This window comes from Neofelis nebulosa, chromosome 13 (assembly GCF_028018385.1).
Source record: "Neofelis nebulosa isolate mNeoNeb1 chromosome 13, mNeoNeb1.pri, whole genome shotgun sequence".
NCBI classification, from domain to species: Eukaryota; Metazoa; Chordata; class Mammalia; order Carnivora; family Felidae; genus Neofelis; species Neofelis nebulosa.
The window spans coordinates 23144100-23259186 of record NC_080794.1 but is presented as its reverse complement, the minus strand read 5'-3'; the positions used below and the strand labels follow the sequence as shown (position 1 = coordinate 23259186).

General features: G+C 51.4%; 2 protein-coding genes across 2 annotated transcripts; both read right to left on the bottom strand.

Moving 5' to 3' along the window:
* Positions 1-19467: 19467 nt before the first annotated feature.
* LOC131492402 (liprin-alpha-1-like) lies at positions 19468-61729 on the bottom strand. Its single transcript, XM_058696030.1, is given in 15 exon segments — positions 19468-19636; positions 20302-20453; positions 25069-25288; positions 27067-27146; positions 28376-28438; positions 29730-29861; positions 31832-31915; positions 33473-33600; positions 35202-35355; positions 36876-37211; positions 37597-37761; positions 38033-38134; positions 48127-48219; positions 49561-49629; positions 61622-61729. Coding segments are annotated over 15 exon segments (2055 nt in total).
* Positions 61730-98941: 37212 nt separating this feature from the next.
* LOC131492645 (liprin-alpha-1-like) lies at positions 98942-107221 on the bottom strand. The gene is made up of 5 exons (XM_058696355.1): positions 106415-107221; positions 104741-104887; positions 103026-103160; positions 101386-101469; positions 98942-99166 (listed from the first exon to the last, which is right to left on the bottom strand). Exons 1-5 carry the CDS (start codon positions 106538-106540, stop codon positions 98972-98974), a joined length of 687 nt encoding a protein of 228 aa, XP_058552338.1. The 5' UTR covers positions 106541-107221; the 3' UTR covers positions 98942-98971.
* Between the last annotated feature and the right edge of the window lie 7866 nt (positions 107222-115087).

The following is a 115087-nucleotide window of genomic DNA, read 5'->3' as shown; positions in this document are numbered from 1 at the left end:
TTCAAGGTTGGGATAATGTTAGGCTTAGGTTGTGTTTTGCCCCTAGCAAAGGTCATCACCATCACTGAGCAGCTAAGCTCCTAGAGGGATGTCACTCTATCCGTTTCAGGGATTGTCAGTGGGCTATAATCAGTAAGGGAATTTAATTTTCATTTGCCGTAGCATCACACATTACCATGACAAGCGCTTAAGGCCCTTCTCTCTGTACTCAGGTGGTCAAGACTGTCCAAGGTATAACAATCATATCCCACCCAGGGTGGGAGGAGGGGCTAGCTTGTGCTTTACCCCTCAGCCTGCCTTATGCTCCCTCATCATATCCTCCCTGAAAAATGTCAAATTTGAAACCTTGAAGATGGATGAAGGTGGAAGGTCTCAACTTCTGTAGCTTCTTTGTGCTGAGTAGGGACATAGAGTCATCCCTACCTATATGGATCCTTATTGGTCTCGTGGGCAACGTACAGAGGAGTTACAAAAGGCAGTGGCGGCTGGATCCAAGGTGGGCCTTCTTGAGTAGAAAGGCTCATCATTTGGCTTCAATCAAGTGTAGTGATGGAGTCGGCAACAGGCAGGGAGCGTGGGACATCAGGCCGGTGGAGCCTTCCGGGCCCTCCCAGCCGGGTTCTATGGGACTCCTCGGCAGCCTTAGGGCGAGCGAATCCAGCCACCCGGCCCTTCCATCCCGACCGCCCCACCTGGTGCAATCCCGCAGCGGAGAGCCCAGCGCCCGTGGGGAACATCTCCAGCCCGAGCCCGCTGCCCTAGCTGGGCGTCGGGAAATGCCAGGGGCCCTGGGGATGAGGGCTCCTGGGAGGGAAGAGGTGCAGGACCCAGGGAGCCCAGACCTATGGCGGAGTCGGAGTCTGGGGTCTCGCTGCCCCGGCCGCCTGCCCACACTCTCCTGGGTTCTCTTATCCACCCACCCAGCCCCCTCCCTCCAGCCCTCAGGTGCCAGCACCCCGTCCCGCCCTCACCGTTGCCCCCCTCCGTGCGGGTGCGGGTGTCGGTGGTGTGTCAGGAAAGTTGCAAAGCTGTGGGTGGGTTCCAGCCGATGCAGTGGGATTTGGCCGGGTGCGAGGAGCAGGGAGCGTGCCCCTTGTGAAGTGGCCTAGGGTGTGTGGGCCCGGGATCCAGGTGGGGCAGGGAGGGGCCGAACCGGGCCTGTTGGCTTTCTTGGCTCTGGAGGGGCCTAAGGAGCAGTGCCTGGGGTGTGTTTGGCCCCAGGCGCCGCCCTCCCTGGGGAGAGAGGGACACAGGCAGGGAGGGGGGAGATGCGGCAGGAGCCAAAGGAGAGGTGAAGGAAGCCAAAGGCAAAAGCCAATGGCACATGGTAATCCCAGGCGCTCTCCCATCCAAGTTCTAACCAGGCCGACACCGCTCAGCTTCTGAGAGAAGACTGGGGTCGGTCACATTCATGCTGGTGTGGCCATAGACGCCAGCGGCTGGTGCTGGGTGCCTCAAGAGCCTGCTCCATGCCACACAAGCCCAGCGGTTGCCGCGCTTCCCCATGCACCTGGCATCCTGCCTGCCAGCCTGCCTGCCTGCCTGCCTGCCTGCCTCCGCCCTCCGCCGCGGGTCCCGGGAGGGAGGCGGAGGGGGCGCAAAAGGACCCTGGCAAGGCGCTGTGGCCCAAGCCCCGTCGTTCTCCACTGCCGGGACTCTTGCAGGATGCTGCCTGCTTGGCCCCACACCCGCCACCTCTTCCATCCCACACCCCACCGCACCGCCCCTCGCAGCCCCACACCACACCGCACCGCACCACACCACGATGGGCTGCTCAGTGGGAAGAGGGTGGAAACGAGCGTGGGGCATCGGGCCGGTCACCACACCACGATGGGCTGCTCAGTGGGAAGAGGGTGGAAACGAGCGTGGGGCATCAGGCCGGTCGAGCCTTCCGGGCCCACCCAGCCGGGGTCTAAGGGCCTCCTCCGCAGCCTTAGGGCCAGCGCATCCAGCCACCCGGCCTTTCCCTCCCGACTGCTCCACCTGGTGCAATCCCACAGCGGAGTGCCCAGCGCCCCCGGGGAACATCACCAGCCAGAGCCCGCTGCCCTAGCTGGGCGTCTGGAAATGACAGGGGCCTGGGGATGAGGGCTCCCTGGAGGGAAGAGGTCCAGGACCCAGGGAGCCCAGGCCTGTGGCGGAGTCGGTGTCTGGGGTGTCGTTGCCCCGGCCGCCGGCCACCTGCCCGCGGTCTCCTGGGTTCTCGCATCCACCCACCCAGCCCCCACCCTCCAGCCCTCAGGTGCCAGCCCCGGTCCCTCAGTCGGGCTGCTCACTGGTAAGAGGGTGGAAGCGAGCGTGGGGCATCCGGCCGGCCGTGCCTTCCCGGCCAGCCCTGCTGGGTTCTCATCGCCTCCTCCTTAGCCCTTGGGCGAGCGAAGCCAGCCACCAGGCCTTTCCCTCCTGTCTGCCCCACCTGTTGCAAACCCACCCCGCAGCCCCCAGCGCCCCCAGAGGACATCACCAGCCCCAGTCCGCTGCCCTATCTGGGCCTCGTGAAATGCCAGGGGCCCTGGGGTTGAGGGCTCGAGGAGGGAAGAGGCCTATTTCCCAGGCAGCCCAGGCCTGTGGCACAGTCGGAGTGTGGTATCTCTGTGTCCCTCCCGCCCCTTTTTTGTCCCCACATCCATGCACCCCAGCTCCAAGCCTCCATCATGGCCCACCCCCCACCCTCCAGCTCCTAACTCCAGGACCCCGGACTCCGGATCCCGGACTCCGGACCCCGGACTCCGGAACCCGGCTCTGCCTGCAGTCTGTGCTGGTGTATGTAGTATTTCAGGGAATGTACAAAGCTGGGGTGTGGCTTCAAACCCATGCAGTGGGATTGGGCCTGGTGTGGGGCGTCGTGAATGGGGAGCGGCCCCTTGTGACATGCAGTGGGGTGTGCAAGGCAGGCCAGGCCATTGGGCTGAACTGGGAAGTGCTGAGGGAGCACTGGCTGGCTTGAGTTTGGCCCCAGGAGCGCCTCTCCTGGTCAGGGAGGGAGGGGGGTGGGCTGGCACCATAGAAGAGGTCAAGTAGGTCAAAGGCAAAAGGGAAAATCCTACAGCACCCGGTGTTCCCAGACGGTCTCCCATCCAAGTACTAACGAGGCCCGACCCTACATAGCTTCCAACACAAGAGGAGATCCGGCGTGTTCTGGTTAGTTTGTCCCCAAATGCTACCTGCTGCAGTTGGGCTCCAAAAGATCCCTGTCCTCGCCTCCCAAGCCCCGGGCATATCCCATTCACCCGTGAACCTGCCTGCCACCTTGCCTGCCTTCTTGACTGGCTGCCTCCCGCTGCCGACCTCCGAGGGCCCCGGGTCGGTGGCGAGGGCCACGCAACAGGCCCCGGGCACCCCGGAGTGGCGCAAGCCCTGGTGTTCTCTGATCCCGGTACTCTTGCAGGCTGCTCCGGCTTGCTCCCACGCCAACCTCCCCCTCCATCCCACAGGTCACGGCACCGCATGGCACCGCACATCGCAGCATCTCTGCACACCACACCACACCACCACTTACCACACCACACCACACCACACCAAACCACACCACAGCACAGCACACCATTCCAGGTCCCGCTGCTCACTGCGAAATGGGTGGGAGCGAACAGCAGCATCCGACAGGCCAGGCCTTAGGGGCCCCCTGGATTCTTAGCGCCTCCTCCCCACCCTCGGGCAGCCCCCACCTGGCCATTCCCTCCCATCTGCGCCAACTGGCTCAAACGCAAACCGGAGCCCCCAGCGTCCCCAGAGAACATCACCAACCAAAGCCCGCTGCCCTAGCTGGGCCTTGTGAATTGCCAGGGGCTCTGGGGATGAGGGCTCCGAGGGAGGGAAGAGGTCCAGACCCAGGCAGCCCTGGCCTGTGGCATAGTTGTAGTGTGGGGTCTCTCTGTCCCTACCGCCCCTCCTTTGTCCTTGTATCCAGGCACTCCAGCCCACACTCTCCACCGCAGCCCCTAGCTACCACTCTCCAGCCCCACGCTCCCATCCCCCAGCCTCCAGCCCTAGTCCCCAGCCACTGGTCCCGGCCGCACTTTCCCTCTGTGCAGGTGTGGGTGGCGTGTTTCTGTGACTGACTGATTTCTCTCAGCTTACCACCTTCCTGTTCCATCCACATTGCTGCCAATGACACGATTGCGTTCTTTCTCATTGCACATAGGGCCCATTAACTCCCAGTGAGCATACGTGAAGGTTGTTTTCAACCCCCACCGACAACTAATTTCTTGATGTCAACGAAAACGTGTTGTGCTCCTCAAAACCTGGGGCATTGAAGTCTCTTGTTTGTGCAGTGACTATTACTGTGCTCTTTGCCCCCGCCACAGACTGCCTCAGCATCCTGCTTTCGGAGACTCTCAGGGATATTGCATGCCCAGTCGTTTCGCCAGCAGGTGAAGCCAAAGAAACGACTCAAAAAAAACTACACAGAATCAGAACCCAGTCCTACACACTTGGGCATCAGCTCGTATGGGGACTCTGCCCTCCAGATCAACAATGTTTTACCTACGGACAGGAAAAGCTGCAAAGATGGCAAGTGCTCCCACCCCCCTACAGTGTGTGATGACAGATGTAGGGTTTCTTTTGGTACATTCAGGCTCCTAGGTGTAGCTAAAATATGTTCCATTTCTCTATAACCCACAGATTTTCCATAGTCATAGGACACCAAGCTTCCCTGGGGAATCGTGCTCCCACTCTCCTCCCATGCTACCTGAAAGCAATCATTGGCTGATTTACCAAAGGATCCATTGACCTCCTGTCACTTATCACTCGGGGCTCAAAAGGCTGCAGTTGGCATGGTAAGAGTCATGACGAGGGAGCATGAGCCAGGCTGAGGCTAAAGCGCAAGTTAGAACCCCCCTTGCCACCCCACGGTGGGTCTGAGGGATATCCCCTGGGCACCACTGCTACTCAAGAACAAAGGAAAGGGGCTTAAGCCCTTGCCGTGCTAATGTGGGAAACTCAGGCACAGGAAAAATTAAATTCCCTTAATGCCTATAGGCCATCGACAACTCCTTGAAACCAGCACAATGACCTCCCTCTAAGAGCTCAGCTGCCTAGATGATGGCTCTTTGCTGGGGGCAAAAGAGAACTGTAGCTTAACATTACCCCAACCTCCAGGACCCTGTAAGTCCACTTCCTTTGTCTCAGTTTCGCCGAGATATATGCGGGCAATCATCCTCCAAGCTTATGGCCCCTGATCTACATTTAAAGGATCTCATGACTCGTGTTTTATTAAGGGGTCATAAATAGTGTTTCCCTAGTGACAGTTAGCCCCTGAAGGTGCTGGAAACCTTGCTTCCACAATTCCTTAGAGACTTATTCCATCCCTGACCTCCTGCCAACCTGAGGGAATATAACGATGAGTTAGTTGTAGGACCCCAGCACAGCTCCTCCAGGCATCAAGAAAACCACCTTTTTGCACCAAAGACGTCTTCCAGAATTCTGTGTTGGTCATCAGCTGTGGACCAGTCCACCATCATTCCCAAACATCATCATTTTGGCATCCCAATGTGGGGCTTCGAATCTTCTCACCTTGACTCTGTGCTTCAGTGTCAATTTGGTGAGTATGTTTTCTCTTTCCTCATTTACTCTCATTTCAGGGGATTTTTGAGAAGTAGGGTCTTATGGGAACACTTTTGTGGGGATTGCTCTGGCTGCAATCCTCTAGGCTGTGGCGACTCTACGGGGAGGAGAAAGCCTGCCTTTTGGTTGGAAGTTAGGACCTTGGGCAGAATGGCAGTGAGATGCAGAAACTTGACGCCCTCTCTTTATTCCTTTCCGTGTCTACAGTTGTCTGTCTTGGGCAGTGGACAGCCACCTAAGTGACTACCATGTCTGCCAATCTTAAGACTCCCGTGTGTGAGGATTCCTCCTCATTGGTCGAATGTGACCCCCTCCATATCTCTGGGCTAGCCTCTTCTGCATGCCAGATCTCCACTGAGAGCTGACCGAAACCAGTACCTGACTGAATTAAAACCCAACAGGGCGCCATTTCCTAGGGAGGTTCGCTGTGAAGACTACGCGGGTCGAAATGCCACTTATATCATGATGGATTTCTCTTCTGTTTTCCCTCAATGTCCTCTACTAACTACTACTTAAAATTGGGTCATTTCCCCTTGTCAAACTCTTCTAGTATTTTCCATGGGTTGAAAATGGCAGTTCCTTCTCTGCCTTCTCAGCAAGGGAGACGCAGGTCTGTAAGTCAGGCACCCATCTGTTGTCTAGAATGCAATGGGGAAGCCGGTAGGGGTGGGCAGGCTAGCATCCCTCCTTCAGGAGCCCTTCCCCACCTGGTTGGCAGTCATAGTGATTTCGTTCAAGGGATACCTCGGGTCGCTTTGACATCTCGGGAACCCCTGACATATCCTGTGTGGGGGATGCTACTGGGGAGTCGGGATGGATTCTAGGGGTAATGGACCTTCTCTCTCTCTCTCTCCTTTTCTCTCTAGGTGGAACGTGGGAGTTCCTCTTTGGTCCGCAAGGATTCTCCCTTAGGATGCCTTTTGAACCCACTGGAAACAATTGGGTTTGAAAAATGTGGAAAGGACTGATCCTGTAACACTGCATGGCCTTACTAAACAGGGCAAATGGACGGCTGTTAGCCTAGGTTCAGCCCGTCAGGGCTAACCAGGCCCAGGGGCCTCTTGCAGGATGTGTTTGGTCAGTAACCAGGCCGGTGAGCTCCCCGTGGATATGTTGATGACAAATGTCTAAACAGGCCTCCTCCTGAGAAAACTCAGTCACTGAAGGAAACACAGGCCATCCCTGAAAAGGGAACGCTGACTCTTCCTCTCTGTTCCTCTGCCTGATAGATGTGAGAGCCTCTCCCTCATTCTTTTCGTGGGTTAAGGGCTACAACTGGAGGCAACTGTGCTCAGGCTACCTCAGGATGGAGACTTTAAGGAAAATTCCCAAGCAGCTGCCGAGCAGGGACTGGGGCGGGGGGCTTCTGGAAGCTCTGCACCTGGACGGCCACCCCTCAGGCCTGAGTCAAGGTGCTATCTCGAGAGGCCCAGTGCATACCCTGCTCTAGAGGGAGGGGCTCCATCACCTGCACTCTGGTTCCCATGACGCCTCACTCACCTGGTCAACTCTGCCCACCTGGACACCAAACTTGCCTCCAATGCCCCTGATGGACTGGACCTGGGACGAGTGCTTGGAGAGCTTCGACTGATACTCGTGGCCGACAGCTGATTGAAACAGGTCACAGAGCAAAGGTGTCAGCTGCCGGGCATAGCAGCTGTATCAGACACCCCCGGGCATGGTCCTCGGGGAACAGGCCCCACCTTTGTCCACACCAGGGCTCCTCCTGGGAACAGGCTCTGTGTGCAAGCTGGTGGAGGAGGGATCCCCGAAGCCACCCAAGACCCTACCAGGTGGGGCTTGTGATCTGAGGGGCATGGGGAAAGGGCCACGAGGCCGGGACCATCCACAGCCGAGTCTGACACCTGGCACCCACAGATGGCGATACAATCACTAGCCTGTAAAGCGAGGCACTTGCCTACCGTGTGGCGTAGGAATGAGGACCAGAGATTTGCGGCGAGAGGCGGAGACAGACTCACGCTCTTGGTGACACCATGTACTCCACCACACTACCCAGAAACTGCAATTGCAACGCCTGCTCTATCCACATACATGGTCTGCCACGCAGGAAAGTCTAGGCTTCCCGCCACTCTGGCCTCAGCAGGGTCGGCCACCCATAGCCTCCATGCCACACCGGGCACCACAGCACTTTGTAAACAAAGCTTCTGGAATGCAGCCCCCACCAAGCATTTATATATAAGCCCGTTTCTGCGATCTGCCCACCAAATTCAGTAAATGCCAGATGTCCCACATCCTCCAAAGCTGAAAATATGGACTACCTAGCTCCCCGGCAGCCCCCGGCCCTGCCTGGCCTCCCAGCACCAGGCTCTGTCCCCAGTGTGGACGGCCCAGACGTGTGACCCAGTGCAGGCATCTGAACCTTCCCTCTTACTGCCTGGGACACGGCACATACACACCCCTCCACCTGGTCTCTCCAGGGCCGTACAAGATATCTGGGTCAGGAGAGGCCGGGGTGAAGAGGAAATCAGGAGGCCCTTCTCAGCACAGTTGAAGGGAGAGAGCGGCGAGGTTTATTCCAAACTTCGGAGCCATGCCACTCTATCCCCTCCACGGCTCTGCTCTGATGTCCATCCTGCCTGGAGACCTGAGGCACCCTGGACTCCCACAGCCTCCAGGCTTCTACTCAAAAGTGCTGACAAAGCTCCCCTGGAGGACAGCCTGCGGAAGGGACTCCCCAGCACAAAACTTAGCAGAAAGAAGTTGTAAGAGAGCTTTTCTAAGAGTACTGCCAGAGATGCAGAGTGGCAATTTTTCCAAGTTTTTTCTTTAATCAAAACAGGTTGATCCAACTGAGAAAATCATGCCTATAACTAGGCATCAGCACCAGGGAGGGCGTGGTCTGGAAGCCTAGTTTCATGGTCCAGGCAGGGGGTTGGCCCAAGGCCAGGAAGGAGCCCAGGAGCGAGAGCAGGAATGAGGTCCGCCTCACTGGCTCACCGGCAGACAAGGGCAGGATACCAGACAGCAGTGCACACTGGGGACTGACGGCTGCCACACCTACCCAGGCCACACTCATGCAAACACGTGCCTGCCTGAGCAGAGTTTTCCTCTCCAAGACTCCATCACATTCTCCTCAAATCTTAACACAGGGATCTCAGGACTCTTTCCAACTCAGAGAGGACAGGTTACAAAGAACTTCAGAGGTACGTATTTTTGAGTCTCATTTTTTCATCTTTATTTTTTTGTGTGTGTGAGACAAAGACAGAGCATTTCAGGGAGGGCAGAGATATTGAGAGAGAGAGAATCCCTAGGAGGCTCTGCACTGACAGGAGACAGCCCGATGCAGTGCTCAAACCCAGGAACCGTGAGATCATGACCTGAGCCGAAACCGGGAGTCAGACACATAATAGACTGAGCCACCTAGATTTCTGACAAGTTGGTCCAATCTGGAAGAGCTGGAAGCCAAGCTTGCCTACAGGTGCAGGGAGGCACGGAGAGAGGGGCTGTGAGCCCATGGCAGCACCCCACCAAATTCATCTGTAAGGGCAGTCTCCCCACTATACCAGGTGTAGACACCTGGGCATTTCCGTCAGCTGTCTGGGTACCATCCCGAAGCGGCTGGTAACTCATGAGATATCGCTGAGCGCCTGCACGGTGCCAGGCCAGGCCCGAGGTAAGGAGGACAGGCCCCAGCCGCAGAGAGCCTCCACGGAAATACAGTAATGTCCAGGGTGAGTGAAGGACCACAGGCAGAAGACACGGGGGAAAGGCAGCAGCAGACAGGCTGGCGGGAAGGAGGGCTCCTCAGGGAAGCTTCGGGGCCTAGTAAGGCCAGAGCTCAAGGTGTTGAGAGGACAACAGAAGCAGAGAAGCCAGCAGTGACAGCTTTGTTGTTACTGCCATCAAGCTTCTCCTTGATAGATTCATTGTTTGCCCCAATGTGTCATTTTGCCAACCCAAAGCTAGAGACCCAGACAGAGCATGAATTTCTCTCCATTTCAAATCCCTACAACCCCATGGGCACAGGCTTTGTTTCAGGAAGGAAAGGCCTCTACCTGTTTCTCTCACTGTCCCAAGCACGCGGGGGTGACGGGTTGTCTGTACTACAAAAGGCAACCAGGCAACTTTGTAGAATCCAAAGATGATTCCACTCCCCACTCTGCATGTCTAGATATCTCCGGGAATGATAGTCACACCAGGAAACGTCCCTGCCTGTTTCCTGTAGCTCACTCTTTGTCCAACCCCAGCGTAGGCAAATTCCAGACCTGGTGTGCGGTGCCCCTAGGACGCCCCAAATATCTGCTCTGTGTGAACACAGTTCAGCGTGGCTCACTGTGACCCAGTGGTGCAGTTCTGCACTTGGCTCAACACTGAGTCCGATCTGAGCAGCATCTGGAATTACAAGGGACAGGTTAGAATTATAGACCAGAAATTCCATATCAGCTGATGGCTTCCCTTCTATGCACAACAGAGGCAGACATCTCTTGGGTCCGAATAAGAGACACTGCTCAAACTGGGAAATTCACATCTACAGGGAGGTCTGCAGAATGTATACAGGTACCTCACTGGAGAAACATGTAACACCACCCCGCTACACCTGAGTCTCTTGCAAGGGGCGTGGAATAGAGCAGAAGAGCTCCGGGTGTCTCAGGACAGAGGATGCAAAGTGCCACCAAAGGCTGATGTGTGCAGTCAACCATGCTGAGCTGGATGGCAGAGGAGGCTCGCCCACTGTCCTCAGTGAGTGCTCTCTCCCGGACTCACAGGAAGTGACTACACAGAGGGCCAGGTCGTCAATGCCTGAAGGACAGCAAAGCACCTGCTGGCTGAAGCCTCGCCCGCACACTGAAGGACAGCCTCAGGTCTGGTTCTGGCACCAGCTGGCTGAAGTCTCGCCTACGCCGTGAAGGAGAGTCTCTGATCTGGTTCTGGTCTACACACTGGCCCATATTAGGCTCGTGGTGAACTGGGGGCAGCAGTGACACCAACACCCACACTCAAGATGCTTCTGGGCTTCCGTCCTCCACCCAGAGCCCCCCCCCCACCCCCCAGTAAGGCCTTCTGCCACATTGCCCACACCCCGGCACACATGAGAATCCTAAAAGAGCTTCTAAAACGCAGGAACACCTCATGAGAAAGGTCAGTCAACAGAGGAGGATCTCACCTTCAGCGCATGGACTCAAAGCTCTTCTGCAAGAAGTCTGAGCCCCTACTTCGCCAACTCTGTGCCCGAAGTGAAACGGCACATGCTGCCAACACTGACCTTGTCCATCCAGTCCTGCCACGTGCCGAACTTCCTGCCATAACCATGAGAGGCTTTTGTTCCTCTTTCAAGCTCTTTTCCTTGAGGGTCTGGTGTTCTTAAACCTCATTCTCTCTCAACTTGTGTATGCTTGAAGGGAAGAAGGGGAAGGGAAGGGAAGGGAAGGGAAAGAACTGGGAATTGTGGGAGGGCGTCGGTGCCTTGTAAGGTGACACGTGAGGTCACCTGGTGGGATCTCTACACCACTAGGCCCCATTCCTCCACACCCCCAGTCCCTGCCTTTGCCAGTCTCCCCTTAGTCTGCCAGGCGCATCTTGTCAGTAGGGCTCAGAGTCAAGTTTACAGGGAAAACAGAAACTAATGTGCTCCGGGCCAGTGAGTCATCCCAAATCCAACAGTAGGTGTACGAAATTTGGAATTTTCTATATTCATATGGTGAAAAGGTTCTCTTTCATCAGGTAGCGGGATTAGGAGAAGCACTTTGCAAGCCTCAGCTCATAGCAGAGGGGGAAAGCAAGTCAACAATCCCACATCCCAGAGACTCTGAGGACGCTAGTCAAAGACAGTGAGGCAAAATGTTTAGACAGCATCTCTTTACTTGAAGTACTACTGGGTTTACATATTCTTACATACTCGAAGGTGACCTAAGAGACTATCAGAATTTATCATCTAAAGCCCCTTTCTACATTTAACACCGGGAATAGTGAAGCAGATCCCAAGCTGTGGTCAAAATATGGCAAGTCAAGAAGCCTTTAGAGCTGTCACAATCAGGGGACCACAAAATGGTACAAAGGCCACTCCACAGGGCTGTCCAGGGGTCACCACGTCCACACATCTGGATGACAATCCCAGAGTATACAGAAAAAGCAAACCGGCCCTGGCCACTGCCCAGTGTCCTTGGGATTTGCGATGGGGGTAGAACCGGCTCCAACACCTGGAACGGCCACAGGGTGCCCACGACTGTCCCAGGGGTTCTCCCAACATCCAGCATGTTTCAAAGCCACGGGAACAGAAACGACGATGAGAGCAATGGTGACTCCACCGGCTCGGGAGTCGGCTCCCAGGGCCTCGACATCCTCACGTGGCTTCTGTGGAAGGTGTGGGCTCAGCAAGTCAGGGAGGAACCTACACTTGTGTCTAAAATACCCACACGACAGACTTCACCCTCTTTTGGGAATGATTTCCTGGCTCTGCCTCAGCCAAGAACAGCTTCATTTTCCTGAAAGATATTGGGGCCAAGGAAGTCGAGCACCGCAGGTGACCAAACAGATCAGAGGGATGGTCCCTCACAGTAGGGACGGGAAGGTCCAATCGGAAGCCGGTGAAGCCTAAAGAAAACTCTGAGCACAGTTTCAAGGTTCCTTTTACCTACACTTCCTGACTAGGAAACACCACCGGGAGAAGTGGCAGTGTAAGGCCATGCCGAGTCAGGTGCAGGGCCCGCTCTCCCACGGGACAATCCCTCGGCTCTCCTATTTGGGGCCTCTCATGAAAATATGGGACTTAGAAAACAGCTCCCCAGTATATCCCACGCGCAGTGACAGAGCAGGAAAAGTAGAGTCGTGGAGGGGAGTTTAAGGTCAAAAGTATTCCAAGACATGGTGTGTGGCAGGAACGCCCACTAGCAGAGAGCATAGGTGACCAAGTCCCCTGATGAAATCTCTGCTCTTGAAGACAAGATGCTAGAATCATCAATACAGGAACTGTTTGTGATGGGAGATTCTAAGCCACCACGTACCTACGCGAACACATGTATAGAAGCACAGGGTCACGTGTTGTGGGAACATCAGCTCCCAAGACAGACCAAATCGTGCCAGTGTGGGTTCACAGGAAAGCTGTGTCCCCCTGGTCTGTGTCTCTGCCTTTCAAAAGACCAATTTCACACTAGCATTAAGATAGTCTCTTCCTTGGTGTGCTCATGGTGCCCAGAAACTTTCACGGTCTTGGCCCCCATCTCTGCTCCTTTCCACTTATATCATTCAGAAAGGTGTGGTCAATGAGGAGTGAAGCCCACACAGGGGATTGTAAGAAACACAGACAACCCAAATGAAAACAAGAGGAAAATCACCTTTGGGGAAAAGGGAGACAGAAGGACACTGGTGACTCATAGCACAAAATAGGGTCAGTTTCCCATGGATCTCATCAGCACCCCCTCTTCCTTGGGAATGGGCATGGTGTGGCCTTCCTAAGATTCCACATCTGAAAGAGCAGGGCCCCGGGTTGGGGATGCCTGGGAGAACGGCTCTCAGAGGCCACCAACAAGCTCTCTGGCCACAGTGTGACAGCTCTAAGCTTGAGGGGCTGGGCAGCTGGGCCACCAAGTGCACACCCACAGCCCCGTGGGTTTAAAAATTAACATGAATAAAAAAGAAAATAAGATGTTGGAGACCAAGACAACCTTAGCCCTCTATTTTTGCAATGTGACGATGCCTTACTCACTGCTTTAATTACAAGTGAAATTTTTTTTTGTTTTTGTTAACTTTATTTTGAGACAGAGCACATGCATGAGTGGGGGAGGGAAGAGAGAGAATCCCAAGCAGGGTCTGTGCTGTCAGCCCAGGGCTCGATGCGGGCCTCAAACCCACAAACCATGAGATCGTGACCTGAGCCGAGGACAAGAGTCAGACGCTCAACCAACTGAGCCACCCAGGCTACCTTAATTAAACAATTTTCAATTAATGGACATTATTTTATTCTCCTGAAAATGTTTACAAATAGCTTTTACTTAATATTCCGAGAGCATCCTGGCCTGAAAACCAGAGCCATGGCCCTGAAGCACGGAGGCCAGGCTGTGGGCCTCCCCTCAGCACCAGTGGAGAAAGGTTCTGTTCGCCTCCTCTTAGGATGGCTGGCCGGATGCACTGAAAACAATCCAAGCAAGCGGGACGGCAGCCACCGGTTGCGCAGGAGAGGCTGACCTACTCTCTAACTGCTGGATGTGCTCTGGTGTGTGTGCCCCGAAACCCTGTAGGCAGCCACCATGCCCATGGCTCACAGCGGACGGAGGCCTTGGAGGCGGCACAGTGGGACACAGGCCTCCCTGCACCTGGCCCTCACCACAGCCCAGGCTGGCTGACATCCTGGCGTCCAGGCCTGATGCTGCTTCCTCTCACGTGTGGGCAGGATGGTTTCCTCTTGCATCACTGTCTCCCACGCACGTCCTAGTGCCTTTCCAGAGTGGTTCCTGTCTCACGGGTCCCTGAAAGTGCCTTCTACCAAAGCAGAGAACACACACCCCCACCAGGCCCACGCACGCTCGTGGCTAGGAGAGGTCCAGCACACTCGAGTGAGAAGATCAACCGGCAGTAATCCTGATGCACACCAGAGGTCCTCTTGACCATTTTCCATCTTCTGCTTTCTGCCTGGACAGTCTAGGGCCTGTCGTGTGACCCGAGAGTCCTCTTCCCCGTGGGAGGGTTGGGCCCGTCCTCCCCACCCTGATGCCTCCGCGGTAGGACTAGGCAGAGCAGGCCTTCTCCAGAAACAGGTGGACTGGGGAGGTGGTCCCATCTATGTCCAAATCTCTGGAACCTGTGCATGTGACTTTATTTGGAAAAGCAGGCTTTGTAAGTGCAGCTACGTGGAGGACCTGGAGACCACCCTGGACTCCCTGGGGAGGGGGCTGGGGAGTACACGGAGGAATGTTCTTAAAACAGGAGTCAGGTAAGACCACCGAGAAGGGACAGAGCATGGGGCCCAGCAAGCACCGAAGCCGGGCAGGATGGAGCCTCCCTGCTCCCGCTGAAATCTGCCCATGCACCCGGTGGTGTGGACACAGCGCTGGCCTCAAGTCAGGACGGGGAAAGGTGCCGCAGGAAGACAAGGAGGAGAATCAGAAGAATCCACGCCACTTCTTCCCACCGAGGACTCAAGCGACAGGGGGGTAAGAGAAAGCAGAACGTCAGAGATGTTGAGAAACACCATCAAGTGAAGCCACATCATCAGGAAGGAGGCAACAACCCCTCTTGGGCATGCGCCTGCTGCCCCTCTGCAGAGGCCATGGGGACAGACCCCTCCCGGTACCACGGAGCACCCACCTGGGAGGTGGCAGGACTCGACCAGCAAAAGGCGAGGAGGAAAGTGTGAAGTCACAACTGCATTCAGAACACTCGACGTGACCCACAAGAAAGGACCTTAGGGGCAGCAGTGATGAGTGTACAGTGGCCTCAAGGAGGAGTGTGTAGCGGGAGGAGAGTCAAGGGTATTCGGTGGGACCTGGCGGGTCTGTGGAAAGGCCTGCAAGCCCCGGAACATTCAGTATGGGGGAACACAGCCAAGGATGGCTAACGCGTGTTCTCAGAGAGGCCACACCCCTCGGACATCTGCTTGGTGCTTGGTCTGTTTCTCAACTGACATTTCTTTTTTAAGCATCATTGGATTCACCAAATCAAGTTTTAATAAACCGTGTGCAAACGAATATACCTATGGGGAATTGGTCTCTTTGCAGAAACTCTCAGATGCCTAACACTTACCCAGCTTTGGTGGGGAAAAAAACAATCTTAGATGTAAAACGCAGGGAAGCACTTTGTTGTTCCAAACCTCACACTTAACACTAAGGACTAGGAAGTGCAGAAACTAACGATCAGCCAGCAAAGGTTCTCAACAGGAAGACACAGAATGACCTAAATATGCCCTGACAGAAAGGAGAAGGGAAGTCTTACTCCACAGAAAGAAACTATGTGTCCTTCACAGTTAGTAAACGATCAGCCCTGGCGGCAGAGACAGTACAGGAAGAGGAAATCCCAGCGATTGTCAGCTGTGCGCTCCACACAAGGCCCACGGGTCAGGGCGACCATCCCTTGACCCAATGGCCATAAGCTCTCTGTGGCGTGGAGGGAAGGAACCATCCCAGAGTCGCCTGAGCTATGAGGGATCTTGTGCCACAGCCTCCCGAGGTGGCCTCATGAGGGCTGCTTCGGAATCTGTGTCTTCTCCTGTCTCTGCCCCTCCCATGCTCATGCTCTGTCTCTCTGTCTCTCAATAATAAATAAACATAAAAAACGTAAGGAAAATCTACAAATGGGGAATGAGGTCCACTCTTTAAGCTTGTTCACAAACAAATGTAAAAAGTTGATTTCCGTAAGAACAGTAAGACCTTTATTAGAGTTGCACTACATTATTTCCAGGGTCTCGCGTCTTCCTCCTGGGTGCACACCCAGCACTCTGCCCCGCGGTGGGAGCCCAGTGCTTCCTGATTGGTCTTCTGAGAGTTGTGGTGCCAGGGAGCTCAGGGTGGGCGTGGGGCAGGGGTGGGGGGAGGACTGGCCCAGGTCCCCCCCCCGCCCAGGCTTGCCGCGGCCTCAGCTCCCAGGTTCTGCGGGTCACTCCAGGCAAGCTGCCCAGGCCCCCAGGACTAGGCTCTGATAGAGCCAATGCACTGAGGACACCCACGATGCCTAGCTGTAGTAGGTGGAAGAGCACACTAATATTCAAGCAGATAAGCAGAAGTTAGGAGTCATCATAGATCATTGAAGTCTGAGCGCGCCACAGCCTTGTTACATACGAAGTCGGCCATTCTCCACCATTGTTCACATTCCAGTCAAAGAGCCTCCCGTGGCGCCGTCGCCGAGGGGCTGGGGCAGGTCAGCATGTCACGGACCGACGACCAGCTGCATCTTCTTTGGCTGCATAGAGGACAGAGAGGAAGTGGCCCAGAAGTCTGCAGGGAGAATCTCTGCTGACCCAGCAGCTAAGTCACAAATGTCCTTGGGTCTACACTGTTTTCTCCAAGAAGGTGCCTTCCTAAAGTTTTGTCATCCTCCAGAAATCAAGACTGATTGGAAATTAAAAAACAAAAGTGTATACTAAAGTTACCAGCCCTTTAAAATGACCTCGCTCTGCAATTTTGTTTACAGGTATTTACCCACATTCCTGACAGCCATCGGGCCCCCTGCGCAGAAGGCAGTCCCAGGGGGTAAAGGGAGACAGGGCCACCACACTTGTGCCAGGACCCTGACCGGGCACAAGTCAACAGAGTCCTGGGCTGCCTGGGCCTGCTCCACTGTCTATGTGAAATCACTTCCTGCCATAGAAGAGACTACCTTTTCGCTTTCCAAATAGTCTTTAAGCTGCAGACTGTGCCACACGCTGGGACAGTCCCACAGCACCCTTTCCCTTGCCCTGTTCTCCTCACAAGCATGTGTTCATTCTTATGGCAATCACGACAGTCTTAAGTAGTGGTGTGGGAGTAAATCAGTCCTGGTTTTGTAGAAGGAGAATGCAACGTTTTGTGTCTTTTCAAATAAATAACTGAAACATTCCTCCAGAGCACAGGGCCCTGGATTGCAGTGAGATATCCGGCTACCCCCAAAACACAACTTACAGGCTCTATTCCCAGGCTGCAGCCAACGTGTTATGTCAAAAACATTTCTGAAGACTATCCGTGTCAAATAGCAAAAATGAAAGAAACCAAACTCCTTATCTCTGTGAAACTATTGGTGTCTCAATAGCTAATTGGTTTATTTATTTTCTTATAGTTTTCTTTTTTCATTTTTGAAAGAGACAGAAACAGCAAGAGTGGAGCAGGGGCAGAGAGAGAGGGGGAGAGAGAATCCTAAGCAAACTCCCCACTGTCAGCACTGCGTCCAATGCGAGGCTCAAATTCACCAAGTGTGAGAACATGACCTGTGCCAAAACCAAGACTCAGATGCTTCACTGACTGAGCCACCCAGTTGCCCCTGTTTTACAGTTTGAGAGACAGAGAGAGAGAACGAGTGTGTATGAGGAGAAAGGGGCAGAGAGAAAGGAGGAAGACGACCCAAAGCAGGCTCCACGCAGAAAGCAGCCAACCCACACTTTTTGTTACCTCTGAACTTACAAAAATACACATTTCGGGGAGCACTGGGGTGGGAGAACCAGAAGGCACTACCACAAATATTAGTGTTTTCATTACAGAAAATATAAGGATGTGAAAGAAAACACATCAGCAACATCTAAGGGACAGAATTTTCCCAGCATGGTTCCAGGAGCAAAAGGTCTACTTTCAGTATCAAATTGCATACAGCCAGGTGGCAACTATCCAAGTTAGTGTAAAACACTTTTATACACTTCAAACATAGGGACATTCAAATCAGACCACTGTTAAACAGTTTCTACAAATTTCCATTCCCAGGGAACCAAAAGCCTGAGGGTTCCTACGGAATTGTGAGCAATAACAGAAATAACGGCAATTCACCTGAACTACAACTGACAGCGTGCCGGTCATGATCCTTATTATGAGTTCTGAGAAGGAGACTACATTGAGGCAGACGGAAAGAAACCAACGGACATGTCCGGGGGCTGAAGCGGAAACGGCCTCTACAGGGAGGGGCTCTGTGGGCCCAGTGTGGACTTGAGGCACCCCACTCCAGACCTCGCAGGCTCTCAGGGCATTGAAGAGTGGCCACACGCCTTGCCTAATGTCCGGTGTATCACAGAGCCCACTGACTTCAGCCCTGGCTCAAGGCCCCATCCCGTCGTCCCACCATCCCCAATGTCCCCCCTTGGCCCACCTCCTGCTCCACCCCGCTAGCCTGCAAACCACCTCTTCTGTTGAAAAGAGCTCACTTTTATTTATCAGTTGTCAGATCACTGGGATATGGTTTCAACCTGCCTCCTTCACCCACTTAACTCAGCTCTGGGACACGGTCAACCCACGTGTGACATGATCTGCAGTGGAAAGTCCCAGAGAGATATGCCCGCACCACTCCTCTGGGCCCCCATCCCGGGCATCACAGCGCCTCAGCTGCTTGGTAGCAAATGAAACCCACTGCTGTTACTCGTTGTCAGAATCGAGACCAGTTGAAAATAAGATGTACTGATTAGACTGCAAAGGTCAGAGTCTATTTAAGAGAAACTCAAACACTACAGGGGAAGGAAACACAGGGGCAGCCTAGTGAGTGCGCCAGAGAGGTCACCAGCATGAAGGACAGGTTCTGAATGCTGGTGACCAGGTCCTCACAGGGGCTGCAGTTACACATAATGTGATGCAGCTTCTGTGTTGCAAGTATCTCGTGGATATTTAGATGCAGACACTCCTGAAAGCCATGTGACGGAAGTGCTCCCACTGTTCCGAGTTACAGGTGAGAAAACGGAAGCACAGGAATGCTAATCTGGACTTTCCCCAGAGCCCCAAACCCAACTGTGCAGGAGCCAGGCTCAGACTCAAGTGCTCTGGGGCCACACCCTCACGTGAGCCACAACATATCCTCCCTGCACAACTTCTCAAGGTACACTGGGAATCCATGTGAGACCCTTCAAGATTTCATACGTGCTCTACGTCCTCCAGGACCCACAGTTTCAGAGGAGCCTCAGGTTCAGCGTGGAGGACATAATACTGCTTGGCAGCTATAGACTATATTGAGCAAACAAACAGCTACTGCTTTCAAAACAGGTACAGCTGAAAAGTGTTCAGCAAGGTGACAAGAAACACAATGCTTATTTTTTAAAGTTTTTGGTGTTTTTCAGCTTGTCTGCCCAATTGTCTGAGTCCCAGGGCACCTTGGGAGGGTTTTCAATTCAGTGGCTCCAATTCAGTGGCTGTGGGGAAGCAGAGTGATGAAATGGGAGGTGGGGGGTGTCAACGGCCACGGGAGGTCTCCCGACACGGGGAGGGGTCTGCAGGCAGAGACACCACGGATCTAGAGGAATGAGGCCAGTAAGACCACCCACACGCTGCAAACACGCAGGGGACACCAACCTGGTCATGCAGGCTCGTCGCTGGCGTGGCTGGGGTGGACCTTTTCTTTTCTGGCGAGCAACCAGCGGGTGGATTTTGTGATGCCCTTCTTCTTGGGGGCATTGTTCAGTGAGTCCTCGTTATTGCTAGTGTTGCTGAGGTTGCTCAAGGGGCCATCCTGAGAGGCTGTGGATCTGGGGGACGCACAGGAGAGCATCTTCCACGCGTGCTCGTCGCACGACACACCGCCCCACGTGATTAGAAGCACAATCCCTCAGCTTCTAGGGAGGGCTGCGCCCTGGGAGCTGACACTGTCTCCCTCCCAAGTATATCTGGAGTCCAAGCACCTTGGGTGGAGAACGCTCAGCACCCCTCCCTGGCCGTGACCCGGGAGCACGGAGGACATGCACACCTGAGCCACCCCAGGACGTGGTGCGAGTAACAGAGAGGCTGCTGAAGCTGCCTGGTGGGGGTGGGGGGAAGAGAGCATGGCTCCTGACAACCCCACAGGGCACAGTGCAGCCCAGGAGAGGAGCCCTAGGGAGCATGTCACCCAGGATCCACCGGGAGGAAAAGGCAGGTCTCAGGACTGCTGGTGTGTAGGATCTGAGCAAACGAGGTTGCCCTACAGCCACCAGCATCACAAGACTCTGGTCTTTCCCACCTGCCTTTTGCCCTGCTGGCCACACCCAGGGCACCCAGGCAGGTATCCCAAGAACACCGTGCACGTAAACTCAGTTCATTGGCCTTTCTTTGGAATCGCTGTTCCGACCCTTTCTCCCCCATGGAGAGATCAAAGGGTTCTCAGAGCTGAAAACCAGCCCACAGGCATATCTCCTACGATGCCTGTGCCCCTTACTTTGTGGCGTCCCTGATGTCCTCGTGGCTGGCCTTGGGCAGTGCCCCTTGCTGCAGCCTGTCCAAGCTCAGGGACCTCTGGGAAGAAGGAGCTGATGGTTCCCATCGTGTCCTTGCCACACTATCTTGTGACTCTTCCTCCAAAGGCAGCAACTGTGGGGTGGAGAGGAGAGTGACATCAGTTCACCGTGCACCCAGACAGAGGAGCACACAACCCTGAAATGACAGCCAGCAACTCATTTGAAAAGCTATGAGCTGTGCTTTGTGCAGCGTCCAAAACGACTTCCTAGGATCGGCCTAACGCCAGGGAAAGGGTGGTTTCGCGTCCGGGCAGTGGGCCCACTGAGACCCCCAGCCCATCTGCACCGAGGGGTGTACCCTCCCCAGGACCTCGCACCACCAGGAGCCCGGCCACAGAAGGTAGAGGCGGAGACCCAGACCATGTCACCATACACCACGGCCAGCTGAGAAGGAAGGTGCTTGTTTCCTGACGCCATTCAGGGCAAACCCTGGTGAGCACGGAGCCCTCCCATGCACGATTGTGCAAAGCTCTTTGTTTGGGGGAAATGGAGCGAGCTTGTGGCCTAATCCACTGTCACTTCTGGTAGCGATGCAAGGCTGGAATCTACAGGGACGTGTGTAAAATGACAAGGCACCCAACCCCCTGACCCCACACTCGGGTCTGACTTCTGCTTCTCGGGGACATTTCGGTTGAGGTTACAAACTGACGGACTCATCGGCAGCTTACAGACAGTCTGCTCGACACGGTGGAGACACAGTGTCCCTTGGCTGCCGTCACGACAAATGAACCCCTTCTGACTCCATTTTTCCTTCTGTCACAGGTTGTGGGTCTGTGGCTATGTGGCTGTGGGCCCTGGAAAGGACCGTGGGGCCACGGACCCGCCAGCGTTATGACCCTTGGCAGGTCCTGGTGGTGAGGCAGGGCCGGATCTCATGAGACACACGTGTAGGACTGGCGAGACAGGCACAGCCAACTGGGTTTGTACCAGGACCTCCGAAGCTGCATGGGGCTCGGGACACCCATGGCGGTCAGCACCAAGTGGAGCTGAGCTCAGGGAAGACACAAGCATAACCAACAATTACAGACACCTGCCTCCTCTCCTGATTTCCATGACAATCATCAGACAACAAAAGGCTACCTTAACAGGCTACAAATTATCCACAGAAAACCAAACAGGGTTAGACTTGCTTCACGCAAGTAGATTTCATACCCAGGTGGAAGCAAGGATATGGAGAAAACAAACACCGAAAGGGAACAAGACAGGGAGCCACACTAGCGACCAGGCTATGAGGTGAGCAGAGACGGAGGGTTCCGGGAGCACACCCTCCCCTGTGTCGCAGCGCAGTCCACACACAGGCCCCCGCCCAGCACTGGGTCCTGCCAGACTTGTGCCTATGGGCCATTTCAGTCTCAACCAGAACGGGAGACTCCCGCAAGGCTGGGAAGTGCAATGCCCGTGCTGGCCCTGTCCGCATGGACCTGACTCCCACTGCACATACACCTAGACTTCATCCCCCAAAACCTCCAAAGAGCCCTCCAAGTAGCCATCAGTGAGCTGGGGGAGCAGGCCGTCCTGCCTGGGTGTTCATCACACGACCCTCTGTTCCTTGAGAAAGGCTTGCCACAGAGGAAAAGGCAGCACGAGCCAGCAGAATGCAGGGCGTGCCCTGTGCCCCGTCGCCGATGTGAGCTCCTGATCTCTGAGGACCGTGCACCGATGGGCAGTGTGTGGGCACCCCAAGGGCCATGATTTTTTCGCTGTCCTCACTTACCAGGAGGGCAAGGCAGGAGAAAAAGACGGTGATTAATACACCCCGGTCACAAAACAACCAGTGACCGAACTGGCACTTGAACGCGAGAATTCAACTGAACGGACACACCATCTCTGCAGTGGAGGGGCTCCCCCAGCTGCCGCCCAGCTCTGTATCAGAGGCACGGCCCTGTCAGCACATGGCTGGGAAGGTCTGGGATGGGGGTACGATCCAGGAAGCAAGGCATCCCAGTTATGAGGCGGACTCTCTGGTCGAGGGTTCCGACCCAAGGCACGGCGCTTCCCCTGAGAATGGGCACACCCACATCATTGTCCCCTGGACACAGGAGGTGTCCTGTCCCAGTGAGGGGCACTGTAAATGGGAGAAGGGCGCCCGAGCAAAGGTGGGGTATGTGGCAGAGTGGTTTCTTGGCCAGTGTTTGCCCTGCAAAGTGTCCTCATGCACAGGACCCCGGCTCTCGGGCTCTGGTTGCACATCTGGAAATGGGCTAACCACACAAGCTGTGGCTCGCGGGGATGTCTGTGAGGGCCAGGTAACAGGATCCTAAACCACTGCACACACCAGGTGGCGAACCCGAAGAGCTCATTGAATGCTACTGGCTACGGCTGTCAAAAGCGGTTATCCCGAAATCGAAAGTCTATGGCTCTGCTTCAGTAATTTCTCTTCCTAGAAACTTCTATGTCTCATGGAACTAAGTACGCAGCGCAGCGAGCAAGACACAAACGAGAGACAACGGCGAGCTCTGGTGGCCGTCGCAGGTACCGTGGAAACCGGCCGCCACGCTCGAGTCCCCAGTGGCTCCTGTACTTCCCCGCACACGCCAGCCGCTCGTCCTTACCCAGCTGTGGTGCTCACTGTGAAGAGACGGGCACTCTCCCCCACACCACAGACAAACACGGCTAGGTTGCACTACGAAACCCTTTCGCTTCCTCCGATGCTTCCTTACATCACTAGGCTGACAGAGGCATGCAAAGAAAGGAAGAGAAATCAGATTTACTGCACACTAGGAAGTTAAAATTTCCAAGACAAAACGAGCAAACATATTTTAAAGAGAACAACAGGATGGATATAATTGAGAGAAGATTTAGAAACAACCACGACTGGAAGCAGAACTTTGTGCCACCACACATGTAAACGTGTGTTTACCAGAGACGCTACCAATTATCACTCAGGGACGTAAAACTCCATTACAACATACACAACTCATTAAAACATGGCATCCTGCCGAACAAAGACATCTAACAGGTGCCTATTCTAAACTTTCCTGTAACTGTTCTCCTTGTTGAAAACCAAGTTACACCTTTACAGTATCACCCTAGGGGATGCCGAAGTTCCCGCAACACCTTGTATAACTCCAAACAAACCCACTCTGTTAATGCCCTGCTGGACGTGAATGTGAAATCCTGACCTAGAATTTGAGTGACAACCTCTCACAAATCACTGTGCTGGTTACAGGAGGGTGCCCTGGGCAGGTACGTGATAAAAACGGGCTTAGGGGCAGGTGACAGCTTCACTTGTAGGAGTCCTGAGTTTCAGTGTAGAAGGCAGTACTTGTGCTCAGTAAGCCCATGAGATTTGGAGTCCTGAACACGAGCGTCGGCTCCGCAAAGCGTGCTGTCTGTATCGAGCTTCCGTTCAGCTATGCTCAGTGCCTTATGTCTTTTGAAGAAACACTTCGTTTACAGATTATTACCTAGATCAAACCCGTATCCACCTGTACTATACAGTGATACGCTAACGACAATTTATCACTATTGGGGCAAAACCCCACTATCTACTGACAAATGAAGATGCAGGAGAAACAACACGAGCCAGCCACGACTGACCACAGACGCTCCAGGGCAAAACAGCAAACTGACAAAACACAAACCACAGAACTTTTACCCTGTGTCTCCTTCCAGCTAGCACTGCGTCTCTGCTCCCAACCAGAGTTCAAGTCCTCCAGAAAGCTGCCCCTACTGTGTCTACACAGACTCTGGAACTCTGGCGAGTGGGCTTTAGCGCAAGGGCTCCTGGACCAGACCACCGTGCTCCTCGGCCTCCACCTTGCCTGGCCCCACCCAGCACGACCAGGCCACCGCTCTCCCTTTCCCTGAGCACCTGGCTCACTGAGCTCCTTCCACCTTGTCGTGACCGCTTGGTCTCTGCCAGTTCTGTGTCTCTCTCTCCACTGCCACACTGGGCAGTGCCCAGAGACCCACCCTTGGACTCTGGGGCTATCCACAGGTGCCCACCTAGGGACTTGTCAATCATCTGTCAAACAGAAATAGATTACTAACACACATATCGCCTTACTTCCCTTTCGCTGCTGGTCTCTTCTCACTACACTGTGCACACATAGGGGTGCAGGCCTATCCTCTGACTTTTTATCTATTTATTGCTTTCTTTGTTTTATTTCAAGTGGGGGACGAGCAGAGAGAGGGAGAGAGAGAGAATCCCAAGCAGGCTCTAGGCGCGGTCAGCACAGAGCCCCATGCGGGGCTGCGGGGCTCCGGGGCTCGATCGCACAAACCCAGAGATCGTGACATGAGCAGAAATCAGCAGTCGGACGCTTGACCGACTGAGCCACCCGGCGCCCCTCATCTGGGTTTTTCAGTCATGCTGCACCCTAGCTCTGGGACGATGTCTGCACCAAACTTGTTCCATGACTACAGGTGCTCAAAACTTACACAAATATATAAAAATATACGCAGCCGAAGAGACAAAGGACAAAAGTACTTAGACTCCAAAGGTGAATTCTTTGTTGTTTAAGGATGAATACACGTGTTCATTTAACCTTCATTAGCGTTTCAAACCCTTACTAATTTGCATTGTGCTGTACTTAACACTAGGTCCTATCTTAATCCACATTGCTACTTGATACAAAGAAAGAACAAAAGCTCTCAAAAGTAAATTCTAAGGCAGCAAAAGAAGAATGGGGGAAGCAGCAAGGAGAAAGCAGCCTATCAGTCCTTTAGTTCCAGAAGAGCCTCACAGACAGGAAAAGGCAGGTGACATTGGAGCTGGCAGGTCGGTCCCACGAGAGCCCCCAGAGGATGGAGATCCTTGCCTTGGAAGGCTCATGTCGCAGACGGGCCACACGGCCTTTCCGGCGGCGCTGCAACACCGTGCTGCTGCTGCTGCTGCTGCTGGCATCCGTGGGGCTGTCCGCCAGACGGAACCTGGAAGCTGGGATGCTGCCGACATGCGTCCACCTGAAATACGGAGGGAAACAATCAACAAACACGCACACACACACCGAGGTTGTTATCTAAAGAAAAGGGGACTTTGTCAGCCAGGCCAAAACCCGTCAATTAGGAAAATGAGGTCACAGAAAAAGGTCTCCAATGAAGGCATCCTTGCCCCTGGCTCCAGTGCAAGCCCGCTAGCCGGGTCCTGTGGAGACAGGGTCTCCCGGGCCCAGCAGGTGCAACGCATCCCCGCGGCCCAGACTTCCCCGAGGTGGAGCAGCGCCTGCCCCCAGTCAAGCTGTCATCCAGCGTGTCTGCACCACCTCCTGCCCAACTGACCGGGAAGCACTCCTATACGTCCCTCTGGCCTTCACCTGCCATCGGCCCACGTGTGCCAAGGCCCTCGCTGTGATGCCAGGTGACCCCAGGTTTTCCTCCACCAGCCACTATCGGCCCCAGGGGCATCCGCGGCAGGATCATTGGGAACCACAGCTCGCAGCTCCCGTACACAGGAGGCAAAAGCGTCTCTGGCCTCTGTGCAGTTAGACTAACAGACAAATGTCCCCCTTGGCCACAGAAGTCTCCAGAAAAGTTCCATGGAGCCCCCAGCCCCTAGGGTGGAGTCACTTAATTGGGCTGTCAGCTGCTCCCCTCAGCAAAGGCTCTGGGCACGAAGCGGTCAGCAGCTGTGAAGGAGCACCCGCCAGCCCACGTGCCCGGCCTCAGCCACGGGTTCACCCTCCACACTTGAACCCTGCACGGGAGTCCAGTGGCTCCTTGATCTCTGGAAAAGAAGAGAAGCTGACTTCCGTTTCACAAATCCCAGTGCGGCCTGAGTGGGCCTGCCTTTGGAGCAGGAGCCTGCACCTAAGGGGGCCCAGTCAGCTACTCGAGGCACTGTCACACCAGAATGACTCTCACCTGGTACCTATTTCCTACAAAGAAGCAAGCAAACCTTTTAATACCTTGCTGACAATTACTGTCTGCAGGAAGCAGCTCACAAGCCGGCTGACCCGCTCCCTCACAGGCGACTCACCAATGTCCCAACAGACTTAAAGCGATTACATGTCATTCTCCAGTCTTTTCAAAAAGCTAAGAAACTGGGAGCACTGCGCTAACCCCACCAATGTGAAGGTGACCTTCACAACCATGGCCACGTGTCCACTCCCATGGTGACCCCACTGGTGTTACCGAAGGGACCACAGCTTCCGGGGACGCTGGGTCCGAACCTGGCACGCTGGACCCCTCCTAGCCCCACACCATCACTGCCACACTCGGTGGAGGGAGGCCGCAAATAAACCCACCCAAACACGAACAGAACTTTCCCTAACTTCCACGCCTCCTCCCATGGCTGTGAGCTCTGTCATGCCTCCCGGTCTCCTGAGATTCCAAACCTAACCTCTGCAATGAGGTTTCACTTCTCCCTCTTGCCAACTACGAAGCTACCGGCTCCCTGAGCTACATCCAGTCACTCTGCCCATTCGGCCAAAGGATTCCTCTGGAAGATACACAGCAGGTGCTAACATATGTGTTTGTGAGGTGGTTCATGTTAGGCACGGTGAAGGGCAGTGTCCCCCCCAGCCCCGCCCCATCATCAGTTAGGTGGTACCTGGAAAATGGATCGCATCAGACTACAACACGCTCAGGGTTATTGTGTGTAACTCTGATCCGGTTCGGGTCATAACATAGCACACCCACGGTTCTACATTGGAACCATGAGCTGGTTCAGGTCATACTGGTGACAGAGGGAAGCCGCCCCCAGCCGCATCTCAAACACATCTGTGAACCAGGAAATGTCATACCCGTGGTGAAGCGAAGAGCCTCTCAGTCTTGCCCGCTTTAATTCAGCCCTCAGTGCTTCCATGCTCTGTAGAAGCCGATCCTGCAAAGCAGCAAATGACAACGACACTCACTGCAAGCAAGGTTAACGATTCTTTGCCTCAAGAGTCCGTTCAACACGGAGCACAAACTGGTAGTGGCCAGAGGAGAGGAGAGTAGGGGCGGTGGGCAAAAGAGGTGATGCTGATTAGGAGGCATAAGCATCCAGATATCAAATAAGGCCATCTCGGGGATGAAAAGCACCGTACAGGGAATACGGTCCGTGATACCCTAAGGACTCTGTATGGTGACACACGGTGACCACAGTGATGGTGGTGAGCACAGAGTTACGCGTGCAATTGGTGAAACGGTATGCTGTCTACTTGAAACTGATACAACACTGTAGGTTCATTACACGATGGGGAAATTTAGCAGTTACAAACCCCAAGACCATTGTCTCTAAGAGTCCTCCAGTAAACACCCGGATCACCAAGTGAACGTCCTAAACCCTACTGAACAGTTAGGTCTCAGGCCTAGCAAGGTTACAGAGGAGAAACACCGAGCCACTAACACTTCTTCCTAATTATGTAGAGAGGAGCAGGACTTTCTGGGCGGTGGGGGAATAGCCCTTCTGTGCAATAGGCACGTGCTCCTTCGTGGACCCTCCGCAGCCCAGCCTCACGTCTGCACACGCAGCACCAGGGAGCAAAACCGAAGAGGACCTTCGGTCACACAACAACGCCCTAGGCAGTGCCGTCCCAGGCAGCAGACACCGCCGCACGTGGCTAACTGAGTGCCCAAAGTGGGGCTGGTCCCGACCACAGGGGATGGAACTGTGAGACGGCCCGTGGGTTGCAAGGACTGAATGTGGAAAAACATTGTAGAGTAGCTCCTTCATGTCTATACTATTTACATGATACAGTAACACGTTGCCTGCATCGGGCTACATGAAAACTAACATCACCCGTCTGTTTGACCATTTCGAATGCAGCCGCGAGAATCCTTGGGATGACACCCGTGTCACCTGTTACCTTCCTGCTGGGCAACGCTGCACTCAACGAAAGGTTTGCGTGAACATTTTAGCTTTCGAGCGGACCCCCGAAGGGACTCAGAAATCTGAACCCCATAGGCTGCACAGCTCCAACTCCGCCACATGCGTGCCATTCAGACTTGCCAGCGTGGGGCCCCTCGAAAGCACAGTGGTGGCTCGCCTTGGAGGAAGTGTCAGCCCCAGAGGTCACCTGCTCCTTTCCAGTCTCAAGGGATCACTGAATGATTGAGAGATGGAAATACCTTCTCACGTTGCGTTTCTTGTAACTGTTTTTTCAGATTGCCCACTTCTCCTAACGGAGACTTCTGAGAAAGGTACAGTCCTTTAGTGTTGATTCTTTCAAACGTTCCACATGCTAGAGCACGCCTACGTTTCTCTTTACAATAACGCAGCACCACAGAAAAGTCATGGAGTGGATGGCCATACCAACGAACAGGGTCACATGACCACAGAGTGAAATGCTGTCTGTGAAACTGCAGTAACAGCCTTTCCTCATGCTTTGTCCATGTACAATTTCTTCACGGATCAATGTCTGACTGTAAGTATGACAAGTTCCTAAGTTTACTTGCAGCAGGTACACTGGTTCGTACTAGCTTTTAGGGTCTGTGATGCCTCAGTCACTTGGGAAACCTGACCTAAGTTTCGTACATAGAATTCCAATCTCACATACAACTATTCTACCTAAAGGCTGGCCCCAGTGATCAAGGTAGAACCTCACGTGGGGTATAATAACGCACCTCATAATGGGTTTTACCCAAAACAAGTGTGTCGTGTAATTAGCATTGCTCACTGGTGTCTCCAAGTGCCCATCTTAGGGAAGATTCTGGGCTCATCTACAGGGACACAGGTGTCACCAGAACCGGTAGTATCAGGTCCGCACCCAACTGTCACCACCAGAGCTTCTCTCACAGAGATCCTATGATACTGCTTCCCTCCCGTTACACCTCAAGTGTATCCGTTATGATGGTGTAAGAGTCCAGGCTTAGACTCTTTCCAACCCAGATGAAAAGAGGGAAGGCAGGAGATGGAACAGGAGAAACTCTGTTTTCAGCTGCTTAAATGCTTGACAGAACTGCGCACTCCTACCGGTCCGTCTGGACAAAAGAGGTACAAATTAGCTCCCCAGACAAGAACCAGGCTGAAGGTTCCAGCACAGGGGTGGCCAACGAGGGCCTGCTGACCACATCCAGCCACTGCCGGGTCCTATCAACAAAGGGTTATCGACACACGGCCCCTCCCCTTAGTTATATACTGCCTATGGCTGTTTCTGGGCCCATCTTTGATTAGCATGAAGCTAGCTTACTCCTTACCTCTCAGTTAGTAAAAGCCTAACATACTCTCGGGCCCTCCCCAGACCATACTCCTCTTCTAGACAGTAAGACTCACCTTCCCGCACACATACGTCGGGCAGGGACAGGACACTGGGAACTTAACGCAGACAGTGGGTAACAGCCTGCAGTTTTCCGCGTGAAAGAATCATTTCTACTTTCTACAGTGGCTGTTAGCCTCTCTTCCACGCTGCTCCTCAGGATCACAACGTGAGCGTCTCCTCTGTGAGGACGGGGAGGCACTCAGCCGCTGTCTCTCATGTCCTACCTTATCTTCCACAGCAGCCATTCTCTCCTTAAGATGACGCTGAAGACGCTCATCAGATTCGGAAAGGAGCTGGTCAATAGTGCCCGACAGACATTTATTAGTCTCTTCATTCACTTTTTCTCTCTGCCTTACCTGAAAGAGAAGACGCAGGCTTGAAGCAAAAGTGCGAACATTGGCTCAGACGTGCGAATGACCAGCGGTGCGACCCACACGCACGCCATCCTCGGCTGCCCCTTCCCACGGCACTCTTGGGCGTGCTTGTGCCTCACTGCCAGCACCGACCTCCCGGGACACAGAAACGCAGGAACCTGCTTCCTGGGGTCATCACTTAGCAGGTGCCTTTGTTTCTGGGAAACAAAACACGCATGGGCCTTCACGAATGTCCTCATTATTAGCTCTCAGATGGGCTCAGGAGGCAGATGTACATGCAGGAAAGAGCATATTCTTAAGGGGATCAGCTTATCTACACACGGGAGGAGGAATATTCCGGGGCGGAAACAGAAGCTCGGATCTGGCCTCAGGGAGAAAGAAATGAATCAATTGACAAAACCGAAAGATAAAACAAAATCCACTTTGGGAAAGATTCAGTGGTGAGAAAGACTTTCACCTGTTTTTCGTGAAGTTCCCACATCTCCTGAACGTTTTGTAATGGAACTTGTATTAGAAATTCATAACAAATTACCTCAAGTAATTTCCGAACGTAACCGCAAAGTTCACGGGTCTGTGTTATATACAACTCTCATCAATCGTCTGGTTTAAAAACTTGTTTCTGCCGCATCTCCTGAATTAACCCAAAACAGAAGCGCCGAGGACAGGCCGGCAGGATTCAGGGGCTCCTGCCGGGCGGAGGGCCGTGGGGTACGGACTACACATGTGCCCTGCAGTCGGGGGGCCCAGGGAGGAGGAAGAGCCCACAGGACACACCCGCAGGCTAGGCAATGGACAGTCCCTCCATGCTCGGGCTTCCTCATCTCTAAGCCACACCTGCTGGCACCTCTTTCCTTGGGAGCAGGCAACAGAAAGCACGACCACCACACCTAACACGCAGCAACGGCCATCACTTGGCCACCCCACAAGAAGGGATCAGCACCCAAGTATTTTTCAAGCAAAATAGCTTAAAAATTTCCTTGGAATTGTCTCAGTTATACTAGATTCCTTATCTCAACACCTGTCCTTCCAAACTACCATACAGTGCTAAAGGCAATGAAGTGCTTCTCTAAGTAGGTGAGGTCGAATTCTTGGCCCAAGAGGCTAGTGTCTGGTTGTGCTCGCTTGTGTGTATGTGTCATGGCAGGCTGGGGTCGGCCAACACGAGCCGTCACGCTGGCATCAGAAGCTTCACTCCGCGAGAACTCATGTTTTATTCTCTGACCCTGAGGGCCAAGCACACGAGTTTCTGGTGTAAGTTAAGGGTGAGTGTTTCGAGTTTTCTGGTGAAAACAAAACCTGATGGCCTTGGATGGACGTCCCAAGATGGGGAGGCCGCTGCCTGCTCTGTCTCCTGGGTGTTTCACGTTGACGTCCGACCAGCTACCCAAGGAAAAGTCTCAGGGGATTCAAGGGACAGGGGCCTCCCTTTCGTCAAGTCACGATTATGCTATTCCTCTTCTTAGGAACATCTACCCTGACCTGTGCCTTTACATCTCAACTAGAAATTCAGGATGTGGGGACCAAGGTCAGGCCCATGACCTGATTTCAGGACCTCAGTGTCATGTCCTAAGGAAGGAGGCCCCTCCTCTAGGCTGCCCTACCCCAGGCCAGTACCTCCGCTTTGGCCAAGGGACACCCACGAGGTCCCGCGTCAACCGTGAGTAGCTGCTAATGAGCTGCTGGGCACAGTAGGCTGTGTGGGTGCCTCCACCCCTAAGCGGCACTGCCTCCGGGGCCCCAGCGTCCAGAGAACATTGTCCACATGCTAGGAGTGTTAACTAGCATCCAACTCGCACAAGAGTCCACTGTACCCCTGATGGGATCGAGAAGGGGCCTGGCGTCCACAAGGGGAAAAGTAGGAAACAAGGGACCACTCCATACCCCCACACCCCAAGCCTGTGCCTCATCCTCAACCACTGCCAGGTGCGCGGCTGCTCCGCTCGGACACGTACCCGCTGCAGTTCTTGTTTCTTTTCCTCCAGCTGGGCCTCCATCTGGCGCAGCCTTTCCTCGATGTTGCCACGCCTCTGCTCGGCCTGTGGGCGACAGCGGGGTCAGAAGAGCTGGCGGCCCCACACCACACGCTGTGCCTACGCACGACATGCTGTGAGCGGCCTTCCGCCTGCTCACAGTCCCTACCGGCCTCATGCGTGCCAGTTGGAAGCAGTGGGCTTCCATGCTGGTGACCGGGGGTAGGCAACGGTCTCGTCCCCACCCCGGTTCCCGGATCCTTGGACGGTGCCTCGTCCCCCGGGAGACACCCCTGGCCACTCAGCACGGACAGGAAGAAGCAGCAAGTGGAAAGAGCAAACAGGCGTGCTGCCTTCCTAAGCTGGGAAGTCACTTCCAACAATTTAGCTTCCTCAGCAGCAGAGTGTCCAAAGACAAACGGTCGGGCTACACGGCTGACCAGGGACAGGAGAGAGGACAGGCGAGAAAACAAACGGAGACTTGACATGCAGATCACAAAGGAGGAGAGACTCTGTTGGAGCCTGGGCCTGTGGGTGCCCAATACCGCCTGCCTGAATTGATGGCAGCCTTGAGGGTCAGCATCCCGTGACGACCCCACCCCCTTCCCACTGGGACCCTCACTGCACTGGAACCGGTGACACAGAAGCACCGACAGGCTCCCTGCTACAGGTTCCCTCAGCCCAGGTTCCGGAAGGACGGACTGGCTGCCCAGTCATGTGCTCCCTCGTCCTGTGCGCATCACTCGATCCCAGCACCGACCACATCATGTTTGGAAACTACCTCTTCAACTCTTCAACTGCTGCCTTCCTCCGTGGGTGGTGAAGACTGTGAGAGCTGGGAGGGCAGGGACTGTGTCTGGCACGTTCCTCGACTCTATTTGTTGAACCTCCGAGTGAATTCCTTAAAGATTTATTTCCTACAGGGGTGTCTGGGTGGCTCAGTCAGTCGGGTTCTGACTCTTGGCTTCAGTTCAGGTCATGAAGTCAAGGTTTGGGAGTTCGAGCCCTGTGTCAGGCTCTGTGCTGATAGCATGGAGCCTACTTGGCATTCTATCTCCTTCTTTCTGCCCCTCCCCTGCTCATGTATGCGCCCAAGCTCGCTCTCTCTTTCTCAAAATAAATGAACATTTAAGGATTTTTTAAATAAAAAACAATTGTGTTTAAAAGAGGATAGGATTCTCTCATTTCTCGGAAAAATTCTATTATTTTATTTTATTTTTTTTTGGTAAGTTCTACACCCAACAGGGAGCTCAAATTCATAACCCTGAGATCAAGAGTCCCAAGCTCCACTGACTCAGCCAGTCAGGTGCCCTTGTCCTTCTCTTATCCAAGGCTACTATCTTGAGCTTTGAGTCTCTGACTTAACTCTGAAAAGCAGTGAGTCTTAGATGCAGCCGCCGGCAAACAGCACACATCGGACAAAACCGGAGGGACCAAAACTGGAAATGATGACTGCCGTTTGAAAAGCATTCCAATCTCAGACATAGTAACACTGAAAACAGATCTCAGCTGGTTCGCGGAATTTGGCACGCCGACGTTACCGGTGAGAAATGAGATACAAGAACGGACCGCCATGAAAATGACATTCCCACCATGGGACCCAGAAGGAAAGGCGGGCCCCACCTTGCAGAGGGTGGCCACCCTCTGGGCCGGCTCGGCTTCCTCCTCGGGCAGCATCTTGGCCTTCCTCGGGGTCTGCTGCAGCTTCCGCTCCGCCACGTCCAGGCGCTCTTGCAACTGGCGGTTTTGATCTCCAATCTAGGAAATGAAGGCAAAGCATCAAAGTGTAGCAAGTCTTCTCTCCGTTTCCATTTTTAATAAAGTGAAACAAAAGCTAAATGCAGAGATCTACTGTTCGTTCTGACTGAAGCCAACAGTTTGGGAGGTGCTTCAGAGTAAACCTTTCCTTTCTGCAAGGAGTCACCCACTGCCTTGGTCCTCGTTTCACTACGCAAAACATGTCTTTCCAAACTCTTTGCTCTTCTTCAGTATCTTCAAAGAAGTCTTTCAAAAGACAAAGTTCCCACACATTAAAGAAAACCCATCTTCTGGAGGAGCTTGCTCGTTCTTCCTGACAAGTTAAGGAGAGAAGGATTCGGTCCTAAGCCTTCGTGAACATATTTATACTGTGGTCTGAGGGCTCGCTCCATAGGGCATTCAGAGGTGGGCACATCAGCCAGCACAGAGCTTCTGAGAGCATGCCTGATGCCAGTTGAGTTCTTTTTGGAAGTGTACCATTATTCAACAAAAGCACTCTCCCTCTTGACCAAAAACGTGGAAAACTTCAACGTGGAAAACTTAGACACGAGAGTTTTTGTTAAAGGACTTTTAGGGAAGCCGAGGTGGCTCAGTCGGTTAAGCGGCCAGTTCGGCTCAGGTCATGATCTCATAGCTCATGGGGTCAACCCCGCCTCGTGCTCTGTGCTGACAGCTCAGAGCCTGGAGCCTGCTTGGGATTCTGTGTCTCCCTCTCTCCCTCTCTGGCCCTCCACTGCTCATCCTCTTTCTGTCTCTCTCTCTCTCTCTCTCTCTCTCTCTCTCTCACTCTGGCTCCCTCTCTCAAAAATAAATAAGCATTAAAAATATATAAAGTCATTTTAAAAATCATGTATAAGGTGAGGTTTTTGCCAGGTTAACATTTGTTCCCACAGACTCCTTCCATCTTCTGTGTGCATATAGCTTTCTGTGTATATACAGACTGTGTATCATGCTTTAAAACCCTCAAAAATAAATCACATGCTGTACACATAGTATTTCGAGATCTGCCTTTTACACTCATGATTTGGAACATCTTACGTGCTCTCAAACAGCATTCCTCAATGTCATTTTCATGGCTTCCTAGTCTTTCACTTTGATTATCATTTTGGGTCGACTGACACATTTGACAAACACACCAGGCAAACTCACTCTGTTTCCAAGAAGCTGGATGCGGTGTTCCTGTTCAATGCCGGATGACCTGAGACAACCAAGGAAGAGCCGTGCGGCTTCCCAAAACACAGGGTCTCACATCCTCACTCCAGACTGTGCTTCTGCACCTGCCATTCCACCCCACCCCCCGATCTCAGGTACTAACCAAAATGGCCAGCTGCCTACACATTCCCAGCCACTCCCTGTTCCTTTGGAAACAGTGCTAACAGGCAACAGAGTAATGTGCATGTAAGACAAGACAAAGAAGGAATCAAGGAGGGTAGCCCCATAACATGCTTCCATAAAATTCGAAAGAATTAAACCCTGGACGTTGAAGTAACCCCACTGGTCAACACAAGATTCTAAGATCCTAAAACCCTGACATTGACAGTTGGTCCTTAACCTGACTTGTAATTAATAAAAGTGGAACGTAGTACAACGAAACCAACGACCTGTCGATGCAGAGAGTCCTTCTTTGTGATCTCGTTTTCAAGTTTATCTTTGAGGTCGGGCAGAGAGGTGGCTTCCTGCTGTGCCCTGAGGCAACGCTTCTCAAGGGTAGTGATCCTCTCTTGCATGTCTTCCTTCTGGGCCATGGTCTACAGCAGGTATTTCAGAGGGAAAACAGGGAAGGAATTAGCTTACGACACATTAACACACTCCAGACACAAAAACCGGGCGAAATCCTCATTTCCCAAACAAACAGAAAAGTAGCATCCTGGGGGCACCTGGGTGGCTCAGCCGGTGACGCTTTGTGAGTTGGCTCCCCGCGTCAGGCTCTGTGCCGACAGTGCGGAGGCTGCTCGGGATTCTGGCCAGGTACCCAGGCTTATTCTTTCCCATGTGTTCAAAGACAAACGGATAATAAAATCTCCCGGAAGTCACAACCTCGGTTGCCTCCGGACACCGTTGAGCTTTCCACAGAACAGCGACTTGCCTCTGGAGGCACACACCATGAGACACCATCCTTTCTCCGGGGAAAAGGTGGGGGAAATCTCATCCAATTCCCACAAAGATGGAGCAGCAGTGTTAACAAAAGGAAGCCAAACTCCACCGTGCATATAACTAGAAGTCATCTTCTATAGCCTAACCCTGTAACAACATTGTATCCCATGGTATCTGACACTGCAAATGGAACCAGACCGTCCTGCCCTGCCTTTCTTGTCCACCACCCGAGAGATTCCTCTTCCAGCCCTCTGTGTTTACTAAGCAATTTATGTCAGCAGTCTCAAGACTGAAAGTGATGAGTCCTAAGAAATGATTTTCTAAACTCTCTGCATATTGAACTCTGCTGCGGGGTCTCCCCCCACCTTTGCCAAACAACAACTTCACTGAACGGGTTATATAATTTCTGCAAATACTTTTGTTTTAAATTCTTACATGACCTCACCCACGCTAAGGTACTAAACAGACTGCTCGTGTACGTACACACTCGAGGGTCTGACAGGGTCTTCCCAAGGTGGCATTGCTGGGCTGGGATTGGGGTGTGTGGGGACTGTCCGCAAAGGGCAGCTCACAGTGACAGGAGGAGGCACAGAGAAACCATCCTAATCTTACTGGTTTCTGTGACAAGTATCAGATTCCCATCGATGACCACACGTGCAGAAGCGTCCCCACTCCTCCATGACCTTACACCGGGACCAGCGGGCTGCCCCTCGCTCACTCTGACCGCCACGACCAGGAGCACGGAACCCCTGGCAGGAGGGCAGGGCGGCAGAGGCGGCCGTGACGGCCCCTCGGTAGAGCCGCCCTCGCATGGTCGTGCCCTCGGCAGCGACCTGGCAGCAGCACGCTGGTTCCCACGTGCCGAGTGTGTTCCCAAAACAGACCGAGAGCATGGCATGGGCCAAGCTCAGGTGGCCCACACTCCACACCCGAGGGCACTCCGCCACCTGCCCGCCAGGCCTCGGCAGGGGAGAACCCAGGGAGGACAGATTCCACCGCGCAGACGGGGAGGCAGCCCGCCCAGGCCCCGGAGACACATCCCGTTCTGCTGCTACTTCTACCAAAATCCAAACGTTCAAAACCCGTGGGAGATGAAGGACACACTGGGCAATGACCGAACCAAACACCCCACGTTTGGCTAGACGACTGTGTGGCCATTTCATCCGACACTCACTTCATGGACATCTCTTTGTAATATGGTGTTCATTGCTTGAGAAAGGATGAGGTCTTTCCTTGAGATGTCTAGCTCCTCTTCCAGCTTGGCCACGAGAGTGCACAGGGTAGCCAGGAGCTCTTTCATCTGGCTCTGCACCTTTGAAAGCCAGAAAGGGAAGCAACATGTGAGGGCCCCCACTGCTAGTCTTCATATGTTGTTTTTAAAACAATGGATAAAAAGGAAACCCCCTCCAATCAAATCCTGTCATGAGGTCTGCAGCTGAACTCTGCGTGTGGCCTCTAATTCTTCTACGAAACTACACCTCTCCAGTGCCACACGTAACTGCTCTCTCACCTGGAAACAAAGGGATTGAGCTTGTACACAGAGGTGTTTTCACTAGGCCTTACTGTACAGTTACCCTAAGATCCCCTTTGCCTCAAATAACATGACAGAATGCTGGTAAGTTTTTTCACGGATGCTCCTGTTCACAAACTTGCTTGTTAACAGCTTTCAATTTAACATTGGAGACAAATCTTCCCTGAAATAAATTACATTATGTAATTTGTACTAGCCAATCGATACACACATTTCCACCAACTACTGCTTTTTAACCATACAGACCTGTCTTCTTACAAGAATTCAAGAAGATGAAAAGGAAACTCAAGTCACACAAACACACAAAGTGTGCCTATAACACACAGCATGTGCACAAATTGAGAACCGCCATGGCAAGGCACACCATTTCATCCTCCGTTTTGTCGTTGTCCAATATGGAGTTCAGGACCTTGAGCACCTCCACCTCACTGGACACGCCGGCCTGAGTCTTCGCCTGTCGCCTCACCAATGTTCTCCTGAGAGATCTCTCGTGTCTGCAGATTAGGAACTCCAAGTGTTCCAGGAGCACCTAGTGGGAGAGGCAAAAGGAAAAGCGTGTTTCAAGAACAACTTCAATTCCGGGCCTCAAGTTCACCAAATGCAAAACCAAGTCTGAATCCCTTCAATTCAGTGCCCAGGTAGGGAGCCATCCCCTCGAATGTGTTAAAATAGCCTCACTCCTCCTCACGGATCAAACAAGGTTTGAGAACAATAGGTCCCAGCCAAATCCATGGGGACATGTAGACAAGGGGAGTGAATGGTGTCCTGTGTTGAAAGACCCTGGCAGTGCACCTACTGACCCTGGTGTTGTTTCTCTCCGCCTTCAGGTTGGCGATCTCCTCCTCTCTCTGCACGAGCTGCTCCCTGCAGGTGTGGAGCTCTGCAGCGAGAGCTGCACACTCCTGGGGTCGGAGAGGGGACAAAAGTGGAGAGACACAGGGGGTCTTTACCAGAGCACACCAGGCCTCCGTGGCCCTCCAGAGTCCCAGCACCCACCACCCTCAAGTAGCATCACACACACCAGTCCCCTCCTCACCACCCACAGGAGTCCCGGGGATTTTCGGAGGGACAGACACTCAAGGGGACAGACGTTTTCAGGTGCCTGGCAGGTCTAGGACTCAGGAGCTCTGCTGACTCGGGAGCAACAGGCCAAGAAGCCTGCTGCCCATCCCCAGCCTCTGGCCTCGTCTGGCAAGCAGGCTTGTGGAGCGGCAGCGGGGAAAGGCTGACGGTACTCAAAAGCTGCTGTCTTAGCCTGGACCCCTGTCTCAGTCAAGTCAACCATACCAAATGGGCTTTTCAAAAATGATGGTAGGACTCTTGTCGATAGGGAGAATTTAAGACTTATTTCTTTAGTCAAGCAGGAAATATTATGGATGAAGGGTCTCTGAGGAGAGTGATGCCAGGGCCCACCACCCCACATGGGGTTTCTCTCCCGCCAATACCGAGCGCCCGCCCAGGACATGGCGTACAGATGGGCTCCAAGGAGGTGGACGCACACTCTCCAGTCAGTCGAGCGCAGAGCCTGGTGCAAGGCTCAATCCGTGAACCAGGACATCATGACCTGAGCTAAACCAAGAGTCAGACGTTTAACGCCCGGAGACACCCAGGCGCCCCAGAGCTTTTGTCTCTGTAGGACAAATGAGGGCATAAAGGTTCGCTTAAAAACTGACATTCCAAATAAAGAGAGTGGTTGATTTCAGCCATTCTAGAAAATCCAAGGACAAACTGGTGACATACTTCAAGTTCCTTCGTAAATTAACCCTTTCCAAATCAACGGGAATGTTACCACAGAACTGAACACGTTCCTTGCAATCTGATTTGACAAGGTGAACCCACAGACGCCTATCTGATCCTTGATGTAGGACTGTGCAGGCCCATTTTTATGTGGCGATTTTTGTTCCAATAAATACATTGGAAACTTTTCTGGAGATGTGTGACATTTGGAAAGACTGGCAGATGAGCTGAGCAGCTACGAAATATCAAAGATAGTAAGTAAAAGGGAGGCCACGGGTGCATGAAATAAACACAGATACTAGGCTATTATAGCATTTCCTATCCGAAAACATACACAAACCTACTCTAACAAGATAAAACGTATCATTTTGCACACAGAAACTGACCGTACCTACCTGGTGCCATCTGCAGTCAAGAGAAAGGCAAACAAATGTGGAGACGCAGGATTAAGTCCTAACCGCATAACACGAGCTGTAGCAGACGCTGTCCTCTGGGGGAAGTGTGCACCACTTCCTGTTGCTATTGAGGTCACCTCAAGTGTTGCACGAATCTGCTTTCAGCTCTTGGTAAGCACTTCCTTTCTCCAGTAAATCAAGCACCAGAAGAAAAGTGATTTCTCAGGGTTCCTGCGTCATTTTCACCCTGTTAAGGGCAATGCCACGAACCTTATTTACACCTTGGGACCCGTTTGAAGTGTCCCCAGGGATGCTGGACGTGCTCCCGCGATGTAGAGAAGACTCATGGTATGACAAGAAAAGGCTGAATGGCCTGACATGTACTGAGGTCCACAGCTGCAGCTGCCAGCCGGCCTGCGTGAGGACCATGGAGGCACAAGGAAAGGGAAATTCTCGAAGCTCTCACTGCGGCTACCCCAGCACATGCAAAAACCTGGTGCTATGTGTGAGACATCTTTGTGTCTCGTGTGGAAGATGTGGCATGTCTGTGGATGTAGGACTGCTGTGAGATGGGCACACCTGCAGACTCAACTCAAACTGCAAGACAAGTGAAGACCTGATTATCACGACGTAAGGCAGAAGGAAGGGAAGGATCGAAAACTGGCACATTTCAATGCAGGCACAGGATATCTTGGTGAATTTAGAAAGGGGTTTGGCTTTTCAAATGGTCATGATGATAGGAGAAGCAGCTTCTACCACGAAGAGGAAGCACACGGTTTCCCAGACGCCCCAGAGAAGATTGCAGAGAAGCAGGAACCACCATCCACCGCATGTCAACCACTCCAAGACAAAAAGGGAAAACCCAAGAAAATCAGTTGAGGAGACCATGGCTGCTTGCACAGGTTTTTCACGCAGAAGGAGATGCCCTGTCGGGGGGAAAATGCCACAAACGACATTTATTCACGAGAAAGACAAGTGAGCACCAAGATGTTGGGTAGGAAGGGGTGAAGCAGCTACCGTCTGAGCGGACACAGGCGGGGGTGTGATCAGGGCGGCTGGCCCTGTGTAGGAAGCTCACCCCAGGGTCCTGAAGGCAACAAGTGCCAGTGGCCAGTGGTCTGGCTGCACAACCAGAGCCCTTGCCCTGGACCAGTTCCATCCCGGCTCTGTCCCTCAACTCAGGAAGTACGCTGAAAGCAAGGGACTGTCCTCTAAAGTTCTTTGGCATTGGACAATGTCCTGGCCACCCAGAACCCCACGGGTCACCACCAAACGTGTCTTGGCGGCTCACTCGCTCCGGAGCGCAGCGGGTCTAAGTCAGCCTGCAGACCAGGGGCCACGAGGACCTGTGAGGCTCATGACACAGGCACTTGACAAGAAGGACAGTCAATGCTACCAAAGAGAACCGCCACAGAGGGAACGTTATGAAAGTCTGGAAGATGCCAAGGGACGTTACAAAAAACTCTGGGAAAACCATCAAGCCCTGCCATAGCCAGCCCGTCACCACAAAGCCTGCCCTGGGCAGGCACCTGACAGGGGAGGAGGGCGGCCATGGCGGTGGGGATAGGGAGCTGGGAGGCTGACACCATCACCACTCCATGGACGCTGGCTGAGCGTGCGCAAACTGGATGGTCATTTTAGATGAATGACGGGTACTAGGCAAGGACTACTGGGTTTTGTTTTCTCTTGTAACAAATGCTGATGACCAAAATGTTTACTATGACTTCTCAGTCTTCCCTGGCTTGCTCTTATACATGTGAGTAGCCTGCTAATCAACACATCATGAACTAGGAAAAATGAATTCAATTTGAAGCATGTTTGAAGGCATCAAGGAGACCCTGAGGCAGTCACAACTGGAAGGACTGAGACCCCAACAAAAGGGAAGCCCGCTGAGCCAACTCTAATGTTCAGAGTCCTCTCTCTCCCTCAAGACATGTGAGGATTCTGAATTTCCTCAGGGATTGCAGGCAATATACCAACGAGCTGCAAAGGAAACCTAACAGAAAGGCAAGCAGAAAGTCGCAGCGAACCGAGCTCTGGACAGCACAGGGAGGCACAGAAAATGAGCCCGGCACTCGGCAAGCACTGCCTGAGAAGCTGACCCTTCCATCATCTCATTGTGCTGTGGAGGAAATAACTGGGCTTTGGGACCTAGCATCAAGGACGGGTCCTCGGAAATACTCCAGGCCTCCAAATGGAGACCCTGGAGGTCTACACGGGGGTGGGGGACAGCGTGAGACCAGCTCACACTGCACCTTACAAAGACTGAGCCCCAGTCTCAACTCACTCACGCCTGAGTGGGACCAATAACCGCCACACTCGGGGTGTGTGGGATGAAATGCTGAAGGAATAAAAGCACATGAAGAGCCTCTATGCTTCTCCATACAGTCCAGCACAAAAATAAAAACAAAGAAGAAATGAAAAGACAAGATAAGGCAAGACCAAAAAATACAGAAAAGAACAGAAAAGAAAAAAAAAGAAAAAAGAAAAGAAAAAGGAAGAAAAGAAAAGAAAGGAAAAGAAAAGAAAAAAGAAGAAAAGAAAAGAAAAGAAAAGAAAAGAAAAGAAAAAAATGGAAAGGAAAGGAAAGGCAAGGAAATGAAAGGAAAGGAAAGGAAAGGAGAGGATAGGAAAGGCAAGGCAAGGCAAGACAAGGCAAGGCAAGGCAAGGCAAGGCAAGGCAAGGCAAGGCAAGGAAAGGCAAGGAAAGGCAAGGAAAGGAAGGGAAAGGCAAGGCAAAGCAAGGCAAAGCAAGGCAAGGAAATGAAAGGAATGCCTGGGTGGCTCAGTCGGGGAAGCATCCCACTTTGGTTCATGTCATGATCTGACGCTTTATGGTTTGAGTCCCGCGTCAGGCTCTGTGGTGATAGTCAAGAGCCTGGACCATGCTTTGGATTCCGTGTCTCCCACTTTGTCTCCCCCTCCCCTGCTCAAGTTTTGTTTCTACCTCTCTCTCCCTCTCAAAAGTAAATTATATTAACAAAAAAAATTCTTTTAATAAGAAAAGGAAAGAAACAAACAAGCAAACAAAAAAAGAGACACACCTGGATAGCTCAGTCTACTCGTTTAAGTGACCAACACTTGGTTTCGGCTCACGTTTGTGAGTTTGAGCCCTGGGTTGGGTTCTCTACTGACAGAAAAGAGCGTCTGCTCAACAGTGTCTCTCTCTCCCCCATCCTCTACCCCCACCCCTGCTCTCACTTTCTTTCTCCCTCAAAATAAATAGATAAACATTAAAAAAAAAAAGGTTTTACATCATATCGACCCAAAGAAGAAAGAAGAGAAACAGACCAAGAGGAGACACATAGACTGGAGTGATTGGATGCAAAAGTCAACTGTCCAAAAACCATTCTTGACAAATGGGAACTTTTCAGAGACTCAAAACAGATTCTCAAACTGCAAATTATCGGAGCTAAAATTACGATCTCCAGGTGCCTGAGTGGCTTAGTTGGTTAAGCATCTGACTTTAGCTCAGGTCATGATCTCATGATTCGGGAGTTTGAGCCCCGCGTTGGGCTCTGTGCTGACAGTGCAGAGCCTAGAGCCTGCTTCGGCATCTATGTCTCCCTCTCTCTCTGTTCTTCCCTTGCTCCCACTCTATCTAGCTCTCCAACATAATTAAAAGACTAAAAAATCTTGTTAATGGCATTAAGAACTCAGTCCGTGGGCTTCACATCAGACTAGACAAAGGTGAATAGCCTCAGTGAACTGAAAGATAGGTAGGTAAAAATATATCTAGACCATACACAGAGAAAACGTCAAGAAAATACACAAGCCCAAAAGACACAGAAGATATGGTACAAAGGTCCAATAGGAGCCCACAAAGTAGAGGAAACACAGAATGGGTAGTACCATTTCACTAAAAAGATAAGAATCAAAACTGATAAAAGAACCAAGAGAGTGACTCCACAAGGAACACCTCAGGCAAAAAGATGTTAACAGTCTTGAGAGGACAAAGAGACCGCCTTCCATGGGACAACAACAACACTACCAGCTGACTCTTCAAGAAAAGCAAATGAAGCCAGATGATGGATTGGCATGTATGAAAGGTGAACTAAAATAGCCACCAACCTGGAAGTCTTTACCTAACAGAAACATTCTTCACAGTGAAGGCAAAGTAAAGATGTTTTTCAGGCAAAACAGAAGCAAAAACAAAAATAAAAACTGAACAACAAACAAAAACAACACACACACACATACACACACACACACGCACACACAAAAACGATGACTACACATCAACTACAGACACAAACTAAAATCAATATTAAAGCAGCTTGTTGCAGAAAAGAAATGTAGTCTCTGAAAGAAATATGAAAAAACAAGGCTTGCAGAACAACATCACAACAGAAAGGGTAACTATGAGAACAAAACTTAACAAGCATTAAGTGCACGAAACAATGACAACAATGCCAAATCCATCTAAAACGTAAAAATATCACCCAACAAAAGGTGAAGAGGAGTTCAGTCTGGTTCAAGTGTCAAAGAAAAGAGCAGGGGCGCCTGGGTAGCTCAGTCAGTTGAGTGTCCGACTTTGGCTCAGGTCAAGATCTCACGGTGTGTGAGTTGGAGACCCGTGTCAGACTCTGTGCTGATGACTCAGAGCCTGGAACCCGCTTCACATTCTGTGTCTTCCTTTCTGCTCTGCCCCTCACCCGATTGTATTATGTCTCTCTCAAAAAACAAATAAATCTTAAAAAAAAAGAAAAGATAAAAGGAGAGAGCAGTGTCAGGGAAGCAGTACAAGTCCTGAATCAGGCAGGGGTCAGTTTAAAATGCACCTGAAATAGATATACATTCCAGAAATAGAAATAGATACATTCTATTTCTGAAATAGATAGAAATAGATACACTCCAATTAACCTAACAGATCAATGTACAATTAAAAACTCCTTCCTGCTTCTAAACGAAGGCTAGAGACCAAAGGAAGACAGAACAGCTGGGACAAAGAAGAAACTAATAATACGGTACGTGTAAACTAACATATCAGTCATTACGTGTGCACAAATACTGCAAGCAAAAGGTTGACTCTCAAATGCGTTAGAAGGAAACTTACCATACCCTGGTCACAAAGGTATACCTTAAAACGTAAGATCACAGACAGGTGGAAGTAAAAGATCCCCAGACAAACTCTACCGAACAGAAAACTGATGTGGCCACCAGGACCCTCCAATAAAGTAACCTCTACAGCAAAAAGCTCTACTAGAGACAAAGAGGAACATTTCGCGATGGAAGTTCCATCTACCAAGAGAACAAAACTTCTAAACTTGCATAGACCTAATAACGCCATCTCAAAATACAGAAAAATTGACAAACATAGAAAAGGAAAAAGAGCCACATCCATAAGCACGATGGGAGACTTGACGATACATCTCTCAGTATCTGACAGAACTGACGACAACAGAAAACTCAAGGCAGTGTGACGGGGCTGTCCAATATGGGGTCACGTGCTTTATTGCAAGTACTTGAACCGCGGCTCCTCAAAGTGCGACGTGTGCAAAGTATAAAATGCACACCACATTTTAAAGACAACGTGAAAAAAGAGAATTCAAAATCATATATAATTTTTTCTCACCCCGGCTATACACTGAAATGATATTTTGGATATACCTGTTAGTTATATTATTAAACTCATTCTCGCCTATTCCTTACTTGGTTTCAAGTGGTTACTAAAATCTGAATTCTGTCATTAACAAACTTCATCTAACCTATAAATAGAGACTACTGCATTCCCCCAATACACATTATTTTCACATGCCCAAGGAACAGTTCATGAAAACGAATATATGCCAGGCCATTAGGAAAGTCAGCTCATCACAAAGGACTGAAATACTGCAGGGCATATTGACGGATACCATTAGATTCACAGTTCATTTCCCGCAACAATTCATCACGCCCAAAGTGATGGGAGAAAGACAGGGAGACTTCCGGTGATGACCAGTCATGGGCGGCTGAGAGAGCACCGTCACCCCTGCCACCACAGGAGGACAGGGAGAAGCAGGCTGTCGATGAACCAGGAAGCTGACTCTCCCCTGACTCGGAATCTGCAGATGCCTTGATCTTGAGAACTTCCCAGTCTCCTCAACTGTAGGAAAGAAGTTTCTGTTTCTTATTAGGCAGCCAGTCTATGGTATTTTGTTACAACCACCCCAAAACACTGAGACAGATACCTTCATGGAATTAAGCTAGAAATCCGCACAAAGAGAACGAGAAAATCCCCCGAAACATCAAGATGTGTTATGCTCCTAAACATTGTGATGAATTAAGAAAAAGATGCCACAATGAAAGTTAGGAAATAGTTTCACATAAAAGATAATAAACATTTGGCTTATCAAAACTTGTGAGATCAGGAAAGGTGTGCTTAAAGGGAGACTCATAGGGGCGCCTGGGTGGCGCAGTCGGTTAAGCGTCCGACTTCAGCCAGGTCACGATCTCGCGGTCCGTGAGTTCGAGCCCCGCGTCGGGCTCTGGGCTGATGGCTCGGAGCCTGGAGCCTGTTTCCGATTCTGTGTCTCCCTCTCTCTCTGCCCCTCCCCCGTTCATGCTCTGTCTCTCTCTGTCCCAAAAATAAATAAAAAAAAAACGTTGAAAAAAAAGAAAAAAAAAAAAAAAATTATAAAGGGAGACTCATAGCTTTAGAATACATATATCATAGGATAGCTCAGTTGCTTGGTGACCAACTCTTGATTTTGGCTCAGGGTATGATCCCACGGCCACAAGATCGATCCCCAGCCTGGCTCCACACGGAGTGAGGAGCCTGCTCGAGACTCTTTCTCTTTCTCTGTCTCTCTCTCTCTCTCCCTCTGACCCTCTGCCCTGCTCATGCTCTCCTTCTGAAATGAATCAACACACTAATAAGCAAGTAAATACAATACACATACTGGAAAGGAACAAAGGCTAAAAATCAAATGAAGGATTTAGTTCAAGAACTACCAGATGGGACAGCAAACAATCACCAAGTAGATGGAAAACAAAAGGGCAGAAATCAGTGCTGCAGGAAACAAATAGTAAATCACAGAAATCAAAAAAGCCCAAGTTGGTTCTATGAAAAAGAAACAAAGCACAAAGTACCAATATCAAGAAGTTCTAAAGCAAATATCACACCAGATGCTGCAGATAGGGGGGTTTTAGAAACCAGTTGAAACTTATTCCTTGGAAAGTCTGGGAGGTCTGAGCAAACTCCTAGAAAACAAAATGCCTTATCTAAATAGACACAAGAAGATATGGGAAATCAGAAAATTCCTATTTCCACTTAAGAAAGGAATCTGCAATGAAAACCCTTCTCACAAGGAAAACCCTACACCAGCTGTTGGCCTAGCACTTCTTCCCAAAAGAAAAGAACACATACAAAAACTCTTCTGGGAAAGCACAAGGAGTGCTTCTTCCTACGTTGTTTTAGGAGGCCAGCACGACCTTAAACCCAAACCCCAGCAAGGACGGCACAAGAGGGTGCAAGGGAACACCCACCTCTCTCTTGAATACACATGCAAGAATCTAAAGCACACTTTTTACAAATGGAATCCAGTGCAAAGAGAATGCATAGACATCGGGTTTGGATTAATCTAGAAGGGCAAAAGTTGTTTTCAGTTAAACCACAACATTACACAAATCACTTGTCCCCAAAGATGCACAAAACACATTTCAGAAAATTTAGTATTATTATTTCTTTGATGATTGTTAAAAAATCAGAGCAAACTAAAAACAGAGGAGAATTTTCATGTTTTGATACAACTATCTACCAGTAATGCCACGGTAAGTGTCACATGTAGTGGTAAAATACTGAACTCTTTGGGACACCTGGGTGGCTTCTAGTCGGTGAAGCGTCTGACTCTTGATTTCAGCTCAGGCCATGATCTCACGGTTCATGAGTTCAAACCTGGCATCAGACTCTGCTGACAGTGCGGAGTCTGCTTGGGATCCACTCGCTTTCCCCCCTCCAACTCCCCTTCCCATGCATGCTCTCTAAATCAATAAAGAAAGAAAGAAACTTTAAAAAATATTAAGTATACAAAAAATTATGAAACCCTTCTCTCTCGTATCTGGGAGGAGACAAGGACACCTACTCTCACCACTTCCCTTCAACACAGTACTGGAGGCCCTAGCCAATCCAAGGCAAGAAACATACAAATGGTTATACTATTGGATAGAAACCAAAGAAACTTACCACAAGGCAACACAGAGAACGTAAGGCAGACGTACACAAGAATGTGAAAAGCTGTGCCATTCACAGATGTATTTCACACACATAGAAAGAACTCATTCTAATCAACAAAAACCAAAACACACAACCTAATCACAAAGTGGCTTCCAAAAGGCAATTATTTCTCAAAAGAAACATGTAAGTGGCCAAGACACACACAGGGGCGGGTCCCACGAACACACCATACCTCCCAGCACCTGAGCCCCAGCAACCAGCTAACACACGAGAAGAGGCAATACCAGGCATCGGCCAGCCCTGAGCTCCCGCACGCTGTTGCTCGTGGGGAACAGACACGTGCCACCACTCACGCCCTGCTCCTCCAAGGCAACCCAATACGATGCATGTGGATCTGCAGGCAGCCTCTGCACAAACCGGAGCAGCCACAGCAGAAACAATAAACCGTGCTGTGCTCACACACTGGGCCTTCGACAGCAGGGGAGGACCAGCACAGCCACACAAGGAAAGCAGGTGCATTGCGCACACACAGCGCTCAAGGGTTGGCTCAACATGAAGCGAAGAACAGGCCAAGGCAATCGCTGGTGAAAGTCAAGACCGTGGTTACCTTTGGGGGACGTTCGGTGGGAGTCAGTAGGAGGTAGGAAGCACGGTAAGGTTCCATTTCTTCATCCAGGTGGTGGTTCCAAGAATGTGTTCGCTGAGTGAAAAATATGGAAGATCAGCTGAAAGTAGTGGCCTAGGATGTTCCAAACGTCCACCGCGTGCCACACAACTAGGCCGCTCTGTGCGGGCAGCTAACCCCCAAGAGAAGCAAGGAAGCCCCACCCATCTGAGTGCAGAGTCAGGAAAGGGCATCCAGAAGCCAGAGGAGCTACTGCCACACCCTAGTCGCCTCCAGCTGTTCATCTGGGGGAGTCCACATCGCCTTCTTAAACATCATTGGCCACAAGACACTGAATGCAGAAGCAGCTGGAACAATAAAGATCTTGCACTAAGCAAATGCCACGCTTCTACACAGTGTTGTCCTGAAAATGTACGTATGTTTTGCACGAAAGGTATGAGTACGTTAATCTGTCCTAATTTATTGTCTTTAAGTGAGTTCATCACATCTGAGATGCTCGGATTTGGTTTGGTTTCCTTAATGTTTGTTTTTGAGAGAGAGAGACGCAGGGCACGTGAAGGGGAGGGGCAGAGGGAGAGGGACACAGAGAATCTGAGACAAGTCCAGGCTGGCAGCTGGCAGCACAGAGCCCCACATGGGGCTCTAAACCATCAACTGTGAGATCACCACCTGAGCCAGAGTCGGACCCTTAACACAGAGAGCCACCCAGGTGCCCGCTTCAATTCTCGGTTTAATCTCACCACAGTAGAGATCCAGAGACACAACCCCCACACTCGAAGGCTCTCTGGGGCCCTCAATAATCCCCTGATGTCCAAGTGTCCCGACACCACCGAGTCTGAGAAACACTGACCAGGGAACAAAGGACACTGTCCCCTTCTTCTCGTCAACTTCCCAATTTCTATAGGGTTTCCCCAGCTCACCAGACTCTCTAGGGCCTGGCCCACAGGACGCAAGGGCCTAAGGCGGCCTCTGTTCGTGGCAGCCGCCTCGGGGGACAGAACGTGTGCAGCCTGTGTGGGGTCAGGGGACGGACAAGGCGGGAAGGTCTCCGACAGCTTCTGCGAGGGCGGGCGGCACACTCCTTACAGGACAGCCGCGGCTGAGGCGGGCACCCGGAGAACCTCCCAGAAGCCACTACCTGCAGTGAGAAGGGCCCTTACTGCCTGCCGAGCGGTTAAGCCAGCACTGCCACGGGAGGCACCCCCCCACACCATCCCGCCGCCACAGAGCGGCCACCACGACTGACTCACGGGAGCCTGCGGGCGTCCACACGGACAGGCCGGCCTTCCTCCCGAGGGTGGCCAAATGCTGTCCCACAAGTGAGCAGAACCAGGGCGCCTCGAGCCACCCGGCCTCTCACGGCTGGCACTGTGGCCTCTGCGGAGTCCGAGCGGCACTGGGTCCACCAGAACTCACCTGCCTCGATCGGGACGGTCTTCGGAGTAACAGGGGCCCCAGGGCGACATCTTCGTAGGTGGAAGACTTCTAGCAAGGGAGAACCCGGATGCTCAGAAGGGCACCTCCCTCGCCCTCCACAGCGCATGCGGGCTCCTATCGCCCTCAAGAGCCCGCCGGCCTCCCGCCCACCTCTCCGCCTGGCAAATGCGCTGTGGCGCCAGCACCAACGGAAACTACTGCGTCAGGGAGGAAACACTACCCGGTGGGACGCTGCACCGGCAGAGACTCCTCATCACGCACCCGCCGGAACGCACTCGGGTACAACGTCAGAGGCGAACCCGATCTCAGCTGCGGACCTTGGGCGAGGGACACACATCAGCACAGGTTTGGGGCTGTGACAAAGGCATCGCCCTGGCGGGGGTTGCGGATACCTGCTCAGGGGAGAGGCTGTGCCTCAGTAAGAGCAGGAATGTGTGTGAAATCTCTGGAGGATCCTCTCACGTTTGCGAAAACTGCTCTAGAAAACTAGCCAAGAAGCCAAAACCACCCCCAAAAATATGCATGGGCGGGTCTCCGTGCAATCATAACCCAAGTCTGTGCTCTTTCCAAGCCCCTCCCCCACCCCGCTCCTCAGCCACCGACAGGGGCTCGGGAGCCTGTAAGAGCCCCGATGCCGCTGATGGGCCACGTTTGGGCCAGCTTCGGGACACCCTGGGCTACATTGGAGCCTCGCTGCTCCTGATTGTCCATGTTTCCCAAAGCGCGAGACCCCCCACCCCTTGTCGCTTTTGGAGGACACACTGTGTCCCAGCAAAGCAGCAGTGCTGACTGCCCACCCACAGGCACACTCTGATCCGTGTCAGGTGGCATCTCAGTGTGGTTTTGATTTGTAGTCCCCTGATGAGGAGTGACTTTGAGCATCTTTTCTTTTTTCTTGTATTCAATATAATTTATTGTCAAATTGGTTTCCATTCAACACCCAGTGCTCATCCCCACAGGTGCCCTCCTCGATGGCCATCACCCACTTTCCCCTCTCCCCCACCTCCCATCAACCCTCAGTTTGTTCTCAGTATTTCAGAGCCCCTTAGGGTATGCCTCCTTCCCTCTCTGCAACTTGTTTCCCCCTTTCCCCTCCCCTCTGTGAAGTTTCTCAGGATCCACATATGAATGAAAACATATGGTATCTGTCTTTCTCTGCCTGACTTATTTCACTTGGCAGAACACCCTGCAGTTCCTTCCACGTTGCTACAAATGGCCAGATTTCATCTTTTCTCATTGCAAGTAGTATTCCATTGTATATAGAAACCTCATCTTCTTGATCCATTTGTCCATTGACGGGCATTTAGGCTCTTTCCATCATGTGGCTATTGTTGCAAATGCTGCTATAAACACTGGGGTACGAGTCCCCTGTGCATCAGCACTCCTGAATCCCCTGAATTCTAGCAGTGCTATTGCTGCGTCATAGGGTGGATCTTTTTTTAATGTGGTGAGGAACCTCCACACTGTTTCCAGAGTGGCTGCACCAGTTTTTCTTCCCACCAACAATGCCAGAGGGTTCCTGTTTCTCCCCATCCACTTCAGCATCTATAGTGTCCTGATTTGTTCATTTCTGCCACTCTGACCACCGTGTGGTTTTGATTTGTATTTCTCTGATCATGAGTGATGTTGAGTATCTTGTCATGTCTCTTGGCCATCTGGATGTCTTCTTCAGAAAAGTACCTATTCATGTCTTGTGCCCATTTCATCACCCGATTATTTGTTTTCAGGTGTGGAGTTTGGTGAGTTCTTTATAGGTGTTTGGATACTAGCCCTGTGTCTGATACGTCATTTGCAAATATCTTTTCCCATTTCATCTGTTGTCTTTTTGTTTTGTTGCTTGTTTCCTTTGCAGTGCAGAAGGTTTTTATCTTGATGAGGTCCCTACAGCTCATTTTTGCTTTTAATTCCCTTGCCGTTGGAGACGTGTCATGTAAGAAATTGCCACAGCTGAGGTCGGAGAGGTTTTCTCCTGCTTTCTCTTCTCAGCTTTTGATGGTTTCCTGTCTCACATTCAGGTCCTTTATCCATTTTGAGTTTACTTTTGTGTACACTGTAAGAAAGTGGTCTAGTTTCATTCTTCTGCATGTTGCTGTCCAGTTCTCCCAGCACCAGTGGTTAAAGAGTCTGTGTTTTTTTTCCATTGGATACTCTTTCGTGCTTTGTGGAGGATTAGTGGGTCTGAATCTGGGTTCTCTATTCTGTTCCATTGGCCTATGTGTCTGTTTGTGTGCCCATACCATACTGTCTTGATGATTACAGGTTTGTAGCAGAGGCTAAAATCTGGGACTCTGATGCCTCCTGCTTTCGTTTCCTTCTTCAATATTACTTTGAATATTTGGGGTCTTTTGTGGTTCCATACACGTTAGCATTATTTGTTCTAGCTTTGGAAAGAATGGTGGCACGATTTTGATGGGGATTGCATTGAATGTGTAGATTGCTTTGGATGGTATTGACATTTTTACAATATTCATTCTTCGAATCCAGGAACATGGAATGTTTTCCCATTTCTTTGTGTCTTCTTCAATTTCCTTCATAACCCTTGTATCGTTTTCAGCACACAGAACTTTTATATCTTTGGATTGGTTCATTAGTATGTTGAGGTTATTGATAGGTATTTTATGGTCCTGGTGCAACTGTGAACATGATCAGTTTCTTTAGTTCTCTTTCTGTTTTGTTTTATTGGTATATTAAAATGCGATGGGTTTCTGTACATTGATATTGTGTTCTGTGACTTTGCTGAATTGATGTATCAGTTCGAGAAGACTTTTTGTGGATTCTGTCAGGTTTTCCAGGTAGAGTATCATGTGGTCTGTGCCGAGTGAACGTTTGACTTCATCTTTGCCATTTTGATGACATGTATTTCATTTTGTTGTCTGATTGCTGCTTCTAGGAATTGCAAAGCTATGTTCAACAACAGTGGTGAGAATGGACATCCCTGTCATGTTCCTGATCACAGGGGGAAAGTTTTCAGTTTATCCCCAGGAGAATTATATTAGCTGCGGACTTGTATCATACATCGCTTCTATGATGTTTACATATGTTCCTTCTATTCTGACTTTCTTGAGGGTTTTTATTAAGAAAGGATGCTGTGTTTTGTCAAATGCTTTTTCTGCCGGTATTGACAGGATCATGTGGTTCTTACCTGTGATTTTCTTAATGTGATGTATCGTATTGATTGATTTCCAAATATTGAACCAGCCCTATAGCCCAGATAGGAATCCTACTTGATCATGGTGCAAAATTCTTTTAATATGCTGTGCGTTTGTTTTGCCAGTATCTTGTTGAAAATTTTTGTAGTCTTATTCATTAGGCATATTATCCTATAGTCGTTTTGTTTTTGTTTTGTTTTTTTTTTTTTGCTGGGTCTCTGTCTGGTTTGGCAATCAAAGTAAAGCTGGCTTTGTAGAATGTGTCTGGAAGTTTTCCTTCCATTTCTATTCTGTGGAACAGCCTGAGATGGATAGATATTAACTGCTTTAGATGTCTGATGGAATTCCCCAAGGAAGCATGTGGTCCAGAAAATGAGATAAATCTTAGGATGCAATGACTAGGACAACTCCCAGACAAGCTGATGGTCTCAGGAATAAGATATGGATAGATATGAAACACATATGGGTACGGCAAAGGGAAGCCTCCGTCAGCTACCGTGGGAACCCAAAGGCAAGATGCCTGTGTTATTACCTTAGAAATGAGGGAAAGCTTCTGGAGTTCACTGTTTTCCCTTGCCATCCTATCAGTGGATAGTGAAGACAGTCATTCCAAGGTAACAGGCTTGTGCTGTAAGCTAAGCTCAGATGTTTGGAACAGGGCTTGGATGCAGTAGTTCATGAATGGTCTCTTTCTGTGCTAAGCAGGTCCTCGACAATATTGCCCATGGTGAACCAACTGTTCTTCAGAGTGAAAGCATCTTTAATGGCCAGGGAGGGAAACAAGTTGGCTAGCCATCATTTCTTCTACCAGCCACCCAAACACCAAGTACTCTCAGGAAGGCAATCCTTCCTTTGGGATCCAGAAACTGATTGCTCTTGGTTAGCACAGACCAGATTCAGAGTTAGGAGAGGCTGGCCCTCACTATGCAGGGGACAGACTCAGTGCATTACATGAGACTCACGACATGGTTATTGGGTCACGGCCTGGGAGGGGTGCTGAGCGTTCTCGACCCAGGGCGCTTGGACTCCAGATATACTTGGGAGAGAGAGAGTGTCAGCTCCCAGGGCTCAGCCCTCCCTAGAAGCTGGGGGATTGTGCTTCTCCCTCACGTGGGGCGGTGTGTCGTGTAACGAGCATGCCTGGAAGATGCTCTCCTGTGGGTCACCCAGATCGACAGGCTCTCAGGATGGCCCCTTGAGCAACCTCAGCAGCATTAGCAGTAGCCAGGACTCGCTGCACAATGCCCCCCAAAAGAAGGTCATCAGTCTTCAGTGTGCTGCTTGCTAGGCAAGAAACAAAAGGTCCACCCCGGCCACGCTAGTGACAAGACCGCCTGAACAGGTTGGTGTCCCTTGCGTGGCTCTCGCATGCGGGAGGTCTTACTGGCATCGTTCCTCTAGATCCGCAGTCACTCGACCTGCAGACCCCTCCCCCTTTCGGGAGACCTCACGTGGCTGTTGACACCCCCCGCCTCCCATTTCATCACTCTGCTTCCCCACAGCCGCTGAATTGGAGGTTGAAAACCCTCCCAGGGTGCTCTGGGACTCAGCAAATTGGGCGGACAAGCTGATAACCACAATAAACTTTAAAAAATAAGCATTGTGTTATTTGTCATGTGGCTGAGCAGTTCTCAGCGTACCTGGTTTTGAAGCAGTGGTTGTTTGTTCAATGTTCTATATAGCTGCAAATAGGTTATATCTCCTCCACAGTGAACCTGAGGCCCGTATTCAACTATGGTCCCTAGAGGACGTAGAGCATGTATGAAATCTGGAAAGGACCCCCGAGGATTCCCAGTCCACCTTGAGAAGTTGTGCAGGGAGGGCGTGACCCCAGAGCACTTGACTCTGAGCCTGGCTCCTGCACAGATGAGTTTGGGGCTCTGGGGAAGCTACGTAGTAGCATTCCTGTGCTTCTTTTTAATCACTTGTAAATGGGAACAGTGGGAGCACTGCAGTCTCATGGCTTTTAAGAGTGTCTGCATCTAAATATCCACGAGATACTATGATCACAGAAGCTCCATCTCATTATGTGTAACTGCAGCCCCTGTGAGGACATGGTCAGCAGCATTCAGAAACTGTCATTCATCTGGTGGTCTCTCTGGAGTACTCACTAGGTTGCCCTCCTTTTTCCTTCCCCTGTAGTTTTTGAGTTTCTCTTAAATAAATAGACTCTGACCTTTGCCATCTATTCAGTACCTCTTATTTTTAACTGGTCTTGATTCTGAGAACGAGTAACAGCAGTGGGTTTTGTTTCTTACCAAGCAGCTGAGGCGCTGTGATGCCCGGGATGGGATCCAGAGGAGTGGTGCGGGCATATCTCTCTGGGACTTTCCACTGCAGAGCAGGTCGCATGTGGGTTGAGCGTGTCTCAGAGCTGAGTTAAATGGATGAAGGAGGCAGGCTGAGACCACATCCCAGTGATCCGACAACTGAAAAATAAAAGTGAGCCCTCTTCAACAGAAGAGGTGGTTTGCAGTTTAGCGGGGTGAAGCAGGAGGCGGGCCAAGGGGTGACATTGGAGATGGGACAACGGGATGGGGCCTTGAGCCAGGGAAGAACTCAGTGGGCTCTGTGATACTGGACAGCAGGCAACGCATGTGGCCACTCTTCAGTGCCCTGAGTGCCTGCGAGGTCTGGAGTGGGGTGCCTCACGTCCACACTGGGCCCACAGGGCCACTTACCGCTAGAGGCCGTTTCCCCTTCAGCCCCCGGACTTGTCCGTTAGTTTCTTTCTGTCTGCCTCAATGTAGTCTCCTTCTCAGAACTCATAATAAGGATCATGACCGGCACGCTGTCAGTTGTAGTTCAGGTGAAATGCCGTTATTTCTGTTACTGCTCACAATTCCGTAGGAACCCTCAGGCTTTTGGTTCCCTGGGAATGGAAATTTGTAGAAACTGTTTAACAGTGGTCTGATTTGAATGTCCCTATGTTTGAAGTGTATAAAAGTGTTTTACACTAACTTGGATAGTTGCCACCTGACTGTATGCAATTTGATACTGAAAGTAGACCTTTTGCTCCTGGAATCATGCTGGGAAAATTCTGTCCCTTAGATGTTGCTGATGTGTTTTCCGTTCACATCCTTATACTTTCTGTAATGAAAACACTAAGATTCGTGGTAGTGCCTTCTGGTTCTCCCACCCCACCGCTCCCCGAAATGTGTATTTTTGTAAGTTCAGAGGTAACAAAAAGTGTGGGTTGGCTGCTTTCTGCGTGGAGCCTGCTTTGCGTCGTCTTCCTCCTTTCTCTCTGCCCCTTTCTCCTCATACACACTTGTTCTCTCTCTCTGTCTCTCAAACTCTAAAAACAGGGGCGACTGGGTGGCTCAGTCAGTGAAGCATCTGAGTCTTGGTTTCGGCATAGGTCGTGTTCTCACACTTGGTGAATTTGAGCTTCACATTGGACACAGTGCTGACAGTGGGGAGTTTGCTTAGGATTCTTTCTCCTCCTACCTCTCTGACCCTGTTCTACTCTTGCTGTTTCTGTCTCTTTCAAAAATGAAAAAAAAAAAACTATAAAAAATAAATAAACAAACCAATTAGCTATTGAGAAACCAATAGTTTCACAGAGATGAGGAGTTTGGTTTCTTTCATTTTTGGTGTTTGACACGGATAGTCTTCAGAAATATTTTTGACATCATAACACGTGGACTGCAGCCTGGGAATAGAGCCTGTAAGTTGTATTTTTGGGGTAGCCTGATATCTCACTGCAATCCAGGGCCTTGTGCTCTGGAGGAATGTTTCAGTTATTTATTTGAAAAGACACAAAACGTTGTATTCTCCTTCTACAAAACCAGGACTGATTTACTCCCACACCACTACTTAAGACTGTCGTGGTTGCCATAAGAATGAACACATGCTTGTGAGGAGAACAGGGCAAGGGAAAGGGTGCTGTGGGACTGTCCCAGCGTGTGGCACAGTCTGCAGCTTAAAGACTATTTGGAAAGTGAAAAGGTAGTCTCTTCTATGGCAGGAAGGTGATTTCACATAGACAGTGGAGCAGGCCCAGGCAGCCCAGGACTCTGCTGACTTGTGCCCGGTCAGGGTCCTGGCACAAGTGTGGCCCTGTCTCCCTTTAGCCCCTGGGACTGCCTTCTGTGCAGGGGGCCCTGCCTGATGGCTGTCAGGAATGTGGGTAAATACCTGTAAACAAAATTGCAGAGCGAGGTCATTTTAAAGGGCTGGTAACTTTAGTATACACTTTTGTTTTTTTAATTTCCAATCAGTCTTGATTTCTGGAGGATGACAAAACTTTAGGAAGGCACCTTCTTGGAGAAAACAGTGTAGACCCAAGGACATTTGTGACTTAGCTGCTGGGTCACAGAGACTCTCCCTGCAGACTTCTGGGCCACTTCCTCTCTGTCCTCTATGCAGCCAAAGAAGATGCAGCTGGTCGTCGGTCCGTGACATGCTGACCTGCCCCAGCCCCTCGGCGACGGCGCCACGGGAGGCTCTTTGACTGGAATGTGAACAATGGTGGAGAATGGCCGACTTCGTATGTAACAAGGCTGTGGCGCGCTCAGACTTCAATGATCTATGATGACTCCTAACTTCTGCTTATCTGCTTGAATATTAGTGTGCTCTTCCACCTACTACAGCTAGGCATCGTGGGTGTCCTCAGTGCGTTGGCTCTATCAGAGCCTAGTCCTGGGGGCCTGGGCAGCTTGCCTGGAGTGACCCGCAGAACCTGGGAGCTGAGGCCGTGGCAAGCCTGGGCGGGGGGGGACCTGGGCCAGTCCTCCCCCCACCCCTGCCCCACGCCCACCCTGGGCTCCCTGGCACCACAAATCTCAGACGAGCAATCAGGAAGCACTGGGCTCCCACCGCGCGGCAGGGTGCTGGGTGTGCACCCAGGAAGAAGGCGCGAGACCCTGGAAATAATGTAGTGCAACTCTAATAAAGGTCTTAGTGTTCTTATGGATATCAACTTTTTACATTTGTTTGTGAACAAGTTTAAAGAGTGGACCTCATTCTCCATTTGTAGATTTTCCTTACGTTTTTTATGTTTGTTTATTATTGAGAGACAGAGAGAGAGAGCATGAGCATGGGAGGGGCAGAGACAGGAGAAGACACAGATTCCGAAGCAGCCCTCATGAGGCCACCTCAGGAGACTCTGGCACAAGATCCCTCATAGCTCAGGCGACTCTGGGATGGTTCCTTCCCTCCCCGCCACAGAGAGCTTATGGCCACTGGGTCAAGGGATGGACGCCCTGACCCATGGCCTTGTGTGGAGGGCACAGTTGACAATCGCTGGGATTTCCTCTTCCGGTACTGTCTCTCCCGCCAGGGCCGATGGTTTACTAACTGTGAAGGATACATAGTTACTTTCTGTGGAGTAACACTTCCCTTCTCCTTTCTGTCAGGGCATAGTTAGGTCATTCTGTGTCTTCCTGTTGAGAACCTTTGCTGGCTGATCTTTAGTTTCTGCACTTCCTGGTCCTTAGTGTTAAGTGTGAGGTTTGAAACAACAAAGTGCTTCCCTGCGTTTTACATCTAAGATTCTGTTTTTTTCCCCACCAAAGCTGGGCAAGCCTTCGGCATCTGAGAGTTTCTGGAAACAGACCAATTCCCCACAGGTACAATAGGTTACACATGGTTTATTAAAACTTGATTTGGTGAATCCAATGATGCTGAAAAAAGAAATGTCAGATGAGAAACAGACCAAGCACCGAGCAGATGTCCGAGGGATGTGGCCTCTCTGAGAACACGCATTAGCCATCCTTGGCTGTGCTCCCCCATACTGAATGTTCCGGGGCTTGCAGGCCTTTCCACAGACCCGCCAGGTCCCACCAAATACCCTTGACTCTCCTACCGCTACACAGTCCTCCTTGAGGCCACTGTACCCTCATCACTGCTGACCTTAAGGTCCTTTCTTGTGTGTCACGTCGAGTGTTCTGAATGTAATTGTGACTTCACACTGTCCTCCTCGCCTTTTGCTGGCCGAGTCCTGCCACCTCCCAGGTGGGTGCTCCGCGGTACCGGGAGGGGTCTGTCCCCATGGCCTCTGCAGAGGGGCAGCAGGCACATGCCCAAGAGGGATTGTTGCCTCCTTCCTGATGATGTGGCTTCACTTGATGGTGTTTCTCAACATCTCTGACGTTCTGCTTTCTCTTACCCCCCTGTCGCTTGAGTCCTCGGTGGGAAGAAGTGGCATGGATTCTGCTGATTCTCCTCCTTGTCTTCCTGCGGCACCTTTCGCCGTCCTGACTTGAGGCCGGCGCTGTGTCCACACCAACCGGTGCGTGGGCAGATTTCAGCGGGAGCAGGGAGGCTCCATCCTGCCCTGCTTCGGTGCTTGCTGGCCCTCGTGCCCTGTCCCTTCTCGGTGGATCTTACCTGACTCCTCTTTTAAGAACATTCATCCGTGTACTCCCCAGCCCCCTCCCTAGGGAGTCCAGGGTGGTCTCCAGGTCCTCCACGTAGCTGCACTTACAAAGCCTGCTTTTCCAAATAAAGTCACGTGCACAGGTTCCAGAGATTTGGACATAGATGGGACCACCTCCCCAGTCCACCCATTTCTGGAGAAGGCCTGCTCTGCCTAGTCCTACCCCGGAGGCATCAGGGTGGGGAGAACGGGCCCAACCCTCCCACGGGGAAGAGGACTCTCGGGTCACACGACAGGCCCTAGACTGTCCAGGCAGAAAGCAGAAGATGGAAATGGTCAAGAGGACCTCCGGTGTGCATCAGGATTACTGCCGGTTGATCTTTTCACTCCAGTGTGCTGGGCCTCTCCTAGCCACGAGCGTGCGTGTGCCTGGTGGGGGTGAGTGTTCTCTGCTTTGGTAGAAGGCACTTTCAGGGACCCGTGAGACAGGAACCACTCTGGAAAGGCACTAGGACGTGCGTGGGAGACAGTGATGCAAGAGGAAACCATCCTGCCCACACGTGAGAGGAAGCAGCATCAGGCCTGGACGCCAGGATGCCAGCCAGGCTGGGCTGTGGTGAGGGCCAGGTGCAGGGAGGCCTGTGTCCCACTGTGCTGCCTCCAAGGCCCCCGTCTGCTGAGCCATGGGCATGGTGGCCGCCCACAGGGTTTCAGGGCACACACACCAGAGCACATCCAGCAGTTAGAGGGTAGGTCAGCCTCTCCTGTGCAACCGGTGGCTGCTGTCCCGCTTGCTTGGATTGTTTTCAGTGCGTCCGGCCAGCCATCCTTAGAGGAGGCGAACAGAACCTTTCTCCACTGGTGCTGAGGGGAGGCCCACAGCCTAGTCTCTGTGTTTCAGGGCCATGGCTCTGGTTTTCAGGCCAGGATGCTCTCGGAAGCTTAAGTTAAAGCTATTTGTAAACATTTTCAGGAGAATAAAATAATGTCCATTAATTTAAAATTTTTTAATTAGGGTATCCTGGGTGGCTCAGTTGGTTGAGCGTCTGACTCTTGTCCTCGGCTCAGGTCACGATCTCATGGTTTGTGGGTTTGAGGCCCGCATCGAGCCCTGGGCTGACAGCACAGACCCTGCTTGGGATTCTCTCTCTCCATTCCCCCACTCACGCATGTGCTCTATCTCAAAATAAAGTTAACAAAAATAAAAAAATTTTTTCACTTGTAATTAAAGCAGTGAGTGAGGCATTGTCACATTGCAAAAATAGAGGGCTAACGTTGTCTTAGTCTCCAACATCTTATTTTCTTTTTTATTCATGTTAATTTTTAAACCCACGGGGCTGTGGGTGTGCATTTGGTGGCCCAGCTGCCCAGCCCCCAAGCTTAGAGCTGTCACACTGTGGCCAGAGAACTTTTTGGGTAGCCTCTGAGACCGTTCTTCCAAGCGTCTGTGACCCCGGGCCCGCTCTTTCATGTGGAATCTTAGGAAGGCCACACCATGTCCATTCCCCAGGAAGAGGGGTGTTGATGAGATCCACGGGAGACTGACCCTATTTTGTGCTATGAGTCACCAGTGTCCTTCTGTCTCCCTTTTCCCAAAGGTGATTTTCCTCTTGTTTCATTTGAATTGTCTGTGTTTCTTACAATCCCCTGTGTGGGCTTCTCTCCTCATTGACTACACTTTTCAGAATGATGTAAGTGGAAAAGAGCAGAGATGGGGGCCAAGACCGTGAAAGTTTCTGGGCACCATGAGCACACCAAGGAATAGACTATCTTAATGCTGGTGTGAAATTGGTCTTTTGAAAGGCAGAGACACAGATCAGTGGGACACAGCTTTCCTGTGAACCCACACTGGCACGACTTGGTCTGTCTTGGGAGCTTATGTTCCCACAACACGTGACCCTGTGCTTTTATACATGTGTTCGCGTAGGTACGTGGTGGCTTAGAATCTCCCATCACAAACAGTTCCTGTATTGATGCTTCTAGCATGGTGTCTTCAAGAGCAGAGATTTCATCAGGGGACTTGGTCACCTACACTCTCTGCACGTGGGCGTTCCTGCCACACACCATGTCTTTGAATACGTTCGACCTTAAACTCCCCTCCACGACGCTAATTTTCCTGCTTTGTCACTGTGCGTGGGGTATACTGGAGAGCTGCTTTCTAAGTCCCATGTTCTCATGAAAAGCCCCAAATAGGAGAGCCGAGGGATTGTCCCGTGGGAGAGCGGGCCCTGCACCTGACTCGGCATGGCCTTACGCTGCCACCTCTCCCGGTGGTGTTTCCTAGTCAGGAAGTGTAGGTAAAAGGAACCTTGAAACTGTGCTCAGACTTTTCTTTAGGATGCACCGGCTTCCGATTGGATCTTCCCATCCCTACTGTGAGGGACCATCCCTCTGATCTGTTTGGGTCACCTGCGGTGCTTGACTTCCTTGGCCCCAATATCTTTCAGGAAAATGAACCTATTCTTGGCTGAGGCAGAGCCAGGAAATCATTCCCAAAAGAGGGTGAAGTCTGTCGTGTGGGTATTTTAGACACAAGTGTAGGTTCCTCCCTGACTTGCTGAGCCCACACCTTCCACAGAAGCCCCTTGAGGATGTCGAGGCCCTGGGAGCCGACTCCTGAGCCGGTGAAGTCACCATTGCTCTCATCGTCGTTTCTGTTCCCGTGGCTTTGAAACATGCTGGATGTTGGGAGAACCCCTGGGACAGTTGTGGGCACCCTGTGGCCATTCCAGTTGTTGGAGCCAGTTCCACCCCCATCACCATTCCCAAGGACACTGGGCAGTGGCCAGGGCTCGTTTGCTTTTTCGCTATACTCTGGGATTGCCATCCAGATGTGTGGACGTGGTGACCCCTGGACAGCCCTGTGGGGTGGCCTTTGTGCCATTTTGTGGTCCCTTGATTGTGACAGCTCTAAAGGCTTCTTGACCTGCCATATTTTGACCACAGCTTGGGATCTGCTTCACTATTCCCAGTGTTAAATGTAGAAAGGGGCTTTAGATGATAAATTCTGATAGTCTCTTAGGTCACCTTCGAATATGTCAGAATATGTAAACCCAGTAGTACTTCAAGTAAAGAGATGTTGTCTAAACATTTTGCCTCACTGTCTTTGACTAGCGTCCTCAGAGTCTCTGGGATGTGGGATTGTTGACTTGCTTTCCACCTCTGCTATGAGCTGAGGCTTGCAAAGTGCTTCTCCTAATCCCGCTACCTGATGAAAGAGAACCTTTTCTCCATATGAATATAGAAAATTCCAAGTTTCGTACACCTACTGTTGGATTTGGGATGACTCACTGGCCCGGAGCACATTAGTTTCTGTTTTCCCTGTAAACTTGACTCTGAGCCCTACTGAGAAGATAGGCCTGGCAGACTAAGGGGAGACTGGCAAAGGCAGGGACTGGGGGTGTGGAGGAATGGGGCCTAGTGGTGTAGAGATCACACCACGTGACCTCACGTGTCATCTTAGAAGGCACCGACGCCCTCCCACAATTCCCAGTTCTTTCTCTTCCCTTCCCTTCCCTTCCCTTCCCCTCCTTCCCTTCAAGCATACAGAAGTTGAGAGAGAATGAGTTTTAAGAACACCAGACCCTCAAGGAAAAGAGCTTGAAAGAGGAACAAAAGCCTCTCATGGTTATGGCAGGAAGTTCTGCATGTGGCAGGACTGGATGGACAAGGTCGGTGTTGGCAGCATGTGCCGTTTCACTTCGGGCACAGAGTTGGCGAAGTAGGGGCTCAGACTTCTTGCAGAAGAGCTTTGAGTCCATGCGCTGAAGGTGAGATCCTCCTCTGTTGACTGACCTTTCTCATGAGGTGTTCCTGCGTTTTAGAAGCTCTTTTAGGATTCTCATGTGTGCCGGGGCGTGGGCAATGTGGCAGAAGGCCTTACTGGGGGGCGGTGGGGGGGCTCTGGGGGACAGAAGCCCAGAAGCATCTTGAGTGTGGGTGTTGGTGTCACTGCTGCCCCCGGTTCACCACGAGCCTAATCTGTGCCAGTCTGTAGACCAGAACCAGATCAGAGACTCTGCTTCTCGGCGCTGGCGAGCCTTCAGCCAGCTGGTGCCAGAACCACATCTGGGGCTGTCCTTCAGTGCGTGGGTGAGGCTTCAGCCAGCAGGTGCTTTGCTGTCCTTCAGGCATTGATGACCTGGCCCTCTGTGTAGTCACTTCCCGTGAGTCTGGGAGAGAGCACTCACTGAGGACAGTGGGCCAGCCTCCTCTGCCATCCAGCTATAGGGCTCAGCATGGTTGACTGCACACATCAGCCTTTGGTGGCACTTTGCATCCTCTGTCCTTAGACACCTGGAGCTCTTCCGCTCTATTCCATGCCCCATGCAAGAGACTACGGTGTAGGGGTTGGTGTGTTACATGTTTCTCCAGCGAGGTACCTGTATACATTCTGCAGACCTCCCTGTAGATGTGAATTTCCTAGTTTGAGCAGTGTCTCTTATTCAGACCCAACAGATGTCTTCCTCTGTTGTGCATAGAAGGAAAGCCATCAGCTGATATGGAATTTCTGGTCTATAATTCTAACCTGTCCCTTGTAATTCCAGATGCTGCTCAGATCGGACTCAGTGTTGAGCCAAGTGCAGAACTGCACCACTGGGTCACAGTGAGCCACACTGAACTGTGTTCACACAGAGCAGATATTTGGGGCGTCCTAGGGGCACCGCACACCAGGTCTGGAATTTGCCTACGCTGGGGTTGGACCAAGAGTGAGCTACAGGAAACAGACAGGGACGTTTCCTGGTGTGACTCATTCCTGGAGATATCTAGACATGCAGAGTGGGGAGTGGAATCATCTTTGGATTCTACAAAGTTGTCTGGTTGCCTTTTGCAGTACAGACAACCCATCACCCCCGCGTGCTTCGGACAGTGAGAGAAACAGGTAGAGGACTTTCCTTCCTGAAACAAAGCCTGTGCCCATGGGGTTGTAGGGATTTGAAACGGAGAGAAATTCATGGTCTGTCTGGGTCTCTAGCTCTGGGTTGGCAAAATGACACATTGGGGCAAACAATGAATCTATCAAGGAGAAGCTTGATGGCAGTAACAACAAAGCTGTCACTGCTGGCTTCTCTGCTTCTGTTGTCCTCTCAACACCTTGAGCTCTGGCCTTACTAGGCCCCGAAGCTTCCCTGAGGAGCCCTCCTTCCCGCCAGCCTGTCTGCAGCTGCCTTTCCCCCGTGTCTTCTGCCTGTGGTCCTTCACTCACCCTGGACATTACTGTATTTCCGTGGAGGCTCTCTGGGGCTGGGGCCTGTCCTCCTTACCTCGTGCCTGGCCTGGCACCGTGCAGGCGCTCAGCGATATCTCATGAGTTACCAGCCGCTGCGGTGATGGTACCCAGACAGCTGACGGAAATGCCCGGGTGTCTACACCTGGTATAGTGGGGAGACTGCCCTTACAGATGAATTTGGTGGGGTGCTGCCATGGGCTCACAGCCCCTCTCTCCGTGCCTCCCTGCACCTGTAGGCAAGTTGGCTTCCAGCTCTTCCAGATTGGACCAGCTTGTCAGAAATCTAGGTGGCTCAGTCTATTATGTGTCTGACTCCCGGTTTCGGCTCTGGTCATGATCTCACGGTTCCTGGGTTTGAGCACTGCATCGGGCTGTCTCCTGTCAGTGCAGAGCCTCCTAGGGATTCTCTCTCTCTCAGTATCTCTGCACTCCCTGAAATGCTCTGTCTTTGTTTCACGCAAAATAAAAAATAAAGATGAAAAAATGAGACTCAAAAACGCGTACCTCTGAAGTTCTTTGTAACCTGTCCTCTCTGAGGTGGAAAGAGCCCTGAGATCCCTGTGTTAAGATTTGAGGAGAATGTGATGGAGTCTTGGAGAGGAAAACTCTGCTCAGGCAGGCACGTGTTTGCATGAGTGTGGCCTGGGCAGGTGTGGCAGCCATCAGTCCCCATTCTGCACTGCTGTCTGGTATCCTGCCCTTGTCTGCGGGTGAGCCAGTGAGGCGGACCTCATTCCTGCTCTCGCTCCTGGGCTCGTTCCTGGCCTCGGCCCAACCCCCTGCCTGGACCGTGAGACTAGGCTTCCAGACCACGCCCTCCCTGGTGCTGATGCCTAGTTATAGGCATGATTTTCTCAGTTGGATCAACCTGTTTTGATTAAAGAAAAAACTTGGAAAAATTGCCACTCTGCCTGTCTGGCAGTACTCTTAGAAAAGCTCTCTTACAACTCCTTTCTGGTAAGTTTTGTGCTGGGGAGTCCCTTCCGCAGGCTGTCCTCCAGGGGAGCTTTGTCAGCACTTTTGAGTAGAAGCCCGGAGGCTGTGGGAGGCCAGTGTGACTCAGGTCTCCAGGCAGGATGGACATCAGAGCAGAGCCGGTGAGGGGAGAGAGTGGCAGGGCCCCGAAGTTTGGAATAAACCTCGCTACTCTCTCCCTTGAACTGTGCTGAGAAGGGCCTCCTGATTTCTTCTTCACCCCGGCCTCTCCTGACCCAGGTATCTTGTACGGCCCTGGAGAGACCAGGTGGAGGAGTGTGTATGTGCCGTGTCCCAGGCAGTAAGAGGGAAGGTTCAGATGCCCGCACTGGGTCACACGTCTGGGCCGTCCACACTGGGGACAGAGCCTGGTGCTGGGAGGCCAGGCAGGGCCGGGGGCTGCCGGGGAGCTAGGTAGTCCATATTTTCAGCTTTGGAGGATGTGGGACATCTGGCATTTACTGAACTTGGTGGGCAGATCTCAGAAATGGGCTTGTATATAAATGCTCGGTGGGGGCTGCATTCCAGAAGCTTTGTTTGCAAAGTGCTGTGATGCCCGGGTAGCTGGTCCCACCGAGGCCAGAGTGGCGGGAAGCCTAGACTTTCCTGCGTGGCAGACCCTGTATGTGGATAGAGCAGGCGTTGCAATTGCAGTTTCTGTGTAGAGTGGTGGAGTGCATGGTGTCACCAAGAGCGTGAGTCTGTCTCCGCCTGTCGCCGCAAATCTCTGGTCCTCATTCCTATGCCACACGGTGGCCAAGTGCCTCGCTTTACAGAGCTAGCGATTGTATCGCCATCTGTGGGTGCCAGGTGTCAGACTCGGCTGGGGAGGGTCCCGGCCTCGTGGCCCTTTCCCCATGCCCCTCAGATCACAATCCCCACCTGGTAGGGTCTTGGCTGGCTTCGGGGATCCCTCCTCCACCAGCTTGCACACAGAGCCTGTTCCCAGGAGGAGCCCTGGTGTGGACAAAGGTGGGGGCCCGTTCCCCGAGGACCATGCCCGGGGGTGTCTGATACAGCTGCTATGCCCGGCAGCTGACACCTTTGCTCTGTGACCTGTTTCAGTCAGCTGTCGGCCACGAGTATCAGTCGAAGCTCTCCAAGCACTCGTCCCAGGTCCAGTCCATCAGGGGCATTGGAGGCAAGTTTGGTGTCCAGGTGGGCAGAGTTGACCAGGTGAGTGAGGCGTCATGGGAACCAGAGTGCAGGTGACGGAGCCCCTCCCTCTAGACCAGGGAATGCACTGGGCCTCTCGAGATAGCACCTCAACTCAGGCCTGTGGGGTGCCGTCCAGGTGCAGAGCTTCTAGAAGCCCCCCGCCCCAGTCCCTGACTCAGATGATGTTCCAGGTTAACAAGTGAGAAGAGGAACACTGTTTCTTGTAGAAATCCCCCACATTGGTATCTACAGATCACATAGACCAGGGACAGACAGCCTTCCACTGCCTAAGACCGTGCCCGTGGGGACCATTTCTAACCAGGCTCCCTGCATGGGTATCACTGTGACCCGGTGGTGTTCAGGGCAGACATGGCAGAGTGCCGCACACGTGCCCGTTTCCAGGGCTAAGGCCCGGTGTCCTGGCGCCTCTGGGCCTCAGTCTCTCAGTCTCTGACTGAGGGCCGTGTATACCCTGTTTTACATCACAGCAGTTGGGTTTTGGAGTTAACCCTCTGTCTGCATTCAGGCTTTACCACATGTCAGCTGCGGTTCTGCGTTACCTGCCTGTAAAACGGGGCGACAGGGATTCATGTCTCCTAGGGCCGTGTGCGCAGATGCCCCCCCACCATGCCCGTTGTGGTTACTGATGATAGTATTGTTCTTGGAAGAGCTCATGGAAAAGCAGGTGTGCTTGTGGCGGGAGGGGGTCGCCGAGGGTTGGCATTGCGGGGCTGAAGTCCACGAGCACAACTTACCGTGCAGGGCCTGCAGGTGGCTACCGGTCCACCCGCACTGCCTACTGGGCGTTGCAGAATGTTTCCTGGCCGAAAGTTTCCATCCCCAGAGCTTTGCGCGTGAGGTAGGCCTGCCCATGGCTTAGGAAGGCAGAGGTCAAAAAATAACACGGTTTGTGGTTTCAAACCTTTCACACGCATTCTGGGATCAGATGACCTGTTTTGGAGACCTCTAAAAACGTGTTTCCCTTCTTGTGGTAATTGCACTCTGTTGTGGGTTTTGAATACCAGGGGAAAACTGAGAAACACGCCTCTCAGAAAGCTAAGGCCTGAGGCCAGTCGAGCAGGGGGAGAAGCCAATGTCCCCGGAGGTGGTTTCCTGGGGAGTGCGGTGTCTCCTCTGGGGGAGACTGTGCTCTCCGGGTGCGTGGGTCCTGTGTCACCGCCACGGAAGCTGTCTTTCTGAGCAGTGTTCCCTGGACAGTCGGCTCTGGGGCCTGGTCAGTGAAGAGCTATCTTCTCCCCTAACAGTGTAAACCCGAGCCTTTCAATTAATGATGGTTCACTTTTACTGGACACGGGTGCTCTCGAATACGTCACTGGCTGACCTTTCAGTTGTGCCCATGTTGTAGAACCTTTTTTACCAATGAAAGAGTGTCACCTTCTCAGAGGACTTGATGTGTCTTGAGCAAGCCGGTTTCTTCCGCCTCTTGCTTGTCATCAGATGAGCCAGGGCGCGGTTGCTGTGGCCAGGTGTGGGCATTTCCTGTCCCTTTGGAAAGGGATGGTAAGTGAGTAGCTTCCAAGGGGTTAGTTTCCCGAGTGGGAACGCGGCTCGTTTCTGCCCCAAGAAGCAGGTACCCATCACAGGCTTGGGGTCCTCGCTGCCCAGGGCACAAGTTGTAGGCCGAGGCCGGCTCACTGATGTGTGACCGTGGGTGGTGTTTTCATACGTGTGCGTCGTGTCCTGGTGACTCCTAATTCCGGAATGTTGCTGTCGTGAGTGATAGACGAGAGACCAGTCCATCGTCGGTCTTTGTCCCCGACCCCTGTCCAGTCCCCTCAAATTACTCGAGCGACTTTGGCATCAAGTACAGCCTCAAGGCAAAGCACGTGGACAAGAGTGTCGTGGACTTCAATTTCCAGGGCATGACCGAGAGACACGAGTCACAGAAAGGTCAGCCTGTGGCAGCACGTCCTCACCGCTTGGGGCCCCGTCGTGTGGGACGCCTCCTGCGTCCCCAGAATAGGACCCGGGGAGACAGGCCCACATTACACTCCCAGCCTTTTTACCTGAACATGTGAGAGCACTCCTGTCTCTTCCATGGGTTTAGGGGGATTGTCGTCCTTCGGATGCCAGCTCAACCCCAGTCCCGTGAAGGGCCCAAGTCTCCCAAGCTACTTCCTTCTTCTCTGGACCATGGGATCCAGGCGCTATGCAGTTTTTGAAGTTAAAAACCTTGTTCTCTTGTGTCATAGACATTAGTGATTATTAAGAAGCATAAATTTCTAGAAGAGGAATTGCCGGGTCACGGAAGGTGGAATGTAAAATTTTGGTGGATGCTGCCAGATTGTCCCTGCAGGCCCTGCTGGTTTTCCTGTCCCTCGTTAAAATCCCTGCCAGGCATCAGTTATACACTGATGTGTGCATGCGGGGTGTGTTAGAGACGCAGTACCCTCCCGCAGAGGCTGCAGATTGTTGGCTCTTTTGCAATGTTTTATTTCGCGTGCATGTTACAAATGTTCATAAAGATTTTATCTTTTTGAAGTCATCCGTACACACGTGTGCTGCTCAAACATACAACCCCTATATCACAAGTCAATAGCTCGCACACCTGAGTCACCAGGAGTTCATGCACGTTTAAATTTTTGTGTGATTTTCTTCATTTATTTCTTTCTTTGTTTGTTTATTTATTCTTTTATGTATGTGTGTATGTGTGTATTCATGCATGTATTTATTTATTTATTTATTTATAATAAACTGGGAAGTGGCAGAGAGAGGGAGAGAGAGATTTCCAAGGAGGCTCCACACTGTCAGTGCAGAGCCTGACGTGGTGCTTAAACTCACAAGCCACGAGATCATGACTTGAGTGAAACCAGGAGTCTGATGCTTCACCAAATGAGCCACCCAGGTGCCCGTGCACGTTTCAGATTTTGAAAATCATTGCCAACCATTAACAATAGAGAGCTCACGTAGGAATTAAAAACCCAGAGATCTTTAAAAGATGAATTAAACCCCACGACTGGAAACACCACCAGCTCGGCATTTGCCCAGGGAAGCTGCTGGTGCTCCCGCGGGACAGTTCCTGTCACTGGCCTGCCCGTCTGTCGTGAGGCGGTGGACTTGGCCCTGGAGTGCACACCCCCTGCCTGCTACCCACGCCCCTCTGCCCGCCGTGCACCCTGCTGATCAGGGCCTTGTCTTGGATCTTCTTCAGTGCTGTTCAGACTCTCTCCCCGACGTGGCATGTAGGAGCAGAAACCGCCTGTGTAAAATACACCACACCATTTCACTGCATTGTTTCTGACAATGAGTGGAAGCTGGGCTTGCTGCCTTGGTTGGCTAGACTGTTCTGTGGCAGACAGTCATTCGAAAGACACGGCAATAGCAGCATCAAAGGTCTGTAGGGCAGGAACCACACAAGCTGCCTGAACCTCGTGGGCACAGACGGCACACTGGGCTGGAGTCAAAATGAGGCTCATGAGAGAGCCCCAGTCCGGGCCACGTGGAGTAAGTAGCACGAGTATTTTTTAAAAGTGCCCGTGGTAAAAGGGCTGTGATGGACATGCAGCTGAACTGATTGTTGCCATTCTTTTCCTATCGGAAAGAGCAGGCCTTCACGGACCTATTGCCCATGTTGCTTGACGACGGAAACAGCTGGAATTGACCAGCCTTATGGGGTTCCTTCGTGCGTTCTCTTCTGCATGGGGGCGAGGACTTTGTCAGAACTGCTCGGTGAGGTTTTTAGAGGCTCCACATCCTCCCACCCTTTGAGGGAGGGAGAGTGTCTCTTGTCTGCAAAGGCACCAAAGGCACAGGCTGACTGTCCAAAAGCTCAGGTCTTTCCTCTATTCGGGGTAATTTGACATCTGTATAGACATCCTGTGAACGCAAGGGGAGGGGTCAGTGTCAACAATGGACCAAGCGAGGATGACCTCAGGGGGAATGTTACCCCCTCAGAATGCCCAGCTTTAAATGTTTTCCCTACTTGTTCCCAATTGTTAAGACCACAAGTTCCTTGTGTGGGGAACCAAGGGCAGTATTGCTGGGTAATCATTAATGATTCCAGGATTGCTTTCTGATTGGGGATAGTGTTGGCCACATTTTCCAATGTCTGTAAAATACGAATGAATTGTTTCTGTTGTGGGGAGAGACAGTTTCCGTAATGAATTTCTCAAATGTCCGTGGCAGTGAATCCTAATAGAGTTTCAATTTATCCCTTACCTTTTCCCTGTGCTTCTTTGTTTCTTCAATTCTACATATGAGTGGAAGTATTGCATGGGATTTGTCTTTTTCTCACAGACTTATTTCGCTTAGCAGAATACTAACTACTTCAAACATGTCCCTGCAAATGGAAAGTATTCATTCCTTGTTTTTGCTGATATATATACATATATATATATATCACTGATATACATGGATATATATATATCACTGATATATATGGATATATATATATATCACTGATATACATGTATATATATACATGGATATGGATATATGGATATATATATGGATATATATGATTGATATATATATATTCATATATATGTCTGTATATATCCATATACATGTACTTATATATATATCAAAATATATATCCATATGTGTATTCATTTATATCCAAACATATGTGTATATATATATTTATATATCCACATATACCCATATACGTCTTTACATATTTATATACATAATTACATACCTATACATATATATCCATGAATATATCCATGAATGTATCTACATCTCTATATGTTTATATGAATCTATAGATATATAGATATATGTAAACATATATATTTATTCATATATCAATATATATCGATTATATAGATATAGATATAGATTTAGATATTGATATAGATATACATCCAACTATAGGACCCAGATGGAGGTAGAGAATATGATGGTATGGGAAAGAAGTCAATCAGAAAAAGGCAAGTACCATCCAGTAATTTTACTCATATGTTTAATTGAAGTAACAGACAAGCAAACGGAAACACTGAGAGACAGAGTGAGACAGAGAGAGAGAGAACAGACAATGAAGAAACAGACTCTTAAGATTAGAGAACAATCTGATAGTACCATAGGGGTGGTGGGATGCACTGGGGGGTGGTGAAATCGGTGATGGTGTTTGAACGGTGTCCTTGTCATGATGAACACAGAGTGATCTATGGAATAGTTGACCTGAAAGTAATATAACTCTTCATATTCACTAACTGGCATTAAAGAAACAAAAACAGAAAAGACACTGTGAAAAAGCAAGACAATTAAATGAGGACCTATCTACTCATTGACTAGGTGAATTACATGAGATCTTAGCTATGGCACTCTTGCCATGCCTGCCGTAGCCTAAGACTAACTTGGAGGAAGTGACAGTGTCTTCTAAGGCACATAGGGCTTTGACACTGCTATTGTGGTGTCTTTGGAATGACCGTCGGCTACAGGGCAGTATTCCCAACCAAGGCAGCAAGGCCAGCTTCCAATGATTGTCAATAAATCCATGCACTGAAATTGGGCGGTGTATTTTCCAAAGGCCATCCACGATATAGGGACTCTGACTCTCTCTCTCACTGTTTCTCCCTATACACTCTGCTTACTGTACCTATATGTGCGGGCTTCTCTCTCATTCATTCCCTGGATTAAGAACTAGAATGATGAGAGCAAATGGTCTCTGGCTACTCTACCTCTGGATGAAGATTTGAAGGAAACTTCCCAAGCTGCTGCCGAAACCCCTTTTGTTTCAGGGATCTTCCCTGTCTTCTCTGGCCTGACATGGACTGCCTAATTTGCCTTTTGGAAAACCAAACCAAGCCAAACAAAAAAACAAAACATGGTGTCTGCTCATCTAACTAAGCTGACACGCTTTAGAACCACGTGAACTCTTTTCTCTGCCCTCTGTGCCTCTGTTGGCCTTCAGGCAGACACCTCACCGTTTCTGCCTTCTCTTTCCCCCTCCTCCTGTTTCTGCACCACCTGGGGTGCAGCCTGCCCTGCAAACCAGCCTGCAAACCAGCCCTGGCCGCTGCCCAGTGTCCTTGGGAATGGTGCTGGGGGTAGAATCGGCTCCAACACCTGGAACGGCCACAGGGTGCCCACAACTGTCCCAGGGGTTCTCCCAACATCCAGCATGTTTCAAAGCCACGGGAACAGAAACGATGATGAGGGCAATGGTGACTTCACCGGCTCAGGAGTCGGCTCCCAGGGCCTCGACATCCTCACGTGGCTTCTGTGGAAGGTGTGGGCTCAGCAAGTCAGGGAGGAACCTACACTTGTGTCTAAAATACCCACACGACAGACTTCACCCTCTTTTGGGGATGATTTCCTGGCACTGCCTCAGCCAAGAACAGCTTCATTTTCCTGAAAGATATTGGGGCCAAGGGAGACGAGCACCGTAGGTGACCCAACAGGTCAGAGGGATAGTCCTTCACAGTAGGGACGGGAGGCAAAAAACGGGAGCTGGTGTGGCCTAAATAAAATTCTGAGCACACTTTCAGGGTTCCTTTTACCTACACTTCCTGACTAGGAGACACCACCGGGAGAGGTGGCAGTGTAAGGCCATGCCGAGTCAGGAGCAGGGCCCGCTCTCCCAGGGGACAATCCCTCGGCTCTCCTATTTGGGGCTTTTCATGAGAACACAGTACGTAGAACCCAGCTCTCCAGTATACCCCATGCTCAGTGACAAAGCAGGAAAATTAGAGTCGTGGAGGGGGAGTTTAAGTTCGAAGATATTCAGAAACATCGTGTGTGGCAGGAGCCCCCGTTGCAGAGAGCGTAGGTGACCACGTCCCTCGACGCAATCTCCACCATTGAAGACAAGATGCTAGAATCGTCAATACAGGAACTGTGATGGGAGATTCTAAGCCTCCACGTACCTATGCAAACACACGTATAGAAGCACGGAGTCGCGTGTTGTGGGAACATGAGCTCCCAAGACAGACCAAGTCGTGCCCGTGTGGGTTCACAGGAAAGCTCTGTCCCCCCTGGTCTGTCTCTGCCCTTCAAAAGACCAATTTCACACCAACATTAAGAGATGTGCTTCTGGTGCCCAGAAACTTTCACGGTCTTGGCCCCCATCTCTGCTCTTTTCCACTTACATCATTCAGAAAAGTGTAGCCAATGAGGAGTGAAGCCCACACAGGGGACTGTAAGAAACACAGACAACCCAAATGAAAACAAAAGGAAAATCACCTTTGGGAAAAGGGAGACAGAAGGACACTGGTGACTCATACCACAAAATCGGGTTGGTCTCCCAGAGGTCTCATCGGCATATCCATCATCCTGGGGTTTGGACACGGTTTGGCCTGCCAAAGCTTTCCACATCTGAAAGAGCAGGGCCCAGGGTCAGGGACGCCTGGGAGAAGGGCTCTCAGAGGCCACCCAACAAGCTCTCTGGCCACAGCTTGTCAGCTCTAAGCTCGGGGGGCTGGGCAGCCGGGCCAGCAAATGCACACGCACAACCCTGTGTGGGAATGACTACATCAGACACAAAAGCAACATCATGTGGGATTTCTAATACTGCTCTCAAAGGGCATCTGAGACCATCAGAAACATTCCGGCTTCAATTCGAGTGGGAAAATGTTCTGGAGAACAAAGAGTCACCCGTGCATTTAAGTCATCCATTAAGAATACGTCCCTCCGGGGGAACCTGTGAGGCTTGGTCTGTTAAGCGTCCAACTTGGGCTCAGGTCATTATCTCGCCAATCGTGAGTCCCAGGCCCCCATCGGGCTCTGTGCTATCAGTGCAGAACCCACTTCAGAGCCTCTGTCTCCCTCTCTCTCTGCCCCTCCACCGTGTGGTGCTCTCTCTCTCTCTTTCTCTGTCTCTCTTTCAAAAATAAATATTCAAAAAGAAAGGAAAGCAAGAAATCAGCAAGGAAGAAAGCAAGCAAGAAAGCAAGAAAGCAAGAAAGCAAGCTAGCAGGAAAGAATTCACGCCTTCACTATGTCCTAACAACAGTGTTACCCAAACAGGAAGGAGCCCAACAACATGAGGGAATGCCAAATTACATGGCCTTTCTCACTTCAGAGAAACAACAGGACCCATTTTGATTTCAAGTACTTCCTGGAAGGGTAATAGTGACGTCCATAACTCGGGCTCTGGCACCTCCATTGTTTCAAGTGATTTATTGGAGGGCTGCTTCAACACCTCTGGGGAAATATCGGGCTCGTACAATGCAGACTTTTCTCCTACTGGGTAGCTCAGAGGATGGTCTGTCCGCTCTCCGACCAGCACATCAGAGCTGGAAGGGTCCATCTGGCACAGAGACAAGGGACAGCCGCCTCACACCTAAACAGGACAAGACTTTTCCCACGCGCAAATGTAATATCGAACTTTTAAGGGTATCAAGAGAAGCCTATGTATGAGAACCGACTCGTCTTCCACACCAGTGCTGGTAAAATTCCACCGGGGCCAGGAAGCAACTGAAAGTCTATTTGAAGTCGATCAAGCTGAAGCTCCACCCACGTGTCTGATCCGGGGACACCAGTAGGTGCTTTCTGGGGTGCCACACCTGTGCTCTGGTAGTTTGAATTCAGCCAGAACAATAGCCCGTCTGGACCCACCCCCTCCAGCTCCACTGGGTTTCCAAGTCCAAATCCGGGATGGCAGCGAGGGGCAAATCAGGGCTCAGCTGTCAAGTGTCCTGGTGGGACGTCTGTCACTGTCCCCTGAACGGGCAACAGTTTGCCAGCAGGTAAGACAGGATCCACACTGTCCCTTCAAAGCCACCACTTCAATGCTCCACTCTGTCCAGGTGCCCCAAGACCAGCAAGAATTTCCCAGATGTAATCTGCTCTTGCCGCCTTTTAGACAGCCAACAGACTCAACTCTCAGCCCTGGGAGGGGAACCCAGACAGTGTCGTCCCAGGGAGCCCGTTCGCGAATGAAAGAACGGCTAACCGAAAGTTGTGTGATTTGCCCACAGTCTCTGCCTCTCCAGTCAAGTGGGTCCCACGGCCCTGAGCTGGACAGAGGCCACCCAACTGCAGGAATTCAGCCACCTGCAGTTCGGGCCGGAGGAAACGGTCACACGAATGGACAGGGGGAGCACCTGTGCCTCCTTCCTCACACCCGGCCTGGCAGCCCTGCCCACCGTCCACATGCTTCCTGCTCCCCAGCTCCAGAGTTCTCTTTGGAAACTACAGGCAACACTGGAAACCGGGCTGGATTTTTTAAATGTGATTTAATTAATTAATCATTTGTTTTATTTATTTATTTACTAAATTCATACGTAATCTCTACACCTAACGTGGGGCTCAAACTCACGACCGTATGACCCCCAAATCAAGAGTCAAGGCTGTTCCAGCAGAGCCAGCCAGGCGCCCTCTTGATTATACCTTCCAAACAACAAAATGTCCTCCCAGAAAATTTCTGTCCTGATCTGATCTTCGCACACCCAAAGGGAGCATCCCCTCCCTTTCCTTGCTCAGGGACTCACTCCTGTGTTCTGGGTGGAGGGAACACAATGGTGACAAGGGACATACCTTTCTGTTTTCTTTTTTGTTATAATTTTATTTTTTTTATTTTTGAAAATTTACGTCCAAATTGGTTAGCATATACTGCAACAATGATTTCAGGAGTACATTCCTTAGTGCCCTTTACCCATTTAGACCATCACCCCCCTCGCAACCCCTCCAGTATCCCTGTTTGTTCTCCATATTTATGAGTCTCTTCTGTTTTGTCCCCCTCCCTGTTTTTATATTATTTTTGTTTCCCTTCCCTTATGTTCATCCCTTTTGTCTCTTGAAGTCCTCATATGAGTGAAGTCATATGATTTTTTTCTTTCTCTGACGAATTTCACTTAGCATAATATCCTCCAGTTCCATCCATGTAGCTGCACATGGCAAGATTTCATTCATTTTGATAAGGCACAGACCTTTCTTCCAGGCGGAAGGTGAGGCTGTTCACAGGTCTCTCTCTGAAACCCAGCGATCCACTGAGGAAATCCCAGGCATCTGGAGGGATCCGTGTGTAACACGATGAAGAGTAAAAACGTCAGGATGACGTCTGCCGCCAGGGCAAGTCGTCAGGCGTGCAGAACTTTTCAGGACTCCAGGACATCCTCCCACACTTCACACGGCTTTGTGAAGACATCCGAAGGAGGGAAGGAGGAAGTGCATTTGACTAACGAAATAGCTCAACTGGTTTTCAGACACATTGAGAAAATACAGAAAATAACACGTTTCCAAAGATTTGTAGCTGCATAACGTTTTCTCTTCCTGCAAACAGAAATCATTGCTGCAACCTGCCAGCATACATCTCCTCATGGCCTCCAGTGTTTTTTCCTTGTAAATGAGGACTTTGCTACAGGTGATAAAATTCTGTTACTGTGAGTTAAACACATACTCACACACGCAAACACACACACACACACACGCACACACACACGCACCCACACACACACAAAAGGGCCACCAGGGTGGCACAGTAGGTTAAGCGTCTGACTTCGACTCAGGTCACGATCTCGAGCCCTTCGTCCAGCTCTGTGCTGTAAGCTAGGAGCCTGGAGCCTGCTTCTGATTCTGTGTCTCCCTCTCTCTCTGCTCCGCCACTGCTCACACCCCATCTTCCTCTCTAAAAAAGGAACAAACATTAATAAATAAATGAATAAATAAATAAATAAATAATTACATAACCCAAGGAAACCTCTCTGAAGGGACCGTGTTGCAGCTGGGAGACAACCTAGCACAGGGAATGCTGTCTGCATGAAAAGCAGGGAGCTTCTGGGAGCAAAGGGAGAGGCCGGCTGCAATTCTAATGAATAGTAATGGTTACTGCCCAGAGATCAAGACACCAATCCGTCAAGCCACCGACTCCCCACCAACTCCCAGAAATGATACAGCAGCCTCGACAGGCACCCCACGGTTAGACATTACAGAGCAGAGAAATAAAGTGCCCTCTTTGCCTAGAAACAAGCCAGTCTCAAGCATATGCCACTTACATCCACGAACCACTCTGTCACACACAAGAACCCCAGGGTCCCCGGCATCCCATCTACACATCCATGTCGACAAGCACATCACTGACGCTGACCCAGGCTCAAGGGGAGGCCTTAGACTCCACCTCTCAAAGGGAGTAGTAGCGAAGCCCCTACCTCCCATCGCGACGTTGATGTCATCATAGGCCACCTCTCAGCAAGTCTACCATGTCACCACTTGTAGGACGCATCCTGATGTCACAGGAATCAAAATGTGAAAGCAGCGTCAAGATGGAATCGGCACTTGCACGCCGGTTTGTGATGGGAGACGTGTCTCCGCTGCCGGTGCAGCTCAAAGTTTGAACCCGGGCTACTTTACGTTCCAAAGTGAGGGCCAGGGAGCAGTCATTCCAGGCTGAGACCATCTATCGCACGGAGGGGATCCCTAAACAACCACTAACGTTTTCTATTCTAGAAACTTCTGCACAAATGCCAAAGGAAGATGTACAGTAAACCCTCATGAATGCATCACCCATCTTCCACCAGTATCAACCCACAGGGTCACTTAATCATTGATGCATACCCTGACCTAACCCAGGGCGTCGCATTCCCAGAGGGTGGGTGAGGTCACGTGTAAATACTGGGACATACGGTGGCACCGTGAGCCCTTTGTGTTGTCCTCCTTGCAATCCACGTGGCTGAGCAATACATATCGCTTCTTTACCTAGATGCCACCGGGTAAATCTGAAGTGGATGTGCCAGGGCTCACACTGGCCACAAATGAGTTTCTAGGGAAGCAAGGGGAGGAAACGGTTAGAATACTATCACATGGGGTAGGGAGGGGAGTAAAAACCAAGGTGGGGGCAGCCACAGTTTCTCTGGAAATAATGAGTGTGGTGGCACTTTGGGCAAAACGTTAAAAACAGGGGCCCCTGGGTGGCTCAGCTAGTTGAGTGTCCAACTTCCGTTCAGGTCATGATCTCACCATTGGTGAGTTCAAGCCCTGCGTCAGGCTCTGTACTGAAAGCCAAGAGCATGGAGCCTTTTTTGGATTCTATATCTCCCTCTATCTCTGCCCCTCCCCCAGTCGCATTCTGTGGGTGTGTCTCTCTCTCCCTCTCAAAAATAAACAAACATTAAAACATTTGAAAAAGTAAGAAAACCAGGGTCACTCAGCTGCCACTCAGGGGAGTATACAACTCTTGTAGGAGGGTCATGGGTCTGTGCAGACGTTGCTTCAAATCTTAAAAAATAAATCGAAATTAGGGGCACCTGGGTGGCTCAGTCTGTTTAGCTTCTGACTCTTGATTTCAGCTCACATCATGATCTTTTTTGTTGGTGAGAGTTGTGTCCCATGTCGGGTTTGTGCTGACAGTGAGGAACCCGCTTGGGATTCTCTCTCCCTCTGTCTCTGCCCCTCCTCTCTCTCTCTCTGTCCCTCTCAAAATGAACACAACTTTTACAAAATTTAAAGGTAACATAAAAAAGAAAATAAGGTGTTGGAGATGAAGACATCCTCAACCCTCTATTTGTGCAATGTGACAATCCTTTAGTCACTGCTTTAATTACAAGTTAAATTTTTTTATTTTTTTACGTTCATTTTGAGAGCAAGCACTTGCGTGAGCGGGGGAGGGGAGAGAGAGAATGCCAAGCAGGGTCCGTGCTGTCAGCGCAGAGACCGATGCCATGCTCAAACCCCACAAACCATGAGACTATGACCTGAGCCGAGATCAAGAGGCAGATGCTCAACCAACTGAGCCACACCGGCACCCCTAGTTAATGATTTTTAAAGCAACTTCCATTATTTTGTTCTCATTATAAGTTTAAAAATAGCTTTTACTTAATTTTCCAAGAGCATCCTGGCCTGGAAACCAGAGCCATGGCTCTGAGGCCTGGAGGCTAGGCTGTGGGCCGCCCCTCAGCATCAGTGGAGAAAGGTTCTGTTCGCCTCCTCTGAGGATGGCTGGCCGGACACACCAAAGACACTCCAAGCCAGTGGGACGGTGGCCACCGGTTGCACAGGAGAGGCCAACGTACCCTCTAACTGCTGGATGTGCCCCGGTGCGTGTCTCCGAAACCCCGTGTGCAGCCTCTCCGTGGCGGGGAGGGAAGGAACCGTCCCAGGGTCGCCTGAGCGACAGGGATCTTGTGCCAGAGCCTCTTGAGTTGGCCTGGTGGTGGCTGCCAGCCCCCAGTGCGGGCAGACCCTCCCGCCTGCCACACTGGCTGGTATAAGACTCAGCACTGGGTCTGAGCTTCGGGAGAAGCAGCCTAGTGGGTTCCAGGGGCTGAGACGATGGGGAAGGATGCAGCCCTGGGCACTTCTTGGGACCTTGAGAGGACAGCAGCAGGACAGGAAAGCCCACACAGAGGGTGGAAGAGGAGTGGAGACTGGGCGGAAAGCACGCGCCTGTACACACATGCGCACACGCACACACTCCAGTCTCCTGGGGTCCTGGAGGAAGAGCAGCCTCAGCTGGCCCTGACCGTGGAAGAGTCGCCCTGCCCTGTTGGCCTATTGCCTGGGCCCCCGGCTGCACTGATTCCGGGGCCGCTACCCTGGGGTCTGGACACTTGGCCCTCCTGTGGAGGACACCCCTGTCCTGAACTGCCACTTCCAGCTGTGGTATTCTATCAGCTGGTTTCCACACTACTACTTCCACGTGGCAGAAGTGCCTTCATGGCCCCGAGCACCAGAGAAAACCACGGCAGCCACTTCTCAAGTCAATGGCAGCTTATTCTCACTAGTCTTTATTGGCAGTGAGAAACGCTCCACTACTGCCTTGAAAGCCAGCAATAAATAATGCCGTGATAAAAATAGTTCAAAGTAGACGGTACCTACTCTGTCATACAATCAGGAAGTTCACCAAAGATGAATAGAAAACACAGGGAAACTGTCAAACGTCCAATGAAAAGCAGAAACGACATGTAAAGAGACGTGTCGTTTCTATCTCTGTCCCAGCTGCATAAGAAATAAGGCTCCATGATCTGAGCACATTCCTTGGTGGCTTTTTTATATGCCACCTCAAAATTATAAGTTACGTTGGCTACTCTAACCTGAAATGGCTGTCTCCTCAAAATCTACACATGGAGATGGGGCGCCTGGGTGGCTCAGTCACTTACGCGTCCGACTTCAGCTCAGGTCATGATCTCACAGTTCGTGAGTTCGAGCCCCACGCCCGGCCCCGTGCTGACAGACAGCTCAGAGCCTGGAGCCTGCTTCGGATTGTGTGTCTTCTCCTGTCTCTGCGGCATCCATGCTCATGCTCTGTCTCTCTCTCTGTCTTTCAATAATAAAGAAACATAAAAAAAATTAAATAAAATCTACAAATGGAGAATGAGGTCCACTCCTTAAACTTGTTTACAAACAAATCTAAACAGCTGATTTCCGTAAGAACAATAAGGCCTTTATTAGAGTTGCACTCCATCGTTTCCAGGATCTTGCATCTTGCTCTGTGCTGAGCACCCAGCGCCCTGGCCCGAGGTGGGAGACCAGTGCACCCTGATTGGTCCTCTGAGAGTTCTGCTGCCAGGGGTCTAAGGTTCGGGCTGGGGGAGAGAAGGGGGTGGGCAGGGTTCCGGGGAAGAGGTGGCCAGGTTGCCCCACCCAGGCTTTCTGGGGCCTCGGCTCCCAGGTTGTGCGGGTCACTCCAGGCAAACCGCCCAGGCCCCCAGGGACCAGGCTCAGAAAGAGCATACCGGCCCTGGGAGATTTTCACAGTGTTTCAATCAGCTTTCCACTCCAAGTTTCTTTAGCTGATAGTCAACACCAGATATTTTTAATCTCTTCACACTGCACAAGAAAGCATTTCTTGCTAGAAAAAGTGTAGTTAAGGTGAGTCGTTAAAATACAGCGACAATTGCTGCAAATTAAGTCTGCTTATATCAAAACCATGGTTGTAGAGCTAAGGGACATTCGTAAAGGATAATGCAGGCTGTGTCACGGTGATTTTACAAACATGGTAAAATCCTTTTCTCTGTCAGGGTTTCTTAACAAACAATTAAACAATGATAATTACAATACATGCACAGGTTATAAAAGACCGTATTTGTCGTAGGATTCATACATACAGCCATGACAGTACATTCATTTGAAAGACTAAACTGAGATATAAGAACATCAATTGATTCCAAAGGATATTTATAGCCCGGATATACATGAAAGTCAGGAACTCTCTATAGGGAGTGACAAATTTACAGAAATGTACGAAACATTAAATGCTAAATGAGTTTCTCTATCCTATTCACGAATTTTTCAGTAATCAAACACTGTAATACAATATCTCAGGGTCCATATAACAAGGATTAACAGATGAAAGATCTGGTTGAAGTTTCAAATGTAGTCACTGCTGGGCTCAGCGTGCTGCAAGACCATCGGGAGAAGCAGTGTGGGTAAACTGCAAGATAAAAGGAAAGAATCAGTCTTAAGACAGCCCGAAAAGCACCTTCCGGGGCCCCAGGTGGGGCCTAGCGCGTGTCCCCCCTCCCCAAAGACCTTCCTGGCTGAAGAGATTTGAGAATCTAGAGAAAATATGAAGCATTTTGCATTATCAATGAGAATTATTCGATTGAGTTCCTACTGGCTTAAGACTGAAAGTTCCCAAATTAAAAAAAACAAGATGAAGGAATCAATCAACTATTCTTTTATTTTGTCAGGATTTTAAGTAATCTCCACTCCAAAATGGGGCTCAAACTCACTACCCTAAGTTCAAGTGTCATAGGCTCCACCTGGCCTCCAGCCAGGAGCTCCCAACAATCAAACACTGTGGCTGAGACAGGAAAACAGGATGAGAGCAGAACAAAGCCCACCCCTGGAGGTCCTCAGAGCAGGGAGAAGAGGGCCGGGCTCCGGGGCCCACACCCGAAATCTCCATGTTCAAACTCAGCGCCTCAGAGGGCAATGTGCTTCCGCTTTCAAAAGCTAATCTCTCAACTGAGAGGCCACCAGTGTCACTCATGTGAGGACGAGAATCCTCTTGGGCCTGGTCCATTCAAGAAGGTGTGCGTAAAACAAGCCAGCCAGGGCCTGTTGACCCGGGAGCTCCACCAGACCAGGCAAAGGCCAGTGCCACTTGCTCCCGAACGACCGGGAAGGTCAGCTCAGACCTGGAAAATTTCCTACTGCTCCAACAGCAATCCTGCCTCCCTACCAAAAAAGACATTAGCAGACACTGAACCCAAACTTCTTTTTTTACGAAAAGAGTGGAAATACAGTTTTCTCTGGAAAAACTGAGAACACACCAACCTCTTTAAGTGTAAGCACACAAACACCAGCATCCTCTTAGCAGGTGTAGAGAAGCTCGTGTGTGTGTGCGTGTGTGTGTGTGTGTGCGTGTGTGTGCGTGTGTGTGCGTGTGTGTATGTGTGTGTGTTTGTGAGTCTATGTGCGTCTGCGTGTCTGTGTATTTCTGAAAGTCCCTAAGTGAGCCTGCTGCGGCTCTCCTGGCTCACATGGACATTGCGCAGACAGGACACAGGGTGTCCGACTGTGGCCTGCACGGACGGTGCCCTCTACTCACCAACAGGAGGCGTCGGCAGGATTAAGACACGACTGGCTGAATCCAGCCTCTGTGGTGCAGATACTATGCCTGCTCCAAGCAACACAAGGGGCAGCGTGCAAACGCAGCATGCGGTTAGTCTTAAAATAGCACATGAGGGCACAAATACAGCCCCACACATTCTAAACCACAGCAGCAACCACTGAGGGCTCCCGGGGCACTTCTGAGTGGGGTTCTCTCCACCCGCAAGCAGCCGGGGGAGTCCCCGGGAGTTCACTCTCAAATAGCAAAGGGGCAGTAGAGGCCATGAAAACACTTTCGCCGTGTCCATCTGCCATCTTGTGAAAGAGGGGCCAGGGCTGCCCATCACATACGTAGCTCTGCAAGTGACGCTCTGAGGCTGGTCCAAAGCTCTGAGGACACCCACGATGCCTAGTTGTAGTAGTGGAGAGAATACGCTAATATTCCATCAGATAGAAATGTTAAAAAAATCTCAATCACTGTGAAACTTTGATAAGCAGAAGTCAGGAGTAATCTTAGATCATCCGAGCCTGAGCATGCCACAGCATCTGAACGCCTTGTTACATATTAAGTCGGCCATTCTCCATCAGTGTTCACATTCCAACCCAAGAGCCTCCCATACCTCCGCCAAGAGGCTGGGGCAGAGCAGCACGTCACATACAGACCGGCAGCATCTTCTTTGGCTGCATAGAGGACAGAGAGGAAGTGACCCAGAAGTCTGCAGGGAGAGTCTCTGCTGACTCAGCAGGTAAGTCAAGAGTGTCTTGATCTACATTGCTATCTCTAAGAAGGTGCCCTCCTGAAGCTTCTATCATCATCCTGGGAAATTACAGGACACATTGTGAAATAAAAACCAAAACTATATAGTAAGGTTACCAGCCCTTTAAAATGACCGCACTCTGCAAGTTTGTTTACAGCTGTTTACCCCCATTCCTGACAGCCATTGGGGGCCCCCTGCCCAGATGGATGCCTCAGGTGGTAAAAGGAGGCAGGGCCGTATTTGTGCCAGGACACTGACTGGGCACAAGTCAGGACACTCCTGGGCTGACTGGACCTGCCGCACTGTCTTTGTGAAATCACCTTCCTGCTATAGAAGATACTACCTTTTGGTTTTCAAAACAGTCTTTAAGCTGCGGACAGTGCTACACGCTAGGATGGTCCCACCACACCCTTTCACATGTCCTATTCTCGTCACACTTGAGTGTTCTTATGGCAATGAAGACAGTCTTAAGTAGTGGTGTGGGAGTAAATCAGTCCTGCTGTTGTATAAGGAGAAATCAACACTTCGTGTCTTTTTAAATAAACGACTGTAACCTTCCCCCAGAGCACAGGGCCCTGGACTGCAGAGAGACCTCCGGCCGCCCCCAAACACAACTTACAGGCTCTATTGCCAGGCTGCCATCAACGTGTTATGATGTGAAAAATATTTCTCAAGACTATCAAAAGTCAAATATCAAAAGGAAAGAAACCAAACTCCTCACCTCTGTTAAAATATTGGTTTCTCAATAGCTCATTGGTTTGGTAGTTTTTTAAGTTTTTGTAGGTACATTTATTTATTTTTGAAAGAGACAGAAACAGTATGAGTTGCGGAAGGGCAGAGAGCTAGGGAGAGAGAGAATCCGAAGCAGAATCGCCATTGTCACCGCTGAGCCCAATGGGAGGCTCAAACTCACGAAGTGTGAGATCCCGACCTGAGCTGAAAGCAAGACTCAGATGCTTAAATGATTGAGCTACCAGGCGCCCCTGTTTGTTAGATTTTCAGAGAGAGAGGGAGAGAGAAAGAGAGAACGATTGTGTGTGAGCGAGAGAGGGGCCGATGGAAAGGGTGACAGAGGACCCAAAGCAGGCTCCACGCAGACAGCAGCCAGCCCAATGCTGGCCTCAGACTCACAAGCAGTGTGATCCTGACCTGAGCCAAAGTCAGACACTCAACCAACTGAGCCACACAGGCGCCCCAAAGCTCATTTGTTAATAAATTAAGAGTGAAGCTTAACTTGTAAGGTAAAATTATCTCCACATTTGGAAGAGTAGTCTGGTACATGATTCTTACAAACATAATAATCTACGTTACTTTTTTTTTTTTTTTTTTTTTTAAGACTTTACTTTCAGGAAATCTCTACCCCCAACACAGGGCTCAAAGTGACAACCTAGAGATTATGAGTCACGCTGTCCTCCGACTCAGCCAGCCAGGCACCCCCAAATATAATACTTAACAGTTAACGCAAATTTAGATATCATTAGGCCGAAAACTTATTTCACCGACCCTTTGGTCAGTCCCCATGACCAAAAGGTGGTTCAACTCCCATTCCAAGATAGCACGAGCCTGAAATCGCGAGCAAACACCCCAAAAGTTATGTCAATCTAAAGGATGACGACATATTGCACTTGCGTTGAAACCAAGACTTCAAACTCAAAACAATATCCATTGAATCCTAATAGTGTATTTTCAATCAGAGATGTTAACGTGGAGTCCATTAATGGGCTTGATTTACTTATCTTTGAGAGGCAGAGAGACAGCACGAGCAGGGGAGGGGCAGCGAGAGATGGAGAGAGAGAATCCCAAACAGACTCCACGTTGTCGGCACGGAGCCCGACTTGGGGCTCGACGTCACCAACTATGAGATCATGACCTGAGCCCAAAGCAAGGGTCGAGCGCCGAATCATCTGAGCCCCCCAGGAAGCCCACAGGAATGGGCCTTTGGGGAGAGGGGTCCATGCTCTCCGGGAAATTAGACAAGGGTGCCGTGGAGGGGGATTTGCACTGGGGACACTGAGGGCATTCCCAAAGGTGTTCAGTGTTCTGTAGAAGGATCAAAAGATTCCTGATTCTCCATTGAGCCCATGAGTCAAACAGAATTCCACTGGGAAATCAGAAACAGAAGCCATGAAACTTCCACGTGGCACACAAAGTAAGAGTGTTTCTCTCTCCACATAAGAGCTAAATGCACGCCAGTCTCACGAGCCTGTGAGGGGAAGGGACAGGCAGAGCTCAGGCAGGAGGAGGCAGCACCGAGGACTCCGTGCCACACAGCACAGACCGGGCCTGGGGAGAGAGGACTAGCTGTGCGGTGAAGCTACGCGCTGCCTTGCTACAATACAGGTTGCAGGGTCTCCAGCAAGAGAGCAGTGGGCGGGTGCGGACGGCCAGGTGTCACCTGTGTGTTCTGGGTCGGGTTCTGCACCAGAAGCGCCAGGGCGGTGACATCGAAGGTCCCATCTGAGGCCATCAACGTGCCGTGAACTCCACTGTCTACGCGATTCTTGGCATCCGCTTTAAGGCCAATCGATAGGACCCAGCGAATCACTGGGTCCTTCCTCCAAACCAGCACCTCTGCCGACAGTCAACACCCATGGCCACGGTGGCTGCCGAAAGCTCTCTCCATCACAACCACACCCTGTAATGCAGGACAAGGATCTCTGCTGTGTGCCCCAAGCCTATGCTTCAGCTGCACACTCCGGGTGTTCTGGAAAACCTTCCTCCCGTCAGACAACACTGTTGGCCCCGTGCCTGGGCACCTTGTCACTTCAACACAAACGTCTCAGTTCTAATCGCAAAGCCCGCTTTGTGGACTCAGTTGAAAATCAGAGAGACCTGAAAAGACTCCCCAGCATATTAAGAGACTGTGACGGGATACCTCACGTTCATGCAAAGTAACAAAGATTGCATTTGCTTTAGGAGACATGGAAAAATCACCAGATGATTCACTAGTTACTTCTGGTGAAAGACTGCTTCTGTCAACTGTGAAGAGATTTAAAAGGAAGTACACACTACAGGAAACACATTTACCCAATTCATTTCCAAGGTCTTTCACTAGGTAAAATAGCAGTTGTTCAAACGCATGGACACGCTTCAAACACTTGCAGATCCTTATTACATTTCTCTGTTACATACCTTATAATTAAATTATGTATATACACAACGTGTATCACAAAGGTTGGCTTCTGGCTTTTCTTGTGATTCACAATAACTCAATCACAGCTAGGCTATCCTTCAACTGGGCCATCCCCACTGCCCCTTTTTCTCAAGTTTATTGATTTTTGAGAGAGACACAGACAGAGACAGAGACAGAGACAGAGACACAGCAAGAAAGTGGGGGAGTGGCAGACGAAGGGAGGGAGGGACAGGATCCAACCTAGGCTCCACACTGTCAGCGCAGAACACGACAAAGGGCTCGAACCCACGGACCGTGACATCATGAGCTGAGCTGAAGTCGGAGCCTTAACCGGACGAGCCCTCCAGACGCCCCTCGCTTCTGGATTTTCAATCGGCCCCCAGCACCGAACTCTGTGCTGAGGAACCAGAGTTACAAGCCCACATCCTGGAGGCATGGAAGACTCGTCTGCCTTTTGTGGTTAGTTACTTCCTTCCTCAGCTTTCAGACACCCAATTCCTTGCTGTGGCTGCGCCCCTCCCGGTTACAGAACTCTGCCTCCTCCGTGCGGTAAGATGGACGAGCACTGTGGCCGCCAGGGACCAGGCCTACTGAACAGGGTCCCGATTTCCCTCAAGGACTCAATTCTCGACACCACACAAGATTTTCCAATCACCTGCTCCAATGGAAACCTCAGGTGAGTGCTTCCCAGCCTTACAGTTAGAGCCCACTCAAAGACATTGAGAAATCTGCGGAATTCTACAGGGAGTAGGCACACGTATGAGGTCTCCTAACCTGTGACTGACAACACGCATCTCACAGTTAGGACGTAAACGAAGCAGTGAGGTGGTCGTTCGTAACAAGAATCGTGCCATCAAATACTACGTGACCACGGCCGTGACTGAGACTCATTCTCCCAGGCGGACATTGTCAACACTAGGCACCTTTCGTGGAGCCTTATGGGGCTCTACCTCACCGCCACCTCCCTGAGAACTTCACTCCTCATAGCCCACTGTACCCAGAAGCCTTACCAGAAACAGTCGGTTAACACATATTTTATAAGTGATGTGTATATGCTACATTCCTTCATAAAACAAGGTAAATGTGATTAAGAAAACCATAAAGAAAATACATTTACATCACTCTACTGGATGGAAACACATAACTTGCCTATAAGTGGACCTGATCTTCAAACCCTGGCTGTTCAAGGGTCAACCGTATGTTTCTGGGACTGGCCAGGCGTGTCCACAGAGACCACAGTATGATCCACTCTCAGACACTGCGTTATACCTATGATAACACAGAACCCAAGTGAGCAATTTGAACATCTCAGCCCCGGAGAAAGTCACTTACACACACTCTGTGAAACTGAATCAAATGCTGGGGCAAACAACTCAATAAACGCTGTCCTCATATGACCAAGTACTTAACCCATACCTCCTGAAGATGACAAAATAAACGCAGGAAACACAGTGAAATGTTTTGGCCAATTTTTGTGACCTCTGGACTTACAAGACATACACATTTCTGGGAGCAGTGGGTGTGAGAGCCAGAGGGCACTACCACGAATCTTAATGTTTTCATTACAGAAAGTATAAGGATGTGGAAGAAAACACACTGGCAACATCCAAGGGACCGAATTTTCCCAGCATGGTTCCAGGAGCAAAAGGCCCTGGAGGCCTTTTTATGTCCGTGGAGGACATAATACTGCTTTGCAGCTATAGACTATATTGAGCAAACGAACAGCTACTGCTTTCAAAACAGGTACAGCTGAAAAGTGCTCAGCAAGGTGACAAGAAACACAATGCTTATTTTTTAAAGTTTTGGTGTTTTTCAGCTTGTCCACCCAATTTGCTGAGTCCCAGGGCACCTTGGGAAGGGTTTTCAATTCAGTGGCTCCAATTCAGTGGCTGTGGGGAAGCAGAGTGATGAAAGGGGAGGTGGGGGGTGTCAACAGCCACGTGAGGTCTCCCGATACGGGGAGGGGTCTGCAGGCAGAGACACCACGGATCTAGAGGAATGAGGCCAGTAAGACCACCCACACGCTGCAAACACGCAGGGGACACCAACCTGGTCATGCAGGCTCGTCACTAGCGTGGCTGGGGTGGACCTTTTGTTTTCTGGTGAGCAACCAGCGGATGGATTTTGTGATGCCCTTCTTCTTGGGGGCGTTGTTCAGTGAGTCCTGGTTATTGCTAGTGTTGCTGAGGTTGCTCAAGGGGCCATCCTGAGAGGCTGTGGATCTGGGGGACGCACAGGAGAGCATCTTCCACGCGTGCTCGTCGCACGACACACCGCCCCACGTGATTAGAAGCACAATCCCCCAGCTTCTAGGGAGGGCTGCGCCCTGGGAGCTGACACTGTCTCCCTCCCAAGTATATCTGGAGTCCAAGCACCTTGGGTGGAGAACGCTCAGCACCCCTCCCTGGCCGTGACCCGGGAGCACGGAGGACATGCACACCTGAGCCACCCCAGGACGTGGTGCGAGTAACAGAGAGGCTGCTGGAGCTGCCTGGTGGGGGTGGGGGGAAGAGAGCATGGCTCCTGACAACCCCACAGGGCACAGTGCAGCCCAGGAGAGGAGCCCTAGGGAGCATGTCACCCAGGATCCACCGGGAGGAAAAGGCAGGTCTCAGGACTGCTGGTGTGTAGGATCTGAGCAAACGAGGTTGCCCTACAGCCACCAGCATCACAAGACTCTGGTCTTTCCCACCTGCCTTTTGCCCTGCTGGCCACACCCAGGGCACCCAGGCAGGTATCCCAAGAACACCGTGCACGTAAACTCAGTTCATTGGCCTTTCTTTGGAATCGCTGTTCCGACCCTTTCTCCCCCATGGAGAGATCAAAGGGTTCTCAGAGCTGAAAACCAGCCCACAGGCATATCTCCTACGATGCCTGTGCCCCTTACTTTGTGGCATCCCTGATGTCCTCGTGGCTGGCCTTGGGCAGTGCCCCTTGCTGCAGCCTGTCCAAGCTCAGGGACCTCTGGGAAGAAGGAGCTGATGGTACACATCGTGTCCTTGCCACACTATCTTGTGACTCTTCCTCCAAAGGCAGCAACTGTGGGGTGGAGAGGAGAGTGACATGAGTTCACCGTGCACCCAGACAGAGGAGCACAGCCCTGAAATGACAGCCAGCAACTCATTTGAAAAGCTATGAGCTGTGCTTTGTGCAGCGTCCAAAACGACTTCCTAGGATCGACATAACGCCAGGCGAAAGGGTGGATTCGCGTCCGGGCAGTGGGCCCACTGAGACCCCCAGCCCATCTGCACCGAGGGGTGTACCCTCCCCAGGACCTCCAACCACCAGGAGCCCGGCCACAGAAGGTAGAGGCGGAGACCCAGACCATGTCACCATACACCACGGCCAGCTGAGAAGGAAGGTGCTTGTTTCCTGACGCCATTCAGGGCAAACCCTGGTGAGCACGGAGCCCTCCCATGCACGATTGTGCAAAGCTCTTTGTTTGGGGGAAATGGAGCGAGCTTGTGGCCTAATCCACTGTCACTTCTGGTAGCGATGCAAGGCTGGAATCTACAGGGACGTGTGTAAAATGACAAGGTACCCAACCCCCTGACCCCACACTCGGGTCTGACTTCTGCTTCTCGGGGACATTTCGGTTGAGGTTACAAACTGACGGACTCATCGGCAGCTTACAGACAGTCTGCTCGACACGGTGGAGACACAGTGTCCCTTGGCTGCCGTCACGACAAATGAACCCCTTCTGACTCCATTTTTCCTTCTGTCACAGGTTGTGGGTCTGCGGCTATGTGGCTGTGGGCCCTGAAAAGGACCGTGGAGCCACGGACCCGCCAGCGTTATGACCCTTGACAGGTCCTGGTGGTGAGGCAGGGCCGGATCTCATGAGACACACGTGTAGGACGGGCGAGACAGGCACAGCCAACTGGGTTTGTACCAGGACCTCCGAAGCTGCATGGGGCTCGGGACACCCATGGCGGTCAGCACCAAGTGGAGCTGAGCTCAGGGAAGACACAAGCATAACCAACAATTACAGACACCTGCCTCCTCTCCTGATTTCCATGACAATCATCAGACAACAAAAGGCTACCTTAACAGGCTACAAATTATCCACAGAAATCCAAACAGGGTTTGCTTGCTACTTGCTTCACGCAAGTAGATTTCATACCCAGGTGGAAGCAAGTATATGGAGAAAACAAACGCCAAAACGGAACAGGACAGGCAGCCACACTAGCGACCAGGCTATGAGGTGAGCAGAGACGGAGGGTTCCGGGAGCACACCCTCCCCTGTGTCGCAGCGCAGTCCACACACAGGCCCCCGCCCAGCACTGGGTCCTGCCAGACTTGTGCCTATGGGCCAATTCAGTCTCAGCCAAAACGGGAGACTCCCGCAAGGCTGGGAAGTGCAATGCCCGTGCTGGCCCTGTCCGCATGGACCTGACACCCACTACACATACACCTAGACTTCATCCCCCAAAACCTCCAAAGAGCCCTCCAAGTAGCCATCAGTGAGCTGGGGGAGCAGGCCGTCCTGCCTGGGTGTTCATCACACGACCCTCTGTTCCTTGAGAAAGGCTTGCCACAGAGGAAAAGGCAGCACGAGCCAGCAGAATGCAGGGCGTGCCCTGTGCCCCGTCGCCGATGTGAGCTCCTGATCTCTGAGGACCGTGCACCGATGGGCAGTGTGTGGGCACCCCAAGGGCCATGATTCTTTTGCTGTCCTCACTTACCAGGAGGGCAAGGCAGGAGAAAAAGACGGTGATTAATACACCCCGGTCACAAAACAACCAGTGACCGAACTGGCACTTGAACGCGAGAATTCAACTGAACGGACACACCATCTCTGCAGTGGAGGGGCTCCCCCAGCTGCCGCCCAGCTCTGTATCAGAGGCACGGCCCTGTCAGCACATGGCTGGGAAGGTCTGGGATGGGGGTACGATCCAGGAAGCAAGGCATCCCAGTTATGACGCGGACTCTCTGGTCGAGGGTTCCGACCCGAGGCACGGCGCTTCCCCTGAGAATGGGCACACCCACATCATTGTCCCCTGGACACAGGAGGTGTCCTGTCCCAGTGAGGGGCACTGTAAATGGGAGAAGGGCGCCCGAGCAAAGGTGGGGTATGTGGCAGAGTGGTTTCTTGGCCAGTGTTTGCCCTGCAAAGTGTCCTCATGCACAGGACCCCGGCTTTCGGGCTCTGGTTGCACATCTGGAAATGGGCTAACCACACAAGCTGTGGCTCGCGGGCATGTCTGTGAGGGCCAGGTAACAGGATCCTAAACCACTGCACACACCAGGTGGCGAACCCGAAGAGCTCATTGAATGCTACTGGCTACGGCTGTCAAAAGCGGTTATCCCGAAATCGAAAGTCTATGGCTCTGCTTCAGTAATTTCTCTTCCTAGAAACTTCTATGTCTCATGGAACTAAGTACGCAGCGCAGCGAGCAAGACACAAACGAGAGACAACGGCGAGCTCTGGTGGCCGTCGCAGGTACCGTGGAAACCGGCCGCCACGCTCGAGTCCCCAGTGGCTCCTGTACTTCCCCGCACACGCCAGCCGCTCGTCCTTACCCAGCTGTGGTGCTCACTGTGAAGAGACGGGCAGTCTCCCCCACACCACAGACAAACACGGCTAGGTTGCACTACGAAACCCTTTCGCTTCCTCCGATGCTTCCTTACATCACTAGGCTGACAGAGGCATGCAAAGAAAGGAAGAGAAATCAGATTTACTGCACACTAGGAAGTTAAAATTTCCAAGACAAAACGAGCAAACATATTTTAAAGAGAACAACAGGATGGATATAATTGAGAGAAGATTTAGAAACAACCACGACTGGAAGCAGAACTTTGTGCCACCACACATGTAAACGTGTGTTTACCAGAGACGCTACCAATTATCACTCAGGGACGTAAAACTCCATTACAACATACACAACTCATTAAAACATGGCATCCTGCCGAACAAAGACATCTAACAGGTGCCTATTCTAAACTTTCCTGTAACTGTTCTCCTTGTTGAAAACCAAGTTACACCTTTACAGTATCACCCTAGGGGATGCCGAAGTTCCCGCAACACCTTGTATAACACCAAACAAACCCACTCTGTTAATGCCCTGCTGGACGTGAATGTGAAATCCTGACCTAGAATTTGAGTGACAACCTCTCACAAATCACTGTGCTGGTTACAGGAGGGTGCCCTGGGCAGGTACGTGATAAAAACGGGCTTAGGGGCAGGTGACAGCTTCACTTGTAGGAGTCCTGAGTTTCAGTGTAGAAGGCAGTACTTGTGCTCAGTAAGCCCATGAGATTTGGAGTCCTGAACACGAGCGTCGGCTCCGCAAAGCGTGCTGTCTGTATCGAGCTTCCGTTCAGCTATGCTCAGTGCCTTATGTCTTTTGAAGAAACACTTCGTTTACAAATTATTACCTAGATCAAACCCGTATCCACCTGTACTATACAGTGATACGCTAACGACAATTTATCACTATTGGGGCAAAACCCCACTATCTACTGACAAATGAAGATGCAGGAGAAACAACACGAGCCAGCCACGACTGACCACAGACGCTCCAGGGCAAAACAGCAAACTGACAAAACACAAACCACAGAACTTTTACCCTGTGTATCCTTCCAGCTAGCACTGCGTCTCTGCTCCCAACCAGAGTTCAAGTCCTCCAGAAAGCTGCCCCTACTGTGTCTACACAGACTCTGGAACTCTGGCGAGTGGGCTTTAGCGCAAGGGCTCCTGGACCAGACCACCGTGCTCCTCGGCCTCCACCTTGCCTGGCCCCACCCAGCACGACCAGGCCACTGCTCTCCCTTTCCCTGAGCACCTGGCTCACTGAGCTCCTTCCACCTTGTCGTGACCGCTTGGTCTCTGCCAGTTCTGTGTCTCTCTCTCCACTGCCACACTGGGCAGTGCCCAGAGACCCACCCTTGGACTCTGGGGCTATCCACAGGTGCCCACCTAGGTACTTGTCAATCATCTGTCAAACAGAAATAGATTACTAACACACATATCGCCTTTACTTCCCTTTCGCTGCTGGTCTCTTCTCACTACACTGTGCACACATAGGGGTGCAGGCCTATCCTCTGACTTTTTATCTATTTATTGCTTTCTTTGTTTTATTTCAAGTGGGGGACGAGCAGAGAGAGGGAGAGAGAGAGAATCCCAAGCAGGCTCTAGGCGCGGTCAGCACAGAGCCCCATGCGGGACTGCGGGGCTCCGGGGCTCGATCTCACAAACCCAGAGATCGTGACATGAGCAGAAATCAGCAGTCGGACGCTTGACCGACTGAGCCATCCGGCACCCCTCATCTGGGTTTTTCAGTCATGCTGCACCCTAGCTCTGGGACGATGTCTGCACCAAACTTGTTCCATGACTACAGGTGCTCACAACTTACACAAATATATAAAAATATACGCAGCCCAAGAGACAAAGGACAAAAGTACTTAGACTCCAAAGGTGAATTCTTTCTTGTTTAAGGATGAATACACGTGTTCATTTAACCTTCATTAGCGTTTCAAACCCTTACTAATTTGCATTGTGCTGTACTTAACACTAGGTCCTATCTTAATCCACATTGCTACTTGATACAAAGAAAGAACAAAAGCTCTCAAAAGTAAATTCTAAGGCAGCAAAAGAAGAATGGGGGAAGCGGCAAGGAGAAAGCAGCCTATCAGTCCTTTAGTTCCAGAAGAGCCTCACAGACAGGAAAAGGCAGGTGACATTGGAGCTGGCAGGTGGGTCCCACGAGAGCCCCCAGAGGATGGAGGTCCTTGCCTTGGAAGGCTCATGTCGCAGACGGGCCACACGGCCTTTCCGGCGGCGCCGCAACACCGCGCTGCTGCTGCTGCTGCTGCTGGCATCCGTGGGGCTGTCCGCCAGACGGAACCTGGAAGCTGGGATGCTGCCGACGTGCGTCCGCCTGAAATACGGAGGGAAACAATCAACAAACACGCACACACACACCGAGGTTGTTATCTAAAGAAAAGGGGACTTTGTCAGCCAGGCCAAAACCCGTCAATTAGGAAAATGAGGTCACAGAAAAAGGTCTCCAAGGAAGGCATCCTTGCCCCTGGCTCCAGTGCAAGCCCGCTAGCCGGGTCCTGTGGAGACAGGGTCTCCCGGGCCCAGCAGGTGCAACGCATCCCCGCGGCCCAGACGTCCCCGAGGTGGAGCAGCGCCTGCCCCCAGTCAAGCTGTCATCCAGCGTATCTGCACCACCTCCTGCCCAACTGACCGGGAAGCACTCCTATACGTCCCTCTGGCCTTCACCTGCCATCGGACCACGTGTGCCAAGGCCCTCGCTGTGATGCCAGGTGACCCCAGGTTTTCCTCCACCAGCCACTTTCGGGCGCCCCAGGGGCATCCGCGGCAGGATCATTGGGAACCACACCTCCCAGCTCCCGTACACAGGAGGCAAAAGCGTCTCTGGCCTCTGTGCAGTTAGACTAACAGACAAATGTCCCCCTTGGCCACAGAAGTCTCCAGAAAAGTTCCATGGAGCCCCGAGCCCCTAGGGTGGAGTCACTTAATTGGGCTGTCAGCTGCTCCCCTCAGCAAAGGCTCTGGGCACGAAGCGGTCAGCAACTGTGAAGGAGCACCCGCCAGCCCACGTGCCCGGCCTCAGCCACGGGCTCACCCTCCACACTTGAACCCTGCACGGGAGTCCAGTGGCTCCTTGCTCTCTGGAAAAGAAGAGAAGCTGACTTCCGTTGCACAAATCCCAGTGCGGCCTGAGTGGGCCTGCTTTTGGAGCAGGAGCCTGCACCTAAGGGGGCCCAGTCAGCTACTCGAGGCACTGTCACACCAGAATGACTCTCACCTGGTACCTATTTCTTACAAAGAAGCAAGCAAACCTTTTAATACCTGCTGACAATTACTGTCTGCAGGACGCAGCTCACAAGCCGGCTGACCCGCTCCCTCACAGGCGACTCACCAATGTCCCAACAGACTTAAAGCGATTACATGTCATTCTCCACTCTTTTCAAAAAGCTAAGAAACTGGGAGCACTGCGCTAACCCCACCAATGTGAAGGTGACCTTCACAACCATGGCCACGTGTCCACTCCCATGGTGACCCCACTGGTGTTACCGAAGGGACCACAGCTTCCGGGGACGCTGGGTCCGAATCTGGCACGCTGGACCCCTCCTAGCCCCACCCCATCACTGCCACACTCGGTGGAGGGAGGCCGCAAATAAACCCACCCAAACACGAACAGAACTTTCCCTAACTTCCACGCCTCCTCCCATGGCTGTGAGCTCTGTCATGCCTCCCGGTCTCCTGAGATTCCAAACCTAACCTCTGCAATGAGGTTTCACTTCTCCTTCTTGCCAACTACGAAGCTACCGGCTCCCTGAGCTACATCCAGTCACTCTGCCCATTCGGCCAAAGGATTCCTCTGGAAGATACACAGCAGGTGCTAACATATGTGTTTGTGAGGTGGTTCATGTTAGGCACGGTGAAGGGCAGTGTCCCCCCCAGCCCCGCCCCATCATCAGTTAGGTGGTACCTGGAAAATGGATCGCATCAGACTACAACACGCTCAGGGTTATTGTGTGTAACTCTGATCCGGTTCGGGTCATACCATAGCACACCCACGGTTCTACATTGGAACCATGAGCTGGTTCAGGTCATACTGGTGACAGAGGGAAGCCGCCCCCAGCCGCATCTCAAACACATCTGTGACCCGGGAAATGTCATACCCGTGGTGAAGCGAAGAGCCTCTCAGTCTTGCCCGCTTTAATTCAGCCCTCAGTGCTTCCATGCTCTGTAGAAGCCGATCCTGCAAAGCAGCAAATGACAACGACACTCACTGCAAGCAAGGTTAACGATTCTTTGCCTCAAGAGTCCGTTCAACACGGAGCACAAACTGGTAGTGGCCAGAGGAGAGGAGAGGAGAGTAGGGGCGGTGGGCAAAAGAGGTGATGCTGATTAGGAGGCATAAGCATCCAGATATCAAATAAGGCCGTCTCGGGGATGAAAAGCACCGTACAGGGAATACGGTCCGTGATACCCTAAGGACTCTGTATGGTGACACACGGTGACCACAGTGATGGTGGTGAGCACAGAGTTACGCGTGCAATTGGTGAAACGGTATGCTGTCTACTTGAAACTGATACAACACTGTAGGTTCATTACACGATGGGGAAATTCAGCAGTTACAAACCCCAAGACCATTGTCTCCAAGAGTCCTCCAGGAAACACCCGGATCACCAAGTGAACGTCCTAAACCCTACTGAACAGTTAGGTCACAGGCCTAGCAAGGTTACAGAGGAGAAACACCGAGCCACTAACACTTCTTCCTAATTATGTAGAGAGGAGCAGGACTTTCTGGGCGGTGGGGGAATAGCCCTTCTGTGCAATAGGCACGTGCTCCTTCGTGGACCCTCCCCAGCCCAGCCTCACGTCTGCACACGCAGCACCAGGGAGCAAAACCGAAGAGGACCTTCGGTCACACAACAAAGCCCTAGGCAGTGCCGTCCCAGGCAGCAGACACCGCCGCACGTGGCTAACTGAGTGCCCAAAGTGGGGCTGGTCCCGACCACAGGGGATGGAACTGTGAGACGGCCCGTGGGTTGCAAGGACTGAATGTGGAAAAACATTGTAGAGTAGCTCCTTCATGTCTATACTATTTACATGATACAGTAACACGTTGCCTGCATCGGGCTACATGAAAACTAACATCACCCGTCTGTTTGACCATTTCGAATGCAGCCGCGAGAATCCTTGGGATGACACCCGTGTCACCTGTTACCTTCCTGCTGGGCAACGCTGCACTCAACGAAAGGTTTGCGTGAACATTTTAGCTTTCGAGCGGACCCCCGAAGGGACTCAGAAATCTGAACCCCATAGGCTGCACAGCTCCAACTCCGCCACATGCGTGCCATTCAGACTTGCCAGCGTGGGGCCCCTCGAAAGCACAGTGGTGGCTCGCCTTGGAGGAAGTGTCAGCCCCAGAGGTCACCTGCTCCTTTCCAGTCTCAAGGGATCACTGAATGATTGAGAGATGGAAATACCTTCTCACGTTGCGTTTCTTGTAACTGTTTTTTCAGATTGCCCACTTCTCCTAACGGAGACTTCTGAGAAAGGTACAGTCCTTTAGTGTTGATTCTTTCAAACGTTCCACATGCTAGAGCACGCCTACGTTTCTCTTTACAATAACGCAGCACCACAGAAAAGTCATGGAGTGGATGGCCATACCAACGAACAGGGTCACATGACCACAGAGTGAAATGCTGTCTGTGAAACTGCAGTAACAGCCTTTCCTCATGCTTTGTCCATGTACAATTTCTTCACGGATCAATGTCTGACTGTAAGTATGACAAGTTCCTAAGTTTACTTGCAGCAGGTACACTGGTTCGTACTAGCTTTTAGGGTCTGTGATGCCTCAGTCACTTGGGAAACCTGACCTAAGTTTCGTACATAGAATTCCAATCTCACATACAACTATTCTACCTAAAGGCTGGCCCCAGTGATCAAGGTAGAACCTCACGTGGGGTATAATAACGCACCTCATAATGGGTTTTACCCAAAACAAGTGTGTCGTGTAATTAGCATTGCTCACTGGTGTCTCCAAGTGCCCATCTTAGGGAAGATTCTGGGCTCATCTACAGGGACACAGGTGTCACCAGAACCGGTAGTATCAGGTCCGCACCCAACTGTCACCACCAGAGCTTCTCTCACAGAGATCCTATGATACTGCTTCCCTCCCGTTACACCTCAAGTGTATCCGTTATGATGGTGTAAGAGTCCAGGCTTAGACTCTTTCCAACCCAGATGAAAAGAGGAAAGGCAGGAGATGGAACAGGAGAAACTCTGTTTTCAGCTGCTTAAATGCTTGACAGAACTGCGCACTCCTACCGGTCCGTCTGGACAAAAGAGGTACAAATTAGCTCCCCAGACAAGAACCAGGCTGAAGGTTCCAGCACAGGGGTGGCCAACGAGGGCCTGCTGACCACATCCAGCCACTGCCGGGTCCTATCAACAAAGGGTTATCGACACACGGCCCCTCCCCTTAGTTATATACTGCCTATGGCTGTTTCTGGGCCCATCTTTGATTAGCATGAAGCTAGCTTACTCCTTACCTCTCAGTTAGTAAAAGCCTCACATACTTACTCTCGGGCCCTCCCCAGACCATACTCCTCTTCTAGACAGTAAGACGCACCTTCCCGCACACATACGTCGGGCAGGGACAGGACACTGGGAACTTAACACAGACAGTGGGTAACAGCCTGCAGTTTTCCGCGTGAAAGAATCATTTCTACTTTCTACAGTGGCTGTTAGCCTCTGCTCCACGCTGCTCCTCAGGATCACAACGTGAGCGTCTCCTCTGTGAGGACGGGGGCACTCAGCCGCTGTCTCTCATGTCCTACCTTATCTTCCACAGCAGCCATTCTCTCCTTAAGATGACGCTGAAGACGCTCGTCAGATTCGGAAAGGAGCTGGTCAATAGTGCCCGACAGACATTTATTAGTCTCTTCATTCATTTTTTCTCTCTGCCTTACCTGAAAGAGAAGACGCAGGCTTGAAGCAAAAGTGCGAACATCGGCTCAGACGTGCGAATGACCAGCGGTGCGACCCACACGCACGCCATCCTCGGCTGCCCCTTCCCACGGCACTCTTGGGCGTGCTTGTGCCTCACTGCCAGCACCGACCTCCCGGGACACAGAAACGCAGGAACCTGCTTCCCAGGGGTCATCACTTAGCAGGTGCCTTTGTTTCTGGGAAACAAAACACACATGGGCCCTCACGAATGTCCTCATTATTAGCTCTCAGATGGGCTCAGGAGGCAGATGTACATGCAGGAAAGAGCATATTCTTTTTTTAATTTTTTTTAACGTTTTTTAATTTATTTTTGGGACAGAGAGAGACAGAGCATGAACGGGGGAGGGGCAGAGAGAGAGGGAGACACAGAATCGGAAACAGGCTCCAGGCTCCGAGCCATCAGCCCAGAGCCTGACGCGGGGCTCGAACTCACGGACCGCGAGATCGTGACCTGGCTGAAGTCGGACGCTTAACCGACTGCGCCACCCAGGCGCCCCTAAAGAGCATATTCTTAAGGGGATCAGCTTATCTACACACAGGAGGAGGAATATTCCGGGGCGGAAACAGAAGCTCGGATCTGGCCTCAGGGGGAAAGAAATGAATCCATTGACAAAACCGAAAGATAAAAAAAATCCACTTTGGGAAAGATTCAGTGGTGAGAAAGACTTTCACCTGTTTTTCGTGAAATTCCCACATCTCCTGAACGTTTTGTAATGGAACTTGTATTAGAAATTCATAACAAATTACCTCAAGTAATTTCCGAACGTAACCGCAAAGTTCACGGGTCTGTGTTATATACAACTCTCATCAATCGTCTGGTTTAAAAACTTGTTTCTGCCGCATCTCCTGAATTAACCCAAAACAGAAGCGCCGAGGACAGGCCGGCAGGATTCAGGGGCTCCTGCCGGGCGGAGGGCCGTGGGGTACGGACTACACATGTGCCCTGCAGTCGGGGGGCCCAGGGAGGAGGAAGAGCCCACAGGACACACCCGCAGGCTAGGCAATGGACAGTCCCTCCATGCTCGGGCTTCCTCATCTCTAAGCCACACCTGCTGGCACCTCTTTCCTTGGGAGCAGGCAACAGAAAGCACGACCACCTCACCTAACACGCAGCAACGGCCATCACTTGGAAAAGACCCTGGTCACCCCACAAGAAGGGATCAGCACCCAAGTATTTTTCAAGCAAAACAGCTTAAAAGTGTCCTTGGAATTGTCTCAGTTATAATAGAATCCTTATCTCAACACCTGTCCCTCCAAACTACCATATAGTCCTAAAGGCAATGAAGTGCTTCTCTAAGTAGGTGAGGTCGAATTCTCGGCCCAAGAGGCTAGCGTCTGGTTGTGCTCGCTTGTGTGCATGTGTCATGGCAGGCTGGGGTCGGCCAACACGAGCCCTCACGCTGGCATCAGAAGCTTCACTCCGCGAGAACTCATGTTTTATTCTCTGACCCTGAGGGCCAAGCACACGAGTTTCTGGTGTAAGTTAAGGGTGAGTGTTTCGAGTTTTCTGGTGAAAACAAAACCTGATGGCCTTGGATGGACGTCCCAAGATGGGGAGGCCGCTGCCTGCTCTGTCTCCTGGGTGTTTCACGTTGACGTCTGACCAGCTACCGCAGGGAAAAATCTCAGGGGATTCAAGGGACACGGGCCTCCCTTTCGTCAAGGCTCGATTACGCTATTCTTCTTCTTAGGAACATCTACCCTGACCTGTGCCTTTCATCTCAAGTAGAAATTCAGGATGTGGGGACCAAGGTCAGGCCCGTGACCTGATTTCAGGACCTCAGTGTCATGTCCTAAGGAAGGAGACCCCTCCTCTAGGCTGCCCTACCCCAGGCCAGTACCTCCGCTTTGGCCAAGGGACACCCACGAGGTCCCGCGTCAACCGTGAGTAGCTGCTAATGAGCTGGTGGGCACAGTGGGCTGTGCGGGTGCCTCCACCCCTAGGCAGCACTGCCTCCGGGGCCCCAGCGTCCAGAGAACATTGTCCACATGCTAGGAGTGTTCAGTAGCATCCAACTCGCACAAGAGTCCACTGTACCCCTGATGGGACCGAGAAGGGGCCTGGCGTCCACATGGGGAGAAGTGGGAAACAAGGGACCACTCCCTACCCCCAGACCCCCAGCCTGTGCCTCATCCTCAACCACTGCCAGGTGCATGGCTGCTCTGCTCGCACACGTACCCGCTGCAGTTCTTGGTTCTTTTCCTCCAGCTGGGCCTCCATCTGGCGCAGCCTTTCCTCGATGTTGCCACGCCTCTGCTCGGCCTGTGGGCGACAGCGGGGTCAGAAGAGCTGGCGGCCCCACACCACACGCTGTGCCTACGCACGACATGCTGTGAGCGGCCTTCCGCCTGCTCACAGTCCCTACAGGCCTCATGCGTGCCAGTGGGAAGCAGTGGGCTGCCATGCTGGTGACCGGGGGTAGGCAACGGTCTCGTCCCCACCCCGGGTCCCGGATCCTTGGACAGTGCCTCGTCCCCCGGGAGACACCCCTGGCCACTCAGCACGGACAGGAGGAAGCAGCAAGCAGAAAGAGCAAACAGGCGTGCTAGCTTCCTAAGCTGGGAAGTCACTTCCAACAATTTAGCTTCCTCAGCAGCAGAGTGTCCAAAGACAAACAGTCGGGCTACACGGCTGACCAGGGACAGGAGAGAGGACAGGCGAGAAAACAAACGGAGACTTGACATGCAGATCACAAAGGAGGAGAGGCTCTGTTGGAGCCTGGGCTTATGGGTGCCCAATGCCGCCTGCCCGACTTGATGGCAGCCTTGAGGGTCAGCATCCCGTGATGACACCACCCCCTTCCCACTGGGACCCTCACTGCACTGGAACCGGTGACACAGAAGCACCGACAGGCTCCCTGCTACAGGTTCCCTCAGCCCAGGTTCCGGAAGGACGGACTGGCTGCCCAGTCATGTGCTCCCTCGTCCTGTGTGCATCACTCGATCCCAGCACCGACCACATCATGTCTGGAAACTACCTCTTCAACTGCTGCCTTCCTCTGTGGGTGGTGAGGGCTATGAGAGCTGGGAGGGCAGGGACTGTGTCTGGCACGTTCCTCGACTCTATTTGTTGAACCTCCGAGTGAATTCCTTAAAGATTTATTTCTTACAGGGGTGTCTGGGTGGCTCAGTCAGTCGGGTTCTGACTCTTGGCTTCAGCTCAGGTCATGAACTCAAGGTTTGGGCGTTCGAGCCCTGTGTCACGCTCTGTGCTGATAGCATGGAGCCTACTTGGCATTCTATCTCCTTCTTTCTGCCCCTCCCCTGCTCATGTATGTGCCCATGCTCGCTCTCTCTGTCTGTCTCAAAATAAATGAACATTTAAGAATTTTTTAAATAAAAACGATTGTGTTGAAAAGAGGATAGGATTTTCTCATTTCTCGGAAAAATTCTATGCTTTTTTGGTTTCTTTTTTTCCTTCAGTAAGCTCTACACCAAACGGGGTCTCAGACTCATGACCCTGAGATCAAGAGTCCCAAGCTCCACTGACTCAGCCAGCCAGGCACCCCTGTCCTTCTCTTACCCAAGGCTACTACCTTGAGCTTTGAGTCGCTGACTTAACTCTGAAAAGCAGTGAGTCTTAGATGCAGCCAACGGCACACAGCACACATCGGACAAAACCGGAGGGAACAAAACTGAGGATGATGCCTGCCATTTGAAAAGCATTCCGATCTCAGACAAAGTAGCACCGAAAACAGATCTCAGCTGGGTCGCGGAATTTGGCACGCCGACGTTACCGGTGAGAAATGAGATACAAGAACGGACCGCCATGAAAATGACATTCCCACCATGGGACCCAGAAGGAAAGGCAGGCCCCACCTTGCAGAGGGTGGCCACCCTCTGGGCCGGCTCGGCTTCCACCTCGGGCAGCGACTTGGCCTTCCTCGGGGTCTGCTGCAGCTTCCGCTCCGCCACCTCCAGGCGCTCTTGCAACTGGCGGTTTTGATCCGCAGTCTAGGAAATGAAGGCAAAGCATCAAAGTGTAGCAAGTCTTCTCTCCGTTTCCATTTTTAATAAAGTGAAACAAAAGCTAAATGCAGAGATCTACTGTTCGTTCTGACTGAAGCCAACAGTTTGGGAGGTGCTTCAGAGTAAACCTTTCCTGTCTGCAAGGAGTCACCCACTGCCTTGGTCCTCGTTTCACTACGCAAAACATGTCTTGCCAAACTCTTTGCTCTTCTTCAGTATCTTCAAAGAAGTCTTTCAAAAGACAAAGTTCCCACACATTAAAGAAAACCCATCTTCTGGAGGAGCTTGCTCGTTCTTCCTGACAAGTTAAGGAGGGAAGGGTTCGGTCCTAACCCTTCGTGAACATATTTATACTGTGGTCCGAGGGCTCGCTCCATAGGACATTCTGAGGTGGGCACATCAGCCAGCACAGAGCTTCTGAGAGCATGCCTGATGCCAGTTGAGTTCTTTTTGGAAGTGTACCATTATTCAACAAAAGCACTCTCCCTCTTGACCAAAAACGTGGAAAACTTCAACGTGGAAAACTTAGACACGAGAGTTTTTGTTAAAGGACTTTTAGGGAAGCCGAGGTGGCTCAGTCGGTTAAGCGGCCAATTCGGCTCAGGTCATGATCTCATAGCTCATGGGGTCAACCCCGCCTCGTGCTCTGTGCTGACAGCTCAGAGCCTGGAGCCTGCTTGGGATTCTGTGTCTCCCTGTCTCCCTCTCTGGCCCTCCACTGCTCATGCTCACTCTCTCTCTCTCTCTCTCTCTCTCTCACTCTGGCTCCCTTTCTCAAAAATAAATAAGCATTAAAAACATATAAAGTCATTTTAAAAATCATGTATAAGGTGAGGTTTTTGCCAGGTTAACGTTTGTTCCCACAGACTCCTTCCATCTTCTGAGTGCATATAGCTCTGTGTGTATATACAGACTGCGTCTCATGCTTTAAAACCCTCAGAATATAAATCACATGCTGTACACAAAGTATTTCACGATCTGCCTTTTACACTCATGATTTGGAACATCTTACGTGCCATCAAACAGCATTCCTCAATGTCATTTTCATGGCTTCCTAGTCTTTCACTTTGATTATCATTTTGGGTCGACTGACACATTTGACAAACACACCAGGCAAACTCACTCTGTTTCCAAGAAGCTGGATGCGGTGTTCCTGTTCAATGCCGGATGACCTGAGACAACCAAGGAAGAGCCGTGCGGCTTCCCAAAACACAGGGTCTCACATCCTCACACCAGACTGTGCTTCTGCACCTGCCATCCCCCCGATCTCAAGTACTAACCAAAATGGCCAGTGCCTACACATTCCCGGCTACTCCCTGCTCAGTTGGAAACAGTGCTAACGGGCAACAGAATAACGTGCATTTAAGACAAGACAAGGAAGGAACCAAGGAGGGTAGCCCCATAACATGCTTCCATAAAATTCGAAAGAATTAAACCCTGGACGTTGAAGTAACCCCGCTGGTCAACACAAGATTCTAAGATCCTAAAACCTTGACATTGACACTTGGTCCTTAACCTGACTTGTAATTAATAAAAGTGGAATGAAGTTCAACGAAACCAACGACCTGTCGATGCAGAGAGTCCTTCTTTGCGATCTCGTTTTCAAGTTTATCCTTGAGGTCCTGCAGAGAGGTGGCTTCCTGCTGTGCCCTGAGGCAGCGCTTCTCAAGGGTAGTGATCCTCTCTTGCATGTCTTCCTTCTGGGCCATGGCCTACAGCAGGTATTTCAGAGGGAAAACAGGGAAAGAATCAGCGTACGACACATTAACACACTCCAGACACAAAAACTGGGCGAAATTCTCATTTCCCAAACAAACAGAAAAGTAGCATCCTGGGGGCACCTGGGTGGCTCAGCCGGTGACGCTTTGTGAGTTGGCGCCCCGCGTCAGGCTCTGTGCCGACAGTGCGGAGGCTGCTCGGGATTCTGGCCAGGTACCCAGGCTTATTCTTTCCCATGTGTTCAAAGACAAATGGATAATAAAATCTCCCGGAAGTCACAACCTCGGTTGCCTCCGGACACCGTTGAGCTTTCCACAGAACAGCGACTTGCCTCTGGAGGCACGCACCATGAGACACCATCCCCTCTCCGGGGAAACGGTGGGGGAAATCTCATCCAATTCCCACAAAGTTGAAGCAGCAGTGTTAACAAAAGGAAGCCAAACTCCACCTTGCATATAACTGGAAGTCATCTTCTATAGCCTAACCCTGTAACAACATTGTATCCCATGGTATCTGACACTGCAAATGAAACCAGACCGTCCTGCCCTGCCTTTCTTGTCCACCACCCGAGAGATTCCTCTTCCAGCCCTCTGTGTTTACTAAGCAATTTATGTCAGCAGTCTCAAGAGTGAAAGTGATGAGTCCTAAGAAATGATTTTCTAAACTCTCTGCATATTGAACTCTGCTGCGGGGTCTCCCCCCACCTTTGCCAAACAACAACTTCACTGAATGGGTTATATAATTTCTGCAAATACTTTTGTTTTAAATTCGGACACGGCCTCACCCACACTAAGGTACTAAACAGACTGCTCGTGCACGTACACGTGGGTCTGACAGGGTCTGACAGGGTCTTCCCGAGGTGGCATTGACGGGCTGGAGTGGGGTGTGCGGGGACTGTCCACAAAGGGCAGCTCACAGGGACAGGAGGAGGCACAGAGCAACCATCCCACCCTTACTAGTTTCTGTGACAAGGATCAGATTCCCATCCACGACGACCACACGTGCAGAAGCGGCCGCACTCCTCCATGACCTTACACCGGGAGCAGCGGGCTGCCCCTCGCTCACTCTGACCGCCACGACCAGGAGCACGGAACCCCTGGGAGGAGGGCAGGGCGGCAGAGGCGGCCGTGACGGCCCCTCGGGAGAGCCGCCCTCGCACGGTCGTGCCCCCGGCAGCGACCTGGCAGCACCACGCTGGTTCCCACGTGCCGAGTGTGTTCCCAAAACGGACCGAGAGCATGGCATGGGCCAAGCTCAGGTGGCCCACACTCCACACCCGAGGGCACTCCGCCACCTGCCCGCCAGGCCTCGGCTGGGGAGAGCCCAGGGAGGACAGATTCCACCGCGCAGACGGGGAGGCAGCCCGCCCAGGCCCCGGAGTCACGTCCCGTTCTGCTGCTACTTCTACCCAACTCCAAACGTTCAAAACCCGTGGGAGACGAAGGACACACTGGGCAAGGCCGAACCAAACACCCCACGTTTGGCTAGACGACGGCGTGGCCATTTCAACCGACACTCACTTCACGGACATCTCTTTGTAATATGCTGTTCATTGCTTCAGAACGGATGAGGTCTTTCCTTGATATGGCTAGGTCCTCTTCCAGCTTGGCCATGAGAGTGCACAGGGTAGCCAGGAGCTCTTTCATCTGGCTCTGCACCTTGGAAACTCAGAAAGGGAAGCAACATGTGAGGGCCCCCACTGCTAGTCTTCATATGTTGTTTTAAAAACAATGCATAAAAAGGAAACCCCCTCCAATCAAATCCTGTGATGATGTCTGGAGCTGAACTCTGCGTGTGGCCCCTAATTCTTCTTCTACGAAACTACACCCCTCCAGTGCCACACGTAACTGCTCTCTCACCTGGAAACAAAGGGATTGAGTTTGTACACAGAGGTGTTTCATTAGTCCTTACTATACAGTTACCCTAACATCCCCTTCGCCTCAAATAACATGACAGAATGCTGGTAAGGTTTTTCACGGATGCTCCTGTTCACAAACTTGCTTGTTAACAGCTTTCCATTTTACATTGGAGACAAATCTTCCCCGAAATAAATCACATTATGCAATTTGTACTAGCCAATCGATACACACAACATTTCCACCAACTACTGCTTTTTAACCATACAGACCTGTCTTCTCACAAGAATTCAAGAAGATGAAAAGGAAACTCCAGTCACACAAACACACAAAGCGTGCGTATAACACACAGCATGTGCACAAATTGAGAACCACCGTGGCTAGGCACACCGTTTCATCCTCCGTTTGGTCGTTGTCCAATATGGACTTGAGGACCTTGAGCACCTCCACCTCACTGGACACACCGGCCTGAGTCTTTGCCTGTCGCCTCACCAATGTTCTCCTGAGAGATCTCTCGTGTCTGCAGATTAGGAACTCCAAGTGTTCCAGGAGCACCTAGCGGGAGAGGCAAAAGGAAAAGCGTGTTTCAAGAACAACTTCAATTCCGGGCCTCAAGTTCACCAAATGCAAAACCAAGTCTGAATCCCTTCAATTCAGTGCCCAGGTAGGGAGCCATCCCCTCGAATGTGTTAAAATAGCCTCACTCCTCCTCACGGATCAAACAAGGTTTGAGAACAATAGGTCCCAGCCAACTCCATGGGGACATGTGGACAAGGGGACTGAATGGTGTCCTGTGTTGAAAGACCCTGGCAGTGCGCCTACTGACCCTGGTGTTGTTTCTCTCTGCCTTCAGGTTGGCGATCTCCTCCTCTCTCTGCACGAGCTGCTCCCTGCAGGTGTGGAGCTCTGCAGCGAGAGCTGCACACTCCTGGGGTCGGAGAGGGGACAAAAGTGGAGAGACACAGGGGGTCTTTACCAGAGCACACCAGGCCTCCGTGGCCCTCCAGAGTCCCAGCACCCACCACCCTCAAGTAGCATCACACACACCAGTCCCCTCCTCACCACCCACAGGAGTCCCGGGGATTTTCGGAGGGACCGACACTCAAGGGGACAGACGTTTGCAGGTGCCTGGCAGGTCTAGGACTCAGGAGCTCTGCTGACTCGGGAGCAACAGGCCGAGAAGCCTGCTGCCCATCCCCAGCCTCTGGCCTCGTCTGGCAAGCAGGCTTGTGGAGCGGCAGCGGGGAAAGGCTGACGGTAGTCAAAAGCTGCTGTCTTAGCCTGAACACCTGGCTCAATCAGACTCAACCATACCCAATGGACTTTTCAAAAATGATGGTAGGACTCTTGACGAAAGGGCGAGTTTACGACTTATTTCCTTAGTCGAGCAGGAAATATTATGGATGAAGGGTCTCTGAGGAGAGTGATGCCAGGGCCCACCACCCCGCGTGGGGCTTCTCTCCCGCCAATACTGAGCGCCCGCCCAGGACATGGGGTACAGGTGGGCTCCAAGGAGGTGGACGCACACTCTCCAGTCAGTCGAGCGCAGAGCCCGGTGCAGGGCTCAGTCCCTGAACCATGACATCATGACCTGAGCTGAAACCAAGAGTCAGACGCTTAACGCCCTGAGATACCCAGGCGCCCCAGAGCTTTTGTCTCTGTAGGACAAACGAAGGGATAAACGTTCACTTAACAACTGACATTCCAAAGAGAGAGTGGTTGATTTCAGCCATTCTAGAAAATCCAAGGACAAACTGGTGACATACTTCAAGTTCCTTCATAAATTAACCCTTTCCAAATCAACGGGAATGTTACCACAGAACTGACCACGTTCCTTGCAATCTGACTTGACAAGGTGAACCCACAGAAGCCTATCTGATCCTTGATGTAGGACTGTGCAGGCCCATTTCTATGTGGGGATTTTTGTTCCAATAAATACATTGGAAACTTTTCTGGAGATGTGTGACTTTTGGAAAGACTGGCAGATGAGCTGAGCACCTACGAAGTATCAAAACTAGTAAGTAAAAGGGAGGCCACGGGTGCATGAAATAAACGCAGATACTAGGCTATTATAGCATTTCCTATCCGAAAACATACACAAACCTACTCTAACAAGATAAAACGTATCATTTTGCACACAGAAACTGACCGTACCTACATGGTGCCATTTGCAGTCAAGAGAAAGGCAAACAAATGTGGAGACGCAGGATTAGTCCTAACTGCATAACACGAACTGTAGCAGACGCTGTCCTCTGGGGGAAGTGTGCACCACCTCCTGCTGCTATTGAGGTCCCCTCAAGTGTTGCACGAATCCACGAATCTGCTACTCAGCTCCTGGTAAGCACTTCCTTTCTCCAGTAAATCAAGCACCACAGGAGAAGTGATTTCTCAGGGTTCCTGCGTCATTTTCACCATGTTAGGGGCAATACCATGAACCTTAATTACAGCCTGGGACCCGTTTGAAGTGTCCCCAGGGATGCTGGACGTGCTCCCGCGATGCAGAGATGACTCACGGTATGACAAGAAAAGGCTGAATGGCCTGACATGTACTGAGGTCCACAGCTGCAGCTGCCAGCCGGCCTGCGTGAGGACCATGGAGGCACAAGGAAAGGGAAATTCTCGAAGCTCTCGCTGCGGCTACCGCAGCACATGCAAAAACCTGGTGCTCTTTGTGAGACATCTTTGTGTCTCGTGTGGAAGATGTGGCATCTCTGTGGATGTAGGACTGCTGTGAGACGGGCACACCTGCAGACTCAACTCAAACTGCAAGACAAGTGAAGACCTGACATCACGACGTAAGGCAGAAGGAAGGGAAGGATCGAAAACTGGCACATTTCAATGCAAGCACAGGATAGCTTGGTGATTTTAGAAAGGGGTTTGGCTTTTCAAATGGTCATGACGATAGGAGAAGCAGCTTCTACCACGAAGAGGAAGCACACGGTTTCCCAGACGCCCCAGAGAAGATTGCAGAGAAGAAGGAACCACCATCCACCGCATGTCAACCACTCCAAGACAAAAAGGGAAAACCCAAGAAAATCAGGTGAGAGGACCATGGCTGTCTGCACAGGTTTTCATGCAGAAGGAGGTGCCCTGTCGGGGGGAAAATGCCACAAACGACATTTATTCACGAGAAAGACAAGTGAGCACCAAGATGTTGGGTAGGAAGGGGTGAAGCAGCTACCGACTGAGCGGATACAGGCGAGGGTGTGATCAGGGCGGCTGGCCCTGTGTAGGAAGCTCACCCCAGGGTCCTGAAGGCAACAAGTGCCAGTGGCCAGTGGTCTGGCTGCACAACCAGAGCCCTTGCCCTGGACCAGTTCCATCCCGGCTCTGTCCCTCAACTCAGGAAGTACGCTGAAAGCAAGGGACTGTCCTCTAAAGTTCTTCTGACATTGGACAATGTCCTGGCCACCCAGAACCCCACGGGTCACCACCAAACGTGTCTTGGCGGCTCACTCGCTCCGGAACACAGCAGGTCTAAGTCTGCCTGTGGACCAGGGGCCACGAGGATCTGTGAGGCTCATGACACAGGCACTTTACAAGAAGGATAGTCAATGAGGGGCGCCTGGGTGGCGCAGTCGGTTAAGCGTCCGACTTCAGCCAGGTCACGATCTCGCGGTCCGTGAGTTCGAGCCCCGCGTCAGGCTGTGGGCTGATGGCTCGGAGCCTGGAGCCTGTTTCCGATACTGTGTCTCCCTCTCTCTCTGCCCCTCCCCTGTTCATGCTCTGTCTCTCTCTGTCCCAAAAAAAAAAAAAAAAAAGTTGAAAAAAATAAAGAAGGACAGTCAATGCTACCAAAGAGAACCGCCACAGAGGGAACATTATGAAAGTCAGGAAGATGCCAAGGGACGTTACAAAAAACTCTGGGAAAACCATCAAGCCCAACACAATCAAGAAATCCCTGCTAGAGATGACTGTCCATACGACGTGCGTGATTTCCAGGACCTATGACACAGCCAATCAGGAAACTCATGAATGAGACTCTGCATATGGCAAAAAGAAACAAAAGAAAAAGAAAAAGAGTTGGGGGATGCAGGGATTCAAAATGCGTATCCTACAGAAGGTCAAGAGCACAGAGAAAAGCCCAGAGGAGGTCACAGAAGAAGACAGCACAGAGAGGAGATCTGGTGAAGCAGACGGATGGCGAGGAAGGCGGCATGGAAGTGGCATCGCTGGAAAGCACGCTGCCACCAGGACTGATCCGCCAGCGTCTCGGCTCCTTTCCCACATGGACCCTTCCATGACAAGGGCGCTGGGACTAAAGCCAGCCAGCCGTCTATGGAAACATTGGCCAGGAACAGAAAGGCCCTTCTGGAAAGCTGCACAGACAGTGCCCACCTCCACCCCCATACCGCCAGGCCCCAAGGCCCAAGACTGCCCCAACTAGCGGGTCCCCCCGACCCCATGCAGGTCTGCATATCAGCACATTTGTGAGGACCCACCCCCACTTTCCAGACAGCAAATCCTCACCAAGGTGCTCAGTGAACCACTTCGCCTGCCATGCACAGGTCTCTGCGTGAAAATCGAGGGAGCGTGCAGCCAGGCCGCCCGGGGCGCATGTGTGTCACCACCACCTAAGCGGTCATCAGGAGGAACGTCGTGTGGGAGAATTGTGTGCACTTGGACGGCCTATCCTCACACGGGCATAAGGGCAGTAAGATCTGACATACAACGAATAACGTGTTGTTCCATAACCTGGCTTTCAAAAAATGACATTACCTTCTGGCAGGCCTCTCTCTGTCCCCGCCCAGAGAAAATGCCTCCCAGCCTACTATCACAGGCCGTTTTTGTAATGTAAGAATGTGTCCAGACTGTATGAGGAATATGGCTGTAAACCTGCAGGCTAGAAAAGCTTTGTAACCATTCATTCACCCGTGTATCTCCTAGGCCATGACGAAGCAATCGTACTGATTACACCAGGCCATCATGAAGCATTCACCCTTCATTGGTAATGCATGAAATGTGACATCCGTAAATACACAGGAATCTTTCCAGTTCCTCCCATTTCTTTTTTTTTTTTTTTTTCAACGTTTTTTATTTATTTTTGGGACAGAGAGAAACAGAGCATGAACGGGGGAGGGGCAGAGAGAGAGGGAGACACAGAATCGGAAACAGGCTCCAGGCTCCGAGCCATCAGCCCCGAGCCTGACGCGGAGCTCGAACTCACGGACCGCGAGATCGTGACCTGGCTGAAGTTGGACGCTTAACCGACTGCGCCACCCAGGCGCCCCTGGTTCCTCCCATTTCTGATGCACAGTGCTAATGATACACGTAACAACAGCGTAGTGTGTCACCTAAGTCAGGAATGATGTGGGTTCTGATAGACAATTCATTCTAGTAACAAACGGAGAATAAACTTAGGGATCAATACAGCGCAGAGCTGTGCATCTATTTCCCTGTGACGTAAAACTGTTTCTCTAGCTTACTTGACTCGAAGAATATAGCATATAACACACACAAGATCCAAGTGCTAATGCACTGTTTGTGTTTCTAGTAAGGTTTCTGGACAACAGGAGAGTTTGAACAGTTAAGTGTTCTGGGGACGCAAAAGTTATACATGGATTTTCAATTGTGGGCAGGGTGGAACCCCGAACACCAAGTTGTTCTACGGTCAGCTGTACTCATCCTTGGGGAAGAACGAAGCAAGCATGACCTTTGTGAACAACAGAAGAGAGTAAAATAGAAATAGATTTTCTGTTTTAATTTTTTAATGTCATTCTTTATTTCTTAGAGACGGAGAGCAGCAGGGGAGGGGCAGAGTGAGAGGGAGACAAGGAATTGAAAGGAGACTCCAGGCTCTGGGCTGTCAGCTCAGAGCCTGTCTCGGGGGTTAGCTCGCCAAGAAAGAGTTCATGACGGGGCCAAAGTCAGCCGCTTAACTGACTGAGCAACCTAGGAGCAGAAAAGGAGCAGTTTAGACGGTCCTTGTACACAAGGCATACGTGTTTCCCCAAAGGAGTTAGTGACCAAGTTGCTCAGCAACACCCAGCACTGAGGGCCAGCAGACAGGACACAGATTCAGAAAGAAAGGCCGTCTTCTCAGAGAGCGAGGTGTATTGTACACGGACGGGGCAGGACGCCAGCATCTCTGCACAGCAGGAGGCGCCCTCCGCCCCACAGCCAAGCTGCTGCGAGGTGAGTGGGGCCGGAGCAGGGAAGACCGCAGGACTCGGCCCCTCCCTGAGTCCACCCAAGTGAAGACAGGGTACAGATCTCCAGAGACCTCACAGATGGCCTCTGAGACAGGCAAGGTCCACGCCACAGGACCCACGGACCAGCAGGGAGAGGGAAGAGCAGGAAAGAGGCAAAGCCATCTCCCTGGCTTCTGACCACCGGACCAGGGAGCAAGCTGCTCTCTTCCCAGGAGGAGGCACAGGTGTGGGGAGGAGGGTGGTGGCCGGTGTGGAACTCAAAGAGCCCACAGTCCGCCCAGATGGAGCTTCACTAACGAGGTGCTTAGAAAGGTGTCCGGGAGACAGAGTGGGGTGCATGAAGGAGAACACGGGGCAGCCGAACCTCCCAAGGAAAACCGCCTCCCCGAGTCTGTCCCACGCCGACCCATGGGACAAAACGGCCATCCTGCAGCCACCCTGTGCACATGTTCCTCCTATTCCACCGAACCACACACTCCCATGCCCTTCTATTGCTCTCCGTAAAACCGCCTAGGTCTCTGGGTGAGGTAACTGCAGCACATAGTGTTCAGCACCTAGTACAGTGCCTGCCAGGCACTCCAGAAAAGGTGAATACTTTAGTGTATGCCTTGTAACCGCACACGTAAATATTACACACGCTGCTTTTAAACATTACGTAGTTCGGTATAGGATATAAAGACGCACACTGTCCTGTGCTTTATGTGATGGGTGGTGTGAGGGGCTTGTACCTGTTGCCTAAAGAACGAGTCTTAGAACTCAACCCACACATTAGAAGGAGCCACTCTACCCAATGACGTCTACACTGCATCCAATCTTGTCTCCTCCCCAACCCACTATCCACACATTACCAGCACCAGCTTTCGAAAACTTCAACAACATCATGCCAGTCCTTCCCCCTGAGGACACAATGACCCCAGGCCCTTATCTGAAAACCCAACTCCTCACGGGGTAGGTTCTGTCCCAACACCAGCTCCCTGGTGCCTCACCCGGCTCCGCTTCCGCTTCCATCGCTCACAACAAAGCCAGGCTCCTCCTTGACCCCGGCCTTTGGCCTCGGAGTCAGACTGCTGGGAGAGTGCTCGGTCAGCCTCAGCTCCCGAGCCACCTCTCCGGAAAAGGCCGTTCCGGAACCACAGTGCGCAAGTAAGCGACATTTCCTCCTGACCCCTCCACTCGTCCACATACGCTCTTCTCAGATGTGCCTCCACCACTGTCTCCGAGGAGCACAGCAGCCAGAGCCTGGCGACCACAATGGTGCAGAGTCACAAAAGGGCTCAACAAGGGTGGGTGGTTGTGTCTCTGTAGATGATTCGGGTGCACCAACACAGAAGCCCTTTTTGTGGGGGCTACGCCGTACACATACAGACATCACAATGACTCTAAACCCGTATCTTTCTGTAATAACACTCAATGTAAATGGACCAAATGCGCAAACCAAAAGACATAGGGTATCAGAATGGATAAAAAAATAAGACCCATCTATTTGCTGTCTACAAGAGACTCAATTTAGCCCTGAGGACACCTTTAGATTGAGAGTGAGGGGATGGAGAACTATTTATCATGCTACTGGAAGCCAAAAGAAAGCTGGAGTAGCCATACTTCTATCAGACAAACTAGACTTTCAAGCAAAGGCTGTAACAAGAGATGAAGAAGGGCATTTTATCATAATTACAGGGCCTATCCGTCAGGAAGACCTAACAATTATAAATGTCTATGCGCCGAATACAGGAGCCCCCAAATATATAAAACCATTCCTCATAAACATGAGCAACCTTATTGATAAGAATGTGGTCATTGCAGGGGACTTTAACACTCCACTTACAGAAATGGATAGATCATCTAGACACACGGTCAATAAAGAAACAAGGGCCCTGAATGATACATTGGATCAGATGGACTGGACACATATATTTACAACTCTGCATCCCAAAGCAACAGAATATACTTTCTTCCCCAGTGCACATGGAACCTTCTCCAAGATAGGTCATATCCTGGTCACAAAACAGCCCTTCGTAAGTATACAAGAATTGAAATTATACCATGCATACTTTCAGACCACAAGGCTATGAAGCTTGAAATCAACCACAGGAAAAAGCCTGGAAAACCTCCCAAAGCATGGAGGTTAAAGAACACCCTACTAAACAATGAGTGGGTCAACCAGGCAATTAGAGAAGAAATTTAAAAA

Coding starts and splice junctions, on each gene's coding strand:
- LOC131492645 (XM_058696355.1), bottom strand. CDS start 106,540: ATGAAAGAGCTCCTGGCTACCCTGTGCACTCTCATGGCCAAGCTGGAA. Junction 103,161..104,740: donor AGGACTCTCTGCATCGACAG/GTCGTTGGTTTC, acceptor TTCATTTCCTAG/ACTGCGGATCAAAACCGCCA. Junction 99,167..101,385: donor AGAACCAAGAACTGCAGCGG/GTACGTGTGCGA, acceptor CTTCTCTTTCAG/GTAAGGCAGAGAGAAAAAAT.